Source organism: Tubulanus polymorphus, chromosome 10, assembly GCF_964204645.1.
Source record: "Tubulanus polymorphus chromosome 10, tnTubPoly1.2, whole genome shotgun sequence".
Taxonomy (NCBI): domain Eukaryota; kingdom Metazoa; phylum Nemertea; class Palaeonemertea; order Tubulaniformes; family Tubulanidae; genus Tubulanus; species Tubulanus polymorphus.
The window spans coordinates 10003765-10147943 of record NC_134034.1 but is presented as its reverse complement, the minus strand read 5'-3'; the positions used below and the strand labels follow the sequence as shown (position 1 = coordinate 10147943).

At 42.1% G+C, this 144179-nt stretch overlaps 9 protein-coding genes and 1 non-coding gene across 11 annotated transcripts; 5 read left to right on the top strand and 5 right to left on the bottom strand.

The window, feature by feature from the left end:
• The first annotated feature begins 5479 nt into the window (after positions 1–5479).
• LOC141911589 (G-protein coupled receptor 54-like) lies at positions 5480–23441 on the top strand. Its single transcript, XM_074802574.1, has 4 exons — positions 5480–5896; positions 15716–15851; positions 22224–22462; positions 23076–23441. The coding sequence occupies exons 1-4, from the start codon at positions 5504–5506 to the stop codon at positions 23439–23441; spliced, it is 1134 nt and encodes a 377-aa protein (XP_074658675.1). The 5' UTR covers positions 5480–5503.
• Positions 19931–20003, bottom strand: Trnar-acg (transfer RNA arginine (anticodon ACG)). Its single transcript has one exon. It is a non-coding gene; the product is annotated as a tRNA-Arg (tRNA).
• Positions 23442–64002: 40561 nt separating the features above from the next.
• LOC141911588 (uncharacterized) lies at positions 64003–74087 on the top strand. The gene is made up of 10 exons (XM_074802573.1): positions 64003–64052; positions 65230–65353; positions 65729–65937; positions 66360–66526; positions 68548–68720; positions 69416–72672; positions 72804–72883; positions 73057–73143; positions 73336–73373; positions 73458–74087. The coding sequence occupies exons 1-10, from the start codon at positions 64044–64046 to the stop codon at positions 73472–73474; spliced, it is 4161 nt and encodes a 1386-aa protein (XP_074658674.1). The 5' UTR covers positions 64003–64043; the 3' UTR covers positions 73475–74087.
• An 861-nt stretch (positions 74088–74948) lies between these two features.
• On the bottom strand, positions 74949–87160 carry LOC141911951 (uncharacterized). Its single transcript, XM_074803073.1, has 10 exons — positions 87031–87160; positions 86065–86225; positions 85290–85465; positions 84470–84615; positions 83393–83605; positions 82911–83014; positions 82405–82542; positions 81468–81676; positions 80769–80962; positions 74949–80183 (listed from the first exon to the last, which is right to left on the bottom strand). Exons 2-10 carry the CDS (start codon positions 86197–86199, stop codon positions 77134–77136), a joined length of 4365 nt encoding a protein of 1454 aa, XP_074659174.1. The 5' UTR covers positions 86200–86225; positions 87031–87160; the 3' UTR covers positions 74949–77133.
• Positions 87161–91254: 4094 nt separating this feature from the next.
• LOC141912140 (capsule biosynthesis protein CapA-like) lies at positions 91255–94397 on the bottom strand. Its single transcript, XM_074803357.1, has 3 exons — positions 94381–94397; positions 93238–93461; positions 91255–92703 (listed from the first exon to the last, which is right to left on the bottom strand). Exons 2-3 carry the CDS (start codon positions 93456–93458, stop codon positions 91635–91637), a joined length of 1290 nt encoding a protein of 429 aa, XP_074659458.1. The 5' UTR covers positions 93459–93461; positions 94381–94397; the 3' UTR covers positions 91255–91634.
• A 2179-nt stretch (positions 94398–96576) lies between these two features.
• LOC141911586 (PGA biosynthesis protein CapA-like) lies at positions 96577–103280 on the top strand. The gene is made up of 5 exons (XM_074802572.1): positions 96577–96650; positions 97332–98088; positions 102267–102374; positions 102752–102985; positions 103179–103280. The coding sequence occupies exons 1-5, from the start codon at positions 96577–96579 to the stop codon at positions 103266–103268; spliced, it is 1263 nt and encodes a 420-aa protein (XP_074658673.1). The 3' UTR covers positions 103269–103280.
• LOC141912191 (malonyl-[acyl-carrier protein] O-methyltransferase-like) lies at positions 99439–101125 on the bottom strand. 2 transcript variants are annotated; one of them, XM_074803403.1, is made up of 4 exons: positions 100874–101125; positions 100442–100735; positions 100086–100257; positions 99439–99887 (listed from the first exon to the last, which is right to left on the bottom strand). In XM_074803403.1, exons 1-4 carry the CDS (start codon positions 101066–101068, stop codon positions 99718–99720), a joined length of 831 nt encoding a protein of 276 aa, XP_074659504.1. In that variant the 5' UTR covers positions 101069–101125; the 3' UTR covers positions 99439–99717. The 2 variants fall into 2 exon arrangements, with proteins under 2 accessions (XP_074659504.1, XP_074659506.1); XM_074803405.1 differs by having other exon boundaries at positions 100496–100735.
• Positions 103281–103894: 614 nt separating the features above from the next.
• On the top strand, positions 103895–104995 carry LOC141911585 (galanin receptor type 2-like). Its single transcript, XM_074802571.1, has one exon. It carries the CDS (start codon positions 103895–103897, stop codon positions 104993–104995), a length of 1101 nt encoding a protein of 366 aa, XP_074658672.1.
• Positions 104996–109347: 4352 nt separating this feature from the next.
• Positions 109348–110391, top strand: LOC141911584 (putative G-protein coupled receptor F59B2.13). The gene has a single exon (XM_074802570.1). It carries the CDS (start codon positions 109348–109350, stop codon positions 110389–110391), a length of 1044 nt encoding a protein of 347 aa, XP_074658671.1.
• A 1382-nt stretch (positions 110392–111773) lies between these two features.
• LOC141911928 (putative sodium-coupled neutral amino acid transporter 11) lies at positions 111774–141980 on the bottom strand. Its single transcript, XM_074803037.1, has 14 exons — positions 141942–141980; positions 140428–140737; positions 122042–122192; positions 119909–119983; positions 119758–119816; positions 119365–119440; positions 118842–118907; positions 117822–117931; positions 116917–116996; positions 115294–115364; positions 114502–114663; positions 113783–113895; positions 113117–113257; positions 111774–112360 (listed from the first exon to the last, which is right to left on the bottom strand). Exons 2-14 carry the CDS (start codon positions 140467–140469, stop codon positions 112076–112078), a joined length of 1431 nt encoding a protein of 476 aa, XP_074659138.1. The 5' UTR covers positions 140470–140737; positions 141942–141980; the 3' UTR covers positions 111774–112075.
• Between the last annotated feature and the right edge of the window lie 2199 nt (positions 141981–144179).

The window sequence follows — 144179 nt, the reverse complement described above, 5'->3', positions numbered from 1 at the left end:
AGATTTTTCATCTTCGACCAAAAGCTTATGCTACTTCATTCTTCCATCGTCCTCTTTGAGAGTGACTCAATACTTCGACTAGCCAAACGCACTCGACGCAGGGAAACACGGAAAATGAAACATAAAAAAGTTTCCGAGCGTTTCGCCGTCTGTCGTCTGCGTTTACAAGAATCGAGAAACGTGGTTTCGAAAAACAACATCTTCGAGATCAAACACGTTTGATTCCCTGTTTCTTGGTTTCCACGCGTCATCTGCGTTGCATAGGGCAACGAAAATATGTTTCCAGAATTATTAGTTTCGCGCGCGCGCTATGGCGTCGTCAAGTCAAGTTTCTCGCGCACCTACGACGCGTAAATATCGTCTGCAGGGAAAAAATCGCCAGCGAATACGTCACGGGATGGCGCCGTTTTTTTAATAGCCAATCAACGGAGCGGTAATCAGCACCGGCGATTATTTAAGAAAAAAAACAACTACACAATCCGCGCGTTCGATCCGTTCATAATGGCGGCTGTGAGCTGATTACCGGCAGGAGGTTTCTCTCACTCTCCCGCTCTCACTCTCTCTCGCTAAGAAGAGATTGACAATAATTCGTAAGATCGCGAGGGGTTTTTTGTAATTATCCAATTTTCGTCGCAGTATAGGCGCCATTATCCCGGGTAGAAAATATAGCGTTTCCTACACAACACCATTAGGTTTCCGCGTCGGCGTCTTCTGTCGTTAGAAAAAAGAAAAGAAACACGGTTCGTTTTATTTTCGTGACTTTGGTGTCCTAAATTGCTGCCCTGTAATAGAAATCATTACACGAATAACTGGGCTGGTAGTTTGTACGGTGGCAATTGCAGATACTATCAATATTCCTCTGGACTGCATCCTTCCGTGGAATTTTATTTTACGTGATTTTTAAAAAGCGGTCCTGTGACATCTAAAATAGTGTTTGATGTAAAAAGAAAATGTGTACAATACACTTCGCTTTATGCAAGAATTCTGTATATCGACGGAAGATGCACTTTTTCGGTTTCGAAATGAAATCCGATGTTTCGTTCTCGGCTGGTAGGTTTTATTCCATTCGAATAAGCACCCGGCCAAACAACGGGTAATAGTATGTATCAAAATGGCGCAGTCTTTTTCGAAATTTAGATACAATTTTCACGCTTTTTAATGGATATTGAAAATTATCGGTTCTCAAATGATTTATTCAGGTACCCGGGCACTTCGTATTCAAGATCTGTCCTTTGTTCAACAGAAAAGTGCCCTTTTTCACGATATAGCCCGCCCCTAAAAAAAGCTCGCAACGGGCCTGAGATCTTTATATAATCTATCAATAGAATGAATGATAATGTTAACCATCCCTATTTCAAGATCAGAAAGAAAAGGCGGGTCAATATATCCGAAATCCGGTGATGCGGTGATGCAGTCCCCTGCGCTAAGAGCGGCCATTCAAATAGGCACACGGTCAAACAACGGTAATAGTATTGTAATTACGAAAATTTGCGCAGTCTGTCGTGTGTGTATAACATGTAACAGTGTGAAACGTTATGAATATGAACAGATGGTCTCTCACAACGCGCAGACGAGATCATATCAACGACAATCCGATCGCTTTAATCGCTGTATACATTCTGGTCGTATGTTATCGGTATGAGCGTCGGTAAACATCAAAATAACTTTGTATAAACTAGATTGTATTCAAATCCCAGCATGGAGCGATTTGACTCTGGACCCAGTTTTACAGTTGTGTGGGTTTAATTCGGCTCTGAATCCAGTTCCACAGTTTTGTGTTTCATTTGATTCTGAATCCAGTTCGGCACTTGTATGGGTTTAATTTGACTATTAACCTTGTTCCACAGCTGTGGGTTTGATTTGACTCTGGATCCAGTTCCTGGGATTGCTCTTAATCCAGTTCAACGGTTCTACAGGTCAAATTTGATTCTGGATCCAGTTCAACAGTTGTGTGGGTTTAATTTGAATAAAAACTCAGTTTCACACTAGTTGTGTGGGTCTTATTTGATTCTTGATCCAGTTCCACAGTTGTGTGGGTTTAATTTGATTTTGAATCCAGTTCCACACTTTGTGTTGGTCTTATTTTCATTCCACGGTAATTTTGTGAATTCAATTCGACTGTGGATCCAGATCCACGGCGTCTTGTGGGACTAATTCGATTTAGACGAAATAATCAAAATTCGAATACACTCGTCTGGGTGTCAGTTTTTCGCCGTTCGACCTGTCAAATCAAATCACGCGATAAAAATAGAAGAAAACTAGAGCGCGTTAATTCAAGGGGTTCAAATCGAACCGTCGAATCGACTTAAGCAGACGAACTTTGACACTCGAGGGAAATTGAAAATGTCGAGCTGAAATTTCTCAGCGCAGCGCTTCCCGAAAACTCATGATTACGACTTGATTACCATCGATTTGTATACGTAAGCCTAATGAAAAAAAAAAAATATTCAGCGAATGTCAGAAATATCAACCGGTCGACGGTGTGAGAGGAGGAGGGCTCCGAATTGAGGGTTGCCGGGAAAGAGCGAAATCAAGAGATTTCTTCTGAAAAAAAATTCACTTTATTTCAATCGCTTATTAGAGTGATATTTTCAAACGACACAAAATGGGAGATCCCGAATTAAGGGTTACTTGGAAGGTCCTGCATATAGGGTTACCGGGAAGAAGATCCGGAATTTAGGGTTACCGCGGGAAGATCTTCTGCCGACCTAAATGAGGAACGCTCCTATTGAGACATTACTTGCCATCATTATTCGTTCAAAAGCCATCCTCCGTTGCAGCAAATCAATTCCATAATTTGCTCGATAGTTCGATGTTTTTAGACTCTGCGAACTATCGGTACTGCCCTTGTCTTACAATATTTGTCGCTGTTAGCCCGAGAAACATATCGAATTTTCTTTTGTATCGCTACGCGACGGCAAACAATGTCGCATTTTTTTCTATCGACGGATTAAGTAATTTGTATCGTCAGTTCTTATCGAACGTCCGTCCGTGTTCAGCGTCGCGGTAAAGGCTCTGGTTTCTTAGTCGTTTGTTGTATTATTAACCCTTAAATGTTTGAGGATCCATAGTTATATTCAGCGACCCTGGAGTTTTACGATTGGTTATAGAACCAAAGTGTATGTACCCAGACTGGTCTTAAGAAGTTAGATTAGATAAAGAACTGTTTTATAGATTGATATTAACTTTAACCCAGGGCTAACTGTAAATTGTAAATGAATTGAGTTCGCCCCGTTTAAAGCAAATACCAGTCTATAAAACTGGTCCCTGAAGATCAATGAACTAAGACTGGTCTTAAGTGTTATTAGATTGATATAACCAAAATTATATTGAACTGCTCTCAAGTCATTAGATTGGCCATAGAACCAAAAGAAGTCAAGTTGTTAGATTGGTAATCGAACCAATATGAGCTTAGTCTGGTCTTAAGTTGTTACATTGGCCATAGAACCAAAATGAGCCAAGACTGGTCTGAAGTCGTTAGATTGGTTATAGAACCAAAATGAGCTTAGACTGGTCTTCAGTTGTTATAATGGTTATAGAACCAAAATGAGCTTAGACTGGTCTTAAGTTGTAAGATTGATTTTTAGTTATTGATATTCTATTTTTATCTATTGAGTTATAGTTGTTGAACCTAATTGAACTTAAACTGTTCTTGGATTGTTAGATTTGCTGTAGAAATAATTGTATTCCTTCAGAGTCATGGTGATGGTAAAACTGATAACCATATCATCTGAAAAATAATTCCCCTCCCGTATATCTCATTTCAGAATTAAGTGACGCAGTATCGGTAGTAAGTGACGCAGTCGGAATCGGATATCAACTTCCACTCTCGGCGATCGTTCAGATCCGCGCGCGATGAGTGGCATTTAATAAAAATACAGTTAGCCAAATTAATGCCAGGACAGACGACGGCTGGAAAGCGGCTCAATCTATCGATAGGAAAATAACCGACGTCGTATTCGCAACAACGATAGTCGAATACGAAATACCAATACCTAACATTCAACAAAACGAATAAACCCTGAAAGCTGCAACCTATTTAAAAAAAAGAAGTTGCTGCTTCGGGCGGTGAGTGAAATTGTCACTTTCGTTTCCATCGGATATAATTAGTTATCGTCTGCCGGTGACGGTGCGGCTTTGTGCGGATTAAATCGGAAATTGTCGTCACGGTCGGCGAACTTCGGAAAGCGTCGAAAACAATATCAGAAACGAATCTGGAATTAGTTACACCCGGGGAAAAGCATCGCGGAAATATACCTGAAATAACTCGGGTGAGTCGCTCCGTAAAACATCGTTAGAGTTCGGAACGCTACTCTCTCGCGCAAGTTGCTCCGGCAAAAAATCTCGGGAAAGCCGAAATAAAAACATCTAGAACGAGAAATACTCGCCAGTTGCTTCGGAAAACATCGGAAATACCATTTCTTTAAACTTCGGGTACGTAACCAATTCGCAATTTGCTCCGAGAAAATATCTCGGAATTCGAGAAAAAAATATCGGGAACGAAATTCGGAGAACATCGGAAATAGCCTAAACTTCGGGAACGTAAACCGCGCCCGTTGCACCAGTGAAAAACATCTAAAAAGACACCGAAGTTTGACGGAGTCGGAATATATCGATACAAACGGTGACGATGGACCAGAATTCGGATGTGTCGTATCTGGGATTTATCAGTAATTTGTTAAAGTAATCGACGGATAATTCCTACAGCGCCAGACGGGAATAGTAATTATTCGGGGTTTCGGAATCCTATCGCGTCGACCCTGCAACTCTTCTTCTGCATCGTTATTCCAACGCGTTGTACTCAACACCCCGGTGTCGATTTCCTCTATAGTTGTTTTTCCCTCTCATTTCATTCTGGGGATGGAATTACGTCGAACACCTGTCGCTGCTAGTGGAAACTGTTTTTCGAAAAACGTGCTAACCGCTGAAAACCGAGCGTTAAAAGCTATTTCTTGTACCGAACGTGAGCGCGAGTAAAACATTAAAAAACGACGAAAAAAAAACACGATAATGAAATTTAATCGCACGCTGTTAGACGACTTAACCTTTCATCGCGCAGTTTTTTTTCGGGGAGTTTACAACGTTTCTAGGCCATCTGCTAAAGAATCCGACAAATTCTGAACCGTTCTGATATCCGTGAATAAAGTTCCAATTAACCCGAAAAGGAAAAATATCAAGCGTAAAAAAACATCAAGGCCGGAATTGACGATTTGACTGATATCGACTCTACAAAATAAGTACTACATACACTATTTAGAAGCTGTTCTGAAGCGCCAATATGATGTAGGATATCAAATAGATTTGAAGCATCGTCGAAAAATCAATTTCGTTCTCGACAATTCGATATTGGAGAATAGCCATATAAAAACCGCCGATCGACGTACTACACTTTCATAAACACCTGCGTGAAATAGACGCGAACTGTCGCTTCGAGTATGACATAAATTGCGCAAACATCTAAATAGACTGACAGAGAACTGACGCTTCCGCATACGTCCGCAAGATGAACTCGCTGACGGGGCAAAATACGTTTGCCAACGTCACCTATTTACTGTTGTTCAATATGACCGCTAATTTGACGGCGACGACGCCCGCCGCGTCCGTCGACTCGAATTCGACGTACGACCGCGCACCGCCTCCGCTGGCCGTCGACGCCATCTTGGTTCCGGCGATATGGTCCCTGTTGGTCGTTATAGGCGCGTTGGGCAACGGACTGGTCATCTACGTCATCGTCATGCACCACGAACGTAAAGTGACGTATACTTACATCGTGAATTTGGCGATTACGGATTTCGCGTTTTTGGTCGTCTGCGTTCCGTTCACGATGACGTTTTACGTACTTCCGCAATGGATATTCGGCGAAACGATGTGTAAACTGGTCATGTACGTCATCTACGTAAGTTTTAATCTATGAGTTTTTGTCGTTAGTTAATTGATTGAGCAATGTTAATTTGATGGTATGAAAATGCAATAATAGCCGAAGGGTGATTCCTCGGTGATCTGCCAGCGGGGACCTTTCCATAAAAGATGGCTGTCTCCAAAAATTCGCCTATTGCATCATGAGCCATCTTTTCCTAAAAATAGATATAGCTGATTACGTCATAGGGGGATTTATAGAGGCACTAGATACTTCGCATAAAGGGGCTGTCTCCTAAAATGTCCCAATGATAATATCGGAGTTGCACTTGTGGCAAGTAAGAATCCACTAGGGGTCACTAGTGTGCAGTAGGACATCAACGACTGCATTGAAGGAGAATGCCACGTATGGCAAGTGAAGACCCACCAGGTGTCGCTAGTGCGCAGTAGGCCATCAACTACTACGGCAATAGAGGATTGCACTTGTCATGAGTGACGGTCCACCAGATGTCACTAGTGTGCAGTAGGACATCAACTACTGCAGCAATAGAGAAGTCCACTTATGGCAAGTGAGCATCCACCAGGCGCGCTAGTAGTAATCAGTTTTACTTCCATCAGCGCGTGCTTCGATGCTTCGAATTTGTTCGTCTGCGAAAGGAGATTAGTCGGCGAGAAGGTTTGCTCCAAGCACACGATCAACAACACACGCAGATGAAATGGAAAAAAAACTTAGCAAAGAAATATGATTTGCTCGCTGCAATTTTTCTATCCGTCGAAAGATCTCGTTTGATCGTTCGACTGATCCGACTGATCCACAGTAGCCAATTACCGGCACTTCGATCAAACAAAAAGTCTGTGACTTAAAATAAAAGTCTTTAGCAAAAAGGCCCCGGATCTGTTTAATCAACGATTCGTCGGTGTTTCTCGGAACTTGCAATCCGCCGTCTGGCGCGTGAGGGAAAAATGTCGGTCGGTTTTGCGTGATGGTAACTAGGCGCATCGTCGTCGTCGCTTTCAAAGGCGAGAGGAATAGACGATTTTTCAAAAATAACCACCGCCGACGCACGTCATTTCAAAGAAGAGGAAGAATAGTTTGAAATTTAAAAAATAACCGCCACCAAAGGACGCCACGTCTTTCGTCACGTGATAAAACTGTCTAAATTGGTTTTAAAGAAAATTTCTTGGTTTCGAAAAAAAAACCTCGAGAAAATGATTCGTCACGCATGATGGTTTCTCAGTGGTTGTTAGGTTTTTTCTATTTTAAAACAGGGATGATTCGTATATTTCATTGATTTGATGCGTATCCTCTGTAAGCCCTCCAGTCACACGCGGGAGTTGATGCTGAAATCGGAATTCGAAGTATGCGTTAATTGGAAATCTCGATTTCGAATCATAAAGTCAAAAAAAAACGTGAATAATTTGTGTTGAGGAAACGAAAAATGAGGCACTCACGGAAAACTTTGTTGAACTTGTACGTAAGTTTTCGCGATTATTTCCCACAACCGGATCCACCTCGGGTGAGCCTCGCCGGGACCGGTGTCAAAATCTGATTTCTGAATAATGTATTTACATCAAGTTTCTATTTCCGACCGTAATAGAACTAAACCCACAAGGCATATAAAAATATATATATATATATATATATACATAATAACAAAGATGATCGCGCCGAACTATCAAATGAGCTGTTGTTTTATATGTAAATTCTTTACCTCGTGGGAGAATACGCGGAGGAAATGCAGCAGACGTTAAATACTGCCGACTGTAGTTTAGTAGAGATACTTTCTTCTTCTTTGCTGCTGACTCGACTTAACTACCGACGATATGGAAATTAACGATGAAACAATAAAAACAGACAAAATACTGCAACCGTTTTATATAATATTCGTCTGTTGCCTGTTCTGCTGTCGGTTCTGTTGTCTGTTCTGCTGTCGGTTCTGCTATCTGTTCTGCTGTCTGTTCTGCTGTCTAGCTCGGCGGAAAAACTGAAATTACTGTCTAATCAGCGATATCGGCTTCATGCGCGGGAGAAAACTCGAAGACTGACACGAATGGAAACTAAAATTCAAAGGAAGGTTTCAATCGGTCTCCGAAATTCGCTTCGATCAGAATACAGTCTACCTATTCCGAAAGAGTGTAATCTGTAAACCTGATAGAAGCGGCCGGTAGAGAGTTTGTAATCTGTAAACCTGATAGAAGCGGTCGGTAGAGAGTTTGTAATCTGTAAACCTTATAGAAGCGGCCGGTAGAGAGTTTGCAATCTGTAAACCTGATAGAAGCGGCCGGTAGAGAGTTTGTAATCTGTAAACCTGATAGAAGCGGCCGGTAGAGAGTTTGTATAATCTGTAAACCTGATAGAAGCGGCCGGTAGAGAGTTTGTAATCTGTAAACCTGATAGAAGCGGCCGGTAGAGAGTTTGCAATCTGTAAACCGGATAGAAACAGGCCGGTAGAGAGTTTGCTATCTGTAAACCGGATAGTAGTGGCCGGTATAGAGTTTGGTAGGTTTCGTTTGGTTTCTAGCGATTCCGGATTCTCTTCGACCCGGAATACGTCCAACTTTTCCAGAAAGCATAATGTGTAAACCTGATAGAAACGGCCGGTAGATAGTTTGGTAAATTAAGATGGGTCTCTATCGATTCCAGAATTATCGTCTGGTGGGTTTGTTTCGACCGGAACGCTCTCTACCTATTCCGGAATAGTATATAATCTGTAAACCTGATAGAAGCGATCGGTAGAGCGATTGGTAGGTTTAGATTCGTCTCCTATCGATTCCGGAATTATCGCCCGGCGCGTTTGTTTCTGATCGAAACTGTATCGTCTGTAAAATGACGAGAAATGGTTGGTTACGAAATTGATATATACAATCGAAATCCGTCTCTGAGTGCCCGATATTTTTAAACCATTCCATTTATATCTGTGTACAAGTGGCAATCACGTCGACCATTCGGGTGATGTGGCCGGTAATTTTACACACTCACGGCGATGGACGCCGCGGTTGCCGGTGTAGTGGTCGTTCATTAGTTGTAAAAGGCGACAATATCGAACCGAATTCCATTCGTGTCGAGTCCGTCTGCGCGTCTACTCAGAATGACGTCGCACGGAACGACAGGCGTATCATTGCCCGTGGAGAAATCCCCCCGAGTTATAGGAATTATCGACGAGGGGAACGATTCGTTCAACTGTCACCAGTTTTTCTGCTTTTCTGCTTCGATTTTCTTGTAAAATTCGGCGTAGATTTTTTTATCGAGATTTTATCGCCGCGAAACCCTGCCACACTAGCCCGAGCGCGCAGCTTCAATCCAATTCAATTCAATATTTATTTCACAGAAAAGCAAAACAATGGAAGAGAGAAATTGTAGCTTGGACGTTGTCATTATTAGCCAATCAGAAATCACGTTTCGTTTTAGCCCGGCCATTTATAGTTTATCCGTGAAATTTGCTAAGACTATACAACGAGCAATCTGATTGGTGCCGCAAGTTTTTCGCGGCAAACCTGCGTATACGTACCTGCGCACCCGGTCTATTGTGGCAGGGGTTCGTGCCGTGGCTGAGTGTAGCAATGCCATCAGGTTCGAATTCCTGCTGAGGGAGCATGGAATTTGAGTTTGCCTCGAATCTTCCGTGCAAAAAGACGGCCGCATCTACGAAGTTCCTAATGACATTATCGGATTACCTGAAAAAAAACTGTTTAGAAAGATGATTGCCGCCTCCTTCAATCTCCACATGATATCATAGCATTACTGAATGAATTGGCCTTTAGACACTCGGGTGATACCGATTGCCACAAATCCAGAAAAGATGACTACGTTCATAAATCCCCCATTGATATCACCAGATGATAGTTACCCCGAGGGAATCGACCTGGGCCCTTCTAGAAAAGATGACTACCTTCATAATTCCCCCTGTGATGGCATCAAATCGTGAAATCGTGATCACATGGAAATCAAGCTGAGATCATCCAACAAATACGTCTATACATCCATAATGCCCCCCCCCCCCCCACTGACGCCCCCCACACACACACACATCCCCCCCATGATATGATCATAACGCAAGTGAACCATGATTAATGGGGCCGCACTAACAATATTCGAAAATGATGGTATTTGAATCAGAGCTGACTTCGTTGTAACCCGCGGGGGGCTGATTGCATTAGCGCACCCTAGCGGAAACAATCTATCTTATCGAGAAAACTGCGTTGTTATTCGTAGATGATAAGATTAATAAGATAAGATAAGATCAATGTTGATTCTACTGACTAGAGTAAGCTGTAAGACACATAAACATAAATTCACACCGTAGTCTGATTGATAAAAGAATAAATAAGTTTTTGTCAACGAGGACTCCGTGCCACCAGCTATCCCGCCAGATGGCGTGCGTATCGTTTCCAACGTCTCCCGATCGGCATTTATAACAGGTTTATGGTGGAACCCGCTAAATTCGGCTCATTCGAGGCCAACAAAACTCATATCGGTTTACACGGGAAATCCGGATTCGAATTCATATTCTTGTATAAATATTAACGAACAAATGGACTGCAAATAATGCCCGGATTATACCAAAATCAGGATTAAGCCGATAAGGAGTAAGCGGGTCTGACTGTATTATCTTGTCCTAGTTGGGTTTTTTTTCATCACATATCTTTTAATTTCACTTAATTCTTCTTTTTCTTAAATTAAAGCGTTTACGAAATATATGCACGCTGAGAAAAAGGAGGACATCGTAATCAATAATAATTATTATGAAAATCAGCGACAATTGTCGGTGATCGATAACTTGCCAATTTGAAATCGTCGACCGCGTGTTGGGTCGAAATTTCGCTTCAAAGAGTTTTCGCTTGTACGATAGATCTGTAAGACGGCTCCCGAAGCCGAACTGAGTTTAAATCAAACGACAAGTTTGCAAGACGCCTGTCATTTTCCGGATCGCTGGGCCACATTTCTGCACGAATCGATCGCGCGGGAGTCGCGCGTGCATTAGCGCACTCTAGCGGAAACAATCTAGTTCCCAATAAGCGCCAGAAGATACCTTGTAGAACGGGGAAGTCATTTTTTGTCCGCGGTCGGATTTTCGTTCGGAGGGAAATCGGTTGTCGGCAAACAGCATCGACCACTAAATGAATTGTGCGATGTGCATTGGAGGACGAAAGAATATCCATAACACATCTGCCTTAATTTCGCGGTCGGAAGGTCGCCGATTCTATTTTCGAGGCCCAGAGGCCGTACCTTTCATAAATCGCAGCCTAATGGCTCCTTTGTGGTCCTCCTAAAAATAATCTGTAAAATATTTTCGTATTATAACCATTTTTTTAATCATATTGAATCAATGTGAAATAGATTACATACTGTATCATACGGCAAGCGAGGATCCACCAGGTGTCGCTTGTAGTTACTCGGTCTTCCACGCTAAAGATTTTCTTCATTTTAGTTTAAAAAATCCAATTAACTTTCTTTTATAAACCGATTATTTTAATGAAAACTTAACCGATATCTGAGTAGAAGAATTAATTCGTTGTATATTTGGGTCCTGTGATAAAACGTGGATTCGGAAATACGAAATACGGTGTAAAGATTGAAAATGAACTGATTTTGACAACCGGTAGAGTGCTTGCCACGTCATCTGGTGGGATAACTGGTGTTGAGGTTCCTCATTTGCATATGATCTATTTCTGTGCGGATCTGCGGTTATTTTTCCTACTGACTCGAGCCTTCTCGCGGGCGCTATTTACGCTACCGTACATATAGAGTTCGCAGCGTTGTAACTAATATGCAGAAGGCCAAGGAAGCACCTGTGCGGCAGCGGAGGTTATAAAGCCAGGCAGAAACACTTCACGCCCAGGGGATCTCCAACAACAACAACAAGCCAATTACTCGAATTCAATCTGAAAATAATTTGGTTATGGAATTCGACGGTGAACTGAATTAACGGGATAAACTGATTACACGGTATTTCGTTCAAAATGCGAGGTCGCTCTTTTCGTTTATGTTGTTATCGAGGTCAAGGTCAAGGCTGAACGCGTGAGCAGGAAAACCACTCGTTACTTAAGAAGCCGGTATGAAGGACCCGTTAAAGAGAACTTGATTGAGGAAAAGCTGCGCATTCAGCCGATGTTTTATTAGTTCGCGGACTAATCAACCCTCGTCCATTTGCGCGGTTTGACCGCGTCTTCCTCCGCGGGTGGAATAGCGCGCTGTCGACGGGCACTTCCCGCAACTCGCTGATCAATCACTTTCCCTCGCGCGCAGCCGATAATGATTGACCTTGACCTATGTGGCTCTCTGAGGTGAAACAAACGCCACGTGCTCAGCGACCAGCTGTAGGCCGGGTGTGAACATGTTGTGAACGCGAGAAGCCGACACCGTCACTGTTTTAATGCGCCATAACCAAAATTTCCAATTTGGACATCTATTGAGATAAAGGATCCTGCAAATCCGACCAACATCAAAACTATATCTGTACTTTTAGTAGAGTTGTTACGTCCCAACTGCAAGTGACAGAGGGTCTTAGGAGACAGACAGGGTACTTTTATTGGTTGTTATGACTCACAACCTGTGACTAAGTTAACAGAGATTGGTCCTTGCTTGTATGTGTCTTGACAGCCAACGCCAGTGGTTTCGAAATAGGGACCACTCGTCCACTTTTTTTAAACTTCCCTCGACCCAACGAGCGCCACGCATTATAAGCGGGTTCAATATTTCTTTTCCCAATGGGGGAGAGACCAGAGAAGAACCTTCGACCAAGAAACTCTGTCGCCACAAGTAATAATCATCTCCGATTGTGAACTGTTAAATCGCTTGATATCGCCTGAATAATTCAAAACACTGAAGGCTGAATTGAATAATTTGACAAAATTGCACCCGCGGCCTGTCTGGAACCTATCGATCGGCGGCGGCGGCGTAGTCGTCTGCACTTGATACCGCGCTTTGATTAACCCGGAAACGGGACACGGGAAGGAAATTAGAAACTATGGTCGGGCGGCGTGTAAGTCTTAATTGATGAGATATAATAATTCTACGCATGATCAATGCTCTCATTACATAGAATTAGTTCACCGCGGGGCAAGATGCGGAAGTCAGCCAGACGAACAAATAAGCGGAAATCACGTTGAATAATCTATTTAGCAAGTCTCGAGGGAATGTACTAAGCGACACTCTAATCTCTCAATAGACCTAGGTGCAACTTGGAGGAAAGGAGTTATATTTTTCCAGGGGCGGATCCTAGGGGGTGTCTGGGGTCTCGACCCCCTCCTGTCTAAACCCCCGTGTTCGAAATTTTCCTGATAGTGATATCAACTGTATAAATCATGAAATTAAACACGATTCAATCTTTATCGGTTGCTGTTTCGGCGTCTGCCAGAAATTACTGTTATAGGTAATGCACACACTTATGCATTATGCATTTATGAATGTTTTTTTCTGGGGAAACACACTGTCACTTGGCCTGCTCAAAATTAAGTGAGTTGTGATTCGTCAGCTGACGTGCTGTGATTGGTTAGCTGAATTACAAGAAACAGTTTGATTGGCTTGTAAAATGGTTGCAGCTATGTGATTGGTCTACTGAATCGAAGCAGCGATGCGATTGGTTCACTTAAATCATTAATGCGTACCGTGATTGGCCGACTAAATCATTGACGTGCACCGTTATTGGTCAGCTGGATCATTGAAGTATTGTGATTGGTCCGCTGATTCATTGCAACGCGTGATTGGTCGATTGCCCGATCCTCGCTCTCTGATCCGTTCGACGAAAGCTTCATTTCTACCGTCTGAGAGCATTCTAATAAAAAACAGCCCGTATAATATTTGCAGAAGATCTACGTCAGTTTTACGAAATCCATGTCGATCTAATCGTCCCTTTGAAGTCAGACGCTTCGCTTTGATGATAAAAGGGTAATACAGTAGACGATGAAATTAATATCGCGTTAATTTCACCCGCGTGTCGACTCCGAAATCGCTATCGTCTGCGCCGGAGTGCCTCGAACTCGATGCGAAGTCACGAATTCTGCCGTCGCTGACAATGACAAACGTCCGTTAATTTGTCGTCATATTCCGCACGCTCGCAGAACGTGACGCGTTATCTTTGCGACGTTTACGTAACACGACCGACGTTCGTAGACTTCACTCGAGATTGTCGGTGCTATGAATAGTGTCGGTGGTTCGTCGAACGGCTACGCGCCGAGTAGGGCTAATTGTAGAGAAATGAATAAACCATTATGCTGATGTCTATTCCAACACGACTTGAGAGCAGCACATCAGGTAGCCTAGCTCTGTCAGTTTTGGTTGGTACATCATACCTGATAAAAAGGCTTATTACGACCAGAAAGGACTGGCAGTTGAACTAAAACATAGTTTTGTAATCCATTTTACACTTTATGGAAGGATTGCAAAAAAAATCTACATCGAAATAGCCAAGTTGAAATAGAATATAGCCGGCATTTTGCTAGGGACTTTGTCCCACATTGTTGGGTCATTCTTTCTTCTTTCTTAAAATCATTTATGATAGGTGTTTTATCATACTGTATTTCACCAGTCAGTCGTGACTTCCGAAGGTGGTCTTAAATCTTAAGGCTGGTCTTAAGTTGATAGATTGGCTAAGTTGGTCTTAGATTGATCATAAGTCTAAGCCATGACTATGCAAGCGGCCTCGGGGTTCACAACTTTGAAAGCTAGAGATTCACACGCATCACAAATAGTTTTAAGAAAGAACGACCCAACAAAGCTGGATTCAAAAGTGCCCTAACAAAAAGTGCCCTAAAATAAAATGGTTTATTCAAAATCGAAATGAAGCTTGTGACACAAAATAGTTAAATGTCACTGGGTCCTTTGAGATCAGTCATACCATGGATATAAGGAGTTTTCAAGGACTTTTGAAAGGAGAAAATTTCAAATAACGAGGAAGCGTCTGCGTCACTTTCATATCCCAATTACGACTCCTCGTATCCCATACTCCTCGTTAATCGGTAGTTTATCTCTGTAAACTGTTACTTCGGCGGTTTTGTAAGAAAGTTCCATTACACGGTCCCCGCAGAACAGCGATTCCTGGATGTAAGGAAGAAATTTCAAATTTCGAGGAAGCGTCTGCGTCACTTTCATATTCCAATTTCTGTATAGACCCCTCCTGAAATGTGTTTATCTCGACAGTATTTAAGATTATATCGACTGGATGCAAAGCCAACGAACTTTAACATTCATCCGTGCATCCCGTATATGCGAAGATGACACCGCGACGAGAGTATGTTAAAAACCAGGCCGGAAATGTAAGCTTCTCTTTCTCTTTTCGGATTAACGATATTTTTAGACTACCGCGGAAATTTGTTTTTTTTTGTCGTCGCAGCGATGATAGAAAACGGAGCCATAGATGGAAAGTGATATTCTTCTGCACGTTTTTATCCTTGGGAGGAAGGGAAATGAGAGATGGACGAACGGCTGGAAAAATCTAGCAGAGTCCGCTTCTTCTCCGGGGGTTTCTTATTGCATCGTCGAATTTTCAATACAGATGATAAAAACGCGCATACATTTTGTTTTGTTTTTGATAATATCGTATATGAAGGGTAGGCGTGTTATAATAAACCCCTCTTTGACATTAAAGATGGTTTGTATTCGCATAAAAAGAATCCAAATGCCAGGGATTTGACTGACTGACTGACTGACTGGCTGGCTGGCTGCTGGCTGGTCGGCTGGCTAGCTGGTCGGCCGGCTGGTTGTTCGGCTGGTCGGCTGGCCGACCGACAGACCGACTGCTACCACCAGGATTCAAACAACTTTTCCTTGATCCTTGGAGTGGCAAGACCAGTGATGAAAAATGCCCCTCTAATATCTTAATGAGAAAAATTGATATCTATATTCATATCTATCTTTCAGGTAACAGTGATGTCAACATGTTTGACCTTAACCGCTATGACTGTTGACCGATACGCTGCTATTTGTCACCCGTTGAGGTCGATCGATATTCGAACTCCCAAACTAGCCGTGGTCACAAGCGTCGGTATTTGGATAAGTAAGTTTCAATTTGAAAAATGATTATTTTTTGTTCATACGTTTGTACACGTATATCATAAGCAGAAAACCTAATATTTTGGTGATTAAAAGGTCGATGTTCGAGATAGACTGGTAATGTAATTTGAAAATCGATCTGTAACGGCTATTTCTAAAACAGCCTTTAGAAATTAATTGAAATCTAACATTCCTGAAGACGAATATCCGGATATAAACGTCAACATGGAAGCTTTTGGACTATTTGTATTCTTCTCGACGTGATTCTTCGGTTATTTACACAACTAAGTGTTTCGACGATGGTTATTTGAGATACATATTTTTGTAACATATTTTGAAATATCTACGAGCTTTTGTGCGAACAAGAATCGTTTAAATCCCGAATTGCGTTACATAGACGGAGACGGCATTCTTACGTCATGCAGCATGGGGCATCGATTAAGATCGTTCGATTATGAACTATTTCGCGCCCGATTGGTGGCCGTTCATTTTGCATCAAACCCTGATTATAATGAGATGCAATGAAGATGGTCGCCCTTCAGCTGCCGTTTTTTCTACAAGATGCTTTCATCGGGACTTATAGTACTCACGTGCGGACGACGACGTTTTTAATGAGATGCCGTTTCATTAATTGAGAATTAAATCAAATCCTACATCAACTGGATTATTGATATTTTTAATGTCGCAGGGACCTGGTAATGATATTGCCTCGACTACAACATCACCCGCGTTCGAGGCCATTTACCAATTCTAGATAAGGTCGTTTAGATATTTGGCGAACGGCAAAATGCGCCGGAAAAAGCACTTTGCGTGCGCATTATTCGGCTCGTGTGCCTCGTCGTGTACAGAAGAATTATATGACATTTTTACAGCTTCACAAATTGTATTGGTGTTATTTGTAAACAGACTCTAATTATCACTCTGTGATAGAAGCTAGGCCTACTACTACTACTATCACATTGTACTTTTTAAAACACGGCCATCGTATTCGGCTACTTTTACAACAATATTTGACTATTTTGGAATTTTGCAAATTCAATAGTTCAGCAACAAAGCTGTTATTTGTATATATTCATGAATTCTAATTGTAACGCATATGCGTTTCGGCCAACGTACATTCTTTCGCATATGCGTAACAATTAGACTATTCATGAATATGTACTAATAACGGCTTTTATGCTAAACTATTGAATTTACAAAGTACTGAAATAGTACGTTAAGTATATTCGATTCGGGTTCGATCCCCGGGTGAGTGCGCAAAATGGACGATCGCAAAATAGAAATAATTTTGGCTCTAGTAACAAACCCAGTTTTCAACTGAGGAACCAAGTTCTTAAGTTCTTGAATAGTAAGGAATGAACAAATTTCGACCGGTCATATCTAACTTTCGACCTGACATTGAACTAGTTTCTGCCCAGATTTTGTCTAATATAATCCCGAGAGAAAAGGACGATCACAAAATGGCGTCGGGGATTCAGAAAATCGATAGAATTGATGAATAGATAATTGACGCGTGTTTAAAGGGACGCTTTACATATACGACGCATTATCGCTAAGTACGTACGGTTTAGGCCTATATCAATAAAACTACCACCTACATCGATGGGTGTTTAATTCAATTTTATTCAATTTGTAGCCGCGAGTAACGCGACCGTCGCAATTTACGAGCGAATAAATATAAATATATAAATACTTAATCAAGTCGGATCGGAGCTCGACGCGAGGTGATTGAACGCCACAGTATAATGTTCGCGTGTGTATGTAGATGAAGGTATCAGAGTTCGGTTATCCTTGAGTGATAACCGCGATAGAAATATGAAGTAGATAGCATCCTCGCTTGCCAAGGTTTGATTACCTCCCGCCGAAGCTTGCGCCAACGCGAACCCTGCCCGCAAACCCTTCATCGGTCGTCAACCTTCATCTACCCTACACCGCCGAGGATTTCTTGGGCGGACAGTTCACCGCTCGGCGGCCACCAGTCTATATATCAAGCCAATCAGATGCGTTGTTTTTCACCATCCTCGCTTGCCAGGGGTCCGGTATCACTCCCGAACTCGCTTCCACCAGCCCCCAGGCTTCACGAAGCGTGATTTCATTACTGGCGCTGTTGCGCATGGCGTCATAGTACATCGATTTGCGAAATACTTCCTTGTTCGGTAAAACGTTCGCTGATTGGTCCATTTAACGGGAAAACCAGCAGAAGATTCTGGTCGGCTAGTAACGGCTCCGACGACTCGTGAGGTCAAGGGGTTCGGGGAACAGCTTTAGCGAAGTGGGTTCGAATCCCTTGGCGGGTGAGGATGATTTTTCACCTGCAGATTCATCTATCAATACAACCGATCCCATTGGCTAGATATATAGACTGGTGGCCGCTTAGCGGCAACCTGTCCGCCCAAAACCAGGCTCGAGTCACGACTGCGCAACAGATACCTGAAGATGGATAAAAGTAATTCATCCAAATCGCCAGTGAAACAGGGTCCAGTTCCACAGTTCGGACTTAAAATTTGACCCTGAGTTATCTCATTGAAAATGAACTAATTTTAACGCAGAGGTAACTCTAACTCACAACTGCAAAACTGGATCCAGATGTTTTACTCGTTTGCCATAGATACACAGATCGATGTAATGGATTTTCACGTGGTAGGTCATGAAAGACGACCGATGAAGAATTACATGCATATTCATGGTCGAATCGAGGTCGTGTTCATCAGATGAAAAATTAAATTTCAGAAATGTTCAGATTTATCAGAGTTATTCTGCCGCTGCTGCCGCCGCTACCGCTACAACTGCTGCGATGATTAATTTTACCGATAAGATATTTCTAACGGTAAAATGAATCGTTTGCTTCCTGCTTCCTCGCGCGCTCGGATTCTTTTTTCCGCGTGAACGAATCAAAACGAAATGAGACGTAAAACGACGGTTTTTAGATCTTCAAAAATCGAACATCGATAAGATTAAAGAGAAAGAGAGATAGAGAGAGGCGAGCGGCTTCGATAGGTTAGTGGGAATTCAGTCACGGCATGAAACCCTGCCACACTAGACCGGGTGCGCAGATACATGTGCGGCACAACTCGCGTCACCAATCAGATTGCTCGTTGTATAATCGCTGAGAACGGAACAACTATAAATGGGAAAACCCGGGCTAAAGTAAAACGGGATTTTTGATTGGCTGATAAAGACATCATCTAAGCTGCGCGAGTAGCTGCGCACTCGGTCTTGTGTGGCAGGGTTGCGTACCGATGCGAGTCTCAACGCGATCAGGTTCGAATCCCGGCCGAGGTAGGATGCCCAGTGTGGTGACCAGCTACAGGAGGTGACCACTCAGGTGTCACGACTGGTTGTCAAAATAGCCTATTCCCAATCAATACATATATACCTTATCATTCTCTGATTACAAGAATTTGTTATAATAGGCCTATTTTTTGTTATTTTTTTTGTTAGAAAAATCTCGCCGTAGCTGGTTTTGCGGACCGATTTGGTCTCAAAGTCAAAAAGTTATTACATGAACTGATTTTGAGTCAGTTCAAATTGCATAACTCAGAACGGCAGACGGCGTTTGTTATCTTCAGAAAAAAGAGCCCTTGATAGGACGACGATATAAATTAGGTTTTCATGTAATACTTGCGAAAAAAGCGCCGTTGATTTCGAGCAGATCTCATCTCGTCTGCTGCGAGACGATCTCGACGATATTTGTCTTCAATTTTATGACGTAGTTAATAGTTGTCGTCTGATATCAAATTGAAAATGAAGAGCGCAGATTGCGTGTTGAAAATGATAAAATCAGACTTTTATCAGAAAGAGCTTGCTGTTCTGCGCTGTTCGGAAAATGAACGTCAATTCTTTTATTTCTCGAATGAATAAATGTATCGATTTTATTGATTCCGCGAATCTTCGTCGCAAATTTCGTATTTCGTTATTGCCGTCTTTTCCACGTGGAATTAAGACCTAGTTATATTATACTTCAAATTTTTCAGGATCAACGGTTTAAAAAAGATTTGCCGACCTGATCACACAAGCGTGTACTCCCATATAAAAATCAAATCCCCGTTTAAAAAGATGAAGACTAGCGAAAAAATATACTCGCGATCCTGCCAGGACTCGAACCTGGAATCCCCTGATTCGTAGTCAGATGCCTTATCCATTGGGCCACAGGACCGGTTGTGTGATTAGCAAATGTGAATAAAATCAGACCGTGAAAATTCAAAATAAATGAAGAACTCAAAAATCCCACATCTGCTAAATCAACCCCCCTGTTTCGTTACCGGCATGTGTGGTGGGTTTGTAAGGGACACCTTATCAAACCAAAGATATTACATTTAGATATTACATTTTTAAGTGTTGAAGTATGTACTACTACAGAACTGACCAAGTTCCTCACTTCAAAATTGGATTTGACTCAAGAGCTGAAATCAGTTAATTTCAAATAAGGGGTCGGTTTCATAGCCTGGTATTTATTACCTTTAAGCCGGGGTTTAAATCGATTGAAAATGAATTTAGTTTAGCCCCCGGGTTTAAGATAATAACAGTCTATAAAACCGAGGCCACAGCTATAGAACCATCGAAAATTTCACTTCACAAGATCTTAAAGAAATTGAGAGAGTTCCGCATTTTCAGTAATTTTCCGGGAATGTTTGATGAATCGCGGAATTTTTACCAGATTTTTCAGGCCCGCCGTCGAATTGACGGTGAAGATCTTAATAGCCATTTTATGCTAGCATGAATTCCAGAGTTGGATTTGAGCCAGTAAAAGATTATTTCTAATTTGCGAGGAACCATTTTCCCAAGTCCAAAATGGTCAAGGCTCTTATAGTGCTTTATCGTTTTAAACGAATAAGAAATGGAACTTATTTAGATAAGGATCATCAAACTGGGGATTGTTAAACTTTCTAAATTTAGAGTAAGCATTGAACAGTATTCAAACATTCAGCGTTTGTGAATGAAATTAGCAGGGAAGTTGAACAGTTTCTTTATTAGCTTTACTAACTGTTGGAAGTTGAAATTGACAATGTCAATCGGGGAAGCTCTAACAATTCAAGGATTCTCGCTTTTTTCTAATCTCGCTGTCGCAGCAATAACACACGCTCAAACTATCTACTTACCCGAGCATTCGTCGGCCGTGCGCGCATTTTTTTACCTCCCTCACCGCGCATAAACCGCTAATTGGAATTTGAATTGCAATTCTAAGAGCATTTCCTTTTAAACTTAAACGGTCGTTTAAATTGGAATTCTGTGTTGGTTTTTGTTTTTTTTTTTTTCATTTCGATTACATTCGTTGTTTCCGTCGGAAATTAACGAGCAATTCTCGGAATTTATTCGTACAGTTCCGCGCGCAACGCGCGAGTAAATCTGTAGCTTAGTGAGCCAACCGTTCGAGCGATATTGCAGTGTTTGAAAGCGTATTGAAAGTGTGCCGATGAAGTATCTAATGTCTAACGTTTGTAGTTCATTTCAATTAAAAATGTTTCAAGTGAAGCACTGAACACACGTGAAGTGCGGATGATCATTTTTTGAAAGTGTGCTTATAAAATATCTTATGCCTGGTGTTTGTAGTTCATTTTCAATTAAAAATGTCTCAAGTGAAGCACTGGACACACGTGAAGTGCGGATGATCATTTTTTGAAAGTGTGCTTATAAAATATCTTATGCCTGGTGTTTGTAGTTCATTTTCAATTATAAATGTCTCAGGTGAAGCACTGGACACACGTGAAGTGCGGATGATCATTTTTTGAAAGTGTGCTTATAAAATATCTTATGCCTGGTGTTTGTAGTTGATTTTCAATTATAAATGTCTCAGGTGAAATACTGAACACACGCGAAGTGTGGACGATCAGTTTTTATTAAATGTTTGCTAATAAAAAGTCTGAAACCTCGTAATTAACTAATGCAATAAGCGAACCTTCACAGTAGATGCCTGTTTTCTCAAACTGATCAATCCATCTTATACCAGTTAAATACAGCTCCTGTTCAGTTGATATGAGGTACCGGCGGCAAACACCAGATGGTGCCACAATAAACTGGGTTCAGCGTAGAGTAAAGATTGTATCATTTTCGATGAAATCGTAGTCAGATATTCCTAGAAAGACTTCCAAATCCGAATATCATCAAATGAGCCTTAAATAGATGCAAGATTCACTTTCCCACTCAATGTATCGCTTAGATTTCACTGAAAATTGATTTACTAATCAAAAAAGTTGATTCGAATTTTTATACGAATGTAAAAGAAATTGAAGCGCGGTTACCCAGTAGCCACTAGCAAACCTGGCGGATTGATGTGGGATCATCGCCTGCCATACAGTATCGGTGCCGATACCCCATGAAATCAATAAATACTCTCGTCTACAAAAAAAAAACTATTGGTAATTTTATCTTGTTTCAGTCTCGCTACTGTTGTCAATACCGTACGGTGTTTACCACGTGTTGAAGAGGGAGGACTCGCAGACGTATTGCGTGGCCGCTTGGCCGTCTGCGGCCGTCAACAAAATACAAGTTCTAGCCAGTGTCGTCATCACCTACGTGTTGCCATTATCGATCATCATCGTCTGCTATTCCGCCATCTTGATGACGTTTTACCGACGCAGTTCGAACGGCCGGTCAAACCACAACGACGTTCACCAGGTAGGTTAAATCTGTCTTTGAATATCAAACGGTGTCGTGTATCTGAGCTGTGGTGGGAGAGCAGTGATTAGGTCTTGGTAGACCCCCTCCCCCTCACAGCTGAGGTGGGAGAGCAGTGAGTAGACCAGACATATGGGTTCTTGGAGAACCCCTCTTCTCACAGCTGTGGTGGTAGAGTAGCGATGAGTAGAACAGACACATGGTTCTTGGTGAACCCCCTCCCCTCACAGCTGAGGTGGGAGAGCAGTGAGTAGATCAGACATATGGGTTGTTGGAGAACCCCTCTTCTCACAGCTGTGGTGGTAGAGTAGCGATGAGTAGAACAGACACATGGTTCTTGGTGAACCCCCTCCCCTCACAGCTGAGGTGGGAGAGCAGTGAGTAGATCAGACATATGGGTTGTTGGAGAATCCCTCTTCTCACAGCTGTGGTGGTAGAGTAGCGATGAGTAGAACAGACACATGGGTTCTTGGTGAACCCCATTCCCATACAGCTGTGGTGAGAACTCAGGGAGTGGAACAAAACATTGACTCTCGGGGTGTGGTGATTTCAACATTCGCTTTTTCGTGATATAATGAAAACGTTTCACTTTTAATTTTTCAATTTTTTTCAGCCGCTCGAGACGCACCAGCAGTCACGCGACATACAACTGCGCAATCGCAAGAAACTGGCCAAAATGGTGGCCACCGTCGTCGCGCTGTTCGCCATATGTTGGTTCCCGATCCACTTCTTTCAGATTTGGTTCGCGCTGGCAGGCGAGGATTTCCCGCGCAACATGATCACGTACAACTTCAAAATCTTTGCTCACACACTCTCATACGCCAACTCGTGCTTGAATCCTTTCGTCTATAGTTTTATGGGCGATGGGTTCAAGCGGGCATTTCGTCCGTCGTTTCCCGAATGTTTCAAGGTCGATCGCCTCGCTCTATCAAACTACGGCAAGACTGTTGTGCTGTCGGCGGCCTGGCACGGCCACTGATTCCGGGCCGGCGGCCGAGAACTTTCCGCTGCGCTGGCGCGTCAACAATTTCAGCATAAGCGAGAACCATTCCACGAGATGACATACGTTTTCTCGCGGTGCAGCGAAACTTAACAACAACTGGGGCGGCAGTCAGCATAGACACGTCGGCGACGATGTGTAATTAATTTGGGTTCGGATATATGGCGCTATCCCTGTAAAGGAATCCTTCCCTTGATCGGTCCGTTGTGTGACGCGATCATTGTTTGTGTTTCGATCCACTGAAGAGATGTGGAGGCTAAAACCAATGGCTAGAACATACCTCTTTGGTGAACCTCCTCTTGTAGAACACTCGACACATGAACCCCTCCCCTCACAGCTGTGATTTCAGAGCAGCGACTAAACAGACACATGGGTTCTTGGTGAACCCCCTCCCCCTACAGCTGCGGCGCGTTCGCAAAGACGCTAACAAGGTCAAAACCGCTCGCGTGTCAAGGTCGTTCGGTGAATAACGTTCACAAACTATCAAAGCAAAACAGTGAAACGCAAAAATTCGTGGAATCTGCGACGAAGATTATTGATACAAGATCAACAACAACCGACATTCTGCGCTCATCTCGTTTGTGGAGAGAAACGCGATATGAAAAAAGAACGGCACATGGAATAGTTCCAATTATGCCTTCACCTCAATGCTTTAGTATAACCTAAACAAATACAGTGTCTACAATCTTTGATGTTTCAAATGTGAAAAAAAACGGAAAATCAGAAGCTAGGGAGTTGATGAAACTGCCACGGAAATCCGACCCCGTCAGTACTGCCTTCAGTTTTTAGAAAAAAAACTGGAAGCCGGCCAAATTATATGCTCGATTTTCTAGAAAAGAAATAGGTATCTGACATTATAAAATGCCACGAGCGGTGACAACGACATCAGCCAGCGTTCGTTATTCGACCGTGATGTCGTAATTTGTCCCTTACGAATTATGTAACACGCGATAAAACTAACGTCTACGGACAGGTCTTTTACTTCGAGGAGCAAAAACTATTTTAAAAAAAAGAACGGGCAGGGCGTTGAAATATCGTATTACGATTGTTACGAAACCGCGGTGATAGAAATGTCCGCGCTATTGGATAAGGTGGTTTTTACGGCGGACTTGACAGGCGGTTAGTATAATCTAAACGGGCGTCTAGGGACCGCCGTGTCGGCTCCTGTTACGCTATTTTCTGTATCAAACTATGGGTTTTTTTCCGATGTCCACGTTTACATGTCCATGCAGTTTCGTATAAATGTCAACTATATTTACCGACATAGCTAGAGAAATTGTAAGCTCGAGAACTTAGTCACTGACACAACCTGTGGACCTGGATCCAGAGTCAGATTATACCCACACAACTTTTGAACTGGGTCCAGAGTCAAATTAAACCCACACAACTGTCGAACTTGATCCAGAGTCAAATCAAACACACACACTGTGGAACTGGATCCAGAGTCAAATCAAACACACACTGTGGAACTGGATCCAGAGTCAAATTAAACCCACACAACTGTGGAACTGGGTCCAGAGTCAAATTAAACCCACACAACTGTCGAACTTGATCCAGAGTCAAATCAAACACACACTGTGGAACTGGATCCAGAGTCAAATTAAACCCACACAACTGTGGAACTGGATCCAGAGTCAAATTAAACACACACTGTGGAACTGGATCCAGTGTCGAATTAAACCTACACAACTGTGGAACTATGTCCAAAGTCAATTAAACTGTGGAACTGGTTCCAGAGTCAAATTAAACCCACACAACTGTGGAACTGGATCCAGAGTCAAATTAAATCCACAAAACTGTGGAATTGGATCCAGAATCAAACTAAACCCGTACAAAACTGTGGAACTGGAGTCAAATCTGTTTGTTTACAAATCGGATCCACAAATTCCAGACAAAAATTTCCTTAACACTGTCCACTGCAACAATATTGTCGAACTCAGATGAGACATAGCGTCAAATTAGGCGAACGATGACCGAATTTTGACAAGACGACGACCGGGGCACACGTCATTCGAGCTGTCAACGGCATCTCGAATTCACCTGGAGCGAACGTGACCTTGGGTCGAACACATGTAATTAATCGCTGATGCTTGATGTACCCGCTTTTAGTCGACAACAAAAGTGTGGCCTCTAATTCGCCGGTCGGATTAGTGACGCTGGTCGGATTAGCGCGCTGATCTGACGTTAACGATGATAGCCATCTATCTCTCTTTGATCCCCGAGAGTGTTAACAAAGGTGTACAGGGATAAGGATAAGCATGCGAAACTGGACACCACAAATCGCTCAGCGAGAAACGCGACTAGATAGATAAATACGCGTGACGTCATTTCGAATGAGGTCGCGTATTCAAACTCAAATCGCGTCGTTAATCGTCCGGCGCAACGGGAGAAATATGAACGACGATTTTAACGAAAGGATTACTGGGAAATCTCTCGTAATAGTCTGCTAGCAGAAAGTCATTTCTGATATTTCGTATTCAAATTCAAATAACTGAAACCGTTGACTGAAACGGTCGTTCGAGAAACGGATGAATTTCGAACACCAACGAACGAACAGCCGTTTAACGCCTTTTTCTTAATTACTTTGAGTACGGATTCCAGAATTCGCAAAAATCATCAAATTGGAAGAGTATATATTTCTAGTCATCTTTGAAGTGTATTCATGACAATATTTTTCAATCAAAAAGAAAGTTTTTAATTTTTGTTAATTCTGATACGATAATGTTTTCAATCACAATTTCCACTTCTTTTTTCTGCAGTCCTTCCGAGGTCTTATGTGGAAAATACTCAAATAGTACAAAAAATAATTATTATGATAATAATAATTAGAAGAAGAATAATACTTTATAATAATTATTTCATTTAAGAATAATTAAATCATTTTTAATCTATGACCTTCCATTTTAAAACGCCTATTGTAAAAGATAATTCATTTTCATTTTTCCCCTTCGCCCTCCATTGTTTTTCTTGAAAAAAGTCCGTGCTCCAAGTACATTCAGCCCCCGTTATTCCTAAACCGCCCACATCGGTGCAGAATGATTTTGGCGATATAGAGAGTATGGCAGTATATCGGGAGTGTTTAGATATGTATTCGTATTGAGATGTACATTGAGAAAACCTGGCGGTAGGTGGGGTGGCGGTATATGGGAGGGCAGTATATCGGGGGTTGACTGTAATTAAGATAAAGGCCTTGGTACGTATCGGGTCGGCTGTGCTGTTCTGCTCGGCGCCGGCGACGCCCGGAAGAAAAAGATTAATCGTAGGGCCTATAATTCCCGTTAATGAACGGGCGAAATTGACTGAGGGGCAATGATGATAGATCGAAACGTCGTTCGTCACTATTTAAAACCAGTGTCAGTGGCACGCGGTTAAAAAAACGGTTCAAACATCCGCGCACGGCACTGATTCGTTCCTCTCTCTCTCCACCTCTCTCCCGGTTAATTTCGCCTGTCGCGCGCGCCAACAATTACCGATTTATTGAGACTCATCGATGTTTACCGAAACAGACGTTATCTATCACTTTCCGCCGCAACGACAGTCGATTTAAGTCAATCGATTCGAGTCAATTGTACACGCCGCACCGACGTGACCTTGACACAACTACGACGGCTGCATCGCGAGAATCAACGGCGCTGTGATTAATATATATCAAGTTAAGTTTCTCACTCAGTTCAGTTTTATCATCGATTTCTTCGGAAAGGTGAAACATTATAATAGATAACGTAGATCTTAGTGTGTCATAAGTAAATAAGTATATATGCTTGTACAATCGCAAGTGCAGGATCCGGAGGATATTCCGCAAATCCCTCAGATAGATTATAAGATTGTTAATACGTTTGAGGAGTTGAAATTCCTTTGTGTGAAAATATGGGCCATTTTAAAGTCTTTTTTCAGAACCGTGTTTTACTGGTAAATGTAAATACTACTTAATCTGATTGGTCCATCATACCCGAGGTATTTAGACGAACCGACCAATGAGAGAACTCGAGAAATTGAATGATCGTACGATCATAGTACGGTTACGCCGAGAGTCGGTTCCATCTACTACGAGCAATTATCTCGACGTTGCAGCGAAACTTAACAACATGAGATGATTGCTCGCAGGTTCCAGACTTAAGTCTGAAGAGACAGGTTTATATATTGTCTGTCTTAACTTGTAACATATTTTGGGACCAAAATAAACTTGAACTGGTCTTAATAACCTAATTCTCATCTGTAGAACTGAGATCAATCTTTCATTTTGTTGAATCACACAAAATAGTTTTTCCGCGAAGTTTTCTCTTAGAGTTGAAATGTCGTAGACACAATATGATAGATAATCGGGGGTTATTATAGGGTGTTATCATTTTCCATATACATATCTCATCCATTTTTCGCATTATCATTTATCGCTTATCAGTTATCAATGCGCATACTTATCATCCCGTTGTGTTATACCTATTTATCGATTTATTAACTACCGTCGGGATAATTTTGTGATTAACGTATCACATTGAATAGCTTTTAGAAATACCATGATGACGATGATTATGATAGTTTTCACTTAACGCCTAACTCTGACAGGTGAAATAATCTTCTGCGTGATATTCGGGAACCTACGACCTCCTGTGGCAATCGAGGATTCCACTTATGGCAGGCGAGGATCCATCAGGTGTCGCTAGTAGCTACTCGGTCTTCCGCGTTTGATTTCTCATTCGACATTTCAATGAAAACTGATTAGATGAACTATTTCTTAAACAGATCAATTTTTAATGAAAACAATACCGATATCTGAGTAGAAAATTGAATTTATTGAATATCTGGTCGGTCCTGTGATGATATATGCATTCTAGAGCCTATGAATTCAGTTTAAATTTCATTGAAAATGAACTAATTTTGATAACGCAAGACTGAGTGCCCGGGGTAGCGCTGGTGTTGCGGTTCCCCATTACTCCTTTGATAGTCAATACCCCAACCCCCATTCCCGTCCCCGTAATTATAATCTATTAAAACCACAACGTTTCGTCTGTTGACTAACATCCATCATCAGGCGGCATTTGATCAGTAACAGAAGTGCCGTTTAGAATCCTGTGGTTTTACGCCTTGTTGCTTTTATTGCTAGTTCATATTAGTTCTCACCATGGACTCTTAATCGAATTTAGAGTCAATGTTCTGACACATAGCTTCTGTAAGTTTCCTGTGAGTTTATGTGCTTGTGACTTCCGTTTCTGGTCATTCCGCCTGATGATGGCTAGTGAACAGCCGGAACGTGGAGGTTTCATTTTTTTCTAATTATCATAGAAATTCTATCGTGGGAGTTCTTCATTCGTCTACAGGGTTAGCGATTAGCGTTTTATTCGACTACCCTGGGAGAATATCCATCGTACGCTAATACATGTAGCATACGTTTTTGTGTGCACTCGCGTGTCGAGCAAATTGTGTCGACAATTTTTACCGGAGTTGTCGCGCACGCAACCTCCCCGGCAGGGATTCGAACCTAATGGCAACGCTAGACTCAGCAACGGCACGAGAGGGTTTCGCGTCGTAACAGGATGACAGGATGTCGAAGAGAATGACAATCAGGCGATGCCATCAACAGATTGCATTTCAGCGAAATTGCCAACTTCACCTCTCTGCGAATTTCGTCTTTATTTCGTGTTTTGCTGTGCCACTTCATGTTACCGTTTCTCTTTCGCAAAGGCTTCGCGAACTTAATCCCATAATCCGGAGCCACCCGCAATCGCCGTCGCTTCGTGTTAATCGTCTGCGGTTAATGAGTGACGTAATCGATATAGTGGCTTTATTTGAACATTTCGCTTCCGTGGAAGTAAAGCGAACGCTGTAGACTATCAATCGAAGATTTAGTGTTTGATGAACCTATCTTCTTGTAAATGTACATTAAATGTAAGATAAACTTCAATACGAAGTATATGAAATTGCAGAGGCGTAGCCAGGATTTTAAAGAGTCATTGGCACAAGAAAATGAAATATAGAATACATATGTCACTGTAATGTGTCAAAATTACATTTCAACTCATCATTAGATGACAAAGGGTAATACCACATGTAAATGAATCTAGACAATTCAACTCGTCCAGCAAGTTTGTTGTGTTTTAAGAATAAAAATGATAACTTGCCCCCGCAGGGGTGTAGGACCGGTCCTACAGGGCTATACAATTTGGCTACGTCCCTGGATTGAGTTGTTCTGAATATCATTATGCCTTAAATCTTGTTGCAAATAAGTCTCGCGAATCGTTTTTGAAATGTGATTAAAAAATGTTCGTGTTCCAAGATATATTCTGAGTTATTATTGACGCCATATTGGGTTTGAAAATGGACGTAAATTAGGTACTTTTTCTAACGAGAAGGATTGTTGACTTATATGGACGGGAGGTAAAAAAATGTATTCGATAATAACCCGGTATTTTTGTACATTGTACGCGAGGTTTTCAATTTCCGGTGAAGCAGAATTCTCTGTATGGTTCCGGTGAAAGTTGCGTGTATGGTTCTTGGCATAAAAAGGCTTGAGCTGAACTCGGAAAAATATTTGAACAATTTTTTTCACGATATAGCCTTAAAAACGGTCTCCTTGGGTTTGGGTTCGAGTCCCTTATTTTGTCCATTGTATGACCTTTAGTGGGCTTCCCGTTAAAACCTGTTACTGGCTGATTGCCCAATTCGAATATCATCAAAAGAGTCACCGTAAATTCTGGTGAAAAGGTGAATCGATAGTGTAAAAGACTAATCGAAGCGCTTGGCCAATTTTTAATGCATCAATTTCAAGCTTGAATCGGTTGAATGGTTGCCCGCATTGAAATTGTGAAGTGACCTTGAAACAAGGCCATTCCGGAAGTCGCGCATGGCGAATCCTCGATTGTCACAGGTGGAACTTGCGGGAAGCCCGTTGAATACAAAAAACTGCTGCTATGATTTGTTCTTCTTAGTGAATAATGTAGTTAAAAATGTATACGTGATTTATTGCTCTTCTTCGGTAACTAATCGTCTGACTATCGTATTCACCACAGCGTGCGTGATCGAATGACTTTGACACCGCGCACTTTGAATACGAGATAAATGAAATGAAAGGTCAGAAATTATACGCAGTTACGTCATTTAAATGAATATCTAGTTATTATTATTATTATTATTAAGGTTTTCATTATTATTATTACTATTATTATAATTACGCTATCTATTACAAAATTATAATGATAGTAATTATTATTGTCTGTTTCAAATTATATACGTACGTACGTGAAATATATATATCATTGCGGTTCTTTATCACAATCGTGTTGTTGACAAATACGTCGTCTGTTTTTGTCGGGACTTTTCGGCTGTTTCCGGAAGAATTGTACGGACTGTGGAAGTAGGCGTTCCGCGAAAGTCTTTGGCTCTCATTGCAGTAGTGCTAATATTAGCATGAATCACCAGGGGTCGCGCTAACACGAAGGTTCTCGGTGAACCAAAGGAGTTGACCTGTTTCTTTTTTAATGTCTAGGAACCAAAATCGAGAGTATCTCGTTTATAATCATCATAGTCGTTTTATTTTTTTCCACTTAAGAAACAGAAAGACCCGGATTCGAGGAATCATAAATCTGAATTGACGACTCTTCAGACGACGGTTATGTATCTCATCGGTGGTCCCTAGGTGGCAGCACGTGACGGTTACGTACATCTCTTCGGTGGTCCCAGATCGACTTCGAACAGCAGAGGACTTTACGACCGGTCCAGCAGGCGCGGCGACCGTCGCCTATTGAACTAACTTTCTTAGCGATCATCCGGTGTCGTGAGCAGTCCGATCGTTTGGCCGCGCACATCGGATACCGACCGATCCACATACATCCTGGTTGGAAATAGAATGAAAAATGTGAGGAAGTAGAATAGGCCGGACACGTAGCACAGATAACAAGTTTACGCCCCTTAATAAAGTTTATTAAGATTTAAAAGGTCAAAAACGAATTTCTTATTAATCAAGAATTAAAATCAAAATACACGACGCTTCGAATTCGAAGTATCGCGAAACGTCGCGTTTATCTTGATTTAAATTCCGAGAAATAAAATTCGTTCGTAATCTTCTAAATTCTGTTAACAGTGGGTTATAAACATATATGTAATTTGAGGAAATCAGCAGATATATTGGCAACAGTTTCTTTTCACCATATAAACTACCACATCTCAAAGAGAAAATGTTTCGAACCTACTTTTAACGCATCGCTGAGTTTATGAGAAAAGAAGCAAAACTTTTTTTTTCAATTTCTAAATCAAATAATGTCGACTTACTCGATTCCGACAATCCGAAAATAGTCGCTACCAAGAATGAAACCAGAAAAATGCTTTTCAAGTCCATTCTGAATCTAATCGTTCCAGCTTTTTTCAGTCGATCTGTTTTCTTCGCTCGCCAGAGTCAACTCTCGTCCGTTGGTATAAATCCCTTTCTTGATTTCTAACCGCGCCCCGAATACGCGAAACAAAAAAATAATAATATTCTCGCCTCCTTTTTTCGACGAAGCCGCGCAGGTTCATTCGGTATCAGTAATTTCGCAATCCTTTCGTAAGTGAATGTCTCGTTCGCCCACTGAGAACCCGTCGGGGGTTGAACCGCACTCCACGAGTCCGTGCCACGAATGCTAATCCAGTCTTCTTGCTTTTATTCATATAAACAATCTATTCAGTCCGCCCCTCGCTCCCCCTTCCCTTCCACCCCAACCCCGACCTGCATCAAATTGACTCATTTTAGCTCGGGGAACTCGCGATAAGAAATTACATATATTTGCCGAACGAAATCCGCGGAGACCCGTAAATGAATAAAATGATTTTTTTTTCATGAGATACCGCCCTTCTAAACGGGGCTCTGGGATGATATACGACCTGAAGGGATTGCCGGATATATTCGACTCTCTCGAACGATAAGAAAAAATCAGGCGCTCCTCGCGAATAATATTGTCTCAACTTAGCGATGAAACTATCATCGCGAGTGAGTTGATTGCCTCCGTTAAAAGGCGGACCGGGGATGGTTTGATCGTTAATTAAACGCTTAATTGGCAATTAAGCAGCTTTTTAATCCATTCGACGCCGGGAGGGATTGACTTGAATGGACTCTCAGAAGATATCCTACCCAATGTGGAAAACATCGTCCGGAGCAGCAGATTTAATCTCGACTGCCAGAGGAAAATATCAACATTTCATCACGACTCCGATTATATGCACTTCGATGTCTGTGCAAATGCATTTTAGAGACCTTATCGAACTGGACCCATAGTCAAATTAAACCCACACAACTGTCGAGCTGGGTCCAGAGTTAAATCAAATAAAACCCACACAACTGTGGAACTGGGTTCAGAGTCAAATTAGACCCACGCAACTCTCGAAGTCGATCGAGAGTCAAATTAAACCTGCACAACTGTGCGACTGGGTTCAGAGTCAAATTAGACCCACACAACTCTCGAAGTGGATCCAGAGTCAATGAAACCCACACAACTGTCAACTGTCAAGCTGGGTCCAGAGTTAAAACAAATTAAACCCACACAACTGTCGAACTGGATCCAGAGTCAAATCAAACCCACACAACTGCCGAACTGGATCCAGAGTCAAATCAAACCCACATAACAGTGGAACTGGATCCAGAGTTATATTCAAATTAAGCCCACACAACTGTCGAGCTGGGTTCAGAGTTAAATCAGATTAAACCCACACAACTGTGGAACTGGATTCTGAGTCAAATTAAACCCACACAACCGAACTGGAACCTACACAACTGTCGAACTTTGGATATTGTCAAGTGACCTAGACTGGCAATAAGCTTTCCATGTCAGAAATGCAGTATCAGCGTTCGCGGCTATCAACCTACACCAACAAAACACCGTGTCAACCCGCCAACCCGGGCATCTTTTCGATTACTACGATTTTACATCATGAAAAATTTTGAAATAGATTTGTTGCCACGCGCCCTTTATTCATATTTGAACTCATAAACTTTTGGAGGATTCAATTAAAGAAATAGTCGTTAAGCTTTCAAAAGTGATGCGCACATGCGTGCTTGAAATGGAAATTAGTATGATTGAAAATATAAGATCGAAATCTATTCGATTCCTCCTTCAAAGGCATGCATTGGATAATGTGGTTTTGAAATAAACAGAATTTTTTATAACACCAGTGCAATTCCTCAAATATTGATCTCTGTGGGGCAAATTTCTAATTCGTCAGACTCATCAACGAAGTCTTTTCTGTGTAAGTTTTGAACATTGATGGAGTAAGAAAATGCTTCACGCCCGGGTTTGTGATAGGCAGGTTTTCCATCCGATAAGAAGAAGTCCGGGTAAGAGGTAGACCGTACATACGTATGTATATCCTGTATTCGCGCTCGCATCGTTTCAGGTATTTTTCTGTGCGCGAAAAACGACAAAATCTGGTCGCCGATTTTTTTGAATTTCGACATCGCGTTCGCTAGCGTATGATTTGTCGGTTTGCAGAGCTAGGTGAACTAGGCAACAAGCGGCGTCGACCGAATGCGATATCAACTTCCTTCTGGCTTTGGTTATGACAGTGACAGTGTCTTTTGGCAGTGTTGGCACGGCATACACTACACTGACCTACTAGAAATTATCTGAAATTCAGATAATTGCTCGTAGCACTGACACAGTTCTCGGCGGTGTTCAGCGATTCCCCGTGCATTTGTGTACAATTACAGCAGAGCATGCGCACTGCGAACAAAGTGGTGGAAACATTCTTGTGAAAAAAATCGCGGCCGTGACACGTCTATACTATTCGAAGTGCTCGCGCTGATGTTCCCAGCCATGAACGACCAAGACTACAATTCGTCACTGCAAACGTTCAGTAAATTCCACACCCAAAGTATTTTCGGGGTGAGGACACTATCGGAACAGTTGCGCAATATCTACCGCGATCTGAAGAAAGACGGCGACCAGAATGCCGAAAGTATACGAGGCTTGCGAGTGTTATCGATCGGACCGGGGCACGGAGATATACTGGAAGAAACTTTGCGAGTCGTCTGCGTCGACGGCGTAAAAATCGATCGTTTGGACTGCGTCGAATCGAACCCGTTGGTCGTCGACGACTTAGGAAAGCGTATGAGTTTACTATCCGAGATGTACGGTTTCCAATTCACGATCTATCCGTGGAAGTTTTCGAGCGATAGCGTATCGCTGTTGCCGAAAGATTTCTACGATTTGTTAGAATTCTCGCAGGTTTTCTACTATATCGAAGACGCCGCGCGTGTATTGGAGTCCAGTTTGTACGGACTGACCGCCGAAAACGGCCGGGCTCTGATTCGAATGGTGACTAGCACGGCTTTTCTCGAGATCAACAACGAAATCCGGCGACTACTGGACCCGAACGCATCTGAGAACGTTGACGAGCTAGCGTACTACACCGAAGCGAGCTTTCGCGAAGTCATAACCAAAGCCAGAGGGAAGTTGATATCGCATTCGGTCGACACCGCTGGTTGCCTAGTTCACCTAGCTCTGCAAACCGACAAATCATACGCTAGCGAACGCGATGTCGAAATTCAAAAAATCGGCGACCAGATTTTGACGTTTTTCGCGCACAGAAAAATACCAGAAACGATGCGAGCGCGAGTACAGGATATAATACGCAAATACGTCGTAGAATGTTACGGGTTTCCGATTGTACCTGTCATAAATGAAAACTTTCTAGTCGCCCGTGCTTGATTAGTTCTAAAAGTCGTCGAGCGCTTATACGTAATCGTTTCGTCATCCGTGCTTGATTAGTCAAATCAGATGTGCTGTGGAGGTGTTGGGCCGACAATACAAAGACATCGCTAACGAATAAATTTCATTGTCGATGTGACGAATAAAAAATTATCGAGCTATTCTTTGTTTCTGGTTTACATTTTTGTTATTCTCGTGATTATTATTCTCCTTTCCCTTATCCAGCCAGCGAGCGTTCATAACATTTTCGTCTTTCAAATTCGACCACGGACAGTTTCTTAACGTGTTGAATTAACATAGATTGGAGGCTGCCAAACTCTACCTGTCCGCCTAGTGAGAATGAGAACAGGATTTGGTCAGCGTGGGTGTGAAAAATCAGACCGCATCCACTTCCATTATCCGTTAACAGTTTAGTTAAGTAGAGTTTTACGTCCCAGCTGTAAGTACCAGTGTAACCCTGTGGATCTAGAGACGGCTGGGGTCTTTTTTTTAGTTGTTTCGTTTGTATTTGTTTCCCATCGAAGTGAAAAGTTTAAATTCTCGCGCAGTAAAAATTCTCTATATTAAGGCCCGCTCGAATGCCACGAGAAAGGGCGGTCATACTAAAAATTCCTAAAAGCAATCACTGGTCGTTCATTTGAGCAACGCGTTTCAGGTATGAATCTCTTCACACCGCGCGCATATTCTCGGAGAATATCCATATTTTATCGGAGGATAAATCACGACGAAATGCATAATTCAGTCCAATCGTTCCATTCATACAAGACGGCAATAATGTTCTCATCGCCGCGCAGAACGGGTGGCGGCGAAACGGGAGCAGTTCGGTGCACGACGGCGGCTGAGCTTGTTGATGTCAGTATCGCGTGTGAAGCGTGCACGAGGAATAGCTGAAAATAAGTTACATATTTATCATCTCTTTACGAATTCCGACGAGAGGCGTTTAACGAGCAGCCGAACGGTTCATCGACTAATATCGAAGCTCTTATATTAAAATAATGCGCCGATAAAGGACATCGCTTTCTGAGAATGGGGGGGGGGAGAGGGAGATATTGTGTGAGAGAGGGGAGTCGAGAGTGTGTGCATGGAAGAGAAAGGGGGAACTTTGTGAGTGGGGAGAGCGTGTTTGATAGAAGAGGGGGAGGGAGAGAGGGGGACGTGTTGATAGAGGAAAGGGAGAAAGAGAAAGGGGATAGGGAGGGAGAGAAAGGAGGGGGAATGTGTTCGGCAGAGGAGAGAGGGGAAGAGGGAGAATGGGAGGGGATAGTAAGCGAGGAGAAAGGGAAGGAAAAAGAGGAGGGGGAAAAGTAGGCAGAGTGTATGAGAGAAGAACGAGAGAGGGAAGGGGAGGGAAGAGGGGGAGATGAGAGGGGGAGAGTGTAGTCTATCCATCCATACACAGTCGATGAATTCATGCCGAAATAGATTACTGTCGTCTCCTTCACATCAAAACGTAACGCGACGACGGCGCGGCGGGGATCGTGAACGACTTGATCTGAGAGATGAAATACTTTGACATTAATTTAACCGAACGACATTCGTGATATCAATCTTTCCCCGGTGCTAGCTCTCTCCCTCTCACTCCCTCACTCCCTCACTCCCTCTCTCCCTCTCTCTCTCTCTCTCTCTCTCTCCTCCTCACTCCCTTTCTCTCTCCCTCTCACTCCCTCTCTCTCCTCTCACTCTCACTCCCTTTCTCCCTTCTCACTCTCTCTTTCCCTGTCTCACTCTCTCACCCTCTCCCCCTCTCTCTCTCCCCTCTCACTCTCTCTTTCCCTCTCTCTCCCCTCTCACTCTCATCCTCTCACTCTCACTCTCTATTTCCCTCTCTCTCCCTCTCTCATCGCTGGTAACTTAGGCTAATGCTAAACGTGTTTCTCATGATCAACAGGGTAATTTTGAAAACCGCGATAAAACTTGGTAATCAGTTTCATTTCTATAACTGCCGGGTCTGTTATTGTTAGTTTGATCATGATTTAGGGCTAGATAAGCGGCCCCAGTCGGGCCAAGTTTTAAGCTCAACAAAATGAGAAACAATGTATCAATCATGCTTAGCCTTATTACCGGTGGAAGAAGAGTATATCGATGATGCGCGCCGGGTCGTCTGCGACTGTTGCTACCAGTGATCCCGGTATTAATCTACCGCTAATCCCGGCGGCGTGTTTAACTCGTGTTCATCGCGCGACTACTATACACGCCGGAGCCATCCTACGCTCGTCGATCACGTTCAATCAGCGATGAATATATAAAATTGCTACGGAGATGATGAGAACCGCGGCCGCCGAGATTTGAACGGGGGTAAAATTGATGGCCCGTCGTTTGTACATCTCGCGCGTTAACGGCCATTAAAGGTACTCAGTGGCTCGATCGAGAGGTGTCAGTCGAATTGCAAGGTTCAGATTACGTGCGTGTCTTAATAAACAACTGCGATGATTTATGAATGACTTTGGATCCGCGGAAACTGACGCAGGTCGGCATCGGTTAGCAGTCGAAAGCTGTTCGAGCTTTAGCTTCAGTGGTAGTCGGGACCGGTGTGGTCGGGTTTTGGAGCGTTAGGTTCAAGCATTTAAAAAAAACAGTGAAGAATTTAGTCAACGCGGCTCAGTTTGGAGGATGGTCAATCGAGTCAAAACGTCACTATTCTCTTAGTTTTGAAAATAGTGCTAGAATGGAGTCTAAATTTACTACTGTCTTAAAAGTTTTGGAATTGGTGCGAGTCAAACGGACCGGGGCCGCCTGGGCGTCAGAGTCACAGACTCCGCTCTATGGCTGAGTCTAAACATCTGCTAAAGAAATTCAATGTTCATTAAATTTACGATAAAATCCCTCTTATAAAAACGTCTGCAACGTAACAAATCATTCTAATGGAAATCAGTTGTCATATTCCAGCGATTTGTTAAAAGTGCCAATGATTCCCGGCGTTTCTAGCGAACGTTTCTGCACAGTCAGAGTCCGATACCGTGAAATACGGCGCTAGTTGTGTAAAGTCCGATACCGTGAAATAGGGCGCCCGAAGAAACAGGTCTCAATTTGATCAATAGTTTTGTGATAATTATTAGCATGATTAAAAATTCTAGCCTTTTTCCAAGTTTAGAAAATATTTTTGTTATTTAATTTTGGATGGGTTAATTGTATTTGTTTGTAAACCCTTTTTTATTTGGGCCTTTGGAATAAAAACCGGATAAATATTGATGAAAATCGACCGACTTTAATGCGGGAATTTCGCTAATTTACGAAAGGAAAGGAAGCTGTCAAAAATATTCTGAGAGTTCTGATGAGAATGTTCGATTGATTAGACTTTAAGCGAGTTGTTCGAGTGTAAGTTTAAGTACGGTTGACTTGACACCATTTTGGAAGGGGTCAGTGACGGTAGCGTTTTAGGTACCGGTGCGGTAGGTAGTGGTTGCCGGCCAATAAAAAACTCCTCAATCTCATCCACCCACCACCACCGCACCACATTTTGATTCACTGACCGAGACACCGCCCTGGATAGTCAGTAACCTGTCTGTGGTTTAGTTTCACTCATCGGATATTTTCACAAACTACAGTCCAGATATCGTGGTAATAAGTTAGTTAATCGAAAGCCCATCCGATTATAAAAGAATTCCACCAGTTCAATAGGTAACTTGTGGCTGGATCAGCTGCAATATTTTTCTTTACGAAGTGGCTACTTGTACGGACCCGTACGAATAATGTGTACAGGAAGGTATTGGGGGTTAGGGTAAGGTGAGGCTATATGTAGTTAAAACATTCGGTCGACTGTCAGCGAGCTCGGTGGTCTAGTGGTACGATGCTGCGCTAGTAATTTACTGGCCCGGGTTCGAGTCTCGCTCGATCTGCTCTATTTTTCTCTAACTCTATTCTCCACACTTTCCTTGAATTTTCTAAGTCGCGCACCTCTGTGCGCATGCGCGGCGTTAATCAGCCAATCAGCGACAGTTATTAGCGTACAGATCCTAGTTCCGTACGAATAGCCTCCAGAGTAATCCGTACTGGTCTGTACGAGTAGCCACAGCGTTTTCTTTATTTCGGGATGGTGGTACATATAGGCCTACTTCATTCAATGAATTCCAATATATAAATGACCCCAAAAATTGACATTGCCCGAATCTTCAAAAAAAAATTGATTGATAATTGGATTCTAGTGCACTTTCTTCAGTTGGACACCCCTTATTCCATTTATATCTGCAAATTATTTCTAATTCTAAATCAAAGTCAGGATGGTCTGGCTCTGGGGGAATAAAAGTCGATAACTTTGAACGGTTTAAGTGCAGATCCGCACCTGTGATTGACGCAATCTGCTGAATGACAGAATCCAGGCTAAAATCTTTCTAGTGAAGATATCTTATAATTAGCCAATCCCAATGTACTGAATTGCTGATGACATTGAATCCGAAACAATGATATTTAATGAAATTGATTGAACCGTTTATGCGGAGAGGTGCGGATCTGCACTTATACCCTTTGAACACAAAAAATTATGTTTTTTAATGGTAAAATTTTGATCGGCCCGAAACTCACACAATAAGTTTTTGACCTCAGTATCCTAGGTACTATATATAAAAAGTCTTTATATATAGTACCTAGGATACTGGGGTCAAAAACTTTTTGTGTCAGGCCCCTGTGGGTCGAAGGTAACCGCTGGATAGAGACCATGGTGACAATGAACTTTTATTTGTCACTTCGTCAACTAACTTTCTACTGGTAAATTGTAACCAACTTTTCTGCAAAACTGGCCTCCGCTTGTTACTGAGATAAGTCCTACCCCGAAATCCAGAATCTACCTAGGGGTTATTCATTTATTACGTACGCATTAGGGGAATGGGGAGGGGTCAGTGCAATTGGTACTGTAATGCTTAATGTATATGAAAAAATGGCCGATTTTGCGTACAGAGGGGGAGGGGGGGTTGAAAAATTTAAATTTTATGCATACGTAAAAAATGAATGATCCCCTATAATGTGCTCTGGCGCGAAATTATGAAAATTATTTTCATCCGATTTCAGACGATGATGGCTGATGACGAACTGTCGCAGCAGCAGCAGCGGGAGTGGCTGGAGTCGTTGGCCGCCGCCTCGTCGTCGGAGGATGAGATATTCATCGGAGAAGTGACGGAGAAAGAGCGTTGCGTGCGTCGTCCGTTCTACCGGCGTCGCACGTTACCGAATCACCTCGTCGCGCCGCGCGACGATCGCGCGTTTAAAACCAACATGCAGCAACGTCGCATCAGTACGCTAGGTAGGCTGAATATATCATTCCTCGGGCGGCCGTCTTAACTGGAAGGGGCTGCGTTCGTTTTTAAGTGTATGACTTCATGGTCGCTGAAGTAGCAAGGCTTTCGATTCCCCCCCCAAAAAAATACAGAAAATTAAGCCCAATTTCGGTATAATCTTAATGTTGATACAATGTGGACCTCACTCTTGTAGGGCTGCAGATATATCGGGTGGCTGATTTTCTTTCAGAGCGAGGGTGGAGCCAGGTTTTTTGGATGGTGGGGGACCAGGGTGAAGGGCACATCGTGTAAGGGAACCCTGACGTGGCGAGCTCTGAACTGGTACGAAGCCGTCAAAAGGGGATTCTGGGGTCCTCCCTGATAAAATCTTAAAATTATGGTGTTTTCCAAGGCTATTTTTATGGCTTTCATGAGGGAATCTTTCGTAATTACTTTATAGAATAGTAAAAAATTTAAAGGGTTGGGCTCGGTTTCACAAAAAAGTTAAACTCAAATGAGGACAACAATTCAAACTTAACCGTTTTAGGCTTAAACTTTTTCGTGAAACTGGGCCTAACTCCAAAAATCTAGGATGACTAGTCCCCACCCTTCAGATCCTACCTTGCAGAGGGGTGGATGTAAAAATGAAAGCGATGGCCACCCCTCTAAAATCTAATGCCATGACTGAGGGATATAGTCATCTATCTTACTTAGGAGATAGATCTCATTCGATGATGTCATAGGGGGATTAAATGGGGACGTTCAATTTCTGGGTTGAATTTGAATCGATCGGAAATATTAAGAAAAAAATTTTGAAAAATTTTCTTCAAACATTTTCAGGAACGAGTATTGAAGAGGAGGACGCTGAAAACGCGGAGACATCGGGGGGTCGGTGCGAGCAGTCCGGTGGCAGACACGGGTCGGTTCTGGCAGACGTCTCGAACAGTATGCGTATCCTCGAGGAGGGAGTACAGGAGATCTCGCTCCACGAACGAAATTCGTCGAAAAAACATCGAAAATTGGGGGGCGTCGATGACCCGCGCACGAATTTAGACGTTTTAGCCAGACTGTGCGCGACTACGCCGAAAATTTCAAAAAACGTCGACCCTACAAATGACGAAAACCGTCGCGGGCACGCCGCGTTGAAAATCAGCGAAAGACAGGTAGATCCGAATTCGAGTCCGGATCGTATAGCCAGTCCAGATCTGTTTGGGAGTCCCGATTCAAATTTGAGTTCAGATTCGAATTCGAGTCCGGAACCAATCGAGAGTACTGATCGAAATTTAAGTTCAGATTCTAGTTTAAGTGCGATTGCGAGTCAAGATCTGAATTCAAGTCCGGATCCGATTGCGAGTCCGGAGGCGAACGATAATCTAGAATTGTTGGTCGACTGCGCGATCATCGAACGAGTCGGTTTAGAGCCGCCTGATTCGTCGAAATGCGTCGATCGCGAATTCGAGCGTTCAATAATCGACGATGTTATCACTATGGATACCGGCGACGGTGAACTAGAAACCATGTCGGAGGACAGTCTACAGGGCTCATCGACGAGTGGGGATCTTAAAACTGGCAATATGACGACGGATAGTCTACAGCAATTGATAATCGGGGATCTGGAAACCATCAACAATGTGACGTCAGGAAGGTTACAGCGATCAACGAAGGGGGATCTTGAAACTAGTGGCAATAATATGATGGCAGATAGTCTACAGCAATTGATGAACGGGGATCTGGAAACAGTCGGCAATATGACTGCCGATAGTTTACGCAGCGGGAATCTCGAAACTGGGGATGATACAATCAACGACTCTGTGCAGGAAAATGCAGTCGGGGATCTCGAAACTATCGAGCCAGAAAATTCGAAAGCGACCGGAAACCGAAAAACGAGCAGCAACTTCTCGTTGGACTCGCTGAGCGACGATAAACTACTCAGCGACTCGGTCATCATGAGTCTTTGCGAGCGACTCGGCGACTCGTTTATCGAGTCGACCGATATCGAGTCGTCGTCCGTCTGCTGCGTGTACGCCGCGCGAGACACCGACGTTGGGCGAGAGTCGATGACCGCTGCGCCCCCGGCTGCGAGAAAGAGCGTCATTCTGACCGATTATTTCGCGGACGACGCGGCGATTAATTCGTGCGAGTCGAAAAATGGTGATGATAATCTGGAGGATAGCGTGTTCATCGTCGACGAAGTCGCCGGTGGAAACGTCGCCGCGTGGATTAAAGAGGAAGAAGTTTCGAATGGCGGTCTCGACGATAGCGTCTGTATCCTGGCCGAGAAAATTTCCGATATTCGGATCGACGCGAGTCGCGTTAAACGAGAGAAATTCGACGACGGCGGTGACGAAATTCGAACGGCAGACGGCCACGCGGATTTATTTGAAGTCGACGGCGACGAAAGCGCGACGATCGTTAATGTGCCGTTCTCGCCGTGCGACGAGGAGGATTTAAGCGAAGTGACCGTCAAACAGGAAGCGGTCGATTTGGATGAAGCAGATGGAGCAGACGGATTCAGAGTAATTAAACAAGAACCTGGAGAAATTGGAGCGGACGAAGTTCACTCGGCGCCAGATGCGACTGCGGCGGAGGAAATTCCGGAATCAAATAAGAAAACCGATCATCAAAATATGTCTTTCGATCTCTCTCGCGTAAAGAACGAGAGATTACCGAGTGCAGTCGTAGAGCGTGTCGTCACTCCGAGGGTTAGGATCGAGTCGGACGATCAGGTTTTCAGTTCGTGTCAGTCGTCGATGGGTCGCGTCGACGCGGCAACCGTCGTCGTCGGCAGACGCCGAGCCGAGTCGTATTACGCGTCGTGCAGCAGCGAAGCAGACGCGGACCGACGACCCGCGCGCGACGCGAGCCAATCCGATCGCGAAGATGTCGTTGGAGATGAAGATAATGGAGACGATGAAAGCGGCGATGATGATGATGACGACGCTCGATGGAGGAAACGTCTGAGTTTTAAAAACTGTAGCCGGGACGGGCGGTCGACCGGCGAGCTGAGTTCGCGGTCGTTGCTCGACTGCGAGGAACATTTACACGGAATTTCTCGACAACAACGCGACATTTCTCAACAGAACAACATTTCTGAACAACAACGCCGAAATTCTCAACGACAATGCGACATTTCTCAACAACAACACAACATCTCGCAATTCAGCGATATATTCTCGGCAGACGATACTCACGTTGCCATTGGCGATGAAGCAGCCGTCAGTAAACAGCGGATCCTCGAGTCGACGAGATTGAGTTTCCTCCAGAGTCGGAGCATGGCGGCGGATGCCTCCGGCCACGGTGCGGGCGGAGTAGAATTCGTCGACCCGGAAAACGGACACACTAGATCGCGGGGGGATTTTTCAGATTCGACAGCAGACGGACGTTCGGTGAAAATCGAGAGCGGAGGAGATGAAGGGAAAAGAATGGAAGTCGACGAGGAGGCCATCCTACTACGAGGTACGAATGGTCAGCTGGCGATCGTACTATCGGAATCCGAAGAATCAGAATCCGATTCAGAGGAAGAAGAGGAGGTAGATAGTGACGATGATGATGATGATGATGATGATGATGATGATGATGATGATGATGATGATGATGATGATGATGATGATGATGATGATGATGATGATGATGATGATGATGATAACGATGATGAAAGCAGCGACAGCGAGGAAGATCATAAGGTCGAAATCGTGACGGAAGCGCGGAAAATAAAAAACCGACGTTCGACGCCGCGTCTCGTGAGAACTTCATCGTCGGTCGCGATCAAAAACAAAATCGACGACGATGATGATGATGATGATGAAAATGTCGATGAGAATGACGAAAAGGAAGACTTTTCGAAATCGAGTTTGAACGATTCGGTGAAACGATCGCGGCAGAAATTTTTTCCTCGGATTTCCGCTCTGGACGAGACAATTTCTCCGAGCGCGGAGAACGCGGATGTCGAGCCATCGATCTCGGCCGTCGTCGGGCGGAATTCATCTTTTTTCGCGAATCCTGTTTTGTCGGACGAGCGAAATCCGTCGGCCGCCCGCGTCGCAGATAAAAATGAAGAAGTAGCAACAGGCGTTTCGACGAGGCTTTGGCCGAATGACGACCAGACGGAGCCGTGTGACCCAGTTTCCGAGCACAAACGCGCGATGAGGTCTTTCATGGAACGACGCAAGTCACCGGCGAAGGTAAACGAATTAAGAATAAAGATTATGAAATTTGACATATCTTTCAGCAGATTTCATGCAATCGAGCACCTACTTTTCCCTACTTCTAAAATTGCTGCCATTTTTACTATGAATGTAGAAAATCTCTATGTTTTAGGGTGCCAGCTGCAGCGAAAAGTCATCAGTCGACGAGGTTTTTTCGAACGACACCGAAAGCGCGTCTCCGATAGTAGCCACCGCGCCGTCGTCGCCGCCTACTGTCGACGAAGAGAACTACGACGCAGTCGCCGAGAAACGACGAATGATGAAACAGTTCATGGCCAGACGTAAATCACCGGCGAAGGTAATCAACAAGTCTTATAATCTAAATTCGCAAGCGTGGAAAAGTTTAAAGAAATTGTAAATTTTGTGTCTCAATGTATGAAAAAGCTTGCAAGCAATTATATTTTGAAGCGTAGAAATGTGGTCTGGATATTCATCTTCGTGATTGCCATTTATCTATGCAAAATTATCTATGCACCTTCTTTCCTTTTTGGTGAAAACATCCACGACATGAGACTTCATTCTCTCGGAAACTTTTTACAGAAAAAGGCAGCGGCGACGACGGAAGAAGCTGGAACCGGCGACGACCGGTCGGAATCGAACCGACGTACTTCAACGCTCGAGGCAGACGACGTGAAAACGATCAAACGAGTCATCGGGAAACTCGACGAAACCGTCGAACGTTTGAGCAGCAGCGACGGAAACGCTGAGCAACAGCAACTATTGATCAAAACACTACAACAGAAATGGGTCGGTACCGTCGATTCGTGTACTTTGAAATTTCAGTTAATTCAGCCTAAATAGAGAAATGCTGCCTTGTTAAACTAGCGCCCAATTGCACTGTATAGTGACTTGAGTCCGAAATCTACACTAAGACCAATGATAATCTTCATGAAAGAATCTAAAGACTGGTCTTAAGTCTAAAGATTGGCTATGAAACCAAAATGAGTTTAGACTGGTCTAAGATTATTAGAGTAAGCCATGACCACGCACCTGTCCTCAGAAAATGGTGGCTTTTACAGAATTCTTATAGGTCACGAACAACACGATCATTTTGAGCATGTTAAGTTAAAATTAGTTGTAGCTATCATAGTAGAGTTTTAATGTGTAATTGCTCGGTATTTTTTTTGAACAGGTTCCCGACCTTCAGGCGACTTGTGAAAAAATGATGCCGTCGTCATGTCAGTTGGTAAGTGTGGCCATCTACAGTAATCCTCGCCTAACTCGCGTGCGACCAGTAAAATGGCCTCAAGTTGAGAGAAAGTCAGGGTTAAGGATTGTTAAAGGGCATCGTGCGTGTCAAGGAATAATAGTCCGGAAACTCTGTAAAACAAAGAAAGCTTACAAGAACGCGGAAAAGTCAGGGAAATTTGTTGATCATCCATAAAACAGTTTCCAACGTAGAACGATAACCAAACTCAAACGTGGTGAACGGATAATAAGATAAAAACCCACTATCTACAGATTAAAAGAATTTAAAAACCAGAATTTATTCAATCTAAAATATATAGAATACACGACGTTTCGATCTCACCCTAGAGATCATCGTCAGGTGTCGATGATCTTTAGGATGCAATTGAAACGTCGTTATTCTATATACTTTAGATTGAATAAATAAATTCTTGTTTTTAAATTCTTTTAATTTGTAGATAATGGGTTTTTATCTTAGTTTGCAACGTACCTGTCAGGGAACAGTCAGGGGAAAAATTCAGGGAAGAAGCCAGTAACAGTTGCCGCCCTTTATGTGGTGAAGAGCCTAAGAAGTATTTAGAATTATTTTCATTCCCACCGCAGGAAAATGTCGTCGACGTGGAGTCGATGAAAAACTTGAAAGGCACTGCGGACGCGATACGAGAGGTCATTGGTAATTTGGACGAAAGTTTTTCGCAAATGTCGTCATCGTCGTCGTCGCAGAGAACGGCGATGGACGAAAGTTTATACGAGGGACGCAGCAAACTGATCCGCGAACAGAAAAATCTGCTCCAGAAATTGAGCCAGAAATGGGTAAATATCGAACGGAGAAAGAAAATGCTATTCTACTGTTAGATCGTCGGCTGAAATGGAAGTATATCGGAAATTTTTTTTTTTTTTTTGAATGATCAGGTACCGGATTTGAAAGCCGTCTGCGAGCAGATGGAGTCCTGCGCACCTGCACCGCTACAGAGTCAAACGGTCTTCGCTTATCAACTCGTAAGTTATCGATGAAATGTCGCGAGGGGGTTTATAGCGGCGGCTATCTTTGCTGGGAGCGGTCTACAGATCAACGCGATGATGACATACGGCGGGGTCCGATCTAAGGAATGAAAGCCACACCGTCTTACCCGCGGGGGGCAAGCATACCTGAAACTTCACTTGCCCCCATCAAAAATCTACCTGCCCCACGCAGACGGTCTGACTGGCAGAACAATGATCCGTTGTTTTTGGATAAAAGCTTTGAGACATAAAAATGCACTAGCTCGGTGGACGAGTGATAATGATGACCTACAACTTGTCCTAATGAGAATATACTTGTCCCGGGCGATCTAAATGCTTAGATCGGACCATATTTACGGGCATTTGTGCAAAAAAGTCTAGGTCAATTTGATGATGTCGAAGGGAGAATTTCATGGAGCCAGATAATCTTTTCTAGAAGGGTCTATTAGATCAATTTGCCGATGTCATAGGGGGATTTATCCGTGCAGACGTCGAGATTATTTGATGATCGATTTACGGAAAATCATTTCCGCGCGAATCTACCACGCTATAGGGAGATCTATCGAAACGGCGAAATCTTTTTCATCGATTTTTGATTCGCGCTTTCGTAAAACGTTTTGCAGGACCCGAAAGAGTTGGCGGCGATCACGAAGAAGAACACGCGTTCGAACTCGAATCCGTTGGCCGAAGTGCTCAAAGGACCGAAAGTCGTCAAGCATAAAAACGCCACCGGGTGTAAGATACAGACTTTTTCTATTTTTCCTCATAAAAAAACTTCTTCCCGAACTTGAATCTTTTGATGAACAATAACGTTGTTTACGATTCGTTTTGTAGCGATTCCATTGCCTGCAGCAACGCCATCTACTCCGCGTGTTGTGAAACACGTTGTGTCAGGTAATTGTAGCTCTTGTCGGTCGCGCAACGTCTGTTGCAGCCCAAATGAACCCCTTAGATATTCAATACTTTATCACCATTCATCCAATTTTTGATTGTCCACATATTTGTAGACCTAGTCCACACTTCACATGTGTGTTTAGTGCTTCACCTGAGACATTTCTGATTAAAAATGAACTACAAACACCAGGGGTCGGTTTCATAGATGTGGAAGAAAAATAGTCCCTGGGAACATTTTGAAATTTGTCAGTTATAACCATGGTTTCTCATTGTAACTATGGCGGTTGTCACTCAGATTGAGGATTTACCCCTAGGGATAAAACTTAGATACTCAGTCTACGAAACCGGGCCCAGATCTTAGAGACATTTTATCGGCACACTTTCAGCAACTGATCGTCCACACTTCACTTTCAGTACCTAAGACATTTTTAATCTAAAATGAACTAGAAACACCGGATGTTAATTGTTTTATCAGTAAACTCGGTAAATTTGAAGTCGGCACTGGACTGTTTTGACTCTAGAATTGAAAGAAGTCCATTTTCAATATTTCAATGAACGACCATCAAAGTTTTCTAGAGATTTTTTGTTTTTTCTGCCTTTTTTTAGCCGATAAAGAACCGGGACGGATTCACTGGCACGAATCGTTGATCACCGAGGAGAACAGTCGGTACACGCCTCCCTCGAAAAATACCGCCAAACATAACCATCTAGAACCTAAACCTATTCTGATTCAGGTACGACGGAAAACTCGGTTCCGGCAATACCCGCAAATAGGGAAAAAACTTGTGCAATTTTGAAATGATATTTCTGTATAGGGGGTCATTCATTTATTACGTACGCATTAGGGGAGGGGTCAGTGCAATTGCGTACTGTAATGCTTAATGTATATGAAAAAATGGCCGATTTTGCGTACAGAGGGGGAGGGGAGGTTGAAAAATTCAAATTTTATGCGTATGTTATAAATAAATGATCCCATAGTGGTTTGAAAATATTTTGGAAAGGAGGAAATATTTGGGAAATATTCATTTAATCAATGAACTTCGTGTAGCATTTTTCCAAGAGTGACTTTCGTCGGCTATCTTTCTTGAAAATCGCCTACCTTTTGCGATGGTCTTGGTTCTTTTTTACGAAGGTCCTATTTCTGTTTAGAAATTTGAAAATTCGCCCGCGAAAAACTTTTTAAATTCGTGTAACTGCGGGAACCACAGAAACTTAAAACGGCGAAAGATTTCCGAGGTTTACGAATTTACAGTTTAGAATTGGCCACATCTCCATACCATGGAGGGAAAGGGGTTGAAAATTAGCTCAATTTTGTAGTTTCATAAGTACCGGTATTCAAGTTATAAATTATGATTTAACCCTTTCAGTGCGTCAACACTGCAGTCCGGTGTACGAATCGGTGATGGATTTTGCTAGTACACCGCACTGCGGTGTATTGATTTAATTAGTAATTACTAATTATCTCTCTTGAAAGATGGCAGCACCTGTCAAACATAGTGAAATATTAGTAACTAACGATATACCGCGCCAGGGTGTAGACGCACTATAGTGCTATTCCCGTTATTCAACACACTAGGGTGGAATTTTTCAGAATTTTCAAATTATCTTCAGCATTATAGGGTATGGATTATTCAGCTCTGAAAGGGTTAATAAGAAGAATTGAAAAGTACAGCAGAAAAGTCACGATTTAATAAATGTTTGTACTTGCAGAAGTCGCCGTCTCACGTTTACCCGTACAGCGACGATCGGCCGTCGCCGGTACTCATATTCGATCCGAAAAAATCGCGCACGCTCGGCCGCGAGAGCCTCGAGGCGCGATACGCGTGCGCGCAACAAGAAGTACCGAACAGCATCTTGAAACAGAAGAGCCCGCAGCAGCTGCCGATCGTCAGGAGGAAACGCTCGGCGAAAAAAACGAAACCGTAGAAATTTTGTAGTGGGTCCCTTCGACTGCTTGATTCCTTAGAATAGATTTCATAATCGGGATATGAAAGTGATGCAGACGCTTCCTCGAAATTTGAAATTTTCTCCTTTAAAACTCCTCGACAAAGCCTTATATCTAGGAACGACCAATCTGTAGGAACCTGATTTGTGATATTCCAATTGGATGCTGTTATAAAAGTAACGACAGAATTTAACTGAAAAAAAGGATTTCCTGGTAATTTCTTTTTTGTTGTTTTCGGGGGATTTTATATTTTCTATAGATTTTGCGTATTGCTTTAGTCTTGTAATTAATTGCTAATCATGGGGTAAAGTAAGAGCTTCCCCCGAGTCGAACTTTTTCTGACATTTATTTTTCAACCACCAAGATTTAATTAGCACAGTAGTTAGTTAGGCTAAAAAAAATTGATACCTTGTTTCTCCGCTCTGCTGAACTTAAATGTTGACCCGGCCGGCCGCCTATCTACCCTATACATTAAATATTTTTTAAAATCGTGATCAATTTTACCATAACAGACCCGGCCGCTATAGAAATGAACTGTTTAGAAATTTTATCAAATTTTACAAAAATGACCCGGCCGCTGCGGAGAGACAAGGTTTCATTTTTGTTTAGCCTAGTTGTTTAGGTAATGAGTGTGTAAAGAATTACTTGTCTATGTTATCAATTTGGCTTACACTTAACTTAGGTGTCACTATGTTTAGCTAATATTTTAAAACTCTTCAATTTCATGTGTGAATATTTATGTATGTATGTATGTATAGGGCTAGTGTATAGCTACATTCGACCATCAAGTTCTAATTAGTAAGAACTTTATTGGTGGAAGCCTGTAATTTAGCTACAGCGGAACCCACCCCGTTAATGCAACAAACTTCAGAGGACCAGAAAATATGTTCGTTATAACTGGTAGGCGCTGTAGAAAAATTGACACCTCGTTCCCTCATTTCTGCTGAGTTTAGAAGTTGACCCAGTCGGCCGCCTATCTGCCATGTACATAACTTTAAAAAAAAATCATGATCAAGCTTATGATAACAGACCCGGCAGTTATAGAAATGAACTGATTACAAATTTTATAGCAGTTTATGGAAGTGACCCGGCCAATTAGGAGAAATAAGGTGTCGTTCATTTTTCAGGATAAAATAGTGATTTTTCGGCCCAAATTCTAGGTTTGAAAAAAACTGATTAAATCGCAATATCTGAGGTGGTTCTACGATGGACTCATCGTTTTACAGTCCATGGTTGAACTGCTTAATTCCTTTGACCCTTATACAGTAGACTCCGCTCAGCTTTTGGGACCGCAAGATTTTGTCCGACTTCCCAGCTCAATATATTTTAGTGTCATCAAAATGTTTTGACAAACATCTCTCGAGTTAAACAGTTATCTCCGAGTAAATCGGATCCGACTTAAGCGGAGTTTTGTGTAGTCGCCTACAAAATCAGGAGTGTTTAAATCTGTTTTAAGTTGAAGTTAAGAAGAACTTGTGAGTAAGGTCGCGATCATCATGATCATCATTAATATCATTAGTTAACCTTGTGGAATCTGTCGCCGGCTCGCGTGGCAACAATCATGTATTAAACTATTAAACTGCTGTAGCTTTGATATTTATCAATCAATAAAAATTGCGAAAAAAGCTGAAAAAATATTTGAACATCACGTGTTTTTTTTTTAAATTTCATTTCGAGATTTTTATCATGCATGAGAGGCCTGGCGGGATTGTATCGACATCATAGTGCAGCCCTTTTGGGATCGTGACATGGTTCTTCAAAATGAGGCCCTGGATCTACCCCTGGCTCGAACGCAGATTAACAGTTTGAACGGGTTTTCCTTAAGAGACTAACAAACGTATCACATTTTTATATCATCGTCTGTCATGAAAGCAGATCAATAATTTATTTTTGTTGAAACAAAACATCTCGAAAACCAATGGTAAGATAATAATCTTATTCAGGACGGAATATTCTCAATTTTATCGCATAATAAACAATAGGTAATTAATTCGATTAACAATAGCGAATACATGTATAAGATATCAAAACTTGATTCTCAAAACTTAACTGTGCAATATTTTTCATACATTATCACAGACTTATCGTTCATTCATTAAGGCATCTGTTTCATCGTGAGGCAACTTTCCAAATTTCCCCAAAAAAAAAATCCATTCCTGATTCAATGGAAAGAGCCTGCATACATAAATGACGTTAAAAATTATTACTACCAGTACCTTATTAAACAATTTCAAATATACCTAGGCTACATAATATAAGGCATTTGAATTACAATATAGGTCACGGTAGCCTAGACACCACTAGTCTATTTTTTGGAATTTTTTCATTTAAAAATGTTTCCGGTGAAGTCCTGAACTCATGGAGTGAAGTGTGGATGATCAGTTGTTGAAAGTCTGCTGATAATGTCAAATGTCTAGTGTTTGTAGTTCATTTTCAATCAGAAATGTCTCGTGCAGATTATTTGCATTAGGGTTGAATCTTAAATAATTTCAGATTATCCTTAATAAATCATACAATCTCAGCTCAGCAGTCTAATAAAGATTTTAAAGTTAATTTTATGGATTTATATGTCTATAAATCCAGTATGTTAGATACATATGTACAAACTCTCAAAGTAACACATACCGAATCAGTTTACAGTTACAGTTTACAAAAAGAAACTTATTAAAATAATCTCAATACATAAATAAAATGCAACATAACAAGCTACACGTAGGATAACATGCCTACAATAGGTATACACTTAAACATAAATAAGCCAACGTTTCCACGTCCATCAAAGAACCATTTCCACAACTACCAGTCGAACTTTGACTCTTGATTTTAAATCCACAGTCGGATAAAAGCAAGAAAACGTTTGGTCGGAACTTAAAAACCTAATAAAATCCGCGGTGTGCAAAGCCAGTAGAAAATGTTTTTTTTTCCTGTGAAAAACATTTTCGATCTGTTTTCGTTTCGTTCAACGCACACGGCATGGAAAAAACGTTTTGGATGATGTGTTTTAGTTTTGCCGTGTGTTGGACGTTTTTTATTTTCGTTTGCGGGTCATTCATTTATTACGTACGCATTAGGGGAGGGGGAGGGGTCAGTGCAATTTCGTACTGTTATGCTTAATGTATATGAAAAAATGGCCGATTTTGCGTACATAGGGGGAGGGGGGTTGAAAAATTCAAATTTTATGCGTACGTAATAAATGAATGATCCCTTGCGGGTAAAACTTTTATGCAAAACGTTTCGTGAAAAACGTGTTATGTCATTCTTTGATGAAACAGACGTTTTGTCGCACGCGCGTCGGGCTTTTAAGAGAGTCGAATTAGAAAAGGCAACCGTGGAACTGTGGTTATAGAAACAATGGGAGCACATTCAATTTTAATGAATTCACGTGAACATTGTATACGAGTACAATAAAAAAGTTTGCATAGACTCCATTATCGTTCTTGAGCAAACACGCAGAGCAAGTACACGCACGCACTCCTGTGAGCAAAATATATCACAAAAATCACAACCTTTTAAAATCACAAATACGATGTGGACGTACATCCGAAATGACATGATAAAATACATCTTGTGCCATATCTGAAGTTCAGGATTCTAACAGATCAGTGAAACCAAAATTCCCCGAAATTACCCCCTGATTTTCCCTGACCCTTTGACCAAAAATTGCCTGATTGAATTTCAAGATATCCTCAGTGAGAGTAGTTTCTTATCGAGAGGTTCCTTGTGACACTCATCACCAGCCAGAATAACAAGACACCGAAAATTCAAATAAAAAAATTCAAATTCCCTGATCAAATTATCGGATATCCTCAGTGAGCGCTGTTTCTTATCAAGAGGTTCCTTGTGCCACTCATCACATCCGTGAAGTCAAGAATTGTTACAAGAATTCCACGAAAAATCAAACCATACTTCCTTGATTTTCCGTGACCTGCAGTCAGGAACCCTGGAAATTGGAATATGTGCGCGATCATAGCCACTTAATGAGCTGTCCTTCAAAGGCATCTAATTAGCGTACATACTCTCCAGCATGGTGGCCGCTTTGATTTCGAGATCAGCCGAGCTCGGTGGCGGGGATGGGCTCGAGGATGGAGTCGGTACGCGCGGTGGTGAATCTCTGGGCGATGGCGGTGGACTGGGCGCACCACCAATGCTCGATGGGGTCGGCGTGGGCATTTGAGGCGGCGGGGCACCTGGCGCTCGCGGTGGTTGAGGCGCTGGCAATCGATATTGGCGCGTATGATTTTCGCCGGGGACCGGAGGTGGGGTAGGCGGACTGACTGGAGTTCGCGTCGGCGGGCCGGCATTTCTATGAACGATTTCATCGCTAACGACGGAAAACGATGAAATCTGAGGAGGTGACGACGTCGGCGACGAATCGCTTCGCTTCTCTTCGTCATCATCGCGCGCTTCGTACATTCGCGGCACATCGAAATCAACCGATTTGTTGTCATCTTCGCTATCATCCTCATCGCTTATATCGCTCATCTTACTGCTGACCGTTAGAGTCGACTGACTGCTCAACGACGAGTCGTCGCGAAAGAATCCGCGCGTCCTGTGATGATTCCTGTCGTCGAATTCGTCACCGTTTTCCGAATGTTCGATCAATTTTCCATCTTCTTCCACTCGTTCCCCGTCGTCTAATCCGTTGACATCTTTTTCTTCTTCGCTGAATATCTTCGAGTCTTCTTGAGGAAATTCCTGGTCATCGCTGGTCTTGACTTGCCAATTCTGCTCGATTTCCCCCGTCGGGCATTGACTCGGCTGTCGATACTCGAAATTAGCTTCGTTTCCATTATATTCCTCTTTGTTAACGTTAATTTCTACTCCGGCATCGACGCCAAAACCTGTAACAACTTCAACTCCTTCTTTTCTATCCAGTTCTAGATTTCCGCTTTCTTCATCTAATCGCGCACCGGACGACACCGGTTCCGCGTTATCTTTCTCTTCTACATTTTCCACCTTCGTTTCAACGAGCTTTGTCTCAACATTTACATCTCCCGCTTTATCAGTTTCCGAGTCTTCTTTTCTAGCCGGAATCAGCGTTGCCTCACCCCTGAATCTCATCCGTCCGAATCCGTACTGTTCGTGCTTTCTTTCGGTTTCTTCTCTCAACCTTCTTCTCTCAACCTCTTCGTCATTAGTTTCCTTCTCGCTTTCCTTTTCACGGTCTTCCATGCCCGAGATTTCAAGCTGCACTGATGGCGGCTTCGTAGTTTCTGAATCGGAATTCGAAGACACATAAGAACTCGTGTCCGACGTCAGAACATCGGAATCCTTTTCTTCGGGTATTCTCGAGAAAGTGTTCAAGTCGTCAGCACGACTGTTATCGTAAACTGGAGCGACAAGGTTCGATTCCGATTGCTTTCCTTCAACAGTTTTTGAGTCTCCACGAACTGAAATTACAACTTCATTAGAATCGGAAACAGTTGTGAGCATCGGTTTATCGAAATTTTCTCCATGTTCTTTGTTAGGCTCATTGCTGTAGCTTGGAGCAACAAGTTCACCATGAGTTTCTATATCATTATCGTAAGTAGGAGCAGGTACAGATCGTCGTTCTTGCGGTTCCCCTTCAATTGTAGTTTCATTGCTGTAAGTTGGCGCAACAAGCCGACTTGCTTGGGACCCATCAGTCACAGTAGCAGTAAAAGAGCCTTCCAACTTTTCTTCAATTTCATTCGAAGTCTCGTTGCCATAAGTTGGAGCAATAAGCCGACTCTCTTGGTAATCCTCATTTACCGAAGTACTGAGTGTTGGACCTTCCAACTTTTCTTCAATTGCAGTTTCATTGCTATAAATTGGAGCATTGAAATTATCTTTATCATCGGAATCATCACTGACACAAGCAGCGATCGTAGGACTTTCAAGCTTTTCTTCAATCTCAATCGAAGTTTCATTGCTATAATTCAGAGCTGCAAGTTCACTTTCTTTTGGAGTATCTGGAGCCTCAATTATTGGTTCTTCAAAGCTTTCTCGAATCTCGATTGAAGTTTCATCGCTATAATTCAGAGCTGCGAGTTCACTTTTTCCTGGAATATCTGGAGCCTCTATTATTGGTTCTTCAAAGTTTTCTCGAATCTCGATTGAAGCTTCATCGCTGTAATTTGGAACTACGAGTTCGCTATTTTCTCGGTCACCAGTAGCTTCGATCGTTGGTTCTTGCAGCTTTTCTTCGATTACGCTCGACTCGTCGCTGCTATATTCAGAATTATCGTCGCTGGATGAAGACAGCGTTGAATGCGGAATTCGACCATCGTCGTCCATACCGACAGACACACCGAGCGAAAATTCTATCTTCGCATTGGGTTGTCCGCGATCGCTCGCGTCTGGACTTCCAGCATCTTCATCGATACAACCTACAATCGCCGCATCATCATCAATACGATTAGTCACAGTTGTATCTTCAAGAATTTTATCATCATGATCGCGATCATTTTCATCAAATAACGAATCCAGTTCGACAGCGCATTCGACATCCAACTGATCCATGTAGTTTCCATCTTTAACCTCACTCCTTTCGGGCGCGACGTGTTCCAAAGTAAGAATATCCTCTTCTATCAATTCATCCTTTTCAACGATTCTTTCCTTTTCTTCGACTATTTCTTCATTATTTTTTACCACTGCTTCCTCATCATTTTCATCTTTCTCCTCAACTATTTCAACGTCCTTTTTAACGACTGTATCTCCATCATTTTTATCACGCTCATTCGTTTCGCCTGTATCACCGACGACCTTCGCAACTGTCGAACTGGCGTCGTCGTTCGTCGCGCGATCGTTATCGACCAACAAAGACAGTTGGCGACGCGGAAACAAAAGCGGTTCCGTTGATGCCTCAGACGACGACGATGACGAGGATGATTTCGATGAAATACTTGTCGTGCTTTTCCACGAAACGGACGACCGATTGCTCCGCGATGACGCGACTGACTCTGCATCGGAGTTGTCCTTGTCTTCCTCGATTCGAACGGGATGGACTTCAGCGACCGTGGTCTGCGACATCTCCGCTTCGACGCCCAAAGAAGATCGGTCCATCGCCGAAGAACTGGCGGCCGAATCCTTTTCTTTTTCGTTGGCGGAAACTTTTCCGTCGTTCGAAATATCGACGATTTTAACGACGGATCGCGGCTGTCGTTCTCCGTCGGTCTTCTCCGTTGATTCGTCGCCCGCGGACCATTCGTCATCCGAAAAAACGCTCGACTCCAACAACTTCGACGATGAGTCCGAGCGACTCTTCACCGATCGTCCGTCGGCGATCGCGATGATCGCATCTTCGCCCTCTCGTGTCGACGCGTGGAAAACATGCCCATCATCGCTGATCGCGTCGTTCTCAACGGTCTTTAAAACGGAATTTCTCTTCACGTCATTCTCTCCGATCGGAGACGATTTTCTTCGATCGGAATTTCTCCGACTCGACGATGACGAAGAACTCGTCGAATATTGGCTGATCTTCCGCGATTTATGTCTCTTCGCTCGCCCCGAATTTTCCTTCTCGACCTTGTCTTTCATTTCTCCTTTTTTCGCGGATGCGTCCGATGCGGAACTTTGGGATCTCTCCCGACTAGTGATCGTGACTTCTATAACGCGTTCTTCTGCTTTTTCTTCTACTTCAGGCACACTGATGCTGCTGCTGCTGCTGCTGCTGCTGCTGCTGCTGCTGCTGCTGCTGCTCGTGACCTGATTTTTGTCACCAGATTTCACAGAATTTCCGGAACTTTCGACGCTTATCTCAACGTCACTACGCTTTGAGGTGACTGAATTTGCGTCGTCGCCCTTCATCGGAGGATCACGCTCAACCCCTAACACGACGTCCACTTTTCGACTCTCGGCGGATACTTCTTGTTCGCCGGATTCCTGAGTATCCTCACGCTCCGTCGAATCCGTCTCAGCGGTTTCGGGAACGTCGGCTTCGTGGCATGCCGCGTCGTCGCTTTTAACCGCCGTTTCGGTCTGGTGGTTTGATTGGACGCTGCTTTTCCTCGAACGCGGACTAGTCATCTCTTTCGACGCGTTACTCTTCAGATCTTCGCTAGTCAGTGACCTGTAAGTATCAAATGAAGCCTTCGTATAGATAAATAAAGTTTGATAATCAAACTTACAATTCTATAAATCATAATCTCGAATTCTAGCCCGAACGAGATGATGAAACGTTCTTAATTCTGTGCAACGTAAATGATAATGGTCTTAACATATTTAAGTTATGTAGACCTAGGGAGTTGTTTTATACAACGAAACCTGGACATCATCGTCAGGTGTGAGATCAAAATGTCGTGTCTTTTTATTTAGAATTTTTGAATAAATAAATTCTCGATTTTAATTCGTACTTAGTGGGTTTTTATCTTGTTATCGGTTCACCACGTTGTGGTTATTGTACTATTAGGATTTCTTTCGATAGCAACATTAAATAAGGGCAGAGACTTTTGCGAAGTATTCGTAAGCATAGGTTACATAATTCTACACTATCCAGCAACTTTCGTACCACCATCTTTCCATTTGAAAAAACACGCAACAAATGAAACTTACTTGACGAAATGCGGTGGTTTTTTATCAACAGGTGGTTTCTGTTGTTGTCTAGGACTGGTGGCACTCTGGAAAACAAGCAAGACACAGCATGAAAATAAAGACAGACATGCATGTCCGAAAGGATCATCAAAGATGATGGACGAACCTTCGATGGATTTTGTAGTCTTTGTAGGCGTCCACTTTTACTAGGATTCCCTGTTCCAAGACCTATAAAATACCGACGATTTTCTTTTCAAATTCAATTACATCATGATGATGTCATAGGTTATTTTAGCAATAATCATGGATCAAAGCCATCTAAGTGTCTATAGATCAATTGATAACGTCAACTGGGAATTTAGGAGGGAGCATCTCTTATGGAAGAGCAACGTAAGAATTTAAATTTTTTTTTCATTTTAGGAGATCACAGCTCAAAAGGCGAAATCAAATGAACTCCGACTGACCTTCTTTCATGTAGAACTCGATGTATTTATCGGTGTTCAACGAACACCCGACGTGGCGAACGTAGTTGTGAACTTTGCCGTTCGAAACGGTATCGTCGCACTCGCGAGTCGGTCGGTAACGGTGTAGAATCTGCAGACGTTTCAACGGTATTTCGCTCTACGGAAAAAACATCGGGAGATCGTAAAATACATTATACTTCGAAAACACGTTTATACGCCTATAGTAACTCGCTCGAGAAGTCAAGGGATATTTTCGGTCTTTCAATTTATTTAACAATATATCGTATAATTTATCGAAATAAACGAATCTAGGATCTGATTCAGGGAGTGGTACACCACCTTAATAGGGCATATCATATAATAAAAGGGCACCCCGAAAAAAAAATTCATCGCAGAACATAAACACATCTTTTTTGGAAGCTGAAGAATCTTAACTCTTTTAGGTATCCATTTGATATTTCGCCCCTGAATCTGCTTGAATTCCAATTCAATTCGGATATCATTGATCTCATATGGGGGATTTTTAGAGGCAGCGATCGTTTTTGGACGAGTCTAACATAAAATCACTCGTAGACAATTTGATGATGTCGTAGGGTTATTTATGAAGGCAGGCATATTTTACGAAAGGACGTGGTAAAATGCTTACGATGTATTGATTTGCTTGTTCGGTCAGTCTGTCGACGTCTCTTTGTAACGCGATTCGATCCGGTTTTTTCTTCACAGACGGAGTGACGGCGGCGACAGACGCATTTCTGAATTACAGACAAATAGACTCAATAAGAGAAAATAATCGCAAAGTTTTGATTGAAATCCCGACCGTTTGATTGAGGGAACATTTAGAGAAACTTCCTGAGGAATCTAATTGTGAATATAAACGACCACAACATCCTCGGACTTGGATCAAATCTAGAATAGTGACTTCAGGGTACTAACAGGTCAGGGAATCCGAAATTCCGCGATATTTTCCTGACCATTATGATCTATAATTCCCTGATTAAATTATAAGATATCCTCAGTGAGGGCTGTTTTTTTTATCAAGAGGTTCATTGTGGTACTCCTCACCAGCAAGAACAACATGACACCAAAAATTCAAATTCCCTTATCAAATCATATTATCCTCAGTGAGGGCTGTTTCTTATTAAGAGCTCCTCGTGCCACTTGTCACCAGCAAGAACAACAAGACACCAAAAATTCCCTGACTTGAGAATTCCCGGATTTATCAATTATTAAGATATCCTCAGTATGGGCTGTTTCTTATCAAGAGGTTCATTGTGGTACTCGTCACCAGCAAGAACAACAAGACACCAAAAATTCAAATTCCTAGACTTTTTCCTGTGTAAGCAATCCCTAGTCCAGAATTCCTGATTGCCCTGGTTTGTAAGAACCCTGTAAGGACGCGAAATCAACAAAAATCTTTGCGAATCGATTAAAAGACTGCAGGCTTCGGTCTAATTCGAAATCTTTACCTTTTGCCATTTTGAGAATGAGTTTTCGCCTTCTCCTCTTCTTCTCGTTGCTGTTTCAGTTTACGACGTTTCAGGTGATGAACGTTTTCTAATTCGGTTCGCTCGATGACTTTATACACGAAATCGTACTGATGCTGCAAAACAACGAAACGCAACCGCGTAAAAAAACCAAAAACCTCAAACGAACGCTTGCGTTGATGAGGCCCTCGAACGTTATTAACCCTTTCAGTGCCGACTACCTTATGAGTGTTGGGGATGATTTGAAAATTTCGGAAAATTCCACTGCAGTGCGATGAAAGAACGGACATATCACTTTAGTGCATCTACCCTGCAGAGCGGTGTATCACTAGTTTGCAATATTTTACAAGGATTGAAAGTGCTGCCATCTTGAGAGATGAGCAGAGATAAAAACTAGCTGCTAGTTACCGTGATGCAGTGTACGAGCAAAGTTCATCACGCTTTACCCTTTCAGTGCTGACTAATCAATACCCTTTAGTGCTGGAGATAATTTGAAAATTTTTAAAAATTCCACCCCAGTGTGTTGAATAATGGGAATACCACTATAATACGTCTGCACCGCAGCGCAGTGTATCATTAGTTACTAGTACTTTTCAAGAGAGATAATTACTAATTACTAATTAAATCAATACACCGCAGTGCGGAGTACTCGCAAAATCCATCACCGATTCATACACAGCACTGCGGTATAGACGCACTGAAAGGGTTGACCACTTTATACGACAATAAATCATCGTTTCTACTCTTTCTAGAGATGGTTTCATGTTTCCCTTACTTACCATGCGAGGAGTGGTGACAAATTTGCCCTTGGAATGAAAACGGCCGGCTCGCACTTCTTCGTTGAAATACAGTTCCCTGATTATGGAAAAACAAAAAAACTTCACGAACAATTTTAAATCTTTTACGCCATATCGCATCATCAGGGTGGCCATTTTCCGCTGATTTACAAATTCCCTGGGGTCAGTTGCTCGAAAGTTGGTTGAAGATAACCAGTGGATAGATGCCATAGTAACAATGAACTTTTAATTGCCACTATGTCAACTATCCACTGGTTAACTCAAACAAACCTTTGAGCAATTCCCTGACTTTTACCTGATTTGTCCATGTTATAACGCAAAAAATTACCCCTGAGCAAATCATTTAAATTCTTCCCGGTTTAAAATGTTACGATATATTCATCATTTTTTCTTCATCGAAAATCATTTTTATCGAAGAGCTGTATCAAAAAAAAACCTAACTTACAATTTATGTTTAACCATGTCGGCCACATCTTTCATATCCTTCTTCGAAACGGACATATTTACGAATTTTCACTCGAATTGAGAGAAGTCGGACGATCGCGACTCTCCAATTATGCCTGAAAGAAAAATATCGAAACACGGGATAAGGTCTAGATGATGATCGCGGATCCGGTTGAGCAGTTCTCTGCGTTAAGGTTTGGTTCTGTGAGTTAAGATATTCAATGAAAATTTGCGGAGAGGCTACATTCATGGCGAACGTTTTACTTTGTAAAGTAGCGAAAACACCGAGAAATTCTTTATCGTACATAATACGACGATAAACTTGTTGCATGTTAACCCTTTCAGTGCCGACTAATCAATAACCTATAGTGCTGGAGATAATTTGAAAATTTTGAAAAATTCCACCCTAGTGTGTTGAATAACGGGAATACCACTATAGTGTGTCTACACTGCGGTGCGGTGTATTGTTAGTTACTAATATTTCACTATGTTTGACAGGTGCTGCCATCTTTCAAGGGAGATAATTACTAATTACATCAATACACCGCAGTGCGGTGTACTAGCAAAATCCATCACCGATTCATACACTGCACTGCGGTGTAGACGCACTGAAAGGGTTAATGATGAAAAACTTAAAGTTTCAAAATCTATTGACTAAACTAAAACAAAAAGTTAAGTCGAAATTCCTCAAACGGTAATTTGTATTCATTAGATCTCAATGAACGTCCTTGTAAAATATCAATCAACTTTCTGACTGTCAGAAAGACATTCACTTTAGTTTTTACAATAGGCCCTATTCTTTGGTTTTCTCATTTTTATATCGAAATGTAACAAAAATGAACTGATTCTGAACTCAGGTTTTAACTATTTAACGCACAACTATGGAACTAGATCTAGGATTCGCTCAAAAGTTGCTAGAACAAACGCCACTAATGCAATTTCAATTTGTCAATATGACGTTTATCTGCCAGGAAACTTTCGAGTGACTGGCTCCAGGATCGCTAAAATCCAACTACTCTAAATAGCCTAAGGCCTATAGGGTGAAATACCTACGGGTAATCAGAAAAGAAAAACTAATTTCTACTTATCTACACGGTATGTCAAACCTTGTAGAAATATTCCAATAAGCTGAAGTGAATATGCTGACCAAATACCTCGATACATATAGAGGCAGGTCAGGCGCTAATTACTAATTAATTATTGATTGATTAGGCAGATAATTATTCGTTTCTATAGAACTGATAGATGATTACTAATTGATCTGAATTGATTAGTTAACGACTATTTCCAATAGGTCACGCTCAGGTCTATGTGTATCAACTGAAAGCACGCGCAGAACTGAAAATATAAATTTGACACCCTTGCTAACCCCCTCCCGCCTCACCTAGGGTCTAGCACAACTTCTTGTTTACTCTTAGGCCTATCGGAAAGGGACAGGGCTACCCATAGTCTAGTACCTAGCCGTGATCACTAGTATTCAGACTAGGCTACCCATAGACCTGTGTTGTATCCAATCAGGAAACTAAACCACATTTGAACCATACAGTTTGGTTACTGAAATACTACCAATAATAAGGTTTCTGACGTAAGCACTTCTTGGTCCAGTGCGGGGTAGGCCTAGTCATCAATCTGTCAGTGGTTTATTTTCATGATCGGATTATTGTCACAAACTACATTTAATAATTAATTAGGCCTGTGAACTGAAAATTAGTCAATAGGCCTAGAAAGCATATTTTAGAAGCGTTACTTTTTTCACTACTTTTTTTTTGTTTTAGTTTTACTAGCTCTTGTCATCCATAAGCCCCCCGCCCAATGGCGCTGGAACTATTGGTAGCGAATGCATGCAATAATTCCCTGAATGACATTTTTTAAATTTACCATTTTTTTACAAAATTGAAATAAATTTGCTGCGGCAACATATTAGCACCTGTCAAAAATTAGCAATTGATGACCGTGGCAATCAGAAATAGCTTGCAATGAACGTGCATGCCTAAGAGTAGCGTTGGTAAGCTCATTGCGGACCACCAACAATAATGGGACACAGTCCACCACAGTCAACATTTTTCATTTTAAGAAAAGCAGTCCGGTTAGAGACAGTGAAAATAAAGAGCAAGGCCAAAGTCAAAAGAGTAACTTGTCAACAGCACAGAATAAGGATTTGGAGCGAAAGTTTTTTTGGGGAATTTGATTTCCATTATTTTCAGAATTTCAAAAACTGAAAAATTGTTTGGTCTTCAAAAAGTTCAGTACTTACCACCAAAAACAGTCGAAACTTCTTTTTTTCGCGTGACACTGACAAACTAAACTGACATATCGGCTACAATTCGGAAAGCTGTCGGCAATCATTAATGAAACGTCAAAAAACTTTTTCATTCATTTCCCTCCTCTTCTTTCTTGTCAAAACAAATCAACGCTGTCACGGACACACGCGGAACAAAGGGAACGCTGTCACGGACACACGCGGAACAAAATGCGGAACAAATGATTAACGAACGGACTGTACAAATTCAATTAACTTTATATCGTACGCAGTTTCAAAATTTACTGCTGTAAAAAATTGTCGACTCTTTTCCCAATAAGGAATTTTCACCCATGGTTCCTGGAGTCTTGATATCGATCTAGACCTAGCTTGATCGCGGCATAGTTCTATGATCGCGGTCAAATTTGTTCTTCAATAAATGCGGTTGATTGAATTGATTTGACACGGAAGTCGAAGCGGCGGATTTGAAAATTTTCATTTCGGGGAAGATTTTATGACGTCTAAATTTCGCTGAGATCTGCGCCTTAAAATGGAGACGGTAATAAATTCGAGCTTTTCATGAAATTTGGCAATTTAATAAAACGAGAATATCGTAGTATAATTTTCGTGCATTTGAGTGAGAATGATTGCGATCGAAAGAAAAAATTCATTCTGGATGGATGGAAATCTTGTTGAGAATCTCTATTTTTAAAGAGGCCTGTGACGTGTTAAGGATTCGAAATTGGCCTAAAAAGAATGAAATATTTGGGTGAAAAGCTATTCATTTTGATTCCCTAGGCTGTGCAGAAATTAATTCTTTTACGAGACACCGGGCGGATGGAATAGAAGGCTGGCCCCAGCAGGCCTTCCTTGGCTTGTTGGGCTAGGCCAGGTTTAGTTAGTTACCTAATCGTTGGTGGTAAGCTTTTTATAATCGGATGGGCTTATACCAACATGAAAATATCCGATCGTGAAACTAAACCACAGCCAGGTTACTGACTAATGTCTATTTATTAATGGATGAGACCTGTTTTTCTGGGATATTTTGCTTATTTTTTGGGGAACATACCTCATTTATGTCTTAACAGAATGCCAAAAATCGTGGACAACAACTGAATATCCGATATTATTCCAGTTCTGTACCGATTAGATGGATTGGCAAAAAGACTCCTTAAGTCCAGTTGAATGAGAGAGAAAATCCTCCATTTTGTGAAATTTCTTGGATTTGAACATTGTTACCATGCCTACGCCACCCTGATTTAGTTGTTGAGACCCCACAAGAAAAATAACTTCATTTTGTAGGCGTGGTGACAATGTAAAAATTCAAGAAATTTCACAAAATGGAGGATTTTCTCTCTCATTAAACTGGACTTAAGGAGTCTTTTTGCCAATCCATCTAATTGGTACAGAACTGGAAATATATCGGATATTCAGTTGTTGTCCGCGACTTTTGGCATTCTGTTAAGACATAAAAGAGGTATGTATCCCAAAAAGTAAGCAAAATATCCCAGAAGAACAGGTCTCATCCATTAATAAATAGACATTAGGCCAAGGTTGGGCTTCTTGGAGGGGTCCAAAAATGTAATGAAGTGTTTGAATCATCAGAAGTTCAGCATTTGGCAGGTTTTTTTCCTCAGAATTAAACATTTTGGTAAAACGATTTCACAAAAAAAAGTTTCCAGGCTGAAATTGAAAAAAATATTAAAAAGGTTTTTCCTCTCTCTTCTATCTTGTAGCCTCCGGTCGCCGTCAGGCAAGAGCCTCCTCGAAAGAAGGTCTTGAAAATGGTTTTAAGACAGAAGAAAAAGATGAACGCGAGCACGGGGTCGCGTTCAAGAAAATTGAACACCAGTCTGAATGGTTCGTATCGATCAGTTTCAAATTTTGAATCCTCCTTATTTACTCATTCGGAACCATCCCATAATCTAGTGGGTGGCTCCTAGAATATCCTTGTCGCAGAATTCGGTCCTATTATCTCTTAGAGCGTTGCTCTGTGGTTGCAACATAATTTGGAGCCACCCTTTTGTATAGTGGGTGGCTCCGGGAATATCTTCATCGCAGAATTCAGCATTATCCCTTTTTTTCTAGAGGATGATGCTGAGAATATCATGATAAGCACATTTGGAGCCACCCTTTTTGTATAGTGGGTGGCTTCGAATTGACTCGCTATTTTCAGCGTCTGCTCATCGGAGAAAATTCTGGTTTAGCTACGAAAATATTTTTCTTATAATTCAGTATCGATGGTCAAGCGTACTTTGCAAGTGAACAATCGCGCGTTGGCCAAGGCGCTGACGCAATATAAAGAAGAGTTGAACAAAATGCAGGTGGCGCTGTTGAAGATGGAGCAAGAGAAACAGGATTTACACGAACGTCTGGTCACGATGGAAAAACTGACGAACCTGAAAAACGAAGAGATCGAAATCGAAGTTGAGCGGCGAATGCAGGTACGCCGTGATAGATGGCGCGACCTCGCACTCCCTCTTTTCCTTATCCTCTTTCCCCCTCACCTCATCCCCGCTATCTGCTCTAGGTCTCACTACTCACTCCCCACCTCCCTGTCACCTCTCACTCCCTCTCCCATCCTTTTCCTCCCTCCCTCTAGACTCCCCAGTTCTTGGTCCTTCCCTCTCCTTCCTTTTAACAATCTTTTTGGAGAAAATAAAATAATGCATATACTATGTATTTATATATATATATATATATATATATATATATATATATATATATATATATATATATATATATATATATATATATATATATATATATACCACAAACTAACCTGAACTTGCATTACTGGAGTGTACTGCCAGCTAGTTTTGGGTTAAGATTTTAACCGTTTTATCTAAAATATTTTCATTGTAAGGTGGTGAATGAAAAGTTGCGCGCCGTATTGCGGAACATCGGTTCACTGACTTGTGAAGCGATGGACATGGTCGGCAACGATGGTGGGCACAACGAACTATCGCTTGCACCACCGGCCGGTGAGTCGAGTGATAAAGAGAACGAGATCGACGCCAAAACAACGAACACGTGAGTAAGAAAATACAGCAACAATATCTGACTTGACAGTGATATCTGAGTTGGATGGTACAGTAGACTCCGCTCGAGTCAGATCTTTTGACTTGAGAGTGATATCTGAGTTGGATGGTACAGTAGACTCTGCTCAAGTCAGATCTTTTGGCTTGACAGTGATATCTGAGTTGGATGGTACAGTAGACTCGGCTCAAGTCGGATCTTTTGACTTGAGAGTGATATATCTGAGTTGGATGATACAGCAGACTCCGCTCAAGTTGGATCTTTTGAGTAAAAAGTGATATCTGAGTTGGATGGTACAGTAGACTGCGCTCAAGTCTGATCTTTTGACTTGAGAGTGATATATCTGAGTTGGATGATACAGTAGACTGCGCTCGAGTCAGATCTTTTGACTAGAAAGTGATATCTGAGTTGGATGGTACAGTAGACTGCGCTCAAGTCTGATCTTTTGACTTGACAGTGATATCCGAGTTGGATGGTACAGTAGACTCCGCTCAAGTCGGATCTTTTGACTTGACAGTGATATCTGAGTTGGATGATACAGTAGACTGCGCTCAAGTCTGATCTTTTGACTTGAGAGTGATATTTGAGTTGGATGGTACTGTAGACTCCGCTCAAGTCGGATCTTTTGACTTGACAGTGATATCTGTGTTGGATGGTACAGTAGACTGCGCTCAAGTCGGATCTTTTGACTTGAGAGTGATATCTGAGTTGGATGGTACAGTAGACTCCGCTGAAAGTCAGATCTTTTGACTTGACAGTGATATCTGAGTTGGATGGTACAGTAGACTCCGCTCAAGTCTGATCTTTTGACTTGACAGTGATATCTGAGTTGGATGGTACAGTAGACTCCGCTCAAGTCTGATCTTTTGACTTGAGAGTGATATATCTGAGTTGGATGATACAGTAGACTGCGCTAAAGTCCGATCTTTTGACTAGAAAGTGATATCTGAGTTGGATGATACAGTAGACTCCGCTCGAGTCAGATCTTTTGACTTGAGAGTGATATCTGTGTTGGATGGTACAGTAGACTGCGCTCAAGTCGGATCTTTTGACTTGACAGTGATATCTGAGTTGGATGGTACAGTAGACTCGGCTCAAGTCTGATCTTTTGACTTGAGAGTGATATATCTGAGTTGGATGATACAGCAGACTCCGCTCAAGTTGGATCTTTTGAGTAAAAAGTGATATCTGAGTTGGATGGTACAGTAGACTGCGCTCAAGTCTGATCTTTTGACTTGACAGTGATATCCGAGTTGGATGGTACAGTAGACTCCGCTCAAGTCGGATCTTTTGACTTGACAGTGATATCTGAGTTGGATGATACAGTAGACTGCGCTCAAGTCTGATCTTTTGACTTGAGAGTGATATTTGAGTTGGATGGTACTGTAGACTCCGCTCAAGTCGGATCTTTTGACTTGACAGTGATATCTGTGTTGGATGGTACAGTAGACTGCGCTCAAGTCGGATCTTTTGACTTGAGAGTGATATCTGAGTTGGATGGTACAGTAGACTCCGCTGAAAGTCAGATCTTTTGACTTGACAGTGATATCTGAGTTGGATGGTACAGTAGACTCCGCTCAAGTCTGATCTTTTGACTTGACAGTGATATCTGAGTTGGATGGTACAGTAGACTCCGCTCAAGTCTGATCTTTTGACTTGAGAGTGATATATCTGAGTTGGATGATACAGTAGACTGCGCTAAAGTCCGATCTTTTGACTAGAAAGTGATATCTGAGTTGGATGATACAGTAGACTCCGCTCGAGTCAGATCTTTTGACTTGAGAGTGATATCTGTGTTGGATGGTACAGTAGACTGCGCTCAAGTCGGATCTTTTGACTTGACAGTGATATCTGAGTTGGATGGTACAGTAGACTCGGCTCAAGTCTGATCTTTTGACTTGAGAGTGATATATCTGAGTTGGATGATACAGTAGACTCCGCTCAAATCCGATCAGTGAAAAATATGCCGGTATGTCACAAAAAACTTCTATAGAATTTGTTTGTTTTTTTTCAAGTGTACCACTGAAACGACGTTGTTTGAACAAAGTTGCCGCTCGCGTGCCGGTTGCTGATCAGCCGACAGCGGCGCCATCTGATCTGTCATTGATCGTGGAAAAATCAGTGCTATTGGACGAATTGAACAACATATCGTTATACGCGGACGCTCCCGCTCACAACATGTCGACAGGTAAAAACAATGTTTCAAGCACATACGATGTTGAAAATGTTCAACTTAAATTCTTGGTGTAGTTTCACATAGCCACTGATCTGGAAAACTCAGACAATCAGACAAATCTAGAAAAAAATCTGGAAAAACTAAAGGAATTTGACGAATTTTTCCGAAAACCTGGAGAACTCGGGAAAGTCAGATAATGCTATTGACCACACATTTCTCTATCAGTGGTTCAATGAGAAATGAAGGAATTGTTAGATTTTAAACCAAGATATTTTTTCTGATTTATTCGCTCGTGGAGGTTAACTATTTATTTGACGCACAAGCTTTCGCTTCTAATGTATAGAAGCTTCATCACTCAATCACCTGATGAAGCTTCTATATATTACATTAGTAGCGAAAGCTCATGCGTCAAATAAATAGTTTACCTATATAGCGATAGATAGTGCTAACCTTAGAGGTCACTGAGTTTCTCTTCTGGGCTAGGTTTCATAGATGTGGAAGAGAAATAGTCCCTGGGAACATTTTAAAATTTGTCAGTTATAACCATGGTTTCTCATTGTAACTATGGTGGTTGTCACCCAGATTGAGGATTTACCCCTAGGGATAACTTTGATACTCAGTCTATGAAACCAGGCCCTGAACTTTCAAAACATTCAATGCAGTAAAATCTTGAAAGTCTGTATTAAGAATCTGGTTTCTTGTTTCAGTAAATGAGGATGACGAGGCGTTGTCTCGACGTAACTCCAGTCGTAGCAGCTGCAACAGTCGTCGTTCGGGGTTACTGGAGCGTGGTTCGATCGCTCAGGCACTGGTCGACCGGCTGTCGGTCGTAACCCGACCAAACCAAGACGACGGCGACACTGGGAATAACGAACGAGCGGGTAGCGACGCGCCGACGGATTACGAAACGGCCGCCGCGTTCCAAAAATCGAAAAAAATCCGACATTCGAACATACCGAGCGACTGCGAAGAGATGACAGCGACCTTAGCAACGGCGGCGGCAGCAGACGAGCCGGTAGATAACAACGGCGAGTCGGGCACCGCGGAAAATAGTTGCAAACCGTTCGTCAATCCGGACGATCGTCCGATACCGACGCTCGTTAAAAAGATGTGCGCCGCCGCCGAGTCCGGTTCCGGCATTACGAATACGAGCGATAGCGCTACCCCGGAAAATGCGGATCGGCCGTTTTCGTACACGTTCATCGCGTGTTCGCCTCCGAAAACGTCGCTCGGCGCGAAACGACTTTCCACGCGGAAAAAATCGAAATCCGGAGGTAGTAAGCCATCGAGGGCAAGCGATAGCAACAATGGCGCTGCCGCGAAAGTTCCGTCGATCGTCGTCAACGGCGATGACGACGATAAATCTAGAACGGCGCGAAAACGTCGGACGTATTCGTTGAGTCCGACTAAAAGTCCGGCGCAGGCGTTCGAGAAAACGACGTTCCCGAACAGTCCGATGGACATGACTGCTACGTTAGCGATCGATATCGAGCTACCCCACGTCGACGACCTCGACCTGCTCGAAAACGAAGTGATGCCCGAATTGGAGTCGGATTCGGAGCAAGCGCACGTGGCGCCGTCTGCCGACGTCGTCGATAATCAAATCGAACGTCGTCAGTTGTCGTTGGTGACGCACGAATCGCGTTTGAAACCGCCGGGCGTTCGAGCGCGGAAAGCGGCCGTCAACGAGAGCGGTAAGATCGAAATGGCGCCGACGAAACAGAAAACGGAGTCGTCGTCGACGTCTGCTTCGTCGGACGAGTCTTCGTCGTCGGGGGCGGCGGTAAATAAACTGAAACAGTTTCATTTGACTGTCAACAAACCGGGCAAATTCGGATTCAAAGCCGGTCGACGCGATTTCTCGAAAACGGTCGCGTCGGTCACGATCGCGAAGAAAGACGCGCCGCTGCCGAAGAAGAAGACAAAAACGAAAACCCGTGTTGCGGCAGCGGTAGCAGCGGACTCGAAACTGGATTCGTCGTCGAAATTCGATTTCCGAGGCTTCACTCCGGATAAAGCGGCTGCCAATGCAAATCTGACGGTTTTCGACATGTCGGCGAACGAGTCCGTACGTAAACCGATGATCACGCTGAATCAGTTCCGCGAGAATAACAAAGCCTCAGACGTGGCAGCCGTTTCAACCGAGAAAGCAACGCCACCCGCCGGCAGCGGGGAGTATAACATGGCGGACGAGACGGTCGTCGTCGGCGGCGACAAGGTGGCCGCGGATTCCCATCGAAAGCAATCAGTTCTGAATACGACGTACGATAAAGACGACGACGCCTTGATAAATGAAGATGATAACGACGAGAAAGATGCCGATGATGAAAAGGTGGTAAATGCTCGCGTTGAGAAGAGGAAAGTTCCGGATTCGGCGGATGAATCGAAGCAGACGGACGCTGCTGCTGCCATCGACGCGGCGACGAAACCGAAGAAAGAAGTCGCGAAAAAGAAAATTTCCACGCGGACGAAAGTTTTGCGCAAAAAGGCGAAATTACCTTCCGATGATGAGGGGGATATTTTGGACGATGAAAATAAGGAGGAAACGCGGAATAAAGTCGCTACGAAAAGTAAAAGCAAAATGGCGAAACAAGTCGGCGATTATTCAGATTTTGCGCCGACGGAAAAAGGAGCTGCAGCGGTAGAGGATGTCCGAATGGTATTCGCGGAAGATTGTCTCGATGAAAAGTCCAAAGTTAAGGAGCAAAAGGAAGATGTAATCTGTAAGGCACAAAAAATGGCAGAAAAAGTTGATGAAGATTGTGATGATTTGAAGCGAAGGAAAAAGGAACGAAAGAAGAAAGAAAAGGAGGTCGTTCATGGTAGCGAGGATGACGCGGACGGGAAGAAATCGGTACAAAAGAGGAAGGTAAAGGAGGTGGATGAAGTTGAGGATGATTTGAAGGAGGAACAAATTTTGGGCAATGACAAAATAATGGTAATAAATGGTAATAGCAAGAAATCTAATGATGATTTGAAGGAAACGAAAAATGAGCGAATTAAGAAAGAAAAGGAGGTTGTTCATGGGAGTGATGATGACAGAGAGAGGAAGAAAAAGGTGCAAAAGAGAAAGGTAAAGGAGGTGAATGAAGTTGAGGATGATTTGAAGGAGGAACAGATTTTGGGCGATCAAGAAATTGGAGATGAAATTGGTAATAGCAAGAAAGTAAATGATGATTCGAAGGGTGTGAAAAATGAGCGAAAAAAGAAAGAAAAGGAGGTGGTTTGTGGTAGCGATGATGACGCGGAGGTGAAGGAAAAGGTGCAAAAGAGGAAGGTAAAGGAGGAGGATGAAGTTGAGGATGATTTGGAGGAGGAACGAATTTTGGGCAATGAAGAAATGGGTAATAGCAAGAAATCAAACGCCAGACGAACAAAAACTAGGAAGGAGGAAAGTGCAATAATCGGCGAAAAGAGTGATGATGGGAACGGCGAGGACGAAACTCAGAAATTATTGAAACGGATCGAAGGTGGCGCTAGTAGCAACGTTGCGGAAAAGCGCCGCGAAAGCCACTGGCGCAAAACGGCGACGAAATCGTCGTCGGACGAACGCGACGATTCACCAGTCGTACCAGTGCAACGCAAGCGCCACCTGACGAATCGTCGTGTAGTCGTTTCCGACGACGACGAGGAGGAAGAGCAGACGACGAGCCGACGGAGAACAGCAGACGTCGTCGGGGAACAGACGACGATGACAGCGGACAACGACGCGACGAAAAAACGATCGAAATCGACAATATCTCGTAAACGTACGAGCAAAACGGATTTATCGGCGAGGAACGCGGACCGCGACTCGTACGACGAGTTCGTGGCGCCACCACCGACGAAAATGAAAAAATCGACGACCAAGAAAAGCGCGGCGGCCAAGAAAACGACGTCGTCTCGACGCACGACGAAGGTTAAAGTGGAAAAACAGTTAGATATGGACGAAGTGGAAAATATCGCACCAGAAATCGAAAATCAGGTACACGACAGCCAAGTAATCGATGATTGATACAACGCTGCACTTGAAAATTAGCGAATGCAACTTAAAAGAAGATATTTGAAAAATGTTCTTTTTTTTCTTTTTCATCGTTTCGTCGCGCGGTTTCACAGGAAGAAAATACAGAAAAACAGGAGGAGTTGGAAACGTCGTTCCCCCTGCGTCGAAAAACATCAATTGTCTCGCTAGCCGGGTGAGTGATGGGTCTGAATTTCGTCAAGTTCTTCTCTGAAATGATCCTAAAATGCATAAATGATGGAAATGAGGGTGGGTTTTTAACCTGGAAATCAGAGAAAAGTCGAGGAATTTCGTTCAAATGAAAGTAGCCACCCTGTGAAAAAATTGTTGTCTATATTTTTCCGATAGCTCGGATGATGGTGGCAGCGCTCCGGAGGGCAAACGCTCGTCTAGAAATCGCAAGCAAGTCAGCTATAAAGAACTCCCGGTTGGAGCGTAAGTATTCTAGCCTATAATCACTCCAATGAGAATAAACATAGCGCGGTGATGTCGTTGAGGGAATTTAATGGAACTATCAAATTACTTAAACAATTTGATGACGTCATAGGGGGATTTTGTTTAGGGACACGTATCTTTTCTTTAAGGGTCTAGATACATTTTAAACGGCATATATTTTCTTTTACACAGTAAACTTCGTCAAGGGGATAAATGTTTCGGCGTCGCGGGTAAGAACAAAATTCGTTAGTGCGTTGTTTTCGCTAGTTTCTCTAGAGATTGCTTCAAATTCATTTCAATGTTTTTTTTTTCAGCTTCGAAAAAGAAGTAAATTTCTACGTTGCAGTTCGACGGACGATTAATTTTATGCATTTTTTTTGTTAATAAGAAAGTTATTCTGAACTAGATGAATTTGCTACCCGTAGAAATATGCTACTTTAATTGTTAGCAGATTTTGTGTGCGTTATACTCAAAATATGTCCTAAGGGGGTCGGGAATTGCATAATTTTCGCTTTGTAGATATTTTGTAGCTCAGATTTAATACATTACAGTGAAACTTAATCCTTTCAGTGCTGACTTATTAATTTCCGAAAGTGCTTCACCTTTATCAACCAGTCACCACTATTGACTGTATTATGATGGTAACAGGTATCTGATCTTTTTTTCCCTATTTACCAAGGCCCCCATTTTCCATTTGACAAAATTGAATAATCACCCATGAAATACTCGGGAATTTTTAATTCATGTAACTGTGAGAACCATGAGCTGAGAAAATGGCCCTAAATTTCCTAAGCCACCTTTGAACCCTGATAATCCTGATTTCATTTTTACAGCAATATTTCTTTACGTACTCGAGATTTGTATCTTCAATCATCGGTCATTATTGTATAGATGTCATTTCTAGCGAAATAGATTTAATCAGTGCCAAATAAACCGGCTTCTGAATTCATGTACAAAACCATACATTCTATTGTTTATTTTTTTAAATTTTTTGGGAGAACATTATTAAGCTGATTGCGTATCACTTGCAACAACTCAGTTGTCCATTGGTCCCAACCCAGCAGGAATTTCAGCACTCCCGTCTCTTAAGATGGATCCATGGGCCAGGAAAAATGCCGCAGGGAATTCGGAATTCGAATTTTTACGGAACCTCTCCCCATAAGAAACAGCCTCCACAGAGCATACCTTATACAGCGGGACCTCGTACAATGAACTTCAGGGCACCAGAAAATCTGTTCGTTATAACCGGTAGTTCTATATATATGGCAGAACCTCGTTACAACGAACTTCAGGGCATCAGAAAATCTGTTCGTTATAACCGATAGTTCTATATACAGCGGACCCTTGTTACAACGAACTTCAGGGCATCAGAAAATCTGTTATAACTGATAGTTCTATACACAGCGGAACTTCGTTACAACGAACTTCTGGAGACCAGAAAATCTGTTCGTTATAACTGATAGTTCTATATACAGCGGAACCTCGTTACAACGAACTTCAGGAGACCAGAAAATCTGTTTGTTATAACCGATAGTTCTATATATGGCAGAACCTCGATACAACGAACTTCAGGAGACCAGAAAATCTGTTCGTTATAACTGATAGTTTGTTATATCCAGTATGAAATTAATCAAGTTGTCTTATTTGGGATGTTATATCAAAGTTTGTTAGTTTGTAAACGAGGTTCCGGCGTATTGTAATCGGTCTAAAATCTGAAAATTTGATCAATTTACGATGAGGAATCAACAGCGCCCGAGAAGGAATCGAGAAAACGACTATATCTGTATAGAGCTGAGGAATCATGCATTTAATATGATAATTAGTAATAATAATTAATCAATAACTCATTAATCAATAACTGATGATTATTATAATATACACACACACTACGTATTTGTATACATTATTAGATATTTCAACTAACGACTTTTCAATTTACACACAATTTCATAATCGGAGCAAAAACAATCTGGGTTCATTCATTCATTACGTACGCATGAATTTTGACTGTTCACCCCCTCCCTGTACGCAAAATCGGCCATTTTTTCATATAAATTAAGCATTACAGTAGTAGTACGCAATTGCACTGACATTTGTGAAACGTTATGTCATTATTGTGACGATACACAGAGAATCCCCTGGACCCTGATTGATAACTCATAACTGTGGAACCGCGTGACAGGCGTGGAAAAACCGCAAAATGCAATTCGTGATGAAACACAAAGAAATAACTCTACATCATTCGCGAAACAATATTTACAATTATCATTACAGACAAAGTTCTTATGGGTTTTCCGATTTCGTTTTCCATAATTTTTTCCACACCCGAGATTATAAATTTTCCATACCGGTACCCCTGAGTTACACATCACCAACCTACAACAGGTAATATAGGCCCAATCAAAGTAAATATGTGCCAATTATCAATATCATCGGCCAAGTGTTTTCGCATTGTTTATGGCTTTGAGACATCTAAGTATATAGCCTTGAATTCAAAACAAAAAGAAAATTCTACTTTGAGAGCATTTTCTGATTTTCCACATTTCCATAGCGATAACGAAAAAATTTCCAAAACCCATAAGAACCCTGCACGTACATATATCTGATCAGTTGCATATCGATATAAATATATTAAATAATAGCATTATACACAGAAAACGATAGGAGCGCTCAATAAACAGCAGCAGCAGCAGCAGCAGCAGCAAGAACTGACGTCATCGACTGAGGTATAGTTGTTAAAGGAGAGGGGGGTTATTAGTGGGGGGGGGGGGGTCATTTTCGCAAGTAAGTCGCCGTAGTTGGCCCTATATAGAGGACTTATCCAAATGATGACTTGCGCTTCGTATAAATGAATCAGAAATACAAATTAACACTTGAAAAATAGTGACAAGTTAAGTGACGAAATGTGGAATTTAACACATTTTTTCACATCCCGACAATCGCCTTTTTGTTTACATTCAATCGCGACGAAATACCAGGATTTTTCTACAATTTTCTCGTACCTTTTTTCGTGTCGAACATGTCGAAGTACAATAACATTAAGGGTCACAAGGATCACGACCTGAACCATAGGCGTCCCCACAGGGGGGGTGCGGGGGTAGCGGACGCAACCCCTTTTCGAGATAGTTTACTCCTCAAGTTGATATGTATTCAATGTTCAAGATTTTTCTTGCCAATTTCACCAGTCTTTTAACTAAATGATTCATTTAGAGCCTGGAAAACGTCTCTAAAGCCTCCAATTTTTAAAAAGTTTTTTTGGGGAGGCCCACCGAACATCCGACATTGTGCATGGATACTGGATTGACGCTTATTCGAACCCCCTATGAAAATTCCTGGGGCCACCTATGCGAACAGATTAGAATAAAATCTCTTTTTATTAACCCAGCTCACGCATTAAGTCCGAGTTACGCACAGCACATGGCATGAAAAGGTGATCAAAATATTTAGACAAACTTTCATGATTTTTCACAGATTTTTTTGTGCATTTCTTTATAGTTTTCATTGACATCCATTTTTCCGGATTTTTCTGAATCTAACCCGCGCCTTTATCGAAGCCCGGTCAAATCGCTTCCCATAATCATCGTTCTGTCTAGCTACAAAAAAATAACCCGCTCTCTACATGATTTTTCAGAAATCTAAAATAAAACAACTCACGCGTGTAAAACATCATTTATATATATATACGAACGAAAAAAACAAATTTCAAAGCAATAAATATTCCGTATATCGGTAGCTACCACTCAAACGCTTAACGTATAAACGCTACTAGAACCGAGGGGATATACGTTCCATCGCGATAAATACTGAAAATACAATTAAACACTCGGGACCTAGTTTATTAGTCAGCACTGAAAGGGGTTGTAACAGACCGAGGGTCCAAACAGTCGCTTTCAATATATTCGTTAATTCTTCGAACTCGACTGAAAAATTCTGAAAACAGTCTGCTAACGTCGATAAGCCGCAGAGGTTAAGGGTTAACGGCGGCCGCTATTAGGACACCGATTCCGGGTGATGTTTCCGCTGGTGTTTCGCCAGGTTCTTCGATCCTTTGTACGTTTTGCGGCAGACGCGACACTCGACCGGTGACGAGTTCGCCGCGGTTGTCATGGCGTCCGATGACGATACGTCGTGCACTCGAATCCGATGTCGCTTCAGGTAATACTTTTTCGCGAACGACTTCGAACAGACGTCGCAAACGAACGGTTTTCCCGATTCGTCCGACGACGACGATTTTCCGGGTTCGACTTTGATGATCGTTCCGATTTCCGATTCGACCTTGACTTCGGCCGTCGGCGGCGCCGCGACCTTCTTGCCCGCCGCCGTTCTCGTCGACTTGTCGCACAATCTCTGATGGCGCATGAATATCTTCGTCGACGTGAACGCCTTGCGACACGCAGCGCAACGGTGCGCCGTCATTTTGTGTGCGGTCAACAGGTGGCGCTCGAGCGCGCGTTTAGCCGCGAACACCTTGTAGCACTTGCCGCAGACGAACTGCCCACAGAGCGAGTTGAGATTCTCATGCGAGACGAGTTGACCGCGCGACGCGAAATCCTTGTAACAAACGCGGCATCGATGGCGCCGGTGGCGTATAGTCGCGGTACCGCTATGGCGCAACGAGGCGTGCATTTTCAGTAGGTGTTCGCGCGCAAACAAGTTCCCGCAGTGATCGCATTTAAACGCGGCTGCGGCCGTGTGCGCGGTTGCCCTGTGCCTATACGCGACGTGCACGCCTAGCTGGTACTTCGACTGGAACGAACGTGCGCACACGTCGCAGCGCACAGCGCGCATGATCGACACGACCGGCGATTCCTTGCCGTCAGGCGGCGTCGACGCCAACGCCTCGAGTCCGTTGTCACGGAGCGCGCGCGCGTGCCCATGTTTCAGAAAGTCGGCCAGACGCACGAATATCTGCTTGCACGCGATGCACTTCAGTTTCCATCGCGCCGACGCCTCATTTAAACGCACGCGCGCCGCCGCTGTCGACTTGCGACGACAGCGCTCGCGTCGCAAGTGCCCGACGAGGCTCGCCACGTTGCGGTAGCTGGCGTAACAGTTCGGGCAGCGGTAGACGAAGCGTTCGTCGCCGGCGTCCGACGACGCGTCGCACTCGTGCGCGTGATACGTCTGTATGTCCTCGTTCGTTTTGCACGCGCGGCAATAGAACTCCCCGCCGAACGCCGTGAAAAATGCGCATCGCGAATCCGACGCGCGATCGCGCGATGTCTTCGCCTTCAGATGCTGCTGCAGCGAATACGCGTCGTGAAAACCCGTGTTGCACAGACGACACCGTTTGATGCTGACGTCGAAGCCGTAGTGCGCGCCGAGAATATGCTTCTTCAAATCTGCGTCCGTCCACGCGTGTTTGCCGCAGACGCGGCAAGCGTGCGCGCGGCCCGACGTGTGCACCGTCAAGTGCTGCTTGATGTTCTCCTTGCACACGACGCGATATGCGCAATAAAGGCATTTATACAGACGCCCGCTGAGCAGGTATCCACTCGAGCCCGAGTTCGGCTCGATCAACTTCGACAGTTTCAACTCGGCGTATAAATCGGTCAACGCGACCTCGCGCAAACCGACGCCGTCCGCAAAATCGGCCGCGACGTTGCACTGCGATAAACGCGCCAGAATCGGTTTACGCCAGCAGCCGACGCGCGTGTGCCGCGCGAACGCCGCCGCCGAGTCCAAGCCGGCGTCGCGATCGCAATACGGGCACGCGGCGCCCCGCGCGTAATGCTCGGCGAACACGTGGCGCTCGACGGCGTCGAACGACGAGAAATAAACGCCACATATCCGACACGCGATCGCGCCGTCCGCACGGTGAGACTTGTCGACGTGCGCCGCCATCGTTTTCGGCGACATCTTCGTCACGGCGCAATATTTACACCGCAACGTCGACTTGGCATTTGGCGCTCGAGTAAAATGTTCGATCTCCGCCGCTGAAGAAGAACGACACTTCGCGTACAACGTATCCAAGATGGCCGCGATCGATTTGTCGACGATGTCCGGCGCGCACCATTTCAGGTGTTTGTAATGTTCAGCGGCGTCTCGGAACTTGGCGTGGCACCGTACGCACGAGTGTTTCGACGCGGCGCCGATACGATGCGCCACCTCGACATGCATCGCCAGGATGTAATCGCTCTTGAACGCCAAACCGCACACTCGACACTTGCTCGCGCAGCCGTATAGGTGGCGCTTGACGTGCTGCGTGATCAACGCGCGCATCGGCGTCACGTGGATGCCGCAGTAGAAGCATTCGTACTTGACGGCGCGACCGGTCGGCGGCGCGGCGTCGACTTCGCCGTACCCGCAGCGGATCGCGTCGAGGTCGTCGCGCGTATCTAAACCGGCGTAGACTCGCGCGGCGTCGAACGTGAAGTTCGTTGGCACGGTAACCTCGTGAGCGTTCTTCTTCCACGCCGACATCGTCGCGTACTGAGCCGCTAAATCCACGTCGCTCTTAAAATCGGATTCCGATTTCGAGTCCGTTCGTACGGCTGCCGTTTGAACTTTAACGTCATCGTCTAATTTCCGCGTTTTTTTATTCGTCGTTTCGAGTTTCAATAACGACGACGATTTTGTGTCTCGACTCGAATCGGAATTTTCCGACGACTTCTTTTTTCCCGGCGACGACGCGGAAGCAGTCGAAACCGTTTTTTTCAATTTCTTCTCCGCGTCTGACGGCACGAGTTTTGATTTTTTCGGACTCGACGAAACCTTTGAATCATCATTACCGCCTCCGGCGCTGATAGAATCGGTCGATTTACGTTTCGTCGCCGTAGATTTGCTCCGTCCGACGTTTACTGTTCGACAATAATCGCACGTCGTCGTTTCCTCGCCGTCTGCCGCCGCCGCGATGACTTTGCCCTTGCTCTTTTTCTTCGCCGCCGGTATCCGCGGACAGGTGCAGCCGGTCGTCGATTCCTCGTCCGAGCGAGGTATGTGAATCGGGAATCGTTTTAATTGGTTGCTTGCCGTTTTGGTTTCATGCGAGATCGTTAAAACGTCGATCGCTATCGACTCCTCTTCGGCAGACAGGCTCCCTAGAAATAAATTAATACGTAAGAGAACAATTCGAATTCGATAGTTTTCATAGTTATAATCGATTTGACAATCGAAGACATGGTTCCCACAATTACCAAGTTTTTCCCAAGTATTTCATAGGCGATCTTTCAATTTTCCCAAATGGAAAATGGGGGCCTTCGTAAAAATAAACAGATACCATCATTGGACATACAACTACAGTCAATATTTTAGTGGTGACTGGTTGATAAAGATGATTCTCAAGGGAAATTGCCGAAGAAAGTTGCCCTCCGCAAAATGCAATACATGAAATGTAAATGAATTTCCCAAATATTTCCCCGATTAGAAGAAATTTTCTCGAAATTCCCAAATATTCAAAAATTCTAGAGTTTTTCCCTATTTCCCCGAACTGCGGACACCACGTCAAGAAAGACCATCCTGCATCGGCGGGGATTCGAACCTGATGGCATTGCTACAGTCACAGCACGGTAGGAACCCCTTCCACACTAGACCGGGTGCGCAGGTACACGCCGCAAGTGGAATCCTCTATTTCCAAAGTAACAACAGATCTCAGTGAAATATACTTGTAATAAGGGCTCACTTACCGCTCGGCTTTTTCATTTCGGATTTTCTCTTTTTCTTCTTCGCGTTGTTCGTCATCGAGAATTCATCGACGGTTGATTCGACGACTTCGGCTTTCAAACTGTCCATTTTAATCTTCAACTTCAGTCCACCCGTTTTATTGTCGTTCCCGGCGGACGACGACGACGTTTGTTCGTATTTTATTTCGGCGGTCGAACTGCACGAGAAAATACGAGTTAATAAAATTCATCGAAATAGACAAAATTTCTATTTTCTCCCAGAAATGTTTTCAGTTTTTGGTTGGGTTAAAAAAGTTCGTGGACAACTTTTATTTGACTTGCTTTCACTGTTTCCTGGAGTATATATATTTTCAAGGAGTTGTGATAGGGTCCATACCGGGTAAACGACCACCACAATGATTTAACCCTTTCAGTGCGGTGTATGAATCAGTGATGGATTTTATTAGTACACCGCACTGCGGTGTATTGATGTAATTGGTAATTACTAATTATCTCTCTTGAAAAATGGCAGCACCAGTCAAACATAGTGAAATATTAGTAACTAACAATACACCGCACTGCGGTGTAGACCCACTACAGTGGTATTCCCTTTATTCAAAACACTAGGGTGGAATTTTTCAAAATATTCAAATTATCCCCAGCACTTTAAGGTATCAATAAGTCAGCACTGAATGGGTTAAGGCAGGCGATTATTTGTCATACCTGGTGGTAGCTGTGTGTTCAGGAATGGCTGCAGCAGCAGCAGCAGCCGCAGCAGCGGCGACGAGATTCTTCTTGTAAAGTTTTGATTGGTCGTCCTCGGGATGTGGGCGCACGTCTTTGCCGGATTTCCAGCTGTCGTACAAATCTGGCTGAAACTTCTTCACGAAACTATCCATACTGATATTCACATGGTCTTTCTTACATTTACACTGAAAATTCGACGAAATCAAATCACGTTTTTGAATTTAGGTAACAAAACATAGAATTCTGGTACGAATCCACCTAATTCTAGACTGTGAATATTTCACAGAGTTGAGAATCAGGGAACTCGGTAGCGTGTTGAGACTGCTGTAAATATTTCACCGAGTTGAGAATCAGGGAACTCGGTAGCGTGTCGGGACTGCTGTAAATATTTCACCGAGTTGAGAATCAGGGAACTCGGTAGCGTGTCGGGACTGCTGTAAATATTTCACCGGGTTGAGAATCAGGGAACTCGGTAGCGTGTTGGGACTGCTGTAAATATTTCACCGGGTTGAGAATCAGGGAACTCGGTAGCGTGTTGGGACTGCTGTAAATATTTCACCGAGTTGAGAATCAGGGAACTCTGTAGCATTGGGACTGCTGTAAATATATCACCGAGTTGAGAATCAGGGAACTCGGTAGCGTGTTGGGACTGCTGTAAATATTTTACCGAGTTGAGAATCAGGGAACTCGGTAGCGTGTTGGGACTGCTGTAAATATTTCAGAGTTGAGAATCAGGGAACTCGGTAGCGTGTTGAGACTGCTGTAAATATTTCACCGAGTTGAGAATCAGGGAACTCGGTAGCGTTGGGACTGCTGTAAATATTTCACCAGGTTGAGAATCAGGGAACTCGGTAGCGTGTTGGGACTGCTGGGAAGGTGTAGTCGACTAAAGAGTATTATACATAATACGTACCATAGTACATCGTTTTCCGTACTCGATCCAGCGAAGCGTCGCGAAGTTCGTCGATTCTGCACAATTGAAACCGTGATTGTAACCGGAATGATAACCAAACGGAAATGTTATCATGAATTCATTTTCATATTGCGTAATCTACAAAAGAAAATATAGATTCGTAAATTCAAGGGCCACATTTTTTCTCAAGATTTTGAATCCATACTCTATTACGGGGTCCGATCTAAGGAATGAAAGACACCGTCTTGCCTGGGGGTCAAGCATATCTGAAATTTCTCTAGCCCTACAAGGGCAGTCCGATTGGCGGCACAATCATTCGTAGTATCGATTGGGAAAAAGCTACACAAACCCGGTGGACGAGTGATAATCATAGCCTACTTGTCCTTATAAGAATAAACTTGACCCGGTCGATCGGACAAGTGTTTCGAGGCTCGTATTACAATGAAAGAATTCGCTTTTTTAAATCGCCACTCCACCTACCCCTAGTGGCTTACGTCGTAACTAACCTTGTTAAACGGTATCGAGTATTGTTTCAGTATACTCGGCGAGATGATCGACATTTTGTGCCGCAAAAAAGCGCTGCAAGTCTTCGCGCTCGTCGGAAAAAATCCTACACACAAAATTGAAATTTACATTAATTCGTAATAACGTTTCGATGAATAGATTTTCTAATTGATAAAATCACAGTGCAAATATTTTCAAATCATTCGTCAGATTCTAAGTGATATCAGAGTTGTAAATGGTACAGTAGACTGCGAGTAGCCATATCTTAGAGTTAGAGGATGCATTACGATATCTGATTTGAACAGGGCCCAGTTTCACAAAAAAGTTAAACTCAAATTTTTGGTGTAATCGCTATTAGTTACTTCACGTTTTCAATGAGGACAACAATTCAAACTTAACCGTTTTAGGCTCAAACTTATTCGTGAAACTGGACCCAGTACTGCAGTAAATCATTATAATTATCATCATTATCATTATCATTTACCTGCGGCTAAACGTTCAAAGCGTTTTCCGTGTTCAGGCGGGATCGCGTACCACGATTTCGGCGCGCCGAAATGCAGATAGTTGATGCTGTATAGGTCCATGTCCTCGGTGTGCCACGGGAACGTCGCCTTCCACATTCCGAAATATAAATACGCCGTGTTGACACCTTCGATTTTAACTCCGTAATTATCCTGAACCAAATCCAGTATCGTACCTAAAACAATTAATAACAATCATCAACTCGTGAATTCGGAACTGTTTCCTCAGTTCTGGACCCAGTTTTACTGTTTTTAGTTTTTGTGAAAATCATCGAATTTCAAGTTACCCCCAGCGAAGGTCTATACAGATCAGTCATTCTTGGATATACAGGGTCCCTACAGAGCAGTCATTCCTGGATATACAGGGTCCCTACAGATCAGTCATTCCTGGATATACAGGGTCCCTACAGATCAGTCATTCCTGGATATACAGGGTCCCAACAGATCAGCCATTCCTGGATATACAGGGTCCCTACAGATCGGTCATTCCTGGATATACAGGGTCCCAACAGATCAGTCATTCCTGGATATACAGGGTCCCAACAGATCAGTCATTCCTGGATATACAGGGTCCCAACAGATCAGTCATTCCTGGATATACAGGGTCCCTACAGATCAATCATTACAGGGTCCCCTACAGATCAGTCATTCCTGGTTATGAAGAGTTTTCATTTCAAGGAGTTTTAAAGGAGATAATTTCAGTTTTCGAGGAAGCGTTTGCATCACTTTTATATCCTGATCACAGCAGACTCCTCCTTAATCAGTCCTGCTGATCTCGGTAAACTCTCGATTTTGTGGATTAATAAGCAAATATTCTTCCTTGACACGACACTTAACTTGATAACCGCTCAATAAGGTGACAAAAAATTCCTGCTTCAAAATAAACTGAATAAGTCTAATGAAGCCATTCATGTTCAAAGCATCTAAAAATTGATGTTTCAAAGGAGTTTCTGACATTTTGCTCAATTAAAGGAGTTTCTAACACCTTTCGCAGTCATACTAGGAACACCTGGTGGATCCTCACTTGCCGCAGTACATACCTAGTTTATTAATATTCCATATATTTTGATCGGTATCGTAAAGTGACCCGGATAAATCGGCACCGTAAATCGGTGAGTTATACGTGATATTCTTCCAGTAATTGCGCTCCAGTTCCTCCTGATCGTCGTGATACGGCGTCATATACCTTTAACAATTCACAAATACGAAAATTTAAGTTTAAACAGTTTTTAAATTTAAAAATTTAAATTTAAATTTAAGTTAAGGAGAAAAATTGTTAAACTGATGCGATTCAGTTCAAATCCCTGTCTGAGAAGAATGTGACAAGTCTCATGATGTCATCAGGTTCAAATCCCTGTGAGGGAGGATGTGTCTACTAGGACAGAGGTTTGTACTGTGACAGAGTCTCATGATGTCATCAAGTTCAAATCCCTGTGATGGAGGATGTGTCTACTAAGGCAGGGGTTTGTATTGTGTCAGAGTCTCATGACGTCATCAGGTTCAAATCCCTGCGATGGTGGATGTGTCTACTAGGACAGGGGTTTGTACTGTGACAGAGTCACATGATGTCATCAAGTTCAAATCCCTGCGATGGAGGATGTGTCTACTAGGACAGGGGTTTGTACTGTGATGTACACAGTCTCATGATGTCATCAAGTTCAAATCCCTGTGAGGGAGGATGTGTCCACTAAGGCAGGGGTTTGTACTGTAATGTACAGAGTCTCACGATGTCATCAGGTTCAAATCCCTGTGATGGAGGATGTGTCTACTAGGACTGTGTACTGTAACAGAGTCTCATGATGTCATCAGATTTAAACACCAGAGGGCGTTAATGTGAAGGAGAGAGGATGCTTCACTTACTTGATATCATACGCCAACTGTTCGAAGTCTTGAACGTGTATCGGTTTTTTCTGTATATTGAACTGTTGATATAAACCCTTCGTTCCGGAAATCATCTGAGAGATCGGCGCCGGGATCATCATGTCCAATTTATCGTATCTCTCTCGTCGAGGCTTCCATTCTTTCGGCGGGATCACCTGCAAAAATCAAAGTTACTTCTGACTTGAAATTTCTATATCTTAGGTTGAAATTAATTGCAATTTGGAAATGTATTTAACCCCAGGGGTTAATTTAAAACTGTTCACAAGTCTAAAAGTGGTCTTGACTTCAATCTAAAGACTGGTCTTAAGTTGTTGGATCGGTTATAAGAACCAAAATGAACTTAAAGACTGATTTACAGATATTAGATTGGTTATAGAACCAAAATGAGTTTAGACTGGTCTTAAGTTAGATGGGCTTTAGATGGTCCTAAACTGGTCTTAAGTTGTTCGATAAGCCATGAATAACGAGACAAGTAGTACTAGCCCTATATAGGCCTAAGTTAACTATCTATAGAATAGTTTACCTAAATAGTTAATCTTTAAAATACTACTCGACTTGTTATTTATTCTAAACCCAGTTAACACTGCTATTCTACGAATCAATTAGCCATGGTCTTAGACAGCATCTAGCCTGATGTTTCTATCCAATAGAATTAAGATGGTCTTACAACTGCTCTTACATCCAAGACCTGACTTTGCCCGAGGGTTCGAGTTAAAACCGGTCTTAATCTTAACCCGCCTGAAAGAAAACTTACTTTACAGACACCTGCTTTGTGTCCACCGCACGACTCGATGTAACCGATGTATTTAGTGAAGTCTTTAAATTCGTCCATCGTTGGCCGAAAAACCATGATCTTCGGAATATGGCTCCCTCCGCTCGACGCCTCCATCTTTCTTTATTCTTCCAGCGTCGCGGCTGCCACAGAAAGTGAATTTTGAGCGCTGGGATAATTTTTGCGAGATAATTGAAATTTTAGAAGTTCTAATAAAACTAGGCCTAGATCTAAATCTAGAATTTGTTCAGTCAATCAGGGGGAATTGGTGAAGGCTTCGTTGGGGTATTCGAACGGCCTAGCAATTGTAGGCTTAAATTGACTTGTGAAAGCAAAATGATTTTAAGACCCTTGAAAGGTAAGAAACTTGATTTAATTAAGAAAATGATATCTCTACTCTCTGAGACGACCCCATTTGAGGGATTACAGCTAAGGTAAGATACATAATAATAAGGGATTTTGCTAAAACTTTAGTCAGTCCAAGAATTTTTGATGGATCCTTCAAATAGGGCCTACCTAAAAATGGATCACTTGCGCCGATCCTGAACAAGATATACATTGTATTTACTATGAAAACTGACTTTAGCTTGGTCACCTGACATCCTATCAAGCTATGTTGAAATAGAAACTTCAAATTTAACTTCAATGTTTATGTTGTTTTGTGCAATGAACAAAAAAGAATTGTGTATTTACATATCTTTCACTTTATCAAATTTCTCATTAAACGAGGCAAAACCAATCCCCTAAATTTCAAATACCGTCTCAAAAACAATGGAGCAAATTTCGGTCTACGACAAAAATGAAACCGCTTTTGTTTATTTTTTGAGGCCTACGTGACGTCGCTGTTACTATAACTGAACGAATTAAACCCAGACTATTTTCGCGTATTTATGCCTCAATCAGCAGAAGTTCGCCGTGAATCGATTTCAATTCGCGGTCGAAACTTACGTCCGTACAATTACTGGCTATTAAGATCGACTTCTCGGCGAAAACGGCACAAAAAGCTGTAAAATCTGGTGTTGAATTCCTTACATTTTCTGACTGCAGAGTAGAGAACTGAAAAGATTAGACGGTGCTCCGTTCGCTTGGGTTCGAATCCCAAAAGAACTGCGCTGTCTACTGTGGCTATTGAGGATTTCACTTGTGGCAAGCGAGGATCAGCCTGATATGGTAGACTGGTCGCCGGTCTAATTCTGCGCTAGACTGGTTGCCTGTCCCATTCAATATGGACCTTGTGTGAAAATTCGCGTCTGCGTTCAGTGTCATGATATTCTAATAAAGTCCACTTACCGAGATTAGTGCATCGCAGCGCCTTCAGTTGAGATCTTCCAAGCGAGGCTCAGATGTTGCTTGCCTTGTACGTAAATCCTCTCTCACCCGCCGACCACACACTGGTCAGACTGGTCGGGACTATCTTGTTCCTGGCTGATGTTCGTGTCCGCCGGGTCAGAATCCTAGTTCCTCAGTAAGGGCCAAATCAGTTCTCGTATCTAGTCGACTAGTGGTCGGAACTAATAACCGAATGCGCTTTATTTCCGAACTATTTCCGGACTATGGTTCCGACTAACTGACATTCGAAGTTCTCTTCGTCAAAGAAGGCTGAAAATCGAATCTTAGTCTTAGAAGATTTTCTCATTGTCCAAGAAAAATGGGCCTGCTGCTTTCAAGGGTTCGAATCCAGCCCGAGTTGTCCTGTGTCCACTGACGAAGGCTACGACAGTGGGTCCGAATCAGGAATTAAAACAAGATGTTCCCTTATTCCGTAGAGGAGCCTGGGGTATAAACCGGGTTTAGAATAATTATAATGAGACAAGTATAAGTATACAATATAGGTTTATTTGACGCACAAGCTTTCGCTACTAATCAGTATTTATAGGCAGACTGACTCTAATTAGAGAGAACCAAGTGAGAAGAGTAATTACATATACATAATACAATACATATTACAATACATAATACAATACATGGTACAATACATATTACAATATATGGTACAATACATAATACAATACATAATATAATACATGGTACAATACACAATACAATACATATTACAATACATAACTGAGTGAGTTGACATATGATAAATTACAGAACAACACAATAAGTGATGTATCTGGGATGCGCAAAAAGACAAATAAAATGGCGCGAGATTACCTCCAAATAAAATGGCGCGAGATTACCTCCAAACAAAATGGCGTTAGATGAAAAATAAAATGGCGCGAGATGAGACTTCGAAAAAATGGTGCGAGATTACTTCAAAATAAAATGGCGCGTTAAAAATTTAATTCTATCATTTTAATGTGTAATATTATATAAGTGTATATTTGTCTATTGTTTTATATTTGTATCACTGTTTCTGTGCGTATTTTTGGGGGGTTAATAGTCCAACCACCTAGCTCTACATGTGTTAACGTTTATGTAGTTTCTATTATGTAGAAAAAAGTTGTCAAGTCCAAATCGTCAATTCCTCATCCTACCAAAGTCACGCTTAACCCACAAAATCGCGGAAGTTTCGTTTTAAGGGGAGGGGTGACGGTGGGGGGGGGGGGGGGTGGGGGTTGGATAATTGTGATATATATTCAAAATACCTAAGAATTAACAGTTGAAATTATGTTTTAATTGGGGGGTCAAATAACTAGTTAGAACTAACATAAATTCTATCAATTCTATTTATCTACAAGAACTATTAGACATGTCATACAAGTCGCACCTGAATTTTTTCAAGCCACTCTGTCATCATCATTCAACTTCGGGTTCGATCTTCTGTGGCCCGGGGGGTCTTTTTCTTCTCACTGAAATCATGGACGTATCAACTCTAGTTGATAAGTCCACGCTGAAATATGTCCTACCTTATTCAATTCGGACCGCTCTTTTTTTCATCAGAAGGCGAGTCTGTTGTATCTTCCATGAAGCTGTAATACTGGGTATCGGTACCTGTTAATCAAACCTAACCTAACCCTAACCTAAAGTGCAACTATTTTTTCCTAAATCTAAACCTATAAAACATAATTTCGACCGCTAATTTTAAATAAATGTTCCACCTACCTTACAGCAACCTTGTTACGCGGATGAAGCAGCACTTTGAAAATGTAATCCTTTTATTTAAGAGTCAATTTTAAAGTCATTTTTAAATTCCGTGTCCTGTTGCCAAAATCCAGTTGTATTAATAACAAATAGTTTATCAGCTCAGCTGCGTTTGTTACAATCTAACGAAAATTCTCTTTTTCTAAAACGTGTCCTATCTCAGCAATATCCAGCGACAGAGACTTCTTCGCCGTGTAGAATTTCCAAGTGTAATGACAACTTGTAGGAGCGCCCACCAGTTTTTAACTGACCCCCTTAAAATTCGTAGCCGGTGATTGGTTGCATCGCCGATAACAAAAGCTTTGGGGAATGATTTCAAAAGGTATTGCAGGTAGGTCACTGGCCATTCTTGAATTACGGTCAATGGCATCTTTTCTTTTGAAGTGTGAAAATGTATCGAAGTTTTAAAACGCTGAGGTTATGTGGCGCTAATCGGCGATTATCCGGCCGGTTGCGTTGGTCTAGGCGTCGACATGAAGCCAGCCTTAGACGTCACTTCGCGGAAGGAAGTTTAGAAAGTGTAAGGAAAAAAGTGTATTGAGTGTCAGAATATTAATAGATAGTATTTTTACCCTCACGCAAGCCTCATGGCTAGCGGAGCGGGCGATCGGTTAAAAATATGCCCGCCAAATTCACACAAACTGCTCTCGTGGGCCACTGGTGGTAATAGTGTCTAATACTAAGCGAACTGCCCGAATTATGGGTCGGAAAGACGTTTATAAAGTCAGAAAAATTAGATGATTATCGGTGAGGGAGCAAATGTGACGACTGCAACAGAAATCGAAGGTACAAGTAAGGAAGCCGAACTTTTTGGACCCAACTATTGCATCATATAGATATATATATATATAGATATATGCTATAATGCAATACGTGTAAAGAATCGACACTTGAAGGAATGAACACTTTTTGATTGGGAATCGGGGCCGGGGTAGTTTTATCTTCTCCACAGTAATCATTCAGAAGTCAGGAGTATAATAGAGACAGTGCTCAGAGTCCTGGATGCGAAGCCGCGAATTTTTTTTCACACCAGGTCGGTGCTTCGTTGCGCATGCGTAACTCCGATTTATTTCCGGTCTACATGTTCATGAATGATGATTCAGTTCAACAGAGCAGTCGTGCTCAAACGTGACGATTAATCTCGAATGCTCTTCGGTCTAAATGGCCTAAGAGTAAGAGTCGTACGTAGGCAGAGACAGAGTAACCAAAAAATGCTGCTAATTTATGTAAGAATAATCAAACTCATGAATAATTAGGCGCAAAGTTAGTTTTAGTTAGTAAACTGCTGTACCCCGTATAAAGATACTGAAATAATCATTTAAGTCTCACTCTTTATGACAAATCTGTTAGTTTTAGTTACTAAACTGCTGTACCCCGTATATAGATACTGCAATAATCATTTAAGTCAATTGCATGGTCGACCATCTCCGGACCACCGACTAACGGACATTCGTTTTCGTTTAGTTCGACAATAGTCGTAACTCTGATAACCGAAGTTCGCCCTGGGTGCTCGTAATTCCATGAGATCGTCGAGGCTCAGCTGAACCACTTTAGAGGATAGGCCCTGTTGTTATGATATAATTCTCTCTCCAGAAACATACTTTGAAAAGAAATGTCTCAAGTGTCGTTTGAAACCTGGGGTACAGATGAATTAATCGTTGGTTAGGACGGGTCGGGATCCGGCCGCACGATGGGTGCGTGTGGCCGAAAGATTCATGTTCAAAAGAACCGTATCGATACCGACGGTTGTCGCTTTGCCTTTATCCAGTCCATTCAGGTCAGTGTCTTTCTAGATTGATATTTGAAAAATTGTATTCGGAGCCATCCATGGTGTCAAATCAGTCAGCGTGACAGACAGACGAAATTGTAGGTCCACAAAGCGATTCCACTTTGCACTCAGCACCAGAGCGAAAGCTTGCTGATAAGAATTGTAATTTTTCTGAAAAATCATTGAAATCAAATGACAATCGAATACGAGATCTTTATTTTAGAAGAATAATTATCTCCTAAGACTGTGCATCATACATTAAATAATAGTAACAATGAAAAGATGAACCAAACACGCGCGGAGCAGGGTCGGCCTTCACCAAGAACCTTAAGCCGGGCGTAGGTCGGCCTTGCGACGGCTTGCGACTGAATGCGACGCGACTCACTGCGACCACCAGCGACGATCGCGTCGCAACGACCAACCGACCTACGCTACCTTGACGGGTTGCGACTGCCAGCGACGCCAGTCGCAATGAGTCGCACATGTTCTACTTTCTGCTAGGCGACGCGACCGTCGCAACCGATCTACGCGCTCTTGCGACTGGGAGCAACTAGTCGCACACAGTCGCTGGAAATCACATCGCAACTGACTTACAAGTGGGGGCGCAAGGTCGACCTACGCCTGGCTTTAGTGTGTCTGATTTACCAATCACTGTGTGGAGACAACCACTGCCAGGGCTGGGTGAAGGTCAGGCCGGCTACGGAGCAATCGACTCCTCCGGGTTTTCCGAATAGATCGATGGATATATTCTAACAGGCGGCGCCGTTGAATTCATGCGCAAGTACTGCGATTCGAACTCGAGACTTCCGCGTCGACTATTCCCGCGACACGATTCGTAGATTCCCTTCGTTTCGGCGGCCATCAATCGTCTCAAATCCGAAGCCGAACGAAGCAGGTAATCGTTTTTCGTTTTCAAATCGCTGAAAAAACTCGCGTTATTTTCGAAGTCGTCGATCGGTAGAATGACGTACGACGTTTCTTCGTTCTCGGTCATTCGTTTTTGAATGAAAGTCAAATCGTAGTCGGCCGTTTTAATCGATACTTTGCCGTCTGCGCACTTTTCCAGAACCAGACGAAAAATGGCCGCACCTCTCAGCGAAATAATCTTGTATTTCATATCGGCTAAGAAATTACCCAACGAATACACGACCAAGGAGTCGTCCTTTTTATCCCAAACCATCGGTTGTAGCACGTGAGGGTGAGACCCGATCACTATATTCACGCCGAGTTCTTTGAAAAATTTAAACCACAATTTTTGCCGATAGTAATCGGGGTGTTCTTGGAATTCTTTACCCCAATGCACGAAGGCGATGATCTGGTCGACGTTCATGTTTTTAGCGCGTTCCACCTCGCGACGAATAGTCGTTTCTTCGAGATAGTTCATTTCGGTCGGCGGTTCCATTTTAAACTCGGACGGTACGTGTCTGGTGAACGCCAGCAGCGCGATACGGAACCCGTCCTTTTCGAGAATTAACGGTGAGAGTCTCCGACGCGCGTCACCGTCGACGAACGCTCCCGTGTGTCTGATGCCGAATTCGTCTAGAGTTTCGCTCGTTTTGACGATACCCGCTTTTCCGATATCGTTTGCGTGATTGTTTGCCGTAACCAGCACGTCGAATCCGGCGTTACGTAAAGCTTCGATGAACGACGGAGGCACGACCATCGCAAAGTGGCCGTCCACCCAGTCCGCATCCGGAGAAGAACCGACTGTACATTCAAGATTGCCGATCGCGAAGTCTGCGCTTGATAATCTGCTTTTCACGTACCTTAAACAGATGATGCCAAATATTTACGTTAAGATTAAGACGAGAAGTAGTAGCCGATTATTTTTTCATAAATTACGGGTTTTCGCTGCAAATAGAGCATTGTAACTAAAAACAGGTAAAATAATGAGTTCGTAATTTCAGTTAAAGATTAATTAAGTTGAGTGCTTCACCCGAGACATTTCTAATTGAAAACGAACTACAAACACCAAATATTAGACATCTTATCAGCACACTTTCAAGACCTGATCATTCACACTTGTGTTCAAAACTTCACCTGAGACATTTTTAATCGAACATGAACTTCAAACACCAGATATTAGGCATTTTATCTGCTTACTTTCAAAGACTGATCGTCCACGCTTAACTCTTTTGTTTAAAACTTCACTTAAGACATTTTTTAATTGAAAATGAACTACAAACACCAGACATTAGACATTTTATCACATTCAGCGCATTTTCAAAAACTGATCGTCCACACTTCACATGTGTTCAAAACTTCAGTTGAAACATTCAGTTACATTGAAATAAAGTTACCTGAATATTGGGTTGTAATCGTAAGTTTGAGTTTTCTCGTCGAACACCGATCGCGTTATGTTCCGGTGCGCCATGATGTCACCCGTAAATACCATCGATATCGTCTTCGGCGGTGTTCGGGCATCATCGGAAACCATCGCCGGAGATCTTCGGTAGATGACGTAATACGCGACCACGAGCAACGCGCAGATGGCTAGTAACTTCTTATAGCGACGAAACATTCTCTAAAATGATAGTTTTATATGCTATCAATTCATTCGTTTATCATAATTAATTTATTTACCCGTTTCATTTACTATTCAGCTACTTAAGATTTTCCAAAGCGGCAAAACGCATCAAGTGACCTATCTCGCAGGGTAAAATATACAATTATGATTCGAGCAATTGGAGCTTACCTGGATATCGCAAAATGAGCTATCTCAGCTAAGATGGAAACTTACCTAACGCACAGGATATCTACAGCAGGGAAAGGATCAACAGTTTCGCTCCACTAGCGCGACACGTTAGAATTAAAAAATTAGAATTCAGTAAAATTCAGTATGTGCCCCCATACTCCCGCATCGAGATTCTCTTTCTATATGATCCTGGCTGAAATCGTACGTTCCGATTGTTACGATGTACAGACAAATATGAAATTAGCCGCAGCTGACGGATAAATAGGGGACGTTAATGTGCGCCAGAGTCATAGATACTGGTACATAAATTCATAGATGATTTCTAATGCATATGACACAAATTGAAATGATCGTTCTATTTAGCAATGGTTTATGCGCATTATCGAGAGATATATTGGAGTATAAATAACTAGTCTAGACATTCCTAGTTCATTCGCTGACTGAAAATCCGATGATCAATGAAACGATCGATATTTTTCCAATTGTGGGATTTTCTTATGTCCATGTATCAACATATCGAAATCAAGAGGCTCGCGTTAAGAATTAAAAACGTAAATCCGTTGAAAAAGGATATTCTTTTTTTCGAACAGATCTCTGGAGATGTACAGAAGCGTTCTGCCCGACACATCGGCGTAGCATAGTTAAATCTTCAATATCTAGGTCCTTCTTGCATAACGATATAATAATATTGGCATCATAACAACCAGCGACCGTTTCAAGATCCCAGTTACAGTTATATAACCCTAACCTTGTTAATGCCACTGCTCAACGCCAGCATCCTTCTGAGAACAAATTTGTTTAATCCAATCTGAAATACCGACCATATTGAAAAATCAACAACGAAAATATGATTGAAAAATTATTTTTTAAACAATAGATCTGTGAAGATGAAGAGCTACCACAGTCCGCAGGTTCTTGACACTGAGAATGTGGTCACAATGGAATGATAACAGGTGTAACGAGTAGGGGAACATATGAACATATAAAAGCTGAATCTATCATCCTGGCACAATCTAACAAAATTCAATATTCTAGAATATCATTAACTTCCCTATCATAAATCATCTCACTAGAATTCAGTCCTCTCAAGAATTGAAATATCTAGTAAGAGATGCCAATCAAAATATCAATTCTAGGAAGAGATGCAAATAATTAATCATTGTTTTCTACGAAGTAGTTATTTTGACGAACGTACCAGCAAGATAGATTTGTATAAATGGGCTCGAATTCTGAAAGTTGAAGCAGGGCTTTGGATAATTTTGGGAGGGCCTTGCAGGTCTCATGCGGGGATCTCAACAAGTTGCTGTGGTTGATAAGATAAAAACCCAACCATAAGATAAGGCATAAGACCCAACCAGTGGGTTTTTTTATCTTATCGTCCGTTCACCACGTTTAAGTGTGGCTATTGTACTACAACTATGCTCTGGTTGATGATCATTGATCTTTACCAAAAGAACGTTGGGATTGTGGAGACCAGGAGCCACGGACATTTTATTCATAGGAAGAGAGAAAAATTGTTTAACATGCCCAATTTGTAGGAAACCACCCGAGTAACAACGAATGACGTTGCTGCCGGGTCATAACCTGTACCTTTGGCCTAGGGCGGGCCCCTAAAAGGGGGGTAAAATTTATCTTTATTCAAAGATCATTAGAAATGCATAATTTAATCGATAATCATAGAAATGAATGTAGGTATATCATTTTTCAGCATGACAGCAGTTTTTTTCTGTACCGGGGCCTAAACAGTGGCATTTTTTTTGGGGGGGGGGGCTGAAAATAAAGTTATTCAAAGATAGCGAGAAATGAATGAAACTTACATTATTTACTTCCATGTGTATAAGGCTACTTGAAAATAAATTTTACCCCCCTTTTAGGGGCTCGCCTAGGCCAAAGGTACAGGCTATGACCCGGCAGCAACGTCATTCGTTGTTACTCGGGTGGTTTCCTACAAATTGGGCATGTTAAACAATTTTTCTCTCTTCCTATGAATAAAATGTCCGTGGCTCCTGGTCTATTACCCAATATTACCCAATAAGGTTCCCTGTTGTTAAACAGGCGGCGGCCCACAAGCTGTCACTCGCGAAAGTCCTGTATTCTGTGTTAGGTTCATTATAAAACATCTGCAGCTGTTCTAGCGCTGCTGGTGTATCCCTATACGCCTTCAAGCTTTACAGATCAGTCGATGCAAGTCGTGCAAGTCGCATAGGAGTCATGATCAGTAGGTAAACAACATATTCACCAAGTTCATTAAGGTAGTTCATTCCCCGTAGTCGAATAGCCACACAATCAAAACCTACTATATGTATAATTTTGTAAGATTTATGTAAAATTTTCACTAAACTTGAAAGTCGAAACTTGTCCTCACCTCATGGACACCCATCTAATTTCACCCCGTGAAGCTGGCTCCCGGTTCCCGGTTCCCGATTCTGCTCCCGATTCAAAATGGTTTTGAATCGGGAGGCAATCGTCACACGCATGGTGTTAATACAGACGTCTCGATTAGCCTGGTGGCCGAGGACAAGGTTGCGGTCAACTCATATCAGCAGACATAGTTATGCAATTATGTTTACCTGCTGTCCGCAATAGAGTCGAATCGAATAAGTAGCCAGCTTCACATTTTGAATCGGGAGCCGAACCCGTAGCCGGCTCCCGGTTCCCGATTCGGCTCCCGATTCAATGGTTTTGAATCGGGAGCCAAACCGGGAACCGGGAACTGGGAGCCAGCTTCACGGGGGTTCTAATTTTTCCGATGGACAAAAACAGAAATGTAACAAGTCTGAGATGGATCACTGAGTAATTTTTTTGTTTCAGAATAAAGAGACTTGTAGGAGCAGGTTTTATACTGTTGATATTGGTTGTTGTGTATTACACCCTGATGTTGAGAAGGCGTCGCAATCACTATGGTCGTTATCAAACAGTGACTCTACAGTTCACAGGAGATATAATGGGACACGATACGTTACAGAAAGCTGCATTCAACAACAAAACTGGACTCTACAATTTTGACTACTCGTTCAGGTATAACACTTTTTCCATTTTACGGTTCACTGGTAAAATTTCGGTACATTTTTGGTACAGTTTAACGTCACCAAACCGTGCCAATGTATCATTACCGTACTAAAAACGTGTCGTATAATTGTGAAAACGGCATTTCTACGATCTTCTTGTGTGATAAAACTGTACCAAAGACGACGGGTACATGGCACTATTTGAGCACAGTATCATCACGGACAGAGAGATCTTCGATGCTTTTTTTGTGGATGACGACTTATGGAATATGTGGAATCATAATATGGAATCATGTCACTGTACCGGTAGTTGATGTCCTACTGCACGCTAGAACACCTGGCGGATCCTCACTTGCCACAGTGAATAATATACTTAGTACCCATTGATGAAACACAGTGCACGTGTTGTAACGATAATGTGAAATGCCACTATAAGAAATAGAGCCAGTCCAAAATATTTCCTTGACCTACCATAGGTTATTTCAACGTTTTGACTTCATTCCCATAATCCTGAAGATGACTATTGGGATCAAGTAGAAGTCGAAATAAACTAGTAGCTCAAGGACCATCTTTGAGCTTCAATAAGAATAGTAACTAAAATTCCGAAATTTGGCAAATTTCGGAATTTTAGTTACTATTCTTATTGTGAGATTCTTTATTTCAGTAATTTACATAGAATTAATTTTTCCAGGTACATGCGGCATATACTGAATGCTACCGATTTCACAATCGGCAACTTGGAATTGCCAATCGGTCATAAACCTTACACCGGCTTCCCACGTTTCAGCGGTCCGGCGGCGCTACCTCGAGCCCTGAGAGATGTCGGCTTCGACGCGCTGTCGACTGCGAACAACCACGCTTTCGATCGAAAAACCGACGGAGTAGAAAGCACAATCAAAACCCTCGATTCCCTTCGCATTCGACGTTCGGGTACGTTTCTAAACGAACGCGACAGGAAAAAGAATTCGCCGCTGATTCTAACTAAACGCAGTATACAAATCGCCATTTTGTTCTATACCGACGCGTACAATAGCTTCAGTTCGTTCCCGTTGCCTTACATCGTGAACGTGCTGGACGAGGCGGCGATCGAACGGGACGTATCGTTTGCAGCTGTCAAGAACGTCGATCAGATGATAGCGTACGTTCACTGGGGTAAGGAATACCAGGAATGCGAGTCCTCGCGCCAGACGCGTTGGTTGAACATCTTCTCGAGATTAGGCGTCAACGTGGTCGTCGGGTCGCACGCGCACGTGCTGCAGCCGATGCTCTGGAACCGAGACGCCGACACGTTCGTCGCGTTTTCTTTGGGTAACTTTTACAGTCGCCAGCGATATCGTATACAGTGGGTCGACGGTGCGGCGGTGTTGCGAATTTCGCTGAGGAAATACGACAGCGGGGCCGTGACGATCGATAATACCGAATACGCGTTAACCTATAACTACGAACAGGTATTGAAAGACGGTTCTAAGCGCCATTACGTGTTGCCCGTTAGCCAATTTGAACGAAAGCGGAACTTTTTCAAAGAGCGCGGGTCGCTACTCGAGCTTTGGCGAATGCAAAATTTTGCCGCGCAAATGCGGGAATATTTCGCCGAAAAGAATCTGAATATCGGCGAAGTGCATCTTTGAAATTGAAGTGGCCTTTCATCTAGTATCGCAATGTTAATGATTTTCAATCCCTTGTAGGTAGGAGACACCGGTTTGACTACGTCTTCTTGAGGGCAGGATACTACTTTGCTGTCTGAGTGGCATCTCCTAATAAGTAGTCTGAACAAACGCCCCCTGGTGGGTGAACTAAGTCAACAATAAGAAATCCCTTCCGGGGGTTAATAGGTACCTGCATTTGGTACATCTGACGTAAATTTCAAGTAAATCGGTCAAGGGGTATTCGTTTTACTAGTAAATTATTGATTTAAAGCGAGTCAATATTTTGTTGTGAGTCAGCAGACACGTACGCGAACGGTGTTTCTTCAGTGATAATCAACTTTAAAATATGATAGACAATACATAGATAAGAACTATGAGTTCGGATGGATTGTTATATTTTTGTCAGCATTAGCGAGCCGTTTAGAAGCAGTTAGTTAGTCCCATTTCATGCGAGAAAGATTGTTTCATACGAAAATGAAAAAAGTGGAAAAATATAATGATAATCAAGAGAATGACAGTTATCAAGTTATTAAGAACGAGAAAGTAGGATTGAAGTGAATCGAGTTGTGAAGTTGTAGCGTAAACCACTGGACAGTTCTATGGACCTCTTCAATAAAATAAACTTATCATTTTAGAACAAATGATAATCAATAAATCACGCGTCTGTCTGGTGTGGTATGGCTGAAGGTCTTAGTTATACAACAACATTTTACTGAATATGTCTAAAATGAATTCTTTTTGATGCAACGATATTGGTAGGAATAGTTATAGTGGATGGAAGTGTAAATATTGCGAATGCTAGTGAAACTGTTACAAGCATTATTGTTGTTCGTTGCGATTTTGTAGTTTTCTGATCGGACGAAACCATTTTAGAGCCTCTGAATAACTGAATTATTATCACAGAATTTGATACAATTATCAAAGTTAAAGGTAGAATATAGACGTGGATGACATATGTCATCAAACAGACGAATTGATCGGTTAAGTGATAGTAGCAACCCATGGCAAACTGGGTATAGGGATTGTATGATCTAAATAACACAACGTTACAATATGTCATCGAATAACAAGTGAAAACCAACCCTCTCATAAATCTAATACAATTTCACCAGATTTGCGAAATGTTTATTGTGTAAAATTTCAATGCTTACTACTAAATACGTTACACGATTAAATGACATTGAATGAAGTAAATATTGAATAATGTTTTTAGATCCGTACCATTCGTGTCTATCGCAGAAAGTCGTATACCAACTTCGTTAACGATAAGTTCAAGTAAAACTCAAACGCAAGTATTTCACTATAATTTGAGAACAAACGGATAGAGTTTAATTGAATGTGTGCAAAACATACGGCATCGTTGTTCGAGTACACGCTAGCGCACCTGGTGGATCCTCGCTTGCCACACCAGTACCGGATGGTGGATCGTATCTATGAGTTGTTTTGCAAATGCATAACAAACGCGTCGCCAATCATATGCGACTTTCCATTTTCATCCAGTGGGAATTTCGTCAAGAAAACGTCCATGGCGTCGTCGATGATTTCGGATATTTTCGCTTCGGGAATTCGCTTTGCCTGCGGTAGATACGTCCTGTAGGCATCTGAAATCGATTGATAACGTTATTTCCGGACATAACCAGTCCAGGCTTGTGGATCATATTCAATGGGCTACATATTCACTCCCCTTCCATCCCTTGCAGCGTCGCACCACAAAACACAAACGATCGTTTGTTCTACTCATTTTTTTTCTTGTTCCTCGTTAAGTTCGAGACTGACTGGGGAGGTTTCCCAACACTAACCTTTTACAGATTGTAGATCCGGGTATACATAATCGATAGAATTGTTCGTGCATTGTTTAACGGTGAACCCCAACGATTCAGCCATTCGTCGATATCCGGTAACTTCATCAGGATATCTCCATTCAGTATATTCCTCCCAGCCCGGTTCGTATATCCATTCCGGAGTGAATCCCTGAAAAATTATAAAAGTTATATGTATAGTTTCTTTTATGACCAGTTTAGTCAGAAACCTTTAGTATTAGGCTCCCAAGTAACGGAGCCAGGAAAGACTGGGATCTGGGGTTAATGCGGGGATTTTGGGAATATCAGTGTCTTCTGGGCAGTTACAAGTATCCATAACTGCTTTAGTTTCATACCTGAAAATAAGGGGACCATTTTTCCAAGTTTGTTACCAATTCGGACATACTGACGATGGACGATGTTGTTGACATCAACAGGATGACTTCACCGTTCGGAGCAAGTAGAGATTTCATCGTTTCTAAATTCGAATACTGATTCGGAGTCCAGTGGATGACTAGAAATGAAGTTATCAAATCAAACTTCTGTCGCCACTCCGGTCTGAACGATTCGGGTTTGGTCACATCAGCGACTAGATATTCAATTTTGGGATTCGAATTTTCTGATCGAGCCAATTCAATCATTGATTCGTTCTGAAATAGAATATTTGATAGCCGTGAGTGGAAAATTTAGCTGTGAGTCATTCACATCTTTCATGTTTAAACGTCACTATATACTCTCTTAGTTTTTTTAAATGTCTCTTAGAATTGAGCCTTTATATATATATTTACCTTATCGAAAGCAATAATCTTTTCAACATTATTGATTTGGTTCAGTAACACGTTAGTGACTTCTCCGGTACCGCAGCCTATATCCAGGATGTCTGTATAACCCTGTTGTTTAAATTCGATCAATGACAGAACATCAGTAGCCCATCTTTTTGAAAAACCATTGTTTTGCGAATAAAGTTGTCCGGTTGGGTTCATGATTACGCAATACTATGTATGCGTTAATTCAATCATGCTTCAATGTCACCCCGTATGGCTATGCAAACAGAAATAAAAACAAGTTCGTCAATCATTATCGGGTGAGAGTAAAGATAAAAATAGATGTTTACCAAAGGTACGTCACAAAAGGAACAAAGTCCAAATGGCTAGTGCTGGGTGAAATGAAAGGTTAGGATTAAAAGATAAAGATAATATTGATTTTAATATAATTACAATACAGATATATAGAACATACAAAACTTAATAATAACGTGGATATTAAATCAATACTATCATCTGTATCAGATATATATCTGCAATCTTTGTTGATTTATTGACATGATAATGGTGCTTTTCTCGAGGAACTATATCTTTTTTTCGTTACAACGCGACCGCTACAAACTTAGTCTGGCTTGCTAAGATTTTGGGAATGGGCCAGATGCGTTTGCGCGTCCTATCACTCACTGGTAGACCATATCCAGACGGATATGAACCCGATAACCGAGCTATCATTGCATGTAACATCAGCTTGATCGTGACGTTTAATCAGAATCTAGATATAAATACGCGTCTGAATGTCATCATTGTTCATCGAATTCACTCGTCTGCACCGTAAAGAATCGTAAGTATTTGAATGTATATCTGACAGCGTGCCTCAGAGGAGGATATCAACCTCGCTTGCCAGGGATTGATTGCATTAAGCCAATCAGATGCGTTGTTTTTCACCGGTGGATTCGCTCAACCAATACAACGCATCTTATTGGCTAGATGTGTATAGACTGGTGGCCGCTGAACGGCAACCTGTCCGCCTTAGGAATCTTGGAACGCTTCTGAGAAGCTTAATATATGTTAGACCGATGGCCCCTGAGTGGAATCAATGAATGAATTGCGGCCAGCTTGGTTTGTGTTGGCGTGAACTTCGGCGGCGGGAGGCAATCAAACCCTGGCAAGCGAGGATGTAGGAAACATTATTGATCAAAATTTAGTTCTCGATCAAGATAAACTGGTTTTTAAAAATCGTGTCTAGATCGTTTACGTTCATTTATAGAACTAGTTCCTGCACGCTAGCGACACCTGGTGGATGCTTACGCGGTATCCTCTATTGTCACAGTAGTTGGTATCCCACCGCACACTAGCGACACTAGTGACTAAGTAAAGAAATACTTAGAATTCTCCCCACTATTATTGTCGATTACAGATGATGTATCTTAGCGCTTCGTTATTGTTGGTATTTTTGGGAGTGGCCGCGGCCGGTGAACTGAGATCAACAGCCATTGCTGAACACGACAAAATATCGGCTGGAATCGTAAGTGAATCTCGTGCGTTTTTTCTACTCATGTTAGCATCATGTAGCTAGCTACCTGGCCCCCTATTCAGATATTTATTACGAATCTCGCGATGTTATCACCATACTTCATGAGCTTGAATATGAACTACAAACACCAGACATTGATTGTTATTAAGAGATTGAACGTCCAGACTAAAGAGAACGCCTGGTTCCAGGCTGCGTATGTCGACCATATTCAAAATAATGAATGAATTAATTAATTTCGCGTTCAGAAATTACATTATAATTTAAACAACTAACAAGGTTTCGTATGGAAATCAATACGTAATTTTTTGTCGTTTAGGCTTGGCATATATTCTTACTAACGATCGTAACGCGTTTTGTTTCTTAAATAGGAATGGTCGAACGATTTGGCGAAACGGGCGAAAGCGCACGCCAATATATGCGGATTCGAGTCATCGATGGAATCGTACCGTAACGACGAGGCGGAAAACCTGTACATGGTCAGCGAGGAGATCGCCGTCAGGAATCTGATGAGAGCGGCTGTTAAAGCTTGGTCGACGAAAACCAACAATATGCTAAAAGGTTGTCCGGGAAATGCCAAATACTGCGTACGATCAGTAACAAAGGTATTGATTGTAGAATTGTTTTTTTTTTCTTTTAAATCGTTGAAAATATTCAGGATCCAGTTCCGCCACGATTGTGCATATGCAGATTTGACCCAGAGCTAAAATATTGAAAATGAACTGGTCGAATTCATAGATAACTAAATCGTAATAACTTAACTCGAGACAATGAAATTGTATTCATTTTATCATTTAGGATTCTTGGAAATCGGCATCGAAAGTTGGATGTGGAGTCGCAACGTGTGATAAATGGTTAAAATCGTATTTAGTTTGTAAATACGAATAATTAATAGAAGCTACCTGAATAGTAACTTCAAATAAAAATCGTTTATAAACCACTTTATGTTGTTTATGTTTAACTCATTTGAGAAAAACCTATTTCCACTCTATTCCGAGTTCCCTGATTCTCAACTCGGTGAAATATTTACAGCAGTCTCAACGCTACCGAGTTCCCTGATTCTCAACTCGGTGAAATATTTACAGCAGTCTCAACACGCTACCGAGTTCCCTGATTCTCAAAGTTTTCTGATCTAAAACTCGATACGGAGTCTGACAGGAGCTAGGGACAACGCATTATGTAGATGTGATGGAAGATGTTGGAACGAGTAGAATAATGATTATCGAAGAAAATCTATCCTAACTAATGAGTTAAATTTGAAATGAAATAACACCCTACAACTACAACATGCACTTAGCAAAAACGCGGAATTGCATGTGAAAAAAACGAGTTTAATTGGGAAATCCATCCATCTGAAAATTCAGTCCAAATATCATTCAGGTTATCTCATGGAAAGGAAAAATATTTGATTCCTCTATCGCTATTTGGATTATTAGCTATATAAGATATGTGTTACTAAAATCTGATACCTGGTAAGGTTTAGTTACCAGGGTGCTTGATTAATTGGCAGTTAAATGAATACGACAAGCAGCAGTACCAGCAGCAGCAGACCGTGCACTAGTGACGATATTCCGCCGATAACATGGTACACACGCTTCAGTTTCTACCTCTTCGCTTTCGTAATTTTCCCGGTTTGCGCCATCGCCATCGTCGTCAATATCCTTACGCTAGTCGTTCTGCGACAGTTGGACAACTCGAGCGCATACCGCGGTATCAAAATCCTGGCCGTTTTTGATTTGCTGTTCTCGCTGGACATGTTCTTCATGTACCCCGTTCGTATAGTACGCGTCCATCACACGCTAGGCGAGGCTTTATTTCGTTTCGACGACTGGACGTTCGGCTGGGACATTTCGACGGTAACTCTGCCGTTCTTTTTCCCGTTGCTGCTTTTGCGCAACTGGACCGTCGTGCTGGTCAGCGTCGAGCGATTTCTGGCCGTCCGGTTTCCCTTCACGCACCAAAACATCCTCAAGACTAAAATTGTCGTCGTAGTCGTGGTCGTATTCGGGCTCGGGAGCTTCGGCTTGTTCTGGCATTTCATAGCTCCCGATAGATCCCCGTCCCTGTGGCGTTGGCGTTGCCTAAAACCTGGTCAATACGCCTACGTCTTAGAGGGGAAAACGTTGCTAGAACCCGAAATCAAACAAAAATACGCCGTACCTGACCGATATTCATTCACAATAGGTGGCGTCGTGCTCCCCATCGTGGGAGTAATCGTCTCAAACTGTTTGTTGATGACAGCTTTGAAATCGGCGAAAAAGCAACGCGGCAAATTCGTCAACGCGACCACGATGTCGAGGACGTCGACTCAGAGCGCACAGCAGAGTAAACAAATACTCAAAATGGTCACGATCGTCGTTATTTTCTTTTTCGTCTGCGAGATGCCCGGTAGCGTCGATCGTTTACTCGTTTTATTTCGCGTCGATACGAAATTTCTCAGCGTCGAAACGAAAATGGTGTTTCGTAAATTGGCGCTGTTGTTGACTATCGTCGATTCGTGCGGCAACTTTTTCATCTATTGTTTAACGAACGCGAGGTTCAGAGACGCCACGAGACGAGTGTGCGTCGTCCCTTCGTTCAGAACGATCACCAATCAACGGTCTAGTTGCGACTAGTGCGCGGGTTTATTTAACCCAACGCACACGGTGCAATGAAACGCGGAAACACGGAATCAACGTTGTTTCCCAAAACCATGTTTCTCGATCCTCGCCCGGCGGTGGAACGCGGAAACATCAAACTACGGAAACAAACGTGTTAGATCTCGGAAACGTTGTTTCGGAAACTAAGTTTCTTGTTTCTTGTGTGTATGTTGGGTGAAGGTGTATGACTGCATGTGTGTATGAGGTTGTGCGAATCGGTGTGTGCCAGGGGATTAGAGTTTATATAAGCCTTCATTGGCTTCATCTAATCTCCTCCACATTATATTAAAATGTTTCATATTTTTATATTTTCGTATATTTCTTTATGACATGTTGTAATTTATTGTGGAAATGAAATTATTAATGATAATTATCGTAAACGTGTCAACACGGGGAAACGCGGGAGACGTTTTGCTGTCTCTCTTCCTGTGTTTCTCTGCATCGTGGGCTCAAAGATGTGCAAAGTTTAAAATCAAAACTTCACGACGATTCGGTCTCTGGTTACAGGCCAGGGGCCGGTTGCATAGTCACGGCTTAGACTTAAAACCAGTCTAAGACCAACTTAGTTCTGTAGCCAATGTAACAATTCAAGACCAGACTTGAAATTTATAAGACCACTATTGGACTTAAGCCACAACTGTGCAACCACCCCCTGACCCGAATTGCATACGTTATAGTCATGGCTTAGATTTGAGACCAGTTTCAGAGACCAACCTAGTTCTGTAGCCAACATCTACCAAGTCTTTCTTTTCCACGTCGACAGGTATCTGCGTCGACTGGGGCAACGGATACGTTTAGGTGTATAGCTCCTCACGACTTCACAGGTAAAGTCGGGTGCTTATAAATCGAAAAAGTGAATCATTTTCTGAGCATTAGAAAAAAATGACAAGGAACGTATTGCCTCTATTCGTGTAACTTACTTGAGCCAGGTTTTAAAAATCTTAACCGCCGCAAGTATACAGGTACGTAGGGCTGAGCCGCCTGACCATTCCCATCCCCTCTAAACCCGTCACCTTCCGTTACAAGGTGACAGTGTCGCGTGACGATGTTCGACGTTTTGAACGTAATTTAAAGATAAATAGAGGTATTTTACCGAAGGTTATGTATTTTACCAAAGTTTGTGTGTATTTCAAAACTTTTCCTTGACCACTTTTCCCGTATATACGTAGATATACTATAGTTATCTTTTCGACTCAAATCCTCGCAATAGAAGAACATTCTTCTTATTCTGTCACCTCTGAAATATTTACTGTCCTAACACCCGGCGTAAAAGCTGCTACCCAATTGCAGGGAACGATCGGAAAAGTTTGCACGTGCTATGTCTGTCTCTCAGACACGTTGTCGAAACGGATATGGACGCGATAAACTGAGGTATCATTGCGTGTAACATGAAGTTGATCACCTCATGAACCAGCCCGGTTTTATCGGGATCTGATTCTACAGCGTATAAATACATTCCTAGATGTCATCATCGCTCATCGAACTCATTCGTCTGCACCGTGAAGAGTCGTGAGTATTGGGATTTTCTTTTCGACAGCGAGCCGTTTCAGAGTTGGTCGATGAAAATTCAGTTCATTTTCAATTGATTTTTATCAATTAATGCCTGGTGATTGATCTAAAGCCCAACGCCTACGACGCAGGGACACACTGAAACAGGACACAGAAACGTGTTTTCGAGCGTTTCCTTGACTGTGAGCCTTTACGAGAAACGAGAAACCCGGTTTCGGGAACAACTTTTCCGAAATCAAGCCTGTTTTGTTTCCGTGTCGTGTGCGTTGAGCTTCAAGGTTATATATAATATTGCTGTTGTTCGTAATTCATTGAATATGAGAAAATAAGAATAGGTTTTAATCGAATCTGCAGACGACCTGCTGACTACTAGCACCATCTGGCGGAGAAGCAATCATACTCATATCAGGTATTACCATATTTGTAAATTACAGATGATGTATCTTAGCGCTTCGTTATTGTTGGTATTTTTGGGAGTGGCCGCGGCCGGTGAACTGAGATCAACAGCCATTGCTGAACACGACAAAATATCGACTGGAATCGTAAGTGAATATTTTGATCTTGAATGAAAAACACAGATGAAACTAAGGACTACAATCTGTTTTGGTGTCATTCCTACATCTGCTTTCATGCCCGGACCCTGCGCCCAGACATAATTAGATATTTCATCACTATTATTCTAATTTCTGATCGTCCAACACTTCGCATGTGTTCAGTTCTTCGCCTGAGACATGTTTAATTAAAAAAGAACTACAAACACCAGACATTAGACATCTATCAGCACACTTTCGAAAACTGATCTTTTAGACTTCATGTGTTCAGCACTACCCGAGATATTTTCAAATTTGTGTCGCTATTTTCATGCTAACGATAAACACATTTTTTGTGCCTTCAAAGGAATGGTCGAGCGATTTGGCGAAAAAGGCTAAAGCACACGCCAATTATTGCAGCATGGAATCTTCGTCGCACGCTTACCTATACCCCGAAAACCTGTACATGGTCAGCGAGGTGATCGCCAACAGGAATCTGATGAGAGTGGCTGTTAAAGCCTGGTCGACGAAAACCAACTATATGCTAAAAGGTTGTCCGGGAAATGCCAAATACTGCGCACAATCCACATCTATGGTAAAAAAATTTTTCTTTCTTTTTTTATCTTTAACTATGGATTGACCCTATTATCTAATTAATTGGTAGATTTCGTTTGATTTGTTTTTATTTGGTGTATCTTACAAACCCACCACACACACCTGCCGGGAACGAAAAAGGGGGTTTGATTTTGAAATCGAAGTACATATATACTAGTTGTGTGATCGGCGGTTAACCGTAAAAAATATTCCGATATAGTAAAATAACTTAAAGGTGCATGTATATATATTGGTATTTTCGGTGGACCCGACCTCTGCCTTTTAACTGGTGCTACCCTTTCTGTCACAGGCAGTGATATTTTATTAATTTCATCATCTAGGATTCTTGGAAATCGGCGTCGAAAGTTGGATGTGGAATTGCGACCTGTAATAGGGAACTTAAATTGTTTTTAGTTTGTAGATACGAATAATAAAAAAAGAACTTCAAACTGACCTCAAATAAAATCGTCTACAAAATACTTTTTGTTGTTCATGTATAAAATATTCGTGGACTTCGCAGTTTGTAGAATTGACATTACATATCAACCTACCACGTCCAAGCTGTGCCCAGGCAAAAGATTCCTATTCCAAATTCTTGCTTTGTTTAACAGAATGTGCTGTTTTTAACAACAAAGTATCATTTTCGACAAGGTGCCTCTAACAATATTGTGCTCAGGTTTCATGGTATAACGGAAGTACCATAAGGCCCCACGATCTGCTGCTGACGAGAGTGACGAGAAACACTTTGGTCCGTGTTGATCACGAGACGAGTATTACTACGACTGGCACACGAGCTTTCGCACACGCATAGCAGCTTCATCAGGTGAATGAGATTGTCAATGGAAAAACAACAGTATCATAGCATCGTCCAACGGCAGGGATTCAAACCTCATGGCATCGCTACACTCAGCCACGCCGCACGAACCCCTGCCACACTAGACCGTGTGCGCACGTACATGTGCACTTTGCCGCAGGAAAACTCGCGGCACCTATCAGATTGCTAGTTGTGTACTCGCTGAGGTAAATTTCATGGAAAAAACTATAAATGGGAAAGCCCAGGCTAGAATAAAACGGAATATCTGATATGCTAATGATGGCATCATGTAAGCTGCGCGCTCGGTCTAGTGTGGCAGGGTTTCGTACCGCGGCAACCTCGATACCATCAGGTTCGAATCCCTGCCGGGGAGGATGTATTTTTAGGCAAACTGACACTTGAATGAGCAGGGTAATCACAAAAGAAAACAACGAATGGACTTTTTGTCCGCATTGAAACGATAGTAAGAGAAATCGCAAAACTAATAGTAGAAATAATACAGCCCGGCGTTTTTCTTTGACTAAAGTTTAGTCTAGTCAACGTTTCGACTATATTCTAATAGTCATCTTCAGGAATACAAACATGTACATTAAACTCGGTGAAATAAATCATTTATTCGAGGAAACATTTCGAACTCATTTTTTGTTCCATATTGTGGGATTCTGTAGCACGGACAGAGAGTGTTTCATCTACCATGTATGTATTATCGATTTCAAAACCTCCGAAGTCGAATCGGAGTGGATTGCTACTCAATAGGATGATATAAATCAGCTTAATGATTTAATCAATCCGATTTAGAATTCGCTATTAAACATTGTGATTGGATTAGGTGTATGTATTTCAGTTATCCACGACGTGCGAATAGGAAAATGACATAAACAATGGCCCAGTCGATCATAGGCGACAACAGTTCATCGTCAACCAATAATCGATCATCATGTACCGACACGAACCCGGCGTATTACGTTCGCTTTCACACCGAAGTCTACGGTATCGGTTTCATGAGCGTCGTCGGTTTAGCCCTGAACGTTCTAACGGTCGTCGTATTGGGTCGTCTGCGTAGAGCTCATCGATCGGTTTACGCGCTGTGGTTACTGGCGATGGTCGACGCCGGGTTCCTGGTGACCGTGCTGCTGTCGGGCCCAGTGCTCTACGTCACGTTTCGCATCGTTTACGGTCGCTACGTCTTCAACCGTAATCCCTATCAGATATTCCCTGGCGCTTTCCGCGTTTTGGTCGTACCGAAAACAACTCTCGTCGCCGTTCGTAACTGGATGACGGTTCTCGTGCAACTCGAACGCCTGTTCATTATCGTTTACCCGTTGAAAGCGCCGATAGTTTTGACCTCACGCCGTTTGATGCTATCCAGCGTATGGATGACCGTCATATTTTTCGTCTCGCATATTTGCCTGTGGTCGCTCGCCTTCGAGATAAACCCGTTCGACGATTATTGCATCACCCCGGCTTTCTCGTTAATGAAAAGTTCGCGCAAAGTTTTACTTTACTTCCCGATCATTCAGTTACGCGTCATCAACACGCTGGTGCCCGTATTCCTGACTCTGTTAGCCGATGCGTCCATGCTAATCTGGCTGTTCGCTAACAGGAGGCATCGGCTATCGCTTCTAAACCCATCGGCCACGGCGACGCCTGGCGGCAGCGCGAAAGGCAACTCCCAAACGAAAGCAACGGTCACCGTCATATACGTTTGTACGGCGTTCATAATCCTCGAGTTCCCGAACGTCTTCATTGAGATAGTCAGATACGCTACGAAGATTTCTGTCCTCTGGCCGATTTTCTATACGATAGGTGGCTTGACTACCGTGCTTAATTCTTGTATTAACTTCTTCATATACGCCATAGTTAACAAGAACTTCCGGCAAAAACTTCCACACGCGGAAACTGACAGACGAGGAAAAGACTCGTGAGAGTCGTGAAAGTCGTAAAATCGCCCAGACAACAGCTTATGAATAGAAGACTTATCAACCTGGATATCATCGCGACTTCGCCGTATCGACTTGAGACATGACTGTAATATCACTCAAGGCTTCTCGAAAAAGTTTAAGCATAAATCAATTAACGTTGGAATTGATGTTGTCCTCATTCAAAACACGAAGTAACCAATAGCAAATACATCAATTGAGTTTTACTTTTTCATGAGACTGGATCCTGGTCGGACTTGCATTGCTAATAAGCTGTAATTACACGCTCGTTTAGAAAACGAGAGTGCATTTCGATTGTATTATTATTATCATCGAATTTTGTTCGTGTCAGATTGTGCCACAATCCGTTTGCCTACAGAACTGAAGTTTACAATGCACATATTGTATTAGAAACTTTATTTTATCCTATATTTCTTACATTTTTCTCTATACAGAAACTATTCGTCTACAGAACATCAAAGTAAACACAGAAAACATGGATTCAATTGTATAGAGCATTTACATAACCTCGTAAAATATTTCACTTTCAAAAATGCCGGAGCTGCTGTTGGAATGAGAACGAATCTGAGAACAGGTACTTTAATAACGAGATATCCACCTACAGCCTGGAACCAAAACCCTCAAATATCCGATATATTTTATCGGGCCAATTTTGCTTTGTTCACTTGTGTTCGGTACTTTGTAGACATTTTACTAGCACACATTTCAAAACTGTTTGTCCAGACTTCGCATGTGTCCAAGGCTTGAGATATTTCAATTGAGAATGAACTATTCAAACACCAGACATTTTTACTGATCGTCTAGGATTCATTTACAACAAAATGGTGAACGGTGGTTTCAGGTTGTAGATCGCAAGCTATCAGCATTAGTAGATTACAGACTTCCAAACCTATTAGAAAATTCGTTTCAGAGTACAACAAAGAATCTAATGCTAGTTGCATTCCGATTCAATGCATATCGGAGCCTGATTTGTAAACTGATAACGCACGAGTTTCTTAAAATTTAAAATACAGAACGTCAGTCCTTTTATATCAAAGGTTTTTAAGGCAGGCGCGTGAGTTGATACAACCAATACAGAAAATTAGGACAGAAATGATATTCTTCATATAGAATTCAACGTTAACTACGACGAAAACAAGATTATGCTCTATATCCGGAATAGGTAGAGCATATAAATCCTGGCCGAATCGTACGCGTCAGTAGAATACGCATTTTCAAAACCGGTAGAGATCAATCAAAACTACTAAATAGAATACTTAACAGCTTAACACAACAAAATAAACTTGACTCATGAACGCTAGAGGGCGTCCACAGTTAATGTCATTTTACTAATAATTTGTTCATCAATAAGGAATTAACATTATATATGTATATAATTATATTTACAATGTTTATGAAAATAACGTTTTATGTTTTAAACATTAAATATATTTCGATTTAACATAGCACGTGGAAAAATCACAACACTCAGATACTGTGACGTCACAAAGTCCAGCACTGGCCGTCACCCGCGTCGCCGTAATTTTGTTTCCAATATAGAAGAAGATCCTTAAACGCTAATCAGAAGACAGTAATATATATCGCAAAATAAATTACGGTTTCGGTTTTTACTGGAGAGAGGGGGTATTTAATTTTGATCGATGTTTAAAGCTTGATCGGCGCCGCGCGCTCACGAGGCTCCGTACGTCGCGCCGGTTCGGTTTAACGAGTCGAGAATTACCGATGCGTTCGTGTTAGCGTCGAGACAGTAGGCCATTTCTTTACCGTGACTGCACGTAATGCCGTCGACCAGATCGACGACGGTCATCGCGAACCCGCACACCATCACCAGTATGCCGAACACGCACACGACAATACACGGAACGTTCTTCAGAGAGAAAATGGCGTCTTGTTGAAGCCGCATCACGCACAACGGCGGAATGATATAGGCTAGCGGCGCCGCGGCCAGCACTCCCTGTAATAGATCAAACAAAATATAGCGTTAACCGCAGCGACTCGTATCAGAGTTGTAGCTACTATATATAAACGACAATCATTTTAATCCATGCGTCAAAAACCTTCTCATTCATAAAAAAAATCTCGAAAGGTTTTGAAATTTTAAACTCTGGTAACTGACAAGAAAATGCTGTTGTTCTATTTATTCTTATACTAGTGTAAAATGTATATGGTTTGTAAATACTATTTTGTAAATGTCACTCCGTACATCTCGACCCGAGAGGGTGTATTCAGTACAATAAAGAGATTATTGAAATGAATTGTCTGTAATATATAGGTTATCTTATATGACAGACACTGGATTAACATATCGTTTTTACAGATGGCACAATTAGCAGTTGATCTTATGTAATAATGATAATAAACGTTACTGTCAAAGAAATATTTCTTTTTTATGAGAAATAATCACGATACATAAGTCTGGATATACAGATGGCGGAAAAAATTGTCAAAACTTGTTCATTTCAAATCAACTTGTGCATTTTCAAACTGCCGAATCCAAATATAATCAAATGAGCTTTCTGAACGAGTAATGTACAATTCTACTCGTCGAAATCCAGAATTGATTCGATTTTAATCGAATCCTCGATTGCCACAGTAACGTTGCCAGAACACTCGTTGTGTATGTATTTAAAGTCTTCAAGGAATGAACGTAACGTGATAAAATCTAAATCTAATCGTCGAATAATTAATCGATTAATTAAATATCGCTTACGTTCAACTGAAGAACGATGCTGAGACAATCGGTTGCCATGGAAACGACGACGGTCAAGGTCACGACGATTAGGGTGATGATAACGTGACGTTTCAGCGGAGCCGGTTGAGTGTTATTTACGAATAGCGAATTTTCAACTACCTAAAAATGAACAGAGAAAGAAGAAAGAGTGTATTTGAATCATTTACTGAATATCGTGCGACCAGCTCTCCCGCTAGATGGCGAGCGCATCAAAAGGACAATTTTGTATATCATATCATATATCATATCATATCATATCATATCATATGTTTTATAATTGTTAATAAGTCTTGATGACTGCCTCTGTATACCTCTCGTTGAGGTGATGAGTGTAGATAAATTTAAATTTCATTTGAAATTTCTTTTCACTCAGTCGTAAAATTGTTAACCACATTTAAGCCACTGACATCGGAAAACGGCGTTATTCTTGAGCAGCATTTATAGGTCATCCATAGGGTTCTAGAAATGATGGCCGGATTTTAATTGAATCCGAGAAGAAATCCAGCATCGTTGTCCTAATGCGCACTTAGCGCACCTGGTGGATCCTCGCTTGCCACAAACGGAATCCCCGATCGCCGCGGTGTTAACGTTAGAGATGGGAATAATAACGATCAGAGAGGCTGCGTATTCTAGTGAAAATCTTACCTCTCTTACGACAAAACACTCAATCGGATAGGTCAGCATGATTGTTAACGCAAATATGATCCTAATCGCGTTCATCAGATCGTCGTTACGACAGTAATTCTCTAGTAAATCACCTGTTAATGAATACAGTGAGAAAAATCGTCAACACGAAACACATCGAAATCGTCAGTACGATTCACGACATGAAAACAATAGATTTACGGTTATATCTTTTCTGCGGGTATTTAGGAGAGCGCGTATGTCATGAAGTTGTACACATGTATTACTTAAACAATCATGAAAACGTTATCCTTCGATGGGGGAATCGAGCCATTAAAATTTCAAATTTATCAAAAAGGAGAAATGTCTTTTAAAAACTGTTGCTTTTAGTTTTAAGCGCGCATCAGCCACCATATCACCCTCATTGTTCGCGGAGAAAAAACTATTGCTCCGCTTCGAATATGCGGGACTCGAACCAGCAATCTGTCGACTTACGAGTCGTAGGCTCAGGCATTTGGGTGACAAAACACGAGATTACAAGTGTATCTAGTGGATTTCTGAAGGGCGATCGGAGTTCCCGTTCGCCAGCCAGATCGTGTAATTAAATACCAAACAGAATACGATTCGAATATCGAAATTCGGATTCGCGTTAACGTGGTGCCTTTTATTCTAGTATTTGGGATGGGGCGCGAATTCCAAAAAAAAATCCCATTCGTTTCCAGTTCTCGGCGCGTACATACCCTGAGAGAACCCAGTAAATGTCGCGTAACCGGTGACGCCTAAGATCAGCGTACAAACCATAGCGAATATGACAGACGCGTGCGTCACGATGCCGAATCGTTCTTCGGTCTTCATTTCCAGAGAATCGTAAATCAGAAACGAATTGTGATGGCACATGAACGCTGTAAGTAGAAAAAGTGAAAATTATATTCCGCAACAGTCCAATCAAACCGCAGCTCTTGAGTTCGACTATTGGTTTCGTTAGAATTGCAATGAATTCGTTTACAGGATCGTACCAAGCTGTGGGCAGGAGGCAGTTGTGGAAATGTGCCCTTTTTGCAAATGATATTGTTATATCCAATAGAACTGCCCTATTTCGGGATTCTCTGTTCCGTACGGTTTCTTCTACATTTCAATAAAAACTAAATGAACTGTGGCAATCGAGGATTCCACTTATGGCAGGTGAGGATCCGCCAGGTTCGCTAGTCGTAACTCGGTTATCCGCGTTCGATTTCTTCTACATTTCAATGAAAACTGAATGAACTTTTCTCTTAAATGAATCAACTATTCACGAAATCTATACCGATATCTGAACAAAAAATGAATTCATTATTTGTATATTTATAGTTTTTCTTGGTGGGTGCTGTCATATAATATGGATTTGAGAGTCTAGAAATCCAGTTCTATGCGCAATGAAAATTAACTAATTTTGACAACGGACGGTCTACTGTTCGTTACGCCATCTGGTGGAATAGCTGGTTTCATGAGTTCCCATTGGACTAGGTAAAGTTACCACAGTAAATACTACGTACCAAACGCTAATATCCCAATAGATTGGGTTACTCCGGTATTCGCGAACGACCACGCCCCTTCCGTAGACGGCCTGCAACGTCAAAAAGGTAAAAGTGAGATAAGAACGCTAAGCTTTACGATCGCGATGATTCCGTTGAACGATTTCATATATTTCAAACTCAATCTTACGGTCTCGACGGAGTGAACGGAATGATTAAACGAAATATCACTACACCCATTATTACTATATTCAATATGATTGATAGAAATGCGCACTGCAACGATACAAACACACAAATATATATAGATATATATAAACATGTAAACATCGCTAAAAAATGTGGGACTCGAACCCGATTCGTCGGTGACTGTCTATAACGACTCATTCAACGGCGACTGATTCGGGCTACAGGTGACGTCATAAAAATTTCCTATAAGCAAAATTAATCAAAGATGGTTTCGATGTATATAGATCCCTCCTGTAGTCGGTAGATTGTAAATAGTACACTACATCTGTTTATATTGTAAATAACCTTGTAAGTTATTAAAACGTTTTTATCTTTCTCTCGATATGTTTGTTAACGAAATCATCTTTCCCTCCGCGTACCACGGAAATGGGTGGAGAGTAAAAGATAATCTTATCGTATCTTAGCTTGCTAAACAATTCCATATACTCGCAGAGATTATCCATCCGTTGGACCGTATCGGACGGAACCGAACTCAAGCCCGAATCAGCCACCACTCAGTCGAGGTTTACAGGTCAGTCGAAGAAGAGGCTATGTAGCTTCGAAGGCAACATGATGGCAATGAACACGTATATACATCAATGACATTTAAATGCAGAAAAGAAGGATTAAGAAATTACAGCTTTTCGACTTAGTTCAGCTGAAAACAACACGTATAATATATGCTTGAAAATGTACTGAATACGGTTTTAAACACGAAATCATCAGGCAAATATAACAACGATACTTATGATACGTACGTTACAGTAGTACAGATGAACAACTTAGAAATATCAATGCAACACGAGATAGTATCAGTCCTCCCCCTATTATCAAATCCGACAAATGAAAACATCTAGAAGAAAACGGGCGGATCTAGGAAGTAGAATGTTAGTTTCGATAGGTATGGTCGGGCAATTCAAAAATGAAGCAGGGCTTCCGAAAGGGTGTAAGGAAATTATCAAAATTTCGTGAAGTAGGGCTATACAGCCGAATGATTCGATTTCTGAGAGGATTAGCGTCAGTGCAGATTGACGACCAGTTTATAACTAGCAATGGCAACCGAAAACTGAAAGCACCGATGAGAGCGAAATAAGTAGACACCAGTCGCAATCAACGAAGTTTATATTTAAAAGACCAACAACATGAAATGAAGACTTAACAAATAGAATCTGTTTTTTTTTGTCTTTTCGGAAAGAAGGCTTCTTCAGAGGTTGTTCTCCGAAGATGGACAGAAGTGACCCATCCTCTTAAGTCTTCATATTGTGGATCTTTTAAATTATAATATGCACCCCCGAGACCTTCCTACTCTAGATCCGTCCAATGTGAATTGTAAATATGCATAAGGCGGAGGCGCTATATAGGCACTGACACGGAGATGAAAATGGTGACGATGACATTGTGCGGTTGTTCGCTTACACGTGAGGTCCTATGACAAACGCCTTTCCGATTATTACGAATACAATGAATAATATGAACACTACAGATACCAGGGAAGCCTGAAAAATAAATTCATAATCTCAAAACACATCGAGTAAAAACTCAAATGTAAGGTCGGTAATCCAGTAGACTCTTTGCAATTAGATTATGGGTTCAGAATTGGTTTGGACCTTTTGAGGAGTATGGTAGATTACTAATTCTGTATGACTTCCTGCAAATGTTTGGGGAACTAATACTATGAATTAGAATTTTCACATTTGCTCTGTAATTCCAGAAGGTTGTCATGTTTCTTATGAGCTTCTAGCCTTCCACGAGATCGGGGATTCATCTGTACAGGCTGCAAAGGGGTTTACATCGAAAAAGTATATTGAAAAAAATGCTAAGAAAGTCAAGGAGAATCGAAGTTGTGGTTGGTTAACCCAGAGCCACGATATGAGAACTGGCTATCTTAAGAATTTGAGGGAAAATGTCATTATACCATGGTAATTAACGATGGTAATATATTGAATATTCTGACAAGAATTCACGTGAGGTCCTCGAAAATACTTCTTCATTTAAGAGGAGTTTTCGAGAATTTCAGGAGCAGATATTGGGTTTAGTAGGGAAAGGAACAAATTTCATGGTTAGTGGAAGCATCTCAAGGGGTCCATCAGTGTAAACTCTCTCAAATCTTAAAGGAATTTAAGGGGATTTGAGGTTCTTGAAAATGCTTCTTAGATATTTGGAGGATTTTTTGGAATCCAGGATTTCGAAGAGCAGCATGAATCCTGACGTATTAGGAGACATTCGTCAGTCCGAATTGCGAGAACCGTTTTATAGGATAAGATAAAATGATTAATTGACTTATATTTCGTTCGAATAGAAGGTAAAGATATCATACGAACCTTGCTAAGTTTAGATACGTTTCTGTACAATGATAAAGGTAATGTAACCAGTACAGTCGTCAGCGCTATCACGAACTGTCGATTTCCTAACACCGTATGGGCTAAATGCTCTGCAAAACAGTTCATGCATATGGTTCGATAACTGGAATTATACTCGCGAATGATAAAAATGGAGATACCGGGATAGAAAGAAGGTCGATACCGGCTGGGAGTGGTTGAGCGGCCGGCAGCCTACACGAATGAGACATCTGATCACGAACCAGACCGTATCCAACGCCATATTGGTTGGATAACACATCATGCGAGTTACTTGACAGAACCTCGAAGTTTCTAAATCCCCTGATCATTTCATTTTTTCTAAATTTGCTGTATGCAGCTCTCCGGCACTGGTTGGCAACCAAACAACGACGGACCTCTTACATAGATATTGATTCATTGTATGAATTCATAGTCTATTTTCACCCATAGCACGTTTTAACGATGCAGTTAAGCCCTCCATTGAACGTTATATCGCTGAGCTTGTCTTACATGGATGTAAGTCGGCGCATAGTGCCATTACTGACTGGTGGGCGTTGGGAACCATTATCTCTGCCGTCAAATGATGATGGTTCTCTCTGAGAACGGAGTCCGCATGGCCACCGGGGACACCTGACACTGGTAGATCATATTATTATTGTCTGCGCTGATGTTACACTGGCGATAAGGGTAAAAATAAACGCATTAACACGTCTCCAGCATACGGGCGTGGACTAGGGATGAGGACGGTGGGGAGATAAGGGAATTTGTAGGGAGTACAGTTGAAAATATAGAATAGTTGAGATATAGGGAAAGGCGGAGTAGAGGAAATTCTGGGGAGAAGGGTGGGGAACGGGAAAGCCGGGGGTAAAGCGAGTAAAGCAGGTAGTGGAGGGCATGATGCATATTGCGTTTGCTAACAAATATGGCGGCGTCGATCATATGACTGCAAGATATCTATAGTGACGTCATGGAGTCGAGTAATCGGGAAGTTTGTAATCTTACCTCCGCCTAACCGAGTTATTACTTTGGTAATTGTGTCTCCGATGATAACGTTATAACTGATCATCGCTGAAAAAAAATAGATCGATTACAATATTTGGAATTCATCGGCATCAACGCCAGTATACGGTTAACAGTCCGCTCTGAAGTCGTTCGTAGTCCATCGCAATAATTTGTAAGGAAATTGTCGTCATGTAAACTGACAAAAGCCCAGCCACAGCATCGGTAGGAATTGCTAGAATGCGGTGACGTCACTCGTGTGCAAAAGCATTTTTTGTACATTTCCAAATTGAAATTCGTACAAAAAATGCTATGGATAAATACCATAGTAATGGTGAACTTTGTCACTATGTCAACTATCCACTGGTGAACTATGACCAAATTTTCAGCAACTGCTCCAAAAAATGTATTGTCAAATTTGACGGCTCTAAGTACCGTGGCATATGAGTAGCATGAGAAACACTTGCTTGCCAACGTCAATTATAGTAAGTTCAATCAATGAAAAAACGTCGGGGTATCGACTAACCTATGAATGGATATAATGCTTGGATGAAAGTCAGTATGTAAAATCCAGGCCGACCGAACGCGGCCCTCATCATATCCTGAAATGAGACGTTTCAGTTTTACAATTTGTGAAATAGACTCCTAAACGAAATCAGATGCTTTGTTTTTCACCGACAGATTCGCTCTATCATCAATACCACGCTTCTAATTGGCTAGATGTATAGACTGGTGGCCGCTGAGCGCCAACTGTCCGCCCGCACCCAAGAAATCTCGGGCGGTGTAATAGACCAATGAAGGGTATGCGGCCATCAGGATTTGTGTTGGCGTTAGCTTCGGCGGGAGGTAATCAAACCCAGGCAAGCGAGGATGAGGCAAAGGCAACCAGTCTCTCGGTGAGGGTTATTTTGATACTGACCTGATATGAATTCGTATTGGATAAACTTCCACCGTATATTAACAGCGAGATCGAGTAATCTAAAAACAACAACAGCAACAAGAAATGAAAACACAATGGGTAAAAAAAACTATTTGAATCGATAAAAGAGAGTTAAAACTGAGTGCCGAACCTGTGAGAAAAGCGACTAGAACTATGAGTATTAAACCTAATCCAAATCCAGCCTGTTTTAAGGCGTAGGGAGCCCCTGAAAATATAAAATATCATTTATTTAAAAATCACCGCCGTGAGAACATGGACAGTAGGTCGTTTTCCTGATGGTCTCCCTATAGCTTTTAGTATTAACGAACTTATTTGAATCGCAAAATTTTAACATTCAAACTGTTTTATATTTGGACCGGACTCTGTTTGACTTATATTTTAGCTTTGCGAAAACTTTTGGTATGAAAAAATAACTTCCAATTCGCAACATTCGGCGAATTCTATTAATTGAATACAAAAATATGAGTTGGACTCCATTCTACTGGTGGGGGATGTCTGCCTGCCTAAGAAGATTTGGGATCTTTACCTGGGGAATATAATACCAAGCTGGGAACCTCTTCCCGAGGGGAATTTGACCTACATCGGTTATGCGGAAATTGTGATCAATTTCCGCCATTATTGCAACATGTACAAAAATCGTAAAAGTTTGCATGCAAAATGTTAATTATCATGATAATTATGATTATGAGGTGACAATGTTAGTAAAGCCGTTAATTGCTCTACGTATTTATGCATTTAGCTGTGATAATCCCTTTGGCAGACGAAATAGTGGCCTACATTTTATAACAACCCATCTATTAATCGTATAGAAAGTGCATACATTAATATATTATGATATGTAATTATGAAATGTAATTCGTGACTGAGTTGACTGGATATGCAGTTGACAATCAGAGAACTCGGCAACTTTGGGATTGTCGATATTTCACCGAGTTCAGAATCAGGGAACTCGGTAGCGTGTTGAGACTGCTGTAAATATTTCACCGAGTTGAGAATCAGGGAACTCGGTAGCGCGTTGAGACTGCTGTAAATATTTCACCGAGTTGAGAATCAGGGAACTCGGTAGCGTGTTGGGACTGCTGTAAATATTTCACCGAGTTGAGAATCAGGGAACTCGGTAGCGCGTTGAGACTACTGTAAATATTTCACCGAGTTGAGAATCAGGGAACTCGGTAGCGTGTTGGGACTGCTGTAAATATTTCACCGAGTTGAGAATCAGGGAACTCGGTAGCGTTGGGACTGCTGTAAATATTTCACTGAGTTGAGAATCAGGGAACTCGGTAGCGTGTTGGGACTGCTGTAAATATTTCACCGAGTTGAGAATCAGGGAACTCGGTAGCGTTGGGACTGCTGTAAATATTTCACTGAGTTGAGAATCAGGGAACTCGGTAGCGTGTTGGGACTGCTCAAAATATTTCACCGAGTTGAGAATCAGGGAACTCGGTAGCGTGTTGGGACTGCTGTAAATATTTCACCGAGTTGAGAATCAGGGAACTCGGTAGCGTTGGGACTGCTGTAAATATTTCACTGAGTTGAGAATCAGGGAACTCGGTAGCGTGTTGGGACTGCTCAAAATATTTCACCGAGTTGAGAATCAGGGAACTCGGTAGCGTGTTGCGACTGCTGTAAATATTTCACTGAGTTGAGAATCAGGGAACTCGGTAGCGTGTTGGGACTGTTGTGAATTTTTCACCGTATATTTCATTAACCCCAACCCAATGCGGTCTTTTAGTGTCCCGAAATTATACCAATTTGATCGAAATGTTCCTTAATAGTCGTAAAACCCGCGACACCGAAACCACCATCAATACTTCGATGTAAATCCGTTTTGAAAACTTCGCCTTTTTAGAATTTAAACAAAAGATATTCTCTCATCAATTTAAACGCGATGATTGATCATCCAGTGTTGATATATTTCCTGGAGGAATGGAGGATGATCGATGGCGCTTGAAAGTCGATAAATCAGAGATCTGTATTTAAAAGCGGTTTCATTGAACGTCGATTCATTCTAATACTGAACCAACTAATCTAGCTAACAAAAATTCAAATTTTCTCTTTTTGCTCTTTTTAACAACCGTGAATACTCGGGAATAGTCGGGAATACTCGGGAATACTCTACAGCGATCGTAGAAATGACTTGATGTTTTATCCTTATCTAGTCATCCTCGGGAATCATGTACATTTCAAACGATAAGTATCTTTCGTAGCGTTGCATTTTATACCATCGTAACAAAGACCGTTTCCTCAACGGTTCTATACGTACCGATAATTCCGCTTCCGATGATCGAATTGATGAAATTAAAACTTGCCATAGGCATACTAGACGTGTCTTTATCCTTCATATCGTCGCCATTAACCAGCTGATAGGTGTCTGAACTGATGTCAGGCGTGGTAGCTGGTGTGTCACCGGGGGTCTATAAAAACAAAAAATCCACACATATGTTTTATTATATAGTTAGAGGTGCAGGCACAGCGAGTGAGCTCCTCAATTCAACACTTTTCTTTTCTTTCCTTTTTTCTAAATTTCACTTATCCTACTCGGGATCCAGTTCCACCGGGTCTGCACAGCTGACCCTTGAGTTTAAGATCCTAAGTGCATTGTGACAGAGGTTCAAGGGGCTCTGTGAATATTAGCATTTTGTTTTCATTTTAAATCTATGTAATCATATATGTTTTCCATGGAATCTGGGAGAGGGCCATATTTTCTTCTCTAAACCGACATATCGATTGAGAAAGAATTCCACTTTATTATTACCAGGTGAAACTCGGCACTTCCGGTTCATTATCGTTACTTCCGGCGTACGACGTGCTCTATCGGCTACTGATCGAAGAGAGAGCTATAACAACTAGCATTGTATGTTATCTCAATTCCCTCCGCCCTACCCCCCCCCCCCCCCGCCCCCTTACTCCCCTCGCTGTGGAACTGACGATTACATGATATCCTACGTGCATCCGATACATCAATGAGAACCTAGAATTCTACTGTGGCAGGTGAGGCTCCACCAGGTGTCGCTAGTAGTCACTGGGACTTCTATTCTATGTGTATCTCTGTTTTCTTGTTTTTAAGTTTTGTAAATTATAAATTTTATTGTACAAATTCTTGTAACCTCTATGTACCAATGTTTGGTTAGAGAGAAATAAATAAACCTAAACCTAAACCTAAACCTAAACTTCAACGGAATCAATTTACTATCTGTAAATCAATTCGTTCGATAATGTATATATTTGGATTCGGCGGTTTAATGATTTAATGATTAATTGATTGATTAATTGATAAAATTTTGAAATTGAAACGAGAGTTATACAGAGGGACAACTCGAATACGAATATTTATCAAACTCCAACCATTTCTATGATATGATATGAGGAAAATATCATGGTATAGATATATATATATATATATGTGTGGAGGAAAACATTAAGACTAACACTAAATGCTAGTCACGCCATCTGGTGGTCGAAAAGGTAGTTCCGCGTTGAAGTGAACTGTTTTGGTTTGATTAAATCACGGTAAGGAGAACATAATTTTAATTCAATAACCGTTGCGGCAACGACAGTAATCAAATCAATTTCCAGCGCGGCTCCGTAAGATTTCAGAAGCGCAAGTAATTTCAATCAGGTAGGCCAACGCGATGAATCTCTATACACATTAAATATCGGTAAGACACATATAATAGTCTCGTACTTGGGTCACGTGATCCACCGCATGGCCGCAAGGGGCAGACGAGCGAATAATCGATAATCGATACTACGAATATTTACCCAAGTCCCAATCATCCGCGCACTTGATAAAGCACGTCTGTCTTCGAGGGGCTAATCGATACTATTGATTAGTAGTTAATTAGTGTAATAAGGGACCGGACGGAGAGTGGTTTGGTCTCAGGAGAGACTCAGAGGGAACGCTCGTTTGTTCAGTTTAAATACACACAACACAGTACTTCAAAGGTTGACTCATTTGACGCACGAGCTTTCGCTACTATGGCGTATTGTCGCTCCATCACTCGTGCACCTGATAAAGTTACTACGCGTTGGCAGCGAAAGCTCGTGCTTAAAAAATACTACTTAATCTAATAAAGTACCATTCGACTCGTTGCATTTTTTCTACACCAGGTTACACATCCTCGCTTGCCAGGGGTCCGGTATCACTCCCGAACTCGCTTCCACCAGCCCCCTGGCCTCACGAAGCGTGATTTCATTACTGGCGCTGTTGCGCGTGACGTCATATATCGATTTGCGAAATACTTCCTTGTTCGGTAAAACGTTCGCTGATTGGTTAATTTAACGGGAAAACCAACAGAAGTCTACTGACGGTTTGTTACAAGCGCTGTGATTGGTACGACCGGATTCTGGTCGGCTAGTAACGACTCCAACGACTCGTGAGGTCAAGGGGTTCGGGGAACAGCTTTAGCGTAGTGGGTTCGAATCCCTTGACGGGTGAAGATGCAGGTTACACGGCTCCTTGTTATTTATCATGTATATTGTACGTGACTTTTGGGATTAAGAAGAAATGTTGAAATAAACTACTTGCTCAAAGAAATGTTTCAGACTCCAATCATAATTCTTAGTTAGGATTTCAAATTATACGGCCAGTGCTGTCTCGTAAGCAATCAATCGATTTTCGAAAGAGCTAACTTGATCAAAAGTTCACTTTCGCCAGGGTGAAGGGGTAATAATACGCGGAGCCAATGTATTTTCATACACCGACCACAGTGCCTCCAGAATCGTCATGAATCATAGGTTTAAAAAAATCATAACCGAAAGATCTGAACATTTTAGAGGCCCAGAAATGTTCAGTAGCATTTACAGAATTTAAGTTCCTGCATGGTAGATTTAAAGAAGGTTAAACACATTTAAAGACAGGTCTAGAGTGGAGACCGGCCTCCACTGACCTTTAAGCCGGGTGAAGGTCGGCTTTGGGCCGGTATAGGCCGACTGCGGCAAGTTCGTCGCAACGAGTCACAGTCGTAAGGCCGACCTTCACCTGCCTCAAGGCGCGCGCAAAATGAAGTATTAATCTTCGTACCGCAGACGATCTTCGTTTCGAATCATTAATTCTAATTCGAGGTGACATTCAAAGAGCAAAGTCTACACGAAACGACATCAAATGAAATATTAAACCACTCCCGGCAGCGTGAAATGTGTTTTACTAGTACGCGTTCATCGTGTACACGGCGACTGGAGACGCAGATGCGTGACGATCGCATGGAAACATCGTCGACAATTTTTCTCCAAACATTTAGTTTAAATACATCAAATAAAAACACCATCGACAATCGGTCGTGTGCGTGACTGTTGGTGAAATATTTCGGTTTTATAGAAGTGCTTCTACACGGAGATCATTCATTTTATATCACGTTCACATCAATGCGAGGATGGAGGGTCACGTACGCGGAACTGTGCGGGTAAATTGAGGTTATCTTACGTACGTCGATATCCTTAATTTCGTGATTTAATGCGCTATAAATGAATGATCCCGCAATCTAAATGTTGCTCAATCGGTGGTACAACCAACTAAAAACAAAAAAATTCCAAATACAGTAGGCTGGCGCCAAGTCAGGTAATGCTTAAAAGATCCAACTTGAGATGAGTCTACAGTATTATCCAATTCAGATATCACTGTCAAGTCAAAAGATCAGACTTGAGCGGAGTCTACTGTATCATCAAACTCAGATATCACCCTCAAGTCAAAAGATCAGACTTGAGCGGAGTCTACTGTATCATCCAACTCAGATATCACTGTCAAGTCAAAAGATCCTGACTTGAGCGGAGTCTACTGTACCATCCAACTCAGATATCACTCTCGAGTCAACAGATCAGACTTGAGCGGAGTCGACTGTATCATCAAACTCAGATATCACTCTCAAGTCAAAAGATCCGACTTGAGCGGAGTCTACTGTACCATCCAACTCAGATCTCACTCTCAAGTCAAAAGATCCGACTTGAGCGTAGTCTACTGTACCATCCAACTCAGATATCACTCTCAAGTCAAAAGATCAGACTTGAGCGGAGTCTACTGTATCATCCAACTCAGATATCACTCTCAAGTCAAAAGATCAGACTTGAGCGGAGTCTACTGTACCATCCAACTCAGATATCACTCTCAAGTCAAAAGATCAGACTTGAGCGGAGTCTACTGTATCATCCAACTCAGATATCACTCTCAAGTCAAAAGATCCTGACTTGAGCGGAGTCGACTGTATCATCAAACTCAGATATCGCTCTCAAGTCAAAAGATCCTGACTTGAGCGGAGTCTACTGTATCATCCAACTCAGATATCACTCTCAAGTCAAAAGATCCTGACTTGAGCGGAGTCTACTGTGCCATCCAACTCAGATATCGCTCTCAAGTCAAAAGATCAGACTTGAACAGAGTCTACTGTACCATCCAACTCAGATATCACTCTCAAGTCAAAAGATCTGACTTGAGCGGAGTCTACTGTATCATCCAATTCAGACATCACTGACAAGTCAAATGATCTGACTTGAGCGGAGTCTACTGTATCATCAAACTCAGATATCACTCTCAAGTCAAAAGATCTGACTTGAGCGGAGTCTACTGTATCATCCAATTCAGACATCACTGACAAGTCAAATGATCTGACTTGAGCGGAGTCTACTGTATCATCCAACTCAGATATCACTCTCAAGTCAACAGATCAGACTTGAGCGGAGTCTACTGAATCATCCGACTCAGTTATCCCTCTTCAAGTCAAAAGATCTGACTTTAACTACGATTAATATACATTTCATTTAAACATAACAATCTACACGTGTAATATATAATAACTGAATTCACGCTAACATCAAAATAACTATCGATTTCCCTAGTTATGTCTGTAATTTGCTAAGTCCCACGTGGATATATGCACGGGGGAGTGATTGCGACATATTCGTGTGAGAAAAAAAGAATTTCGAGGTTTTCGTAGTAAGTTACTCGGATTCGGAGGCGATTCTTTCCGAAATTTGGCCCTAAAAGCTTCATTACAATATCACCACACCTATTGAAGTCAAGTCGGGGGTAATGGTTTATTTTACGAAAAAAAGATAGAATACATACGTATATACAATACAGATAACGTTTAAAGTGGGATTTTGCCGGTGAGGTTCAATCCAATTTAGCTATCGAGCCTCAAACACTAGCTTTAACTAAGGAAACTAGTATATTCCGACTTAGCAGCAAACTCAAAGAGTATACTTGAAAATTTCTTTTTTCAAATACATCCTCGCACACTCCTATGTGCACACGGGGTCTTTCATTTATTACGTACGCAATATTGCGTACTGTAATGCTTAACGTATATGAAAAATTGCCGATTTTTCGTACAGGGTGGGATTGGGGATGGCGGTTGGGGTTGAAAAATTCAAATTTCATGCGTACGTAATGAATGAATGAACCCCACGCAAAAAATAACTAATACACCTATTCTGAATGTGATAAGTGAAACAATTATACACGTAGTAATATGCATCTATATCGAACTATACATCAATAAATATAAACGGTGTCCATGTTTTCACACTCTAACATCAACTGGCTTCCACCAGACGACAGTTTGACTGGTTTCCGCACACTAAACACTAAAAGTCGGACTGGTTCATACTAACATCATTGGCTCAGTACCTTTACTAACCTCTAGCTCGGTCGTCATGTGGAGCAGAGGAAGGTCTTTAAAATCCCGTACGTCGTTTATGACAAAGTTATAGGACGGTCGCTGCGGCCGGGAGAGCAAGTAAGTACATAAGAAATAAATTAATCGGAAATTTTTTTTTTTTATCACAGGGGCCAGTTGCACAGTTGATGGCTCAGATCTAAGACCATAGTTCTATATAGGCAATCTAACAACTTAAGACTAGTCCTCAGATTTAAGACCGCTTTTAGACTTAAGTCACAAGTGTGCAACTTGGCCCAGGGTTCAGTGAAGGTAGTTAAATCCATTGAGATCATTCTTGGAGAATCAAAAGCATCAAAATTGTTTTCATTTTTGGTGATTTGATTGCTATGATGTAAAAACCTTCGTAATAGAAAATAAACGAAAACTAGTCAAGCGAGAAAGGATAAGAAGAAATGGAAAATAGTGGGTGAACAATATCAGTGTCGTATTCGCGATGACCTTTCCTTCAACACCCTGAAAATAAGACATGTTTTCTTAGCAAACAAACGATAGAAAAAGGTAGATAGAATACAGAGCGATAGAGAGGCGACTGAAAGAGATTCTGAAAGAAAGAAGAAAGCATTGTGGATATTATACGCAAATAGAGTAAAGGATGAAAAACTGCCTTTATCAACAAAGCAAAAAAATTTGCTTCGCGCTCCAAGTGGCGGCCATGACACGCACGCGCGCGCACTCCCAGCAATCTTAGCGAATTTCCTAGAAACCCAGCAGGGGATTGTTGCAGGTGCGTGTTCAGTCGACATCTCGTTACAGATAATTGGAGTTCTGTCCCCGATCATGACGCGGCTTTAACCTGGATTGGCTCAGGGACTTACATTGCTACGATATCGCAATGAATTTCAACTAAGTGTCTCCGGGCCTCGGGCAAATATACGCCGTTCCACAGTTGCAAGTTAAGTCTGATGAGTTGAAATTAGTGCATTTTCAATTGTTTAACTCTGAGGAAAATATTAGAATTCTTGACAAAATCTGTGAATCCAGCTCAAAAGTTGTTAGTAAGATACGTTCAGGTGAATACTGTGGCTATCATGGACTTTCAATTGTCACTTGGTCAACACCGATCACTGGTTACTCTTTAACGGTTAAATCTCTCGGTTGTGACGTATCTTGAGAAGGCATTTAATGTATATGTTTACCCCAAAACGTTCGACATATTAAAGGGAAACATGATATATATATTTCAATGAAAGATGAATTTTTTTTCTTTAATGGATTTCTAATCATTTTACCGAGGATAAATCACCTGAAACAACTTATGCATAAATAGCCCTTGGCACGGCTGCGAACGTCGCATGCCATTTGCAGCCGATTCAATTAAATCGTTTTTGTGTTCTCCCACAACAGGTTTTAGAAGGGCGGCCACCCCTATGATTTTTACATCCACCCCTCTGAAAATCAGCCACCCCTTTTAAAATATCTGCTGCCCCTACCAGAAATAGAAGATATTATACCAAATTTAAGTTAAGTTTCTGTATTTTTGGGGGGGGGGGATTACTACTTCAACAGCCACGATGTCATACACTGAACAATGAGTGCAGCCCCTTTTTATAATTCCAGCATTTGGAGAACACTGATGACTCTCTTACTGGAGGCAGTAATACATATTGTACAAAAAGCAGTTCAAATAGAAATGTTCAACGATTGATGAAAAAATTGCCTGAAATAGGATATTCAATGTGCCCTTCCTCCATAATAATGATGATTGTAATAAAGCACGGTTATATTGGTCGTTCTTGCAGCTGCTCGCCGCGAAGGCTACAGCATCAGTTACACCACGGCTCGGTTATCTGATATATATCATATCGGATTTGTACGTCGAGAAATTCGATCTCGGGTGTATATGCGAGACGAGATACCGGCGAACCGTGGGTGGTGCGTCTACGTGATCATCACATACTAGAAATATCATTACCAGATTTAAGACGTTATCATAAACTGGAAGTCTATCCGTCGAGAGCGAACGGGTTTAATCACAACTGAAATTACGTTCTAAATCGATTTGTATATCGTCGTTGACTGGTGCTTGTACTTGTTTCGTTCCTGGCAGGTGCGCGGTGGGTTCGGGGAAACACATAAACACTCGGAAACATTGTTTCTCGAATCCATGTTTCTCGTATACGCGCGAGAGACACGGAAACGATCGGAAATATGTTTGTGTTTTTCTGCTTCCGTGTTTGCGAACGGTCGATTAAGTCAAGCGACTACAGGAAGCCCAATACACACGACACGGAAGAAAAAGACCGGAATTACGAAACGCAGAAACGTGGCAACAAAACGTGCTTGGCCTCGGAAACATTTTTACCCCAAATCATGTTTCTCGTTTCTCGTGAACGCACGTGACACAGAGTGACGCTCAGAAAAAACAACTAAATCGAATATCAATCGAATCGCAGGGATTGCGTGAAAACCTACAAATTTGGCACTGAACATCTTTGAAATTACATCATTTCGGATTTATGTCTTCAAAGATGTCCTACCCTAGATAGAGGGACCCCGCTATTGTGTCCATTAACATGGCTGCTTGATCCGCTAACGGCCTTTTCTTTTCTTCAGGACCCCGACGGCGACCTTCCGATTTTTCTAGATCCAATCGTTCCTATTTTAAGATCAAAAGATCGATTCCGATGAAATCGCCGTCAAACGCAACGGCTCATCACGCTTTCAATTCGTAGAATCAACCATAACTAATTGACAACAAGACAGAGAGAATTTGTCATCCAGAAAATGAAAGTGTATATTGAAAACTCGTTACAGGTTTTTAGACAGGAATCGATATAGTTGAAGATGTATATTCGGGTACAGAATCAGCAGTTGCTATGCCAACACCGGAACGTTATTGCATTTTATCTCTGTGTGGTCAGCGCTTTATTTGGTCATTGAAAGTCATGCACGACTCTCGATAAAGCCTCGACCCAGATGACAATTTTCTCTGCGTGTGATATAACGTTTTGCCGCGGCAAACCCCGTTTTTGTGATGGCAATTTTCTCTGCGTGTGATATAACGTTTTGCCGCGACAAACCCCATTTTTGTGATGGCAATTTTCTCTGCGTGTGATATAACGTTTTGCCGCGACAAACCCCATTTTTGTGATGGCAATTTTCTCTGCGTGTGATTTTCAGTTTTGCCGCGGCAAACCCCGTTTTCGTTCGAAGTTTTCCCGAACAAATATGTTTTAGATCGTTTTACATGCGTAGACGACACGCAAACAAATATTAATTGACACGTACAGTCTCATTTCTTTCGATTTTTGATCGTTCACCACTTCGCCGGAGATATTTCTAGCTGTACGTGAACTACAGACACCATTTCAGAAACTGATCGTCCGCACTTAAGATGTGCTAGTGCTTCACCTACAAACATTAGACATTAGATACTTTTTCAGCACTCTTTCACAACCTGATCGTTTCAACGGAATTCCGGAACCTACGTTTCACGTGACTTCAGCGGAGACATCTTTAATTGAATGCGAACTAAAAACACCACACATTAGACATTTTATCAGCTCACTCTAAAATACTGATCGTCCGCACTTCGCATGTGTTCAGTACTTCACCTGAGATATATTTAATTGAAAATGAACTACAAACACCACACATTAGACATTTTATCAGCTCACTCTCATATACTGATCGTCCACACTTCGCATGTGTTCAGTACTTCACCTGAGATATTTCTAATAGAAAATGAACTACAACCACCAGACATTAGACATTTTGTCAGCACAATTTCAAATACTGATCGTCCACACTTCACATGTGTTCAGTACTACACACGAGACATTTCTAATCAAAAAATGAACTACAAACCCGCGACATTAGACATTTTATCAGTGCTGTTTCATGAGATTATCGTGGAGACACTTAACAATGATGAATTACCGAAAGGGCGGCGGTTCGGAGCTTAAGATTGATACCGACATTAACATGTCACACTATGAGGTATACAGTCTTAATCTCACTCGAGCAGCGGCGGCTTCTGTTTCAATCGGTAAATGCTCATTTAAATTCTGTGCTTGAACATTTGAATTTACCAAACTATTCACACTTTGAATACCGTCAATAACGAACACATGAATTGTCCCTCGCCTCCCCACTCCCCCGCCATACTCGCGCTCTAATCAAACGTCTGTTGTAATTTACATTCAGCACCACGCGTTCCCCGCTGCAGCCCGGAACCGGAACTCCCTCGTTCACTGTCACTGTGAGCTACGGTATCGATCATTATTATTCACCGCTCTCAAAAAATTGAAATCTCGCGAAAATTGAAAATCCAGCGAGGGGCCGATCGGGGAGGGGTGCACACCTAAATTAAGGCATATCATTATCACAATATTAAAAGGGCAACCAGAAGGAGAGCTAATCGGCGAAAATAAACTCAATCTTGAAAATACAGAAAGAAGCTTTGAACATGTTCAGGTATAAGTTTTACATATTTCATTTTGCTGTTAAATTTCAGGGAAACTTTTCGGGGAGGTGGTGCACACCCCTGCACCCTTCCCTCGGATCCACCTCTGCAACTATGGCAGAGCGATTTGAGAAATCCGAATTACAAAGTATTCAAGACCAACTTTGTGAAACTGATTGACCGCCCACACGAACCAAAGAAACAAGACGAAGAAAAATGAATTGCCCTAAACTCCAGGGGCCAGTTGCTCAAGGGCAGTTATACATAACAGGCGGATAAATGCCTTACGAACTTTTAATTATCACTATATCCACTGGTTAAACCGTCTTTTGAGCAACTGCAGTCCCAGGGCAGAATTGAATTAAACCACTTAGATAATCAAACTCGAAAAACAAATCTCGAACTGATTGCTGATGAATCTTGAGTAAAATATTCAATCCAATCGAGAGTTAGAAAAATAAACATCAAAAACGTTTCTTTTTCTGTTTTTAGAGCGAAGGTATTTTTTCTACCGGTGACAGAATGTGTTGCGCGCGGTTGATGTATAATTCAATTTGTAGAAACACTTTGAAGTGTTGAAAACGTGGTGTATTTAGACACGTCGCCGACGGCACCTTAAACGTGACTGACTCCAACTATACCTCCCTCTTTCTCCCTCCACCTTTCTTCCTTATTCCTTGTCTCTTCACCATTTCTCCTTTTCGCCTTACCCCCTTTTCCTCAATTTCCTTTTCCTCCCTTTCTGCATTTTCTCCTCCACTTTCTACCTTTTATTATTTCTCCTCCACTTTCTCACTTTTTATTATCTTTTCCTCCACTTTCTCACTTTTTATTATTTCTCCTCCACTTTCTCACTTTTTATTATTTCTCCTCCACTTTCTCCCATTTGCTCATCTATCCTTTCTCTGTGTCTTTCTCCTTCTTCTCATCCCCCTTTCCTCTCCTTCCACTTAGTTTATCACAACAGCCACCGCTCTCGACTTAAGCAACAAGACTTCTCATATCGACATCAATGCACTTTTAAGTATAAACAGATATAACTTTCTGATTGAAAGTTTGTCTCGATGACGGACTGCGGTCGCGTGCGGCCGTGGGGGGAGCACGCCAAACTCATTTATGTAAATAGAAATTGGCGGACTCGAGCGCCGGGTTCAAATCTCAACGGAGATTCGTTGACTTCTCGTTGCGATCGGCTCCATTTGGTCGATACATCGTCAATTACTTCTAATAGCGATTGAATTGAATTCAAGCTTAACGAGTCGAGGGTAATGAAGTTCATCTCTAAAGCAAAAGTTCAGGAGTGGTTCCAGCGACAGACGTTGTCAGCGGCGCGAAGAAATGAAAAGGGCAAGTACGTATATCGACGTATACACCAAGCGTGAAGCCGAAACAGGGTTCTGCGACATTTTGATATATCAGTGCATTTTGCAGTTCAGTTTCCAGGCACTTGAGGAAAGGAGAAATAGCATGAAAGAACCCCACAATAGTGATTTGATAACAGCTCTTGTTTCACAAATGTTTCAGTTCGAATGTTTCTACAAATTATTTTTTTCTATTATTAATAAGCTCATTGTTGGCATTGGAAAAAGCGCATGCTCCGCGTGCCCTTGAGGCATAAGACTGAGATAAGGTACTACTTATTGGCAGTTGCCCTGGAGACGTTGAAAGAAGGTGCATTTACTTAGCATCTTCTATACGTGCATTATTGACAAAAAGATTTATCAGCTTATTTTTGTTTCTATTCTGCTATCAATGTCTTCGACGATTGATTTCGGAACAAAGCTTATTTTGCGGATTTGTTTCACACCGCGAGTGGGTATTTTCTACACGCTGTGAGACTGCTAAACATACGACATACACAGTTTATGAATTATTCATATATTTCTTTTCGCTATGTTGTGTAGGGAAGGAACGGTTATCTTCGGATTGAGCAGAGCTGATGATGACACAGAATGTGAGAGTGGAAACGGCGAGGAAAATGAGGATATTTTGAAAAATAATAAGATAACGGGAGTCAAAATTTTCTGAGAGGTTGATTTTCAAATTTACGAATTCGGCACAACTTAAATGAGAAAGCGTCCGGGGAGCACTTAGATTCATCGAAGCATACGGTGGATCCTCGACCAACTTTTGAGTAACACATTTTTTATGAAATGCATATCATTATCCTACTATAATATGTTATATAAGGGCATTCTTCGTCTCCGAAAAGGCATATTATGAGATATGTCACTTTTTGGAATTCGTAGATGGGTCAGATGCATTTCACGTCATTTCCAAGTAGAAAATCTGCCCTTATCCTATCAATCATGCAAGAGGAGTTTATTAGATTTCATATAATGATAAGGCAGTAAAGAACTAAGAGTTCATTCAGCAACCCACTATATTCATTAGCCTTTGGCTGTATATTGTATAATATATAAGGGTAACTCAGTTTGAAGGTATTTTACAAGGCCCACAAGACCTCTGGATCCGCATAATTGAAGGTATTTCATAAGGCCCACAAGACCCTCTGGATCCGCATATTGGGGGTATTTCACAAGCCCCGCAAGACCTTGTGGAGCTGCGTATTTTAGGGGTATTTTACAAGACCCACAAGACCCTCTGGGTCCGTATATTGGGGGTATTTACAAGGCCGACGAGACTTTGTGGAGCTGCGTATTTGAGGGTATTTTACAAGCACCCGCACCAGACGCTAATCATTGTAATACCGCCGTTGATAGTAAACAGTAGATACACCGACTACCAATGAGAGCATTCTGTAAGATTCCCCCGAGACTAGATTAATTATTCCATATTTAATCATCTCATTAATATTCAAACAGATCCCTGGGGAGTTACGCGGCCGTCTCTAAGTACATATGTATATATACAAACAAACAGTCATTTAGTATTCTCTCCGATTATCAGGAAACCATTTTATTTCATCGCGTCGCGTATATGTATATATTTTTAGATGTGTAAAGACACTTTAGCTCAGATACATCGAACACGTAAAAAAGAGAACTATACCGGAAACTCCACACCCTTAATCACCGTATAGGCAATCGTTACGTACGTTGCTAACGGCAACTGATTTTCAAATTCAGGTGTATAATTTTCATTGCAGTTTCATTCGGCTATATATGCATGGCGCGGCTTGCAGAAGTGATGTGACGAAATAACTCGTCTTTTCAGGGGGCCAAAAGAGCTTCAATCTCGAGTAAAGAAAAATAGTTTTTGACAGGCGATTATTGAAATATCGCGTGAACCCATGAATAATATGAATAGATATCAAATGCGAATAGATGTCGGTTCGATGAGCAAAATAGACCTCATCAAATTACTAAATAGCATATACGGATCATCGAACCCGCAGAATCCCCGTACGGCGGCCTCCCGTCATGTGCTGCCACCTCTGTTCGCTTCCCGTCTGCTCGTGCGAATCGTCGCTTCTTTAGCGCTTTTTGTTGATTACGAGATATTTAAAAAATTGATTGTTGCTGATCGAAGTGATGCTTTTCTTCCGAACGGATATGCCGCCATACCGGGGTATGGTTTTCAGATGAAAGGCCAGGGATGGGCTATGTTTATGCATAATAGTAATGTGAAACGAATGCTCATTGAAAGCTTGATTCAACCTTGGAGTGATCATTTGAATGGAGGTCGCTCGCGCTATTCAAATGATTACTCCAAGATTCAACATTCCTCGTCCCCCTCTCTGTGATAAATAAAGTGGTTCCTTGGCGTCCAACGAACTATAGCGTACTAGGGGTCCAGTTTCGCAAATGCTTTATAATGAATTCCTGAAGCTATTAAAGATACAATGAATCAAATCATAGAACTACATATTCAGTTATTATTCTTTGATTGAACGAATCAGGTTCAATATGTTTTGTTGAAATTTGTTTGTGACGTTTCTCAGCGCGTTGTACTACTGTTAACTCGCTGTTGTCGTCGTGTATCAGCGATCGAACGTGAAAAATCATTGTTTATTTGTGAATGCAAAACGTCTTTCCGGTACAAATTGACGTGTAATTAAAGTAAACATCACGGATTACGGACGATATAACGAATCGAAAAGACCGTCGTACGGAGGAGAGGCGTGACAGACAGTTGAAATCTGTAGCGAATACGCGACTTCACTTCGCGATTGGACGCCAGCCACGATTTCTTTTTGACGCCCTATATAAAGACCGTTAACGATACCTAGCTTGCGTTTGGGGTTGTGTGCGAGTCGACGTGTACAACGTCATCAATATTCGTATCGTATATATTGCAACCAATAACGAAGGCCGGCCTGGTCTATGGCCATCCTCGCTTGCCAGGGGTCCGGTATCACTCCCGAACTCGCTTCCACCAGCCCCCTGGCCTCACGAAGCGTGATTTCATTACTGGCGCTGTTGCGCATGACGTCATATATCGATTTGCGAAATACTTCCTTGTTCGGTAAAACGTTCGCTGATTGGTCAATTTAACGGGAAAACCAACATAAGTCTACTGACGGTTTGTTACAAGCGCTCTGATTGGTACGACCGGATTCTGGTCGGCTAGTAACGACTCCAACGACTCGTTAGGTCAAGGGGTTCGGGGAACAGCTTTAGCGTAGTGGGTTCGAATCCCTTGACGGGTGAAGATGGCCTATGGCAGGTTTCACAGGTCTGTGATGCTAGGTTGCTAACGTTGGTTTTAGGGGGATTTCCCGGCTATCAAGTCGGTTTGTTTTAGTACGTTTCGGTGATTACACTAACTTCACATTGTTTGGTATTCCAGAATTTGTCTAGGCGAGACTTGAAAACTATTTACAGATGGAGCATCTACAATAACTTTGTCAAGTGCCAGATATTTACTAAAACATAGAATTCACGTTTCAAAATAACAATTGAAATTGTGTATTTTGGCGTTGATTTTGTAATTAACTCTATTTCACGACTCTTATTCTTTTTTTTGATAAATTTTGATGAATATTTTCTCGAGGATGTGCACTACGTCATCAATAAAAAGGGGTTAGACTGGTTGCCGGCCAATTCAATTCGATTGTATATCGACATATTCGAATCCAAAATAACTGTGTTGATCCTTAATATTATATAATTGTATTTATTGTCGACGATATTAACCAATATATGATGTGTTATTTTCAAAGTGTCAATAAACGTTCAAGTTAGTTTTCTCGTTCGTGTGTTAGTTAGACGAATGTCAATTTCGTACAACAGCTTGAAAATCGTAGAACACAACCGACAGCTCGTTAGACCGTATCGAACCAACATCACGATCTAACTAGCACCATCAAACGATCATAAGTACACCGATAATTGTCGAATCCCGTGTTTATTCCGAGATACTCATAAAAGACTCGCGACGAGCTGGTGCGTACAAAATAGACGCAAAACCAATAAAATGGTGCGATGATATCATATCGAGGCGGGCAATCTCGTCGTCGCAGCAACAAAGTTTTGTATATCTAGATATTAAAAATTGGTTGGAGGTTTTTTTGGAGGAGACATCATATGGTTATTGGGCGGTGTGTATATGTTGATGTGACAATATTTTGGCCTTGAGTACCCTCGCAAGGTTTTTAGCATAGTTCGAAATTCCAATAATCACAAGGAGGCATTAGATTTAGTAAAAGAAAATTATAACAAAATGAAGTACAAAACATCATCAGCCGTTTTGGAAGATATCTCCCTCTGTTGGGAAATTAGTGAACTAGCCTATAGCCTAGCAGTGACAAAGTTCTCGACTTATCTTACTTATTGCTGTAACACTGATATGCTTATGTCTCCAATCGACCAACCCGCCGAAGACGGTTAATATTCTGCTAGGTTAGATATGTAGATGAACTGCCAACTAGAAATTATCACCTTGCTTAGCGTCTTTGTAGTTTATGATGCAGATTTCAATACGCTGCCTGCAAATCTAGCTACTCCCTTCTCAGACAATTACCGTTTTGATGGGTGAAATCTCCCGGACACGATCTAATTTTCTACGTACGGCGATAAAACGTCTGCAGTAAAACGTACTTAGTTGTGACGCGCAATCATTATGTGCTGATGACTTTTATCCAAATGACGACTTACACTTAGTATATTGAATTGGAATTACATGTACGCAAATTGTATAACGCGAGTCCCAATTTGCGTACATGTATTTCCAACTTGGCTGCCAATATTTTATTGTAAAAATACAACAATAATTCTAACGGTGCATATAAAGACGATTCTAGTATTGAGACTTATTTCCGATGACGCCTTCAACGAGATTGATCCTATCATTTAATAAGTTTATACTTTTTCTGGGTAAATAAAAGAAATTCCACGGGTCTGAAAACACAAGTCTTGACGATCAGTTAAGGGTGGCGATAGTCTGTCGATCATCTTAGGGTTGGGTACAGACATTTGAGGGGGTTGTTGGGGCGTAGCCTGGGGTATCACAGGGATCGCGTGTGCCTTCCCCGCATTACTAAGGACGATACAGGCCTTTCTATACCGTCTTATCTCTTCGAAAACAACTCACCTCTTTGTGGCAAATGGCAGTTCGACTATTCTCAAAAAAATAATCCCCATCCCCCCAAAAATATCGCCTACGCTCTGATTTGTGTACCGATAGCAAATTGATACCTGCATAATAGTGACACTTACGGGGTTGGTAGAATCCTATGGTTTGGGCCCCGCTGTCGTGCTCCGGAGAGTAAACTACACCTGATTACACAGTGATTACTGTAATCAACTGATTATTCAATTATCTCGTGCCGCGCAATCAAGTGCTATAATAACTATACATCTGTGAGTATTTTGTGCTGTAGCAGCAGTAAATAATGCAGGAGGTCTCGAGGAGTGCACGCAGCAGTGAACAGCTTGGGCTGCGATAGTTATGAAACGCAGATGTTTGACGTATCGATCCGTATATTGACAATAGATTCTACATATATTAGATTTATAGCATTGATATCATCTGTAGAGGCATTCCAACGGCCTTCGAGACATTCAGTTGCCTACATAGATTGAACGTTTTCTATATCGTGGGGTGACAAGCTTAAAATCGTCTACAAGCTGACACTGTCTCGGACTTTCATATAGTTCAGTTTACCGCAGACGATGATTCCTAAAGCCCTTCGGTCCTGATTCACGAAGCTAATTTACAATGAATTCTGATGATGACTCCCCGTCCGACAATTGCATTTGGAAATTCCGGTTTGAGTCCACCAGGTGTCACTGTATGCAGTAGGACATCGACTACTGCTTCAATAGAGGATTCCATTTGTGGCAAGTGATGATCCACCAGATGTCGCTAGTGAACAGTAGGATTTCAACTGTCGCACAAGGGGATTCTACTTGTGGCAAGTGAGGATCCACCAGGTGTCACTAGTGTGAAGTAGGACATCGACTGCTGTGGCAAAAGAAGATTCCGCTTATGACAAGTGAGGATCCACCGGGTGTCGCTAGCGTGCAGTAGAACATCGAATCGCAGGATTCCACTTGTGGTTAGTGAGGATTCCACGCCAGGAATACGTCATCCCTACTCCACGGGAATTCGAAACCGATATAGCCGAAACTCAGCTACGGTACAAAAAAAAATCTTGCCCTAACAGCCCCAATGCGTTTATATATAGTTGCGCAGCGCTTAAACGGTGACGTCATCACCCGTCAATCAGAAAGCGCATTATTCAAGCAAGCTCGATGTAACGCTGTGACTGAATTTTACAAACATCTGACGAGTCAGATTAAACAATACTGTATAGCCCTCGTTCTAGAAATCAAAACCATGAGAGCAGGATTTAGGAAAACTAACTACAATACATGAGTACAAAGCTGAATGCTATATAGGCTGTAGGCAGTGGTTCCAGGCAGTGGTTCCAGGCAGTGGTTCCAGGCAGTGGTTCCAGGCAGTGGTTCCAGAAAGGTCTGCCAGCCACATGCTAGTTGCTGTGACTATCTTTTGTTGTCTCTAGTTGACAAACTATGGTTTCACGTGCGAAATCTCGATAAATGCTCCTGAATTTCGCTACGAGTTTCATCCTCGGGACTCGGTTAACACCCTACAAGCTGGTTCAAATCCCTACCTGAGCAGGACGACAGGGCCCGGGGATTTAGCCCCTAATTCGGGTTAGTTGCTTAATTTTAATTAAAAGTTAATCCCCGTTCGTGTAACTGGGCACATCCCAGGGGCACATCCAGTGTCCAATTTTGACTATATCTCTCAAAAATGACAGGGCGCTTTCTTTTTGAAAAAAAAGAATCAACTCCAATTCACGGTTCTACTGGACGAGGTTCTTCTTTGATACAATTTCAGTCATCAGTCAAAAATATCGACGATATTAGTAGTACAGATAGACTCCGCTCGAGTCGGATCTTCGGGACCGTAAAAATGTGTCCGACTCGAGAAATATCCGAGTTGGATGCTATATATTTCAAAAAAACATCCGATCTTGAACGGTTATTTCCGAGTCAATTGGATCCGACTTGGGCAGAGAATACTGAAGTAAATTTGGATTTGATATTCTTAATGGATGGATATAATAAATGGATTGCGCGATATTATCCCGATTTGAAATGCGTTCAGATTAATCGTAATGAATTTGAATCAACTGACCTGATTCCCCTCCAGTATATGAGTTGATTCTGACATTTCCATAGCGACCACACAATCAAACGCACACACAAAAACAGGGTTTTATTCCACGATTCGATATCTATCTAGTTTGATATTATCCGAAACATTGCCGATGAGCGCGCGTCACCGTCAAGAGCTGCTGCTGCTGCTGCAGCAACCAACGCGGCGGCGGCGGCGGTGCCAGTCTCTTCTCACTCCCTGGATTAACCGGTTGATGCTGTGTGAGCTCCGGTTGCCGTGGATACGAGGATTAACTGTTAGTCCCGGTGACTAATCGATAATCTGGCGTCTGCAAGAAAAATTTCTGTCATAGATAAATAATTTGCAATAATGACAAACGGTGACTTTATATATACGTATAAATGCATTGGAGATCCGTCGCTTGCCCGTTCAGACTGTTTGGAAGCTTGTTTGATTGAACCGAATTTCCCGATTATTCACTGCGATTCAAGCAAAAATTCTGTAAATTCGACCGCCGATCAAAGAACTACATCTGTACTTCGATTTCCGATTTCAAAATCAAACTCCCCGTTTCGATACCATTATAGGCGTGGTGGGTTAGTAATGGATAATCATAACAAATCAAACGAAATCAGCTACCGATAAAATAAATAAAGGAACAATCCACTGTTTTAAAATGAAAAGTCGGCCCACCTCCAACACTGCCCGCCTCTTTATTGCCACTGCTCTCTGAACGTGTCAACATTTTGCAGTGAACAAATTTGCCCCAATCTTACTCAAAACTTAAAATATCATTCTTTATTTGTAACCCCAAATTCCAAAAAGTTTTTCATCGGTCCCAAGAGTACCGTTTAAAGGACTTAGACTGTAATACATCATGTACCCTGACCTCACTGATAGTAAAACTATAAGTGACCTATACAATAGCGCGCAGAGTTTCATGAAATTTACATTTTGTCTTGATTTCATTACTACGGAGAAATGAAAAATATGCATTATTCCCTGGGGGGGGGGTGCTCTTCGTGATTACTTTTACCCACATTCCAAAATACCTGGCCCCGCCCTTGTTTCAAGTGAGGCTTTACGTATATTTCTATGAGCTTGTCGATGCGTTGATTGTTTTATGAACAATTCACGGGAACTAAACGCGTGAACAAATATATAAAACCAAATTGACAACGAGCTTAAAAATTGTTCATTCGTCTAGAGGCAAACATTTATCCGACGCGACTATGCGACTATTGTATGAATCCATTGATAATGGATATAGCGAGGTGTCGTATTTATCAGCGCAGGTGTCGCAGTCGCACACAGGACGCCCTCCCTCCCTCCCACTCGATCTCTCACGCGCAGTACCACTTACCACTGTCTCTAAACCTAACATAACCGTTTAATAGAACATGTGCGTTTCATAGGAAATCGGTTAAAACTAGATTCGTCAAGTGGCGTCGAGCATCGAATTGAATACGTACTAGCGGAGTACTCGCAAGCCTATGCCCCACCCTGCCAAACTAGACGTAAGATATACTAACCCCCCTAGTGTGACCATTTTCAATTACGTCGGTTATCACTACGCTTAGATAGCTGGTAACTGGTCAAACCGTTCAAGCTACATGTCAGTGTTATTTAGAAAGCCTTTATTTCAATGATTGTCAACTCTGTTGAATATCTATGTCAGTCGAAATGTTACTTTACACGTGACTGATTTCCCGTGTCGGCACTGAATGGTATTCAGAGGTGATATTTATACTTCTGGGTAACATATACACAATTCATTTAAGACAAATCCATAGATAACGGCATAATTTATCGAAATGAAAGTTATGATATTAGTCAACGCGTTTAAATTAATATTACTTTAGATTGATCCAAACCTGTTGCGAGTGCTCCGAAGTCCCGGGTCTTCAATACAAATGATTCGCGCGAGCGCTTCGGATGGTCTAGATAATACTTCTAATTCAACTGCCCTCCTGCGCGACCGAGTGAGATTCTACTGGTAATATACCTCTCTAACCCGCGCGTGTAACTGACATCCGAGTCGCACCATCTGTATTTATCGTGTATGTCTGTCACACACGTCACGGCACGGCTAGAGCTGCATACGCCACCTACTGTTATACGGCAATACTGATGATATATACAGAAGCTTCGTCCGTGTCAATGTTTTGAAAATGAAAACTAATCGTTGTTTCAGTTTGTTAGGGTCTCTGCTGCTTCGCAGAGCCGAATTGTAATCCTCGTGATTATTCCTTTTCCACTTTCCAGACAGATTTTTTCCATAAAATCTATCCCCTCTCAGATTCGACTACTAACAGCTTATTATAAACGAGAGAAATATAACTCATTTCGAATTTGCGTATAGTAATTTATTATGAATTAATATCGCGTAAAAGAATTTTACCAGGTCAGAGAGCGAACAAGAATGTACGTAGGCGTGAGCCTAATATGTAAGCAACATTGAATTCTAATATACATTATAAGAGCTCTGCGAGTTGTCCAGCGAATAGACCCGGTAGCGCTGCGGTTAACGTGTTGGAAACAAAATACTTTTGTAAACTCGAAATTTATATTTTCGTACAATCTAAAATATATAAAATACACGACGTTTCGATCTCACCCTAGAGATCTGACACACGATGATGATCTCTAGGGTGAGATCGAAACGTCGGGTACGATTAGTTCATGCAACTCCCAACGGAACTATGAAAGCACCAAACAAGGTACATCGGCACTTTTTACGTGGTAGCCCTGTGGATATCCAGGACATGTGTCGCGCTCCTTCAAAATAGTCGCATGTTATAAACTGATAAGAATTATTTGGTGAAAACTTTGTGCGCTTCCCAGTGCGGCTACATTTAAACCAGCAAAGCAGAAACCCGTTGACGCTGCTTTGCAGCTATATTTCATATTAAAACTGTCGACTCGGTGTGATTCCAACTTGATTGAACAATATTGACAGTCGGAGAAAAGGAGGGTTTTATTACCAACTGAATTAGCTAGATGTCGCCGGATCTAGCGAAACCATGGAATCCGTCGCAAATGCAATATGGCGGCAACTTCGAAGACGGATTCCATTTTCTGTTAGTCCCTTTTTCAAGACCTGAGAAGCGAATTCATACCTAGAGATACTTCTGTTGACATTCCGATGAAAATAACTTATATAACCTTTTCTGCTGGGGAGGTGAAAATTTGCTCAATCTGTCGCTATATTCATTCATTACAATATATACTTATTAATATTCTCGATGGGCAACTTAATAAAAAGATAATAATAATAATAATTAGTGCTTATATAGCGCCTTTCCAAAGAATGCTCAAAGCGCTGTCATTCAATTATTACCCAGCTTCTGTTACCAATCCAGTACATTCTTACTCTCCCTGGGGAGATGCAACACCGATACGCTGCAGAGCGATCAAGGCGTCGTCAGCCAGTAGCAATTGTGAATTATTAATGTCTTGCCTAAGGACACTACAGCAAAGCCGGGGTTCGAACACACAACCTGGGGGGCGAGCACTCTACCACTAAGCCACACTGCTCCACATACTCTATTACTAATCTTCATATAAACATGTTATGTCTCATTTCACCCATCTCGTGAGGTACTAATCATTTCTTTGTTTTTTGGGTACGGTCACCACTTGGCTTGGTCCACACAGTCGTTACAGCCTGTGTGGGGGGCTCTGTGACTGCATCCTCGCTTATTGATGTTAATTCGGCATTTCATATTTTATTGTTATCTTTAAGTGAAAAATAAATCATATTATATCAT

Coding starts and splice junctions, on each gene's coding strand:
- LOC141911584 (XM_074802570.1), top strand. CDS start 109,348: ATGGCCCAGTCGATCATAGGCGACAACAGTTCATCGTCAACCAATAAT.
- LOC141911586 (XM_074802572.1), top strand. CDS start 96,577: ATGGGACACGATACGTTACAGAAAGCTGCATTCAACAACAAAACTGGA. Junction 96,651..97,331: donor AATTTTGACTACTCGTTCAG/GTATAACACTTT, acceptor TAATTTTTCCAG/GTACATGCGGCATATACTGA. Junction 98,089..102,266: donor TAACCTATAACTACGAACAG/GTATTGAAAGAC, acceptor TGTCGATTACAG/ATGATGTATCTTAGCGCTTC.
- LOC141912191 (XM_074803403.1), bottom strand. CDS start 101,068: ATGAACCCAACCGGACAACTTTATTCGCAAAACAATGGTTTTTCAAAA. Junction 100,736..100,873: donor AGATTATTGCTTTCGATAAG/GTAAATATATAT, acceptor ATTCTATTTCAG/AACGAATCAATGATTGAATT. Junction 100,258..100,441: donor AATGGTCCCCTTATTTTCAG/GTATGAAACTAA, acceptor ATAATTTTTCAG/GGATTCACTCCGGAATGGAT.
- LOC141911585 (XM_074802571.1), top strand. CDS start 103,895: ATGAATACGACAAGCAGCAGTACCAGCAGCAGCAGACCGTGCACTAGT.
- LOC141911589 (XM_074802574.1), top strand. CDS start 5,504: ATGAACTCGCTGACGGGGCAAAATACGTTTGCCAACGTCACCTATTTA. Junction 15,852..22,223: donor AAGCGTCGGTATTTGGATAA/GTAAGTTTCAAT, acceptor ATCTTGTTTCAG/TCTCGCTACTGTTGTCAATA. Junction 22,463..23,075: donor ACCACAACGACGTTCACCAG/GTAGGTTAAATC, acceptor AATTTTTTTCAG/CCGCTCGAGACGCACCAGCA.
- LOC141911588 (XM_074802573.1), top strand. Junction 65,354..65,728: donor ATTGAACACCAGTCTGAATG/GTTCGTATCGAT, acceptor CTTATAATTCAG/TATCGATGGTCAAGCGTACT. Junction 72,673..72,803: donor CACCAGAAATCGAAAATCAG/GTACACGACAGC, acceptor GCGGTTTCACAG/GAAGAAAATACAGAAAAACA.
- LOC141911928 (XM_074803037.1), bottom strand. CDS start 140,469: ATGGAAATGTCAGAATCAACTCATATACTGGAGGGGAATCAG. Junction 122,193..140,427: donor ATATACTGGAGGGGAATCAG/GTCAGTTGATTC, acceptor TTGTTTTTATAG/ACCCCCGGTGACACACCAGC. Junction 114,664..115,293: donor TATTGGGATATTAGCGTTTG/GTACGTAGTATT, acceptor TTCTACTTACAG/CGTTCATGTGCCATCACAAT.
- LOC141911951 (XM_074803073.1), bottom strand. CDS start 86,199: ATGGAGGCGTCGAGCGGAGGGAGCCATATTCCGAAGATCATGGTTTTT. Junction 85,466..86,064: donor ACAAAGCAGGTGTCTGTAAA/GTAAGTTTTCTT, acceptor TGATTTTTGCAG/GTGATCCCGCCGAAAGAATG. Junction 80,184..80,768: donor CGAAATGAAAAAGCCGAGCG/GTAAGTGAGCCC, acceptor ATTTATTTCTAG/GGAGCCTGTCTGCCGAAGAG.
- LOC141912140 (XM_074803357.1), bottom strand. CDS start 93,458: ATGTTTCGTCGCTATAAGAAGTTACTAGCCATCTGCGCGTTGCTCGTG. Junction 92,704..93,237: donor GATTACAACCCAATATTCAG/GTAACTTTATTT, acceptor CATCTGTTTAAG/GTACGTGAAAAGCAGATTAT.